We start from the raw sequence: 107,187 nt of genomic DNA on the forward strand, positions 1-107,187 counted from the left end.
AATACAAGAAAAGGCCTGTTTGCTGTACATGTATGGGTGTCCTTTTAAACACTATCTGCTGGGTAATATTATAACATTAATGCACATTATTATTTGTCCATAATAACAAGTTATGGATCATTGCATAGTGCAGAGAGACGTGGTTGTGCATTGCAATAAGACTAATAAATAGGCCTGTTTGCTGTCCCTTTTATATACAACAATCTGCTGGGTAATAATAATAATGCACATTATTATTTGTCCATAATAACAAGTTATGGATCACAACTAGTGCAGAATGCAGAGACAGACATGGTGTTGCATTGCAATTAAGACTAATAAATAAGGCCTGTTTGCTGTGCATGTATGGGTGTTCCTTTTATACAACTACCTGCTGGGTAATTAATTAATGCACATTATTATTTGTCCATAATAACCCTTGTTATGGATCACAACTAGTGCAGAGACATGGAGTTGCATTGCAATTAAGACTAATAAATATGCCTGTGCTGTACATTAATGGTGTCTTTTTTAAACACTATCTAATGTGTAATAATATTATATATAATATAACAATAATGCACATTATTTAACCTTCTTTATGGATCACAACTAGTGCAGAGTGCAGAGACAGACATGGTGTTGCATTGCAATTAGACTAATAAATAGGCCTATTTGCTGTCTCTTTTAAACACTATCTGCTGTGTAATAATAATGCACATTAGTGTGAGTATATTTTATGTGTAAAAACACCCTAATGCTGCAAAAACCACATTATTTGATCACAACTAGTGCAGGAGTGCAGAGACAGACATGGTGTTGCATTGCAATTAAGACTAATAAATAGGCCTGTGCTGTACATTAATGGTGTCTTTTTTAAACACTATCTAATGTGTAATAATATTATATATAATATAACAATAATGCACATTATTTAACCCTCTTTATGGATCACAACTAGTGCAGAGTGCAGAGACAGACATGGTGTTGCATTGCAATTAGACTAATAAATAGGCCTGTTTGCTGTCCCTTTTAAACACTATCTGCTGTGTAATAATAATGCACATTATTGTGAGTGTATAATAAGTTTAAAAACACCCTAATGCTGCAAAAACCACATTATTTGATGACAACTAGTGCAGGAGTGCAGAGACAGACATGGTGTTGCATTGCAATTAACCCTAATAAATACAAGCCAGGGCCTGTTAGCTGTGCATGTACTATGCTGCTTTAATCCACACCTATCTGCAGGTTAGTAATAAGACATTAAAGCACATTACAGTGATGAAGCAGCAGAGGAGAGAGCTGTGAGTCCAGCTAGCTCAGCTAACAAAGAAAAAGGAGGAACCTACCACGTGACGAGGTTGCACTATCCGAGGGAATTTCTGCAACAAACAATCCCTCTCTTATCTTCTGTTATATGGTGGAAACAAACCAACCGAAAAGGCTTTAACCGATCACTCTGCCATTAATCAATCGAACCGGGTTGTAATAAGAAACGAGGAGAGTCTCGGGGAGTCGATCCGTCTCGTTCCGGATCCACACGAAGCTTCACCTCGCCGCTACCGAGCAGATCAGATATAAAAAGACACAAGGCCGTGAAACACTGCTCCTTTTCTACCGGAGCATTCAACTCTAAATGTCCAGGTAGACGTCGACGTGGTTCCTTTACCGAGCAGCCCGGTGTTCAGTGAGCTGGGGAGGTTAATCCAGACGGGTTTTCAGAGAAGAGGGTTTTTCTCTCTCGGGTTTTTTTAGGTGGAGAGACGCTTTTAGTAAAATGGCGGCGGCTCGCTTCTCCTCCTCCTCTGAGCTGAAGCGGACAAACACACAGAGGAGGGCTGTGTGGCTGTGCGCGTGTGCGCGTGTGTGTGCGCTGCTCTGCTGGTAGGCGGGAGACTGTTCTCATGCTCACCACTAGAGGAAAGGGCAGATAAGAAACACACAGAGAAAACAGAAAGCTCCAAAAGAAAAGAAGAAGATACCACAGGAGGGCATTGTCTACCACAAACACAGTTTAGACTCTCAGAGAGAGGGGGAGCTGCAGGTTTAACTGGAAATACTGCAACCATACCTACAAATACACCTACAAATACTACAAATACACCTACAAATACTACAAATACACCTACAAATACTACAAATACTGCAACTATACCTACAAATACTGCAACCATACCTACAAATACTGCAACCATACCTACAAATACTGCAACCATACCTACAAATACTACAAATACTGCAACCATACCTACAAATACACCTACAAATACTACAAATACACCTACAAATACACCTACAAATACTACAAATACACCTACAAATACTACAAATACTGCAACTATACCTACAAATACTGCAACCATACCTACAAATACTGCAACCATACCTACAAATACTACAAATACTGCAACCATACCTACAAATACTACAAATACTGCAACTATACCTACAAATACTGCAACCATACCTACAAATACTACAAATACTGCAACCATACCTACAAATACACCTACAAATACTACAAATACTGCAACTATACCTACAAATACTGCAACCATACCTACAAATACTACAAATACTGCAACCATACCTACAAATACTGCAACCATACCTACAAATACTACAAATACTGCAACTATACCTACAAATACACCTACAAATACTGCAACCATACCTACAAATACTACAAATACTGCAACCATACCTACAAATACTGCAACCATACCTACAAATACTACAAATACTGCAACCATACCTACAAATACTACAAATACTGCAACCATACCTACAAATACTGCAACCATACCTACAAATACTACAAATACTGCAACCATACCTACAAATACTGCAACTATTCCTACAAATACTGCAACTATACCTACAAATACTACAAAAATACTGCAACTATACCTACAAATACTACAAATACTGCAACTATACCTACAAATACTGCAACTATACCTACAAATACTACAAATACTGCAACTATACCTACAAATACTGCAACTATTCCTACAAATACTGCAACTATTCCTACAAATACTGCAACTATACCTACAAATACTACAAAAATACTGCAACTATACCTACAAATACTACAAATACTGCAACTATACCTACAAATACTGCAACTATACCTACAAATACTACAAAAATACTGCAACTATACCTACAAATACTACAAATACTGCAACTATACCTACAAATACTGCAACTATACCTACAAATACACCTACAAATACTACAAATACTGCAACCATACCTACAAATACTGCACCTACACCTACAAATACTGCAACTATACCTACAAATACTGCAACTATACCTACAAATACTACAAATACTGCAACTATACCTACAAATACTGCAACTATACCTACAAATACTACAAATACTGCAACTATACCTACAAATACTGCAACTATACCTAAAAATACTACAAATACTGCAACTATACCTACAAATACACCTACAAATACTACAAATACTGCAACTATACCTACAAATACTGCAACTATTCCTACAAATACTGCAACTATACCTACAAATACTACAAATACTGCAACTTTACCTACAAATACTGCAACTATACCTACAGGAAATATCTTATTATCTTATTATGCTTTCACTTTAACCACCTGTTTTTATATATCCACATAAAGCACATGCACACTCTTCTAAAATAGCTAAATTATGATAATAATAAGTGTTCATTATGCTCCGTATTTTGCGCTCTTTTGCACATTACATGTTAAATGCAACCAAATATAATACACCACCGTATGGTGTGTAAAAGGGAGGAAAGCACCCTACCATACCTACACTGATCACTGAACACTACACGGGTGGATGTCAAGGCAAAGACACCGCAATTTAATACACCGGCCTTCAAGATTTTGTTTAGTTTGTGTCAGAACCAAAACCTACCACACCTTATAATAATTACTGAGACTACAGGGGTGGATATAAGAGCAAAGATACCAAAGTTGGTCGTGTTGTAGTGGATTAAGATGATATAATATTTTACAATGCAGTACGACACCAAAAAACTTCAACAAAAACGGGGGAATGTAAAGCAAATAAGACCAAATTTGTACAAAACCCACCGTACCTACACTGATCACTGAAGACTACAGGGGTGGATATAAAGGCGAAGAAACCGCTATAATGCAATTTAATACATTTGCTTTTGGCCTTAGGCGGGAGACATTTCTCATACTCACCACTAGAGGAAAGGGCAGATAACAAACGACAGAAAAAAAAAAGCTAAAAAAAAAAAGAAGATACCACAGGAGGGCATTGTCTACCAGAAACACACAGACTGAGGATAAAAGCTGCAGGTTTAACTGGAAATACTGCAACTATACCTATAGGAAATATCTTATTATCTTAATATGCTTTCACTTTAACCACCTGTTTTTATATATGCACATAAAGCACATGCACACTCTTCTAAAATAGCTAAATTATGATAATAATAAGTGTGCATTATGCTCCATATTTTCACCCCGTTGAGACAGCCTGTCACTTTAAACAGGAACTGGATCGCCCACCAACACCAGTACAGCTGTGGAGCTGCAGCCAGTGGCCACTTGAAGGAGCTCTTCTGCACAAACATGTTAAATGCAGCTGAATATAATACACCACCATATGGTGTGTAAAAAGGAGGGAAAGCACCCGACCACACCTACACTGATCACTGAAGATTACAAGGGTTAGATATACAAGTTACCACCATATAATGCAATTGAATACATTTGTTTTAGTTTAGTCTGTTTCAGAGGTTGGTTTAACTGGAAATACTGCCACCATTACTCCAGGAAATATCTTATTATGCTTTCACTTTCACCACCTGTTTTTTTATATGCACATAAAGCACATGTGCACTCTTTAAAATAGCTAAATTATGATAATAATAAGTGTTCATTATGCTTCATATTTTCACCCCGTTGAGACGGTCTGTCACTTTAAACAGGAAGTGGATCGCCCACCACCACCAGTACAGCTGTGGAAGTGCAGTCTGTGGCCACTTGAAGGAGCCGTTTTGCACATAACATCTTAAATGCAGACAAACATAATACACCACCACATGGTGTGTAAAAGGGGGGAAAGCACCCTACTACATAAAAAGCTCAAAGGAAGATACCACAGGAGGGCACTGTCTACCAGAAAACACAACGCAATGTCAATTTAGACACTCAGACTGAGGACAAAGCTGCTGGTTTAACTGGAAATACTGCCACCATTACTACAGGAAATATATCTTATTATGCTTTCACTTTCACCACCTGATTTTTATATCCACATAAAGCACATGCACACTCTTCTAAAATAGATAAATTATGATAATAATAAGGGCTCATTATGCTCCATATTTGCAGGAGGGGGAATCACCCACTTTGAGACGGTCTGTCACTTTAAACAGGAAATGGATCGCCCACCACCAACAACAACACCAGCTGCAGCCAGTGGCCACTTGAAGGAGCTCTTCTGCACACAACATGTTAAATACACCACCATATGGTGTGTAAAAAGGGAGGGAAAGCACCCTACCACACCTACACTGATCACTGAAGACTACAGGGGTGGATATAAAGGCAAAGACAGTGCAATTTAATACACCGGCCTTTTAAGATTTTGCTTAGTCAGTGTCAGAACCAAAACCTACCGTACCAGGAAATATCTTATTATGCTTTCACTTTCACTGCCTGTTTTTATATAGCCACATAAAGCACATGCACACTCTTCTAAAATAGCTAAATAATGATAATAATAAGTGTTCATCATGCTCTATATTTTCAGGAGGGGATCACCCCTTTGAGACAGTCTGTCACTTTTAACAGGAATCTTTTAACGTCATTTCTGTATGTATGAGGCCTTGACTGAGAATTTAGCTATTGTGGCTTGTAAGTATTGGTTAGGTAACCCTTAATTTAACAGCATATAGCTCAAAATTAAGAATTCAATACATGTAGTTACCAAATAAAAGTCTGTCTGCAGCATTACAGTGACCAGTATTACATGTGACACTGATATGTTATCTATGTCCTAACTTCCTCAGTTACTTCATCCTGTTCAGTTTCTCAGTATTTGTTGGCACTTATTATAAATACATCATGATGTTATAGTGTGGCAGTAAGGGGATATATATGTTGTATTACACTTAGTAATTTATAGATCTGTCATATTTTGTAAAGAGTATTGCATTGTACAGGTATAAGTACTTGTGAAACTACCCCAATCCTTTTAGATAAGTTATTGAAGATCATTTCAGTGTGTACAGTACTGATATCTTGTCTTCTATTTTTTCTTGTTGTTGAAGTTTAAATTTGCCTTTTTCATTTAGTGACTAATGTTGATCTCCTATGACGGTTAAATAATCAACTGTTTATCACATCCTGTGTACCAGAAGATCTTCTAAAGAAAGACGTATTGCACGTTAGATGTTTACAGTGTTGTGTTGCATTCTTTCTTGTGACTGCTAAGTAATGCAAATTAATGCATACCACGTATTTCCTACAAGTCTTGCATGGCCTCTGCATATTAACAGACTACCAGAGTAGTCATGCATAATAAATAAGTAATTATCAACGTGTGTGCACGCGCATGTGTGAATGAGAGAGAGAGAGAGAGAGAGAGAGAGAGAGAGACACTGTCTATATCTGCCTGTTCTGAGAATTATTTCAAATTGATATCTACATAAAAGTCTCAGGAGGGAAACTACAAATGTCAGGATCAAATAGGTCTTGATTGTTATCCAGTGAGTTATCCTGCATTTATCCTGTAACGGTAATTGGTAAAAAAAAAAACTCCATCCATCCATCATCTTATCCTGTTCCAGGTCACAATAGCAAAGTTGCCTCCAGCCTCCCAATCCACATCCTCCAGCTCCTCCAGGTGGATTCAACAGGAGTTCCCCCACACTTCTGCAGGAATATCTAATCCATCCAGCTTGTTTTTGGTTCTCCTCCCAGTCGGACATTAGATGCACCTCATGTGGCTCCTTCCCAGGCGAAAGTCCAGACAGGCACCCAATTCCTGGGCACTGGTTCCCTCATCCTGTGGCTCAGAGGGTAGAGCAGGTTGTCCACCAATCGGAAGGTCGGTGGTTCAATCCCCGGCTGCTCCGGGTCACATGTCGATGTGTCCTTGAGCAAGACACTTAACCCCAAATTGCTCCCGAAGGCATAGCCATTGGTGTGTGAATGAGTATTTAGATTAGATCCTGATGGACAAAGTTGGCACCTTAACAGCCTCTGCCATCAGTGTGATGCTGACATGTAGTGCTTTATAAATATAAGTCCATCCTTATCCTTATTGTGGTCACCACTCAGAAACCATGACCACAGGTGAGGACTGGTGGAGAGCATCGCACAGGCTTTGTCATAAACACACAAAAACTAAATAATAATAATAATTTAGAAATACCTTTAACTCCATTGTTGAAATGCTCCATTCAATAATCCAAGGGGCCATAATTCCGGGAAATAACACGACACCTAAACACAAGAAGAACAGACAAACAAACATTAGTTCAGTCTTATTTACAACACTTCAGGTCAGAGACAGACTCTGTAAATAAAGTTGTCAACTGACTCTTTGTAACGAACAGCTGGCATGCTAACTGGACGCTAACTAACGTTAATCTACAGGAACGTTCTGCGGGACAGATAATAATGCATGCAGTGCACTTTAGACTAAGTTACCCTGCACTATATTCAGTTTTAACAGTTTTCTTCATCTCCTTGTATTTTTATATCTGGTATATTTTTTTTTACTTTGTACTTTGCACTACTAACTTTTTTACTGCCTTTTTACTAACATGTTTTGCACTATGGAGCTGTGATGCTCGAAACTTGAATTTCCCTCAGGATCAACAAAATTACTATCTATTTATCTATCTATCTTTTTTTCTTTTTCTTTTTTTTATTATACATGTTCAAAATAAATGTTGAAATGAAATGAATAATGAAAATGAAGTAGTATGTGCTGCATACAATTGGGACAATGTTATAATAAAGTTGCATGCAACAGTAGCATGTACTACAGGGCAGCTGCAGATTTGTTAAGTATTTCATATTTTATTATATATTATTATTATTTTATTTGTATTATTACTGCTATATGTTATTACTGTATATTATTACTATATATTATTACTATATATTATTACTGTATATTATTACTATATATTATTACTGTATATTATTACTGTGTCCTAATTGTGTGCATACTGCATGCAACAGTAGTATGTACTTTATAAGGGCGGCTGCAGGACGCACTGAAGAAAAAAGAAAAAGTATGCACAGTACAATAGTATGCACAGTACAGTAGTATACACAGTACACTAGTATGCACAGTACAGTAGTATGCACAGTACAGTAGTATGCACAGTACAGTAGTATACACAGTACACTAGTATGCACAGTACAGTAGTATGCACAGTACAGTAGTATACACAGTAAAGTAGTATGCACAGTACAGTAGTATACACAGTACACTAGTATGCACAGTACAGTAGTATGCACAGTACACTAGTATGCACAGTACAGTAGTATGCACAGTACAGTAGTATGCACAGTACAGTAGTATACACAGTACAGTAGTATGTACAGTACAGTAGTATGCACAGTACAGTAGTATACACAGTACAGTAGTATGCACAGTACAGTAGTATGCACAGTACAGTAGTATACACAGTACAGTAGTATGCACAGTACACTAGTATGCACAGTACAGTAGTATGCACAGTACAGTAGTATGCACAGTACAGTAGTATACACAGTACAGTAGTATACACAGTACAGTAGTATGCACAGTACAGTAGTATGCACAGTACACTAGTATGCACAGTACAGTAGTATGCACAGTACAGTAGTATGCACAGTACAGTAGTATACACAGTACAGTAGTATACACAGTACAGTAGTATGCACAGTACACTAGTATGCACAGTACAGTAGTATGCACAGTACAGTAGTATGCACAGTACAGTAGTATGCACAGTACAGTAGTATGCACAGTACAGTAGTATACACAGTACAGTAGTATGCACAGTACAGTAGTATGCACAGTACAGTATTATGCACAGTACAGTAGTATACACAGTACAGTAGTATGCACAGTACAGTATTATGCACAGTACAGTACTTTCTCTGCCCGGCTATCTGAGCAGCTAACTGTGTGTGACGTAGAGAGCTAGCAGCCAATAGCAGCCTGCAGCTAACTGTTAGCTAGTAGCTTGTTTTGCTTCTCCAGATCCTCACATTGACTGACTTCTCAATCATTTCTTTGCACGTTTGGCTTAAAAGTGTGCAAAAAAAATTCCCCCTGCTCAAACGGAACAGTTGATAGTTCAACCAAATGAGTGTTTTTTCCTTTCGAGCGGTGCGTTTAGTAATTATGAGAGAAATAAGAAGAGTAAATCTTTACTTACCTGCTGGTCCTGTTGTTACTAACCCCTGATAATAACCCCGCCCACCTGCGCTCTGATTGGTGGACGCTGCAAATCCAGGCTTCCTATTGGCTGCCTGCAGCTGTCAGTCAAAGCAAATGCCCGTACAGCGGAAATGTGGGGAGGAAAGTTCATAGCACCAAACTTCATTATGCAAAAATATTGTTTTTCATTTACAAAATGTCTCCACAAACCTACACATTATTTACACATTACTGCTTTTGCAGCTCCATTATATGAGTGTTGTTTACCCTGCAGGACATGTTAGCTGCTCAGACTGCAGCCTGCTGTGTTTTCATCAACAATATCTACTGTGTCTACTGCTTTGTCTTTAACACTTTTACTCACAAATGCACCACTGTGATGCACAGCTCACTGCAAACCACATGCAGATGACTCCGATGGCTGCAAATGAGATTATTCAGTGTGTTGCATTTGATCTTATTTGTTGCATCAAATGCTAAACAGATTGTGAAGGTGATGAAATGAGCTGTGTGTGGTGAGGCAGTGTTTGAATAGGATATCTAGTATTTGCAAGTAGTGGAAAGTAACTAAGTACATAATCAAGCAGACTACTGTACCCAACTTAAGTACAATTTTGAGGTACTTGTACTTTACTTTAGTATATCCAATTTATGCTATTTCACACTTCCACTCCACAACACCTCAGAGGGAAGTATTGTAGCACACTCTTTATTCCACTGCATTTATTTAACAGCCACTTTGATGATATTATCTACTTATTAAATATGATGCATTGTTACAAGTAAATGTACTTAAAGTATGAAAAGTAAAAGTACTCATTATGCAAAATGCATCCTTTCAGAGTGTTAAATTATAAAGGCTTCTAGGTCCCAAAAGATGATATATATTTTTTTAATCTTATGCACACACAAGATAATAATTTGCACTTACTATCCTGTGCAATCCTGATAGTTTTGTTGCTGAAAACACCTGTGAGAGTATGTGAGGGGTGTCTCAATCCTTGACCTCAAAGTAGGACAGGACACATAAAAGAGGAGACATGTCCTTTATAAGAGAGGAGTTTAAGATAGAGCTGATGAGACAGGAGACACAGGGACAAAATGTAGATTAGTGAGGCAGTGTTGGGGTTTGAAGAGGATATCTAGTATTTGCAAGTAGTGGAAAGTAACTAAGTACATAATCAAGTAGACTACTGTACCCCTGCTTAAGTACAATTTTGAGATATTTGTACTTTACTTAAGTATATGCATTTATTTGGAATTGGAATGAAGGTGCAAAAGGACCAGCGTAACAGGAATGAGTGCAGAGGATGAGGTGGAGTTGACCTAAACAATATTCACCATGCTTTAGTTACTTTAAAATGTTGTTGTAAGCAGATATAAGGACAACACAAGTTTTTTTGTCTTCAAGTGTCAAGTCTTTATTTGTGTTATTTATTTGCACAACAAATCCAGTGAAACAGTCGCTGGCTCTCTCCGACAATGCTTCTACAAAATGTATAAAAAGAAAAATAGGTAAAGTAAAAATGAGAATCCAAGACAATTAAACATATAGTGCAGAAGTTAAAATATAATATATATAAAATAGAGTAGAATTAAATAAAATATAATACTGTGGTAGGCTGGTGTAGTGTGATCAAATGAACAAACTGTAGAAATAGACAGAATAAAATAAATATATATACTGTATATGTTCGGGTAGCAGAAGTAGTATATACATTATATGTATATACTACTTCTGCTACCTGTTTTTACGATAATCACATAATAAATGTGTTATTATCTCCTATTCTAAATTGTGTATTTGAATATTTCTGCATACTGGGGTCCCTAAACAGTCTTGAATTACATACATTGGGTCTCACTGTAAAGCTGAGACTCTTGTGGATCCAATGAGCCCAACTGTATTCATGTGTGATGATGTTAGTCCCCATAGGAGACATTTCATTGTAGTGAGCCTCCCTGTATAAAATGACCTATGGTGACCTCTAGGATAATCACAGCCTCATGAAACTTTACAGCCACAAACTAGAGACCTAGAGCATTCAGAGGATGGATGGATCAGACTAGAGACCTAGAGCATTCAGAGGATGGATGGATCAAACTAGAGACCTAGAGCATTCAGAGGATGGATGGATCAGACTAGAGACCTAGAGCATTCAGAGGATGGATGGATCAAACTAGAGACCTAGAACATTCAGAGGATGGATGGATCAGACTAGAGACCTAGAGCATTCAGAGGATGGATGGATCAAACTAGAGACCTAGAGCATTCAGAGGACGGATGGATCAAACTAGAGACCTAGAGCATTCAGAGGATGGATGGATCAGACTAGAGACCTAGAGCATTCAGAGGATGGATGGATCAGACTAGAGACCTAGAGCATTCAGAGGATGGATGGATCAGACTAGAGACCTAGAGCATTCAGAGGATGGATGGATCAAACTAGAGACCTAGAGCATTCAGAGGATGGATGGATCAAACTAGAGACCTAGAGCATTCAGAGGACGGATGGATCAAACTAGAGACCTAGAGCATTCAGAGGATGGATGGATCAGACTAGAGACCTAGAGCATTCAGAGGACGGATGGATCAAACTAGAGACCTAGAGCATTCAGAGGATGGATGGCTTTCCTAGCTAGATTGATAATATGGGGTTTCTGAGCAGAAGTGCTTGTCATCTAAAAAATGCAATTCTTGCAGAAATCTCCAAATGTCAAAAGTTTTTGATCCCAAATCACAGCATGTCTTTTTCTCTGGTGTTCCTCAAGGTCTTGGTGTCTTAATGTGGTATTTTGGAGGGATTATTGATAATTTTTATCAATTCTCCAGTGGTAAAAAATGGTTAAATTTAACACAGAATCTGTGGAACAAATGGTATCAACACAAACATTGTTGCAACAACTTATGAGACATAATAGAGCATGAGGATGACCATCATATACTTCTATCATCATGTTCTAAACCCTAATACACTTAAGTAATTCATGTTTATTTCTGATTTCTAGAACAACTTGACACACAGTGCTGAGCTGCATCTCAAATTAATCGTCGGGTTCCCAGCTTTCAGATGATGTACACCACTTCTATGTGACATTTACTGTTGACCTGCTATCTCCCCCTAAACACCCCCTGTACCCCCCTAAAATAGACAGAAACGGCTCTATCGTGGGTCTCAGACGGTTAATGGATTATTGTTCAGTGTCCTAGTGAACTATATTCTTGTTGATACTGTTAACTTGTGACGTGGATGGAGATCAGAAAGTGGATTCGCTGCATTATTGATGTACGCCATACGACCACTCACTCACTCACTCACTCACTCACTCACTCACTCACTCACTCACTCACTCACTCAGCTCAGCTAATAATAGCTCTATCTGGCTTTTTATATCCCTGATGATCTGTCGCTTTTCCCCTCTGATTTCTCTCCATCCTCTCTTCTCTTTATCCTTCAGTCCTTCTGCAAACTTTCCATCTTCCCATGACCTTTCTCAGCATCCATAATCACTTGATGTAAGAGCCCTTTGTAGAGTATCTGTATGAGAGTGCTTCATGTCCTTCAGATCTGATCTTTCTGTCAGCTGTCCTCCTCTGCTTCCTCTAAATGTTCCTTTCATGTTGTTTTATAATGAAAAACTCCTCTTTAAAGGGCTCTAAACACAGAGGAAACATCTACATGTAGTTGTAGTGAAGCAACACTAGATGGCGTTGAGACATCATCATCATCATCATCATCATCATCATCAGGCTGCACACCAGCCTCAGCTCTCACTTCTACATGCTCATATTTAGCATTAATACGTATAGAAACAGTATAAACTGGTGGTGTAAAGTAACTAAGTACCGTATTTAAGTACAATTTTAGGTGCTTTACTTGAGTATCTCCAGAAATATTGTACTTTTTACTCCAATATATTTATTTGATAATTTAACTTTGCAGATTCAGATCAACAAATAAATTATTGTGTATTATTATTATGGATGAAGATGAAACTTTATTGATCACAAGCTACCCAGCAGTATAAACCAATTTATATATAAAAAAATATTAGCTCCACCTTTACTAGCTGCAACATTTAAGCACACATTAATGCATCAATAATTATAATCTAATAATATAATAATAATATATATAATACTTTTACTTTAAGTATATTTTAATGCTAATACTTTTGTACTTTTACTGAAGTAATATTTTGAATGCAGGACTTTTACTTGTAACTGAGTATTTCTACTGTCGTAAAAGGTCAGAGAACTTCTTCCACCAGCTGCAACATTAAAGTGATGAACACATTAATGCATCAATAATTATAAAGTATTGTTATAGTATTGCAATTATAAAAGTATATTTTAATGCTAATACTTTTGTGCTTGCAGGACTATACTTGTATTTTTACCGTAGTATTGCATATAGAAGGTATACGTGTTTATTAATGTGCAGTATCTGTCAGTATCAATAATAACTTCTCCTATGAAGACATATTTTGTATTATTACAACTGTCTTTTATTAAATCATCATTCATTATATGTTTATACAGCAGCCTCCACTTATAGGAGAAGTTATATTTGTTGAAATAAACATTTATTTTTGCTTAGAACTACATTATAGTGTGTTATAAATGTGCTTATAAATGCTAAAAAGGAGGATATTTCATCAAATATCGAGTCAAAGACACATTTTTTTAATATCTGTGGTGCACTGTTATATTAAAGGGATATTTCCAGAGATTATTTCGATGGAAAAAGGAGTAGCTGCTTCACATTAAGATGTTTGTTTTTCCCATAATAATGATGTAACACTGAGTTTTTCCTCTTCATGTAGAACGCTAACAGGAGAGACAGCGAGGCCTCTCATCAGCATCATAATGTTTAACTGCTTCATGAGAACGTCCTCTTCTCTTTGTGCATCATGTTTAACACATTTCACTGTATAGAATTAATAATGCAGTTGTTTTGTGGAGTTTATATGATGAACAAAAGAGTTCAGAGAGGTTGAAGAGGCTTTTATCTGATTGAGCTCATTATCAGCTTCCTGTTTTCACCAGAGAGTAAATACATTTACTCAAGTACTGCTATTACTTAGAAATAAGTACAAACTTTGCATTTCTACCTGGAAAATCTTCAAACCTCAACGATCACTGATACATGTCGATGATACTAGCGTGTGCATTACATGGAATTACTCATTTACTGTGAATCTAATTTATAGTATTTTGTTACCATGAATCCAGAATGACTTTTTTTTTTTTTTTTTAAATCAATGTATTCTTGGTTTAATATCACCCTACAGCCATAATCTGTTAATTCTTCTAAATGTTGCTGTCTTTTCACACTGAAATGGTCCTGTAGTCTCCAAAAAATACCAAATATAATGTATACAAAATGATGCACAAGACATCTACAACATCTCCATCTGATTGGCCATAAAAACATGGCCGTTACGTTGCTTCAACGAAGACGTGGAAGAAGAGTTTAATATGTGTATAAAGCTGAAGGGGAATCTGTATAGAAGCTTAAATGAAGTGAACATCCAGTATTTTGTCTCATGAACCAGAGAGAGGAGCTCCTGCTGCTTTTAATCAGTGATGTCACGCTAATACACCGAGTGGGGGGGAAACACACGAGATGCTAAAATTGACTGTGACAGTATTCATGTTGATTTTCAAAGGATCACAACAGAGGAACACTAAATTGGATGTGAACTTCCATGCAAACAACTTAGAGAGTCAGTGGCTGCTTGCAGAGCAGCTACAGGGGAACCCTTATACCGTTATACTGTTTATACTGTTGTACTGTGTAGTATACTGTTATACTATTTATACTGTTGTACTGTGTAGTATACTGTCGTACTGTTGTAATGACATCTGACGGAGTCATTATAACCATCAGGGTTTCTGATTAGACCGTAATCAGGATGATTGAACTCTGATTAGTTTCACAGTCGGAGCTGCTGCCGATGATTTCATAATGACTGTTTGTTTGTTTGTCTGGAGGAGTACTCGTGCTAGTACTCGTGTTACTACTGTTTCGTGTATTAGTGTGATGTATTACGTAGTAAAACACACAGATGACAACCACAATGATTCAATTTAACAAAAGAGCCAAATCAATAAATCTACATCGCCTCCATTTAACCTCTAAAACCTCAATGACCTCATCGGGTCAGTCAGTAAACAAACTCACGCTGTCAGCCGTGGAGAGTAACTAAGTACATTTACTCAAGTACTGTACCTTTTTTACTGTGAGGGAAATATTACACTTTTTACTACATTTATTTAACAACTTTAGATACTTTACATATTCAGATTATTAATGCAAACTATAAATCAACTAATAAATGATGATGTATTATTATAGATTAAACTACTCAGCCATATATAAAGTAGTTAAAATGAGCTCCATCTTTAACGGCTGCAACATTAAAATGATGAACACATTGATGTATCAATAATTATAATCCTGTCAAGTTGATTAAAATATTTAATCGTGATTAATCGCACATTTTTTATCTGTTCAAAATGTACCTAAAAGGGAGATTTGTCAAGTATTTAATCCTCTTATCAACATGGGAGTGGACAAATATGCTGCTTTATGCAAATGTATGTATATATTTATTATTGTAAATCAATTAACAACACAAAACAATGACAGATATTGTCCAGAAACCCTCACAGGTACTGCATTTAAAATAAAAATATAATGAAATGGGCCATTCTGCATCATGAGTACTTTTTCTTTTTGTGCTTTAAGTATATTTTAATGTTAGTACTTTTGTACTTTCACTGAAATAAGAGTTTGAATGCAGGATTTTTACTTGTAACAGAGTATTTCTACTGTAATATTGCAATATGTAATATGAGTACTTCTTCCATTACTAGTTACTTTAAAGATTTTAAAAACAAAACATGATAATGAATTTATAAAATATGATAATGTGCTACAGATTAAACTCTCCAACAGTTCATAAAGTAGTTAAAATGAGCTCCACAAATATCCGTAATAATAATAATATACTCTGAAAGGGACCATTCAGCCAACCAAATACTTTTACTTTGGTCAATTTAGCTGTTAATACTTCTTGAATGTAACATCGGACTTTTATTAGTTGTAACAGAGTATTTCTTCACTGTAATAATTCTACTTTTACTGAAGTAAAAGACACAAATACTTCTTGCATTACTGCGTGTTGCAGTCAAACATCGTTCAGACTCACAGAACTTTATTTTCATTTCCAAAAATACCAAATATAATATGTATAAAATGATGCATCAACGTGTCCCTTTGACTGATTGAGCCATAAAAACATCATGTGGCTTCAGTAGAGCCGATGGAGAATATAAATGATGTCAGAGTATGTGGAGTAAAGCTGAAGGGATATCTGTACGTTTATAGGAGCTTAAATGATGAAAGTCCGTCCTGATGATGTGGACGTCCCACCGGGAGCTGTCATCATAACAAGCCTCTCTCCTCTCAGCGGTGCATTTATATTTATATGCATGAGAGCCGCTCAGCTCATAACATTATAACTGAGGTAACCGCTCCACATGTAAACAATACAACTGTGTTACAATAACCCAGATACGCTCTCGCTCCTCCGGTTGGACTCTGGCCAACGTTAAAAGACTCTCTGTGGCACGAAACATCTCACTGCTTCCTTCTAATAAGTCACGGCTGTGGTCTGGTGGGCCGATACCGCACATATTTTATAGTGTATTTAGGAAAAACAGCAGCAGTGGAGGAAGTACTGAAGTCCTTTACTTAAGTCAAAGTACTAATAACACTCCAAAAAATACTCTTTTACAGAAGTCCTGCTTTTAAAATGTTACTTAAAGGACCAGTGTGTGGTATTAAGGTGGATCTATTAGCAGAAATGGAATATAATATTAATAACTATGTTTTCATTAGTGTATTTTCACCGTTTTTGTCTACATACAGTACGGAGAGTAAAGAAGCAAAGAGACGAAACTCTGATGTTTTTTTGACAACTGCCACTGCCGCCATTTTGGACTGAAAACATTTATTATATTTATAATATTTTATTGTTCAACGCAGGCTGTTTCTGTAGAATATGACAATAGAATTATTTATTTTTACTTTTGTACGGCACTTTGTAGGCGGATGTTTTACTGGCGTCCGGTAGTCGCTTTCAGTCCAAAATGGCGGAAGCGTAGCTCTGCTGCTGGTTGCTGATGTTGCAATGGAATGAACAATTGACTTTCTTTCATAGAGAGCAGGTCTTCTTCATGGAGTCCTCCATGTTTCTACAGTAGCCCAGAACGGACAAATGAAACTCACTCTAGAGAGAGACATTCACGTTTTTGCGTTACCTGAAGGCTACCTTAGTTCTCCGACACGCTTGTGAAACTGCGGTAACGTGAATCGCAAAGTGTTAAACCGTGGTACCGCCAGCCGCCGTCTGAGTTCTGTTGCTCCTAAAGTAGTGTTATTATGGTATGGATGACCTCTGATCATTCCAATACACGGATATTTTCACAGCGGCATGAACATCTGGAATGAAGCTAAGTGGTGAGAGAGAGTGGTGTGGAAATGGTCGGCAAACACCGCTTTGTTTCATGTACGTATCATAACAACGGCTTGTATATCCGCCGTCCTCGGTCTTCATGTTCTCCTTTTGAATGACGAATACAGACTACCGCCGCCTACCGCCGCCTACCGCAGGCGCAGAGGTAACTGGCCGTCGGCTGTAGTCTTTGCGGTGTGTTCGGGGGCAACTTGTCGACGTGAGGCGGCGCAACAGTCGGCCTTCATCGCCGCTAGTTCTCTGATGTCGCTTTGGTGTGTCTGGGTCTCAAGTGTCTGTATGAGACGCACCGGGCTTTCAAGTTACTACAATGTCAACCTGACTGCGTCAATATGAAACGTTCAGGGTGCTGTGGTGGCGGGAGTCGAGGTGGACGGGTCCAACAAACACAAAGCTTTCATCCAGGATTCAGTCAGTTCGGTTCTCTATTGGCTGTCGTTCTTTCCCGCGTGATGGCGTCATCGGCAGTCCTCGGGGTTCCCCACACACAACAGGAGATCCCATCGTAAATACTGAACATGTTTAATATTTACGATTTCAGATCGGTGCAGCCAGGATGGACTTCATAGCCAATCGGGGGATGTAAAAAACTCTCTTAACATGCCTCACACCACAGGAACATCTGGAAAGATCATCTTTAGAACCATCAAACAATCAAACAATCGGGGCTTTGCTGACGATCGTCAGGAGGAATACAATCAGCTTAATTCTGGTGCAGTGTGAATCCGACATTACTGGTTTTGTTGCCTCAACCGAAGCAGTGTTTTTATTTGAATTCACAACGTTAAGCACGTGTTTACTGCGACCATAAAGTGACGCCGAGGGGTCTGACGGAGCCTCGGTATGCGACCAGTTTGGGATGTTGGTTTCCCCCCCACATTTCTCTGTGTGGGCATCACGGTGACGTCACTGATTGAAAGCAGCAGAAGCTCTTCGTCTCTCTTGTTCCCGCTCCAGCAGAGAAAATGTTCACTTGGGCAGAAGGATCTTATTTAAAAGCTGAGCTCCCCTCTGAGACGCACACACACACACAAACACAAAGCTTAAAAGGATCGCACGATGCTCGAGATGTATTTCATGTCTGCTTTAGTCTCCGGGGAGCGAGGAGAGAAATGGCAGCGTAGTGATGCTGCTGAGCCTTTAAAGCAGGTATCCCATAATAACACCAGCTCAATGTGTATTTCTGTATAAAAACGTGCTCCATAAATAAACTTCACATTGTTGAATTTTTCATTCTGTCAAATGCAACACACAGTTTATTATCTCTCCACATCTTTTCAAGTATGAAAATAACAATATTGAAAATAAATAATAATAAATAATATTGTGAATGACATTGTGATTTTGTTTTGACCACCGTATGAACCACAGAACTGTAACGATTATTTCACCAAATGCTTTCTTTACTGTGATGGAATGGCAACACGTCATCGACATCCTCCGCTGCTTTTAAAAAATCTACTTTTCTTTTTGGGTGAATTTCTTTACACTATGGAAACGCATCATAACTGGACTTTTTTTAGACATAAAATTTACAAGAAAAAACTCGAAAATTCTCTGAGATTAAAGTCTTAAATTTAAGAGAAAAAAATAGAATATTTTTGGGGATTAGAAAGTCATACATTTCACAAATTTCCGAGAATAAAGTCGTAAATTTATGAGTAAACCCTTACAAATTTACGAGAAAAAAAATTGAATATTCTCTGATATTAGAAAATCCTAAATTTGCGGGGAAAAAAAGGAAATTCTCTGAGATTAAAGTCGTAAATTTATGATAAAAAAATTCACAAATTTGCGAGAAAAAAATTGAATATTTTCTGAGAATAGAAAGTCATACATTTGCGAGAAAAAAATCATAAATTTCCGAGCATAAAGTCGTACATTTCTGAGTAAACCCTTACAAATTTCTGAGAAAATAAAATTGAATATTCTCTGAGATAAAAAAAACTCCCAAAATTGCGAAAAAAAAAAAATCTGAAATTCTGTGAGATTAAAGTCGTAAATTTATGAGAAAAAAAACTTCAGAAATTTACGAGAAAAAAATAGAATATTCTCTGAGATTATAAAATCATAAATCTGCAGGAAAAAAATCTCTGAATTTTCTCTTCTTTTTTTCTCTGAGATTAAATAAAAAAAAATTACAAGAAAAAAACTCAGAAATGTTTTTTGGTAAAGGAACCACATCGCTTCACTTTACAAGGTTGGATCAACCTCATCACACCACAGATGTCGCCGGTAAACAGGGAACAACACACGCACCCTTCAGTGAGGAGGAACATGGTGATATCCTTCATCTGGCCAGTGAGTCGTCGTTCCTGATGCACAAAAGCTATCATCCAAATCAGCATGTTGTTTTCTTCTCAATAGTTCCAATTCCCGGCAACGTCTCTTACAAATCCGGAGGCTTATGATAATATCACAAGTATTTCCTTATTGATAAATCTAATTTCAAAGTATAATCTAATTAGGTCATCCACTGCAGACATAAAACACGTCTGTGGTGTTTCTTGGAAATTTGTGACAAACAAACTATTTTTACAAGTAAATTTGCAAGTTTTTTTTTCGGATAAATTTTGGACTTTAATCTCAGACAATTTGTGAGATTTTTCTCAAAATGTTTTGACTATAATCTCAGAGATCACGGCTGACAATTTTTTTTTTTCGCAAACGTATAACTTTATATTTTATCAGAGAATATTCAATTTGTAACTTTAATTTTTTAGATTTTTTTCTAGCAAATTTATGACTTTATAATCTTAGAGAATATTCAAGGTTTTTTTCACGTAAATTTGTGGCTATAATCTTAGAGAATTTCAGATTAATTTCACAAATAACACAATTTTTTTTTATAGTTTTATAGTTTTTATTCCTCATAAATCTGTAACTTTAATCTCTGAGTTTTTTAATTTCTGAGTTTTTTCTTGCAAATTTATAACTTTATAATCTCAGAGAATACTCAAGTATTTTTCTCATAAATTTGTGAATTTTTTTTTGTAAATTTGTGACAGTAATCTTAGAGAATTTCAGATTTTTTTATAATATGCAAATAACACTATTTTTACACGTAAATTTGCAAAGTTTTCACATAAATTTTTACGTTTTTAAAAAAACAAATTCTTGCAAATTTATGATTTTGTAATCTCAGAAAATATAAAATTTTTTCCTCGTTAATTTTAGTTTTTTTCTCATTAAATTTGTGACCGTAATCTCAGAGAATTTCAGATTTTTTTTCACAATATTCTGACTTTATAATCGCGCAGAATATTCAAGTTTTTTTCTCATAAATTTATGACTTTAATCTCAGAAATTCAGATTTTTCTCTCAGAATATCACCCTCCTCCCCCAGCTCCATAATTTTAAATTTTGTTCAACATAAGATGGCTCTAATACGCTGTCGTACACACATCACTTGAAAGGGATAGAAATAAAATGATCTGAGGGCGACAGAAAGATGAGGTTCATATACAATTTGACATAAACAGCAGTTGATAAAAATGCACAGGTGCTAGGCATACTGGTATCGTAGGAATGTGGACTGTGAGTTGCTGATCACATGGAGTAATGTGCCCAAATGATTCACAGTGTGTGGTTTGTGTTTTTTTTTGGTTTATATTTGTGACTTTAACCCCCCCCCCCCTCCCCGCTTATATATATTTACAATAAATCGGTAAACAGAGTTACTGCGTGGCCCGCTCACGTGTCATGCTTCAACCCGACGCCGCAGAAAGTCACTTGATAAGATACGAGAATGAAACTCCGTCCCGGCTTGATAAACTGTGTTCGTCTCATCCGGCTGCTGGTAGAGAGGCAACAATAGTAAGTCTCTTTATCCTGCTGAAGAGTTTGGCTCCAAAAAACATCCATCAAAGTTCATTATTCATCAAATAATCTACTCAAGAGCCACTTACATTTTCTAGAGCTTTCAATCGCACCTTCATACATTGTGAAAACTGTTTTGGTTCAGATCATTTAAAGTAAAAGTACTAATACCACACTGTAAAAATACTCTGTTACAAGTAAAAGTCCTGCATTGAAAGTGTTACTTAAATAAACGTATGTCAGTATAATCAGGAAAATGTAGTTAAAAGTATTAAAAGTAAAAGTATAGTAGTGTTATATTATTTTATTATTATATCATTAGATTATTATTACTCATGCATTAATGTAAAAGCAGGATTTTACTGTCAAAATAGTTTAATTAATTAACTTAATGAATGGACTAATCGTTGCAGCTCTACTTGTATAAACTGTTGGGTAGTTTAATTCATAGCAAAACATCATATTTTGTTAACTCTTTGTATGTTTTGTGTGTAAAAATCTTAATTTGTACAGTAACTAAAAGCTGTCAAGTAAATGTAGTGGAATAGAAGTATAAAGTGGCATGTAAAGATAATACTCAAGTAAAGTACAAGTACCTCAAGTTTGTACTTAAGTACGGTACTTGCGTTACATTCGTCCACTGATTTTTGGACATTGGAGATGACAACTTGCGATTCTTAGGTTGTAGCGGGCTAAGTTTTAAAGCTGGAGTGAAGATACTGGTATCATATAAAACTAGAAAACCTGAAGAATCCATCAGTACCAACCTTGTCATACTAGCTTGTCATGAAGGAGGTTAAATAACGCTCCAAACTTGCACTAAAGTTTGGCGAGGAAAAACGGTCATAGCCATTTTCAAAGGGGTCCCTTGACCTCTGACCTCCAGATATGTGAATGAAAATGCTAAATGCAGTACCTGTGAGGGTTTCTGGACAATCTATGTCATTGTTTTGTGTTGCTAATTGATTTCTAATAATAAATATATACATAGATTTGCATAAAGCAGCATATTTCGCCCACTCCCATGTTGATAAGAGTATTAAAATACAGTTTGAACTGATAAAAAATGTGTGATTAATCACCTTTAACTACGGACAATCATGCGATTAATCACAAGTAAATATTGTAATTGATTGACAGCCCTAGTTTATTAATGGTAGAGGAATTATTTTGGAACAAAACTCTTCAGGTAGAAAATTATGGAATGTATTAAAACTTTCTGGAAAGTGGATGAAAGTAGCACGGCTGCACCGAGCTGGCTGAGAACAGATGAGGAAGAAGAAGAAGAGAGCACAACACCAAATTAACAAACACTATATCCAAGACAATTGAAAATAAACAAAAACAACTGAAAATGGTAATAATAAGTTAGTCGCTGCGTTTGAGTCCAGTGTCCGCTGGCGGTGGAATCCAGTTCAGTGCAGTCCAGAGACACGAGCTCTCGCTGGTGTAAGAAGAAAAAACAAAGTGTGTGCGAGCAGGGATACGATGGAGAGTTTGTATGGCGGGCAGACGGTGAAGAAGATGGAGTGCTGTACATTCACACCCAGATTCAAAGTCACTCAGCTTGGTCACGTGATCCACTAACCTCTCGTTCCATAGAGTCTGCTGCAGTGTCCTTTATCTCCGTCCTCGTCCATTTTCAGCTCCGTGTAATGTCCCTCCTGAGGTTTGGGAGACTGATGCAGCCTCTCTCTCTCTCTGCAGCCTCGCCTCAGCGTACTCCGGTGATGTGGCAGAAAACCACGACGACAGCCGGGGAGGATGGGAGGCGGTGGGTATCCGGGACGACGCCGGCTCTCATAGCGACGTGGACTGCTTGATGCTGTGGAAGCTGACCCGTGAAGGTGACGTGTGCATGGACATGGCCTGGGTCATCCGGGCCCGGATGGAGTGCTGCTCCTGCCAACGGTGGAACCGCTTCCTCACAGCTGACCGTACCTGTCAGAACCAGGACGAATCATTGTGTTACCGTGGTAACGACACTGTTTACTGGGATATCAGTTTAAGTTTATGTGTTTTCGGTTCAGTTTGTCTGTTTGTCAGCAGGATTACGGTGAAACTACCAAACCGATTATCATGAAACATGGTGGGAAGGTGAAGTACGGGTCGAGGAAGAACCCATTACATTCTGGAGCGGATCCAAATCACCGAGCGGATCTAGCGTTATCTTTCACTTATGGAAACGTCTCCTCTCTCGGAGTGCCCCTCTAGGTTTAAATGCATGTTTTTTCACTTATAATGAATAATACTGAGCATATTTTGAACATGGATGCAGTGGTGGAAAGTAATAAAGTACATATAGTCAAGTGCTGTACTTAAGTACAATTTTAAGGTACTTGGACTTTAGCATATCCATTTTCAGCTACTTTATACGTCTACCAAGATAACTTAATGTCACACTGATGAGATAAGTCAAAAATGTTGACTAATTAAGTCAAAATTATTAAAATTATTACAAAAAAGTACGAGAAACTAAGTCAAAATTAAAAAGATAATGAGATAATTTGGTAAGTTTTTGACTTACTTAGTCACAATTATGAGATTTACCTGACAAAACTGTAAGACAGGAAGTAAGTAAGACAAAATGATGACATAGATATTAAGATAATTTAAGATTAACCTGAGATATTAAGTTAAAATGTTGATTTATTAAGTCAAAATGATTAAATGTATTATGAAAAAGTACGAGATACTAAGTCAAAATGAAAAGATAGTAATTACAAGTCACAATTCTGACTTTTTAATGTCAAGATAAGGAGATTGTCGGTCAATTTTTTGATTTACTAAATCAAAATTATGAGATTTACCAAACAAAATGATGACAAAATTGTAAAACAGGAAGTAAGTAAGACAAAGTTCTTACATAGTTTTTAAGATTAACTTGAGATATTGAGGTAAATTGTTAACTTATTGAGTCAAAATGATTAAAAATGATCATGAAAAAGTGCTAAAGATGCTAAGTCATAATTTAAAGATGGCAATTAAATCAAAATTATGAGATTTTGAATCAAAATTATGAGATAATAGGTCAACTTTTGACTGTCTGCCTCAAAATTCTGACTTACTATCTACAAAGTCTCATTAATATCTCATAATTCAACTAAAATTACAATTTATTTTTATCTTTCCTTTAACTTTTCATTTGTCTCTGCAATGTTCAACTGAATATAGACCTCTGATTCCAATATAGGTCATGTATTTTGTAACCTACAGCAGCAGCAACGAGCTATAAATCGTTTTAATGGTGATTAAAAAGCGTTCCTCCTCCTCCTCCTCCTCCTCTTCCTCCTCGCTCACTCCCAATCTGAAATCAATCGTCCCGTGTGTCCCGCTCCTCTACATCCTGCCTCCAGTAATCAGTCTCAGATGAATGAAGCTTTAACATGAAATAAAGCTGATTGGTACAAAACAAGCAAACAATCATTTTAACACACTGTAATATTTGACATCTCGATTCATCAGCGTTCTAACCGGCGCTGTGTTTGGCCGCCGTTCCTCTGTAAAGACCATTTAATCCTCCACACACACATGTTTAAGTGCTAAATGTTTTCTCTTGAATGTGACCGCGGCCGTCCTTTGTTCATCTGTCTCATTTCTTTTCAGCCTGAAACGAAACACTAAATCAATATCCTCTGTAAGCTACACATGCTGGTTAAGCCCCTTGTTGGTCCGTGATGAGATATTCATTCATCATCTGGGCCGGCTGACGCGGCGTGGGACGCCGGGCTGATATTACATCCATGTGCTACTCGAGGAATCGCTTGTAAAGTCGTGATTATGCTGTGATAAGATGTGAGCCGAGTCCTCCGGCTTCAAACACCAGATTATGATTCAAGCTGAAGACTCAGACCGAGGCTGCCTCGATTACACCTAAAGATGTGACACAATCCCCCGTTATCACCAGGAAAAGGTCATTTATCTTTATGCCTACTTCCTCTTCATATCAGGGTTCATTCAGCGACATCAGGCCGCTTGTAGTCGAAGCCAAAAAGAGTATTGATTGAAACTTTTGGAGAGCGAGATGTGGAAGTTCATTTACACTTTTAAGTGCAAAGTTGTCCTTTCTAAAAATCTATGTTCCTACTTTAACTGATGAAGTCCAACATGAACTTGAAGTTTGCTTCCAAAGTTCAAACAGTTGGAGAGATTTTCTGTACTTTCTGTTCTTGTTTGAGAAGTGACTCATTTGGAAATTTAGTAATATATCTATTATAAATGTGATGACAGCTGTTGGGTTGTTTCCATCTGTTGCAGTAAAATCTGATCAAACATCCATAACCTGCTGTATTTTTAACTCTTATTAGTAGTCAGCTGTTTTATTGATGCTTTTCTAACACAGCTTTCTTCTATATACACTCACCGGCCACTTTATTAGGCACACCTGTTCAACTGCTTGTTAACACAAATAGCTAATCAGCCAATCACATGGCAGCAACTCAATGCATTACGTCATCTAGACGTGGTGAAGACGACTTGCTGAAGTTCAAACCGAGCATCAGAATGGGGAAGAAAGGGGATTTAAGTGACTTTGAACGTGGCATGGTTGTTGGTGCCAGACGGGCTGGTCTGAGTATTAAACTGCTGATCTACTGGGATTTTCACGCACAACCATCTCTAGGGTTTACAGAGAATGGTCCGAACAAGAGAACATATCCAGTGAGCGGCAGTTGTGTGGACGGAAATGCCTTGAAACTATAAAACCTAAAGAATCCATCGGTACCAACCATGTAATAAGGAGGCTAAATAACGCTCCAAACTTAATTTTGGTGAGGAAAAACTGTCATTGACCTCTGACCTCCAGATATGTGAATGTAAATGGGTTCTATGGGTACCCACGAGTCTCCCCTTTACAGACATGCCCACTTTATGATAATCACATGCAGTTTAATTGTGATTAATCATGATTAAATATTTGAATCGATTGACGGCCCTGGTCTTTTTATTTCCTTTCCTCTAGCTTGTGTAATTGTGGCACGTTAAATGTTTTCATCCCCCAAAACAGAAAGAATATAACAAAAACATGTCACGAAAAAGCCAGCAAAACCTTACAAAATACTGCACACAACAATACTAATGAAAATACTCCATCTACTAGGATTATTAATAACACATTAAAGGTAGCATTTCTGCACGCATGCATATTTATGCTTCTGTGCTATTCTGAGAAGCTTTCACCCCCGATTTCCCCATGAGACCAAATTAAGGCTGACACTGTCATAAAGAGTAGAAAGTGATGTCACTTACACATGACAAGTCTTAATTGTGCCCTGAATATAAGTAGCTTGGAGCTTCATCACTCACTCTAATAACACACAGCAAACAGAAAAGGGAGAGTGGGAGCGCCGGAAGACGGGGAACATAAATAAGTGTTGGGATGCAGGGGGAACGTGAAATGTTTGATCAATAAAGCGGAGGTGAATGTGCTTACCTCGCTGTTTAGGAAGCAGTAAAACACGGACACGAAGAAGCCCTGCGAGGAGAGGAGGAGGAGGAGGGAGATAAAGACACAAACATAACATCATCAAAAAAAAAGGAGGGCATTCAAAACATCAACGCCCTGATCCGGTTTTAATCGCATGCACAGCAGCTTATCAAACACGTTACATTCATTCAATCATCTCCGGAGAGAAACAATTTAGCTGTCCACTCATCACAATTACTGTCTTTGTACACAGAAGCACGCCCACACACAGAAGATATTACACTCCGCCTGTCCCTGGAAGCTCTGAGGACGGGCTAACCTTTGTGAGCCGGATAAATCGTACCTGGAAGGACTCCAAAAAAGAGTTGAAATATATGAAGACGATTTGAGAGATCTCGTCCTCCCCCGGGTTGACGAAGAACAGCATGTAGGTGATTCCCAGGAGAGGAAGAAGAACCAGTGTAGCCTTCACAGCTTTCCTGCAGACGATCACACAACCAAAGACTTTTACAACAAACTCCAGTGAAGTATAAAGCATTAATTATTAAAGGTGTGTTCACAGAGTGTCTGAATGTTTTGTTTCCTGCAGGTGCAGCTGAATACTTTACCTGTACTGGATCGTCTCTGAGGTGGTGGAGGCTCGCAGTTTGGTCATCAGGATTCTCACGATGTTGAAGAGGAAGATGAAATTGATCTGTTGATCAGACACAGCGATGATAGTTATAGTGTCTATTAATGTCAGAGAAAGGCGGCTCAGAGGTCGATGTTCATGACGGGTTTAAAGCAAACAATAGAGGATGAGTGTCCGGCAGCAGAGGGGTTCAACACTCATTACCACAATGTCATCATAGTTTATATATGGACATTTCAGTATTTAGTAGGGCTGTCAATCTATTAAAGTAGTTATCTGTTCTAAATGTACCTTAAAGGGAGATTTGTCAAGTATTTAATACTCTTATCAACATGGGAGTGAGTGAAAAACAAAGTATTCAAAAACAAGGGAAGAGAAAAATGTAATAATTTAAAAATAAGAAATATGTAAAAATAAAAATATATAATTAAAAATGAGAAAAATTAAATAAAAAACAAAATAATAGGATTAATAATAATAAAATAATAATAAATAAATAAATTAGGGCTGTCAATAAATTAAAATATTTAATCGTGCACATGCAATCAGCACATGTTTTTATCTGTTCAAAATGTACCTTAAAGGGAGATTTGTCAAGTATTTAATCCTCTTATCAACATTGGAGGTGGGCAAATATGCTGCTTTATGCAAATCTATGAATTTTTATTATTGTAAATCAATTAACAACACAAAACAATGACAGACATTGTCCAGAAACCCTCACAGGTACTGCATTTAGCATAAAACAATATGCTCCAATCATAACATGGCAAACTGCAGCCTAACAGGCAACAACAGCTGTCAGTGTGTCAGTGTGCTGACTTGACTATGACTTGCCCCAAACTGCATGTGATTATCATAAAGTGGGCATGTCTGTAAAGGGGAGACTCGTGGGTACCCATAGAACCCATTTACATTCACTGATCTGGAGGTCAGAGGTCAAGGGACCCCTTTGGAAATGACCATGACAGTTTTTCCTCACCAAAATTTAGAAATGAATTTGCGTTATTATTGATAACTTTGACAGCCTTAGAAGGTGTTTTTACGTTATCATATGTGCTGTATTCAGTGGTGGACAGTAACTAATGCATTTACTCAAGTACTGTAACTACATACGGACTGTTTGCGGCAGCAGGACGCTGTACGTCGGTTCATTTTCGTCTGTTTTTGGGAGATTTGTCGACAATACGAAAAATCAATAAATAATGTCTTATCCTTTAATAATGCTAAAACCTGTTACTCTGCTATCTTAAGTGCTCCTCGAGACTATTTTTCCCACAATGTGATGAAGGACTAAATCAATACCCTGTGCAGTAGTAGGTGTGAATGATGTAACACAAGAGCAGAAATAGCTGCAGGAATACTTTCCAGGGCCGGCTGACCCGACCTTGGCCCGAACAGATGCATGGCAATCTTTCAAGAAGCGTCCGACCCACCGGTCCTCACCGGCCCCGCCGTACATTAGTGCTTAACATGTACAATAACATCCTGTATTTATCCTTTATAGCCTTACATCACTTTATTGCTGACATTAACCGCTACAGACGGGGAAAGCCACGGAAAGTTCACAACCGCAGCGGCCTGACAGGAGAGACCGCAAATATTCTGGTGACCTGACGGTGATCCTGCAGGATCAAGTGCAAACATGCAGAGAGATGAAAGCCTGAGCGGAGCCGTCTATTGTAAGCGAGACGTTTTCAGTGGAAGTAGCAGAGAGATATTGGAGGAGGCAGATGTGGGCTTTAGGCGGGAGAGACAGAGACATAAAGCGCCTCTCAGAGAGATGACTTGTTCAACTAAAGAGAGAGAAGAGATAAGAAAAATGTGCCGTTTCTGACGATGATGGGAAGGTCAGTCCACCACTGGAGACCCAGCAGGGAGGAAACGGACCAAACGGAGCAGAGAAACGGTCAAATCACCACGGCGAGGAGGAGGAGGTGGTCAGAGAGGGAGGGCATGCATGTGGATCAGGACAGTCAGAGTAAAAGTAGCAATACCACAGAGTAGAAATACATTCAAGGTGAAAGTATTAGCGTCAAAATTAGGGGTATTAATTACGGTATTATCACCATACTTAAGTAACAATATGATCTTATTGCGATATGCTGAGTATTGCGATAAGATATGTGAGGTATGATGTGCAACGAGCCGGTCATTGTTGTGAAATACACCCCGACAGGGCGATGCTGACGGGTCTTTCATCACCCTGAAGGGTTTATTTCAGGAGTAAAAATGACAATATTTCCCTCTGAAATGCAGCTGAGTAGAAGTACAAGTATCTCAAAATTGTACTTAAGTACAGCACTTGAGTAAATGTACTTTCCACCACGGGACTGAGGAGAGTATTTTGGGAGCGTAGCCAGGAGGGAGTTACTGTAGTCCAGACGAGAGATGACTAAAGCTTGTACAAGAAGCCAGGCTGAGTCTCCAGAGATCTGCAGGATCATTCAACATTTCATCCTGCTGGAGGGCCGAGAGTCTGTCTGGCTTCGTGCAGACTGTTAGCAGAGTGAGGAAGAGTCCGGCTGAAAGCTGGAGGACACGTCCTGCAGGTGCTTGATGTCCAGTTTAACCCTTCACGCGTCACTATGGACATCATTGTCTTTTTAATTTTACAATCATTACGGCTGTGTTAATGCTTTTGGCATGCATTTTTAAATAAGTCTCTAATAAACCGTGCAGTCAAAACACAGACACTCAGACCTCCTTAGGGACTAAATGTCCCCATTGGAATCCATTAAAACCACAATGTTTGATCCCATGACAATAACAGTAAAGTATATCAGGTTTTCAATCTCGAGCCCCGACTCGACTTCAACCACAGCAACTTTCCCCTGGAACTGGGACCCTTTTGAAGAACTCGTTGTGTTTTGACCGAAGAGACCGGGGTCTAAATTAAGTTCTGGGGACATTTTCCAGGGTGTTTTTATCCCCTAAAAAGGTCCTGGTCGGTGGGGGGGGTAGTACTTTCTGACAGTACAGGAACTTCCGGGGTGGAGTTTGCAGGGATAACCGCCGCTGACAACACACACAGCCACTTCAACAGCTTCAACTCGTGTACCGCTTCATTCATACACAGGGAAGCACTCTAGTATTGATTTAGGACCATTCTAGGACAAAATTGTGAAAATTGTAGTTCCGACCTTTCCTGGACTCTATGGGTAATACTCTCCTCCAATCACACGCAGGCGTTCGCCCACTGAGATTTGCAGAAACGTAGCCGACCACAGTATGAGGCGGCGTCCGGCGCTGCCTGGCATCCTTTTCTCTTCAGCGATAGGCGACTGACTTAGCCGGTCTGGATCAGTGTGGTTAAGTCCATGTGGTGACGCGGCCGGCGTACATCCATCCACAGCTTGTGCTTATACAACTAAGGTTAAAATATTGTAACCTTCGTTTTTACTATTTTCTACCAGATTGAGACATTTTGCTCTGTGGAGAAAATGCATGCTGTTTTCCTGGTGTCCACTACGGGCATCACTGCTGTATTATGGAGCACTGCAGTGTTTGATGCAATGCATCACAATCAAAGTTGTTGCCAATTATTTACATATCCTACACTGTGGAAAAAAATCCCTCTAGCATTTAGTATACAGAAAATAATGAAAACACTTTTTAGGGATGCACCGATACCGATACCGATACCAGTATCGGGTATCGGGTCCGATACTCTGCTCATGTACTCGTACTCGCAAAACTGCTCCGATACAACGGCACCGATACCACTTTACGGCAGCGTGACGTTAACCTCCGGTCACCATCTTTCGGGTCCTATCGCACACGCTCACGCTCCACCTCCCGGACGGTGCGGGCAAGACGCGCGTTAGACTCCTTGGTCCGTGTTTTAAGACGGGTCGTGTGGGTTGCAGACATCGCCGCAGGCCCCTGGAGCCTTTTACGCGGGCCGAGCCCCGCCCGGGGTGCACGACGCGGCTGGGGTGCACTAAGGACAGTCCGCCCCGGTGACACTTTAGCCACAGCCCCGTGAAGCACCTTCACCCCGAGCCTTTCCAAGCTGACCTAGAGCCGGTCGTGGCGCACCGCCTCGTATGCGGGACTCCCCAGCCTGCCGTGTGTCGCTCACACCCTCCAGCTGGCTGTTAACGAGGGTCTTTGGCACAGAGAAGTACTCGTATCGGTACTCGGTATCGGCGAGTACCCAAATGTAAGTACTTGTACTCGTACTCGGGTCTGAAAAAAGGGGTATCGGTGCATCCCTACTTGTTTAGGACTCGAAACTCAAAGTTTGGGACTTTGGAACTTTGTCTGCAAAGACTTGAGACTTACTTGTGACTTGCAAAACAATAACTCGGTCCCACCTCTGCTATTATGGCAGTTTTTTGACATAGACATTTATGTCCTATAAGGAGGACATCAGAGCATATTTTTTAAAGGATTAAGATGTTATATTTCTGTAATTTAAAGCTTAGCTACAGAGACCAAACGGATTCACAACAGTTAACATCTGATGAAATAATAAAATCAAAGCATGGAAAAGGTTCCCTCGGGGTATGGAAATTACCGAGTGTTAAGAGATAATTCCTCATAAACAGGACTGAACAAATCCTTGGATTTCATCTTTGTTTTCCGAGAGGATTCCCATATGCTGCAGAGATTTCAACGCCACGCTCGACAGGTAGCGAGTCAGAACTTCACATTCATCATCTCTAACGTGAAGAATGCGGTGCGGTTTCCAACATTTCACGCCTGTCAGGCGTTTTAGAGACGTAATAAAGACTAATTGTTTCAGTGAGTTATGTAAAAATGCGGCAACTGCAGGATAAAAAGTAGAAAAGAGACTCTTACCACTAAGACAAGAATCATGGGACCTTGGTAGATGTAGTCTGTGTAAACACCAGCGCGCTTCCCAAACCAGCACCTGGAATCAAAACAGAAGTCACAGGTAGAGGTGTTTATATTGTTATATTGTTTATATAAGAATTCACCTCCGAGTTCAGCACGTGTTGGAATTATATCAATTTGTTCAGGAGTTTAAACAGTCAATCATTTACCCAAAATATGGATTATAGAGGACAATTCTGATCAAAATTTAACCTTATTTTCCTAAAACAAATGGAGACTATTTCAAATAAATATGATCTTGTTTCAATAATTTTATATACCAAGAAGAATAAGATGGAAAAGGAATGTTTATTTTAGATAACACATGTTGAAATGTGAAATAAAATAATACAAAAATAACATAATGACATGTTTTACTGCACTGGTTGATTTGTTCACTTGGGAGTAAATAAGAGGATTAGTCTGATTCTGTATTTTTCAACAAATTCCACGAAAAGACCAAAAGCCGTCTCTCAACACTTCCTGACGTCCCTCCCCTGTCTGTGACACTCAGCCCCGAGCACGTCGGCTCCTACTGAAGCATAAAGCTTTACAAATAGGTCACAATTATAAAGTTTCATTTGTAAAAAAAAAAAAAAAGGCTCAGTAATTTCATAAAACAGCTGCTCACTGTAGTTTTTATCAAACAAACAGGAGGAAATTGTGCATTTGTTGGGAACTGTTTTCATAATCCACATTTGGTGCTCTATGCTCTCTTCAAAGCCACCAGACTCCGTTGACAAAAATCGATCGAGGCAGCTAGGGACCGGCTCTAGGTCGGCTTGGAAATGCTCGGGGTGAAGGTGGCTCGCGGCTGCATCTTTACAGCGCTCCCCGCCCGGACCTCGCCGCACCGTGAAGGGGCTCCCTGCTCCCGGTGCGACTGTCGACAGGGGCAGACTGTCCTCACTGCGCCCCAACAGTGTCGTGCCGCGGCCCACGTAAAAGGCACCAGGGGTCTGTGGCGTTGTCGGCAACCCAACCGACCCATTTTGAAACACGGACCAAGGAGTCTAACGTAAGCGCGAGTCAGAGGGTGCAAGCAAAACCCCGTGGCGCAATGAAAGTGAGGACCGGCGTCTTGCCTGCACCGTCGGGGAGGTGGAGCGTGAGGACCCGAAAGATGGTGACGAGAGGTCAACGTCGTGCTGCTGTAAAGTGGTATCGGTGCCGTTGTATCGGAGCCGTTTTGCGAGTACAAGTACATGAGCACAGTATCGGACCCGATACCCGATACTGGTTTAGGTATCGATGCATTCCTAGAGGCAGCAGTAGACCAACAACTCCTGAGTTCTGCGACGTAAAATTACTGTTTTTGTCAATGGAGTCTGGTGGCTTTGAAGAGAGCATAGACAACGGCTTCAGTTCCCTGGAGTATGATCCAAAGGCCAATGTGGCATCTATACATATATATCTATGGTGCCGACCACTATCTACTGCAATGCACTGATTATGGTATCTCATACAACCCTACTTCAAAACATGCAAACTATCCCTTTAAGGACTTAAACTGGATGTTTTTCAGTGCACACAAAGCTGAATCAATTTTCACCTGTGTGCTAAGCGACCACTCTATATCAATCAAGCACTAAGCACTCACCATCAAAGTGAAAATGGCCACAGGGGTAACGTGTAATTAAGAAAATTGTGCAATGCAAATGTGATTACAGCAGGTTATTAATAGACATTCATCTCCTTAATGCAATACTGCCCTTCCTCGTCCTTTCTGTCAGCGGGTTCAGCTTCTCTGAATATCTAAAGGGAGTCACAACAAAAAAGGGCTTACTTCTCATTGTCGTAGTACAGCTTCCCAATCGCCCATGCCACAATTATAGGGAATGGTATACCTGTGAGGGGAAAAAGAGAGAGACAAATGACAGATTCTTCTTTCATCTTTCTCTGCTATTCAGATCACAAAATATCCCTCTTGGGGATTTCACGCTGCAATATGAAATCCTTGTCTTTTTTCACCAGCGCCTGCCAAGCTCTGTCAAAACCTATTGTTGCTTGTGTGCTGTGATCCACCGATGCAAGCCGAGACATGTCACCATCTGAATGTGTCTTTGTGAATGAATGAAAAGCCGGACTCTGGTTGATGATAATGCAGAGTGATCGTCTGATTTACTGACTTATAGGAGGTATAATAGAGCAGATAAGTAGCCATTACTTGACCATGAAGACCTTGCCAACCGACACGTCACACATGTACGTCTCACGTCTCTGGAACTTTCCACTTCATTAGCGATATACCGTCATCAGTGTCAACCTCAGATTGGTTGAAAAAAATGTAATTTGTCTTGTTGTTTTTCATCTCCTATCCATAACCCTCTGCTTTAATAATATGTCTGCTCCTTGAGCCTGAGTTAAAGCGAAGCGGAGCAAATAAAATTTGATCTTATTTATGTTTTCACGGGCCTTTGCTGAAATGTGCTGCCATCATCCCCCCTTCACACGGAGGCTTCACGCTGCCCCGGGGGAAATGTAATCCAGATGGCACAATGCACCTAATCTCAGCAGCACATAGTTTAGTTTGACAGTGTGAAACGGGGTGTTAGTGAACTCCACACCAATACGTTTCCCAGCTGCCACACCAAATCCTGGTATCTCCATCAAGTCAACTGCTCCCATTGTTGGGAAATGAGTGTCTGACCTTCAGTTTGTTCTACTGAAGCGAAATGTACCCAAAACGGACTGGAGTTAAACAAGTAGTTCAACATTTCAGGAAATACAATACTTGCTTTCTTGCTGAGTTGTTGTAAAAAGGGACAAAATCATGTTTTTATGGGGGAGTTATGAGCCAGGCCAGCTGTTTCCCCCTGCTTCCAGTCTTTATGCTAAGCAACATTTTGTTCCTTTTACATTTCTGTTAGTGTACAGATTACACAAACAACATACAGCATGTTGATTATTGAGCTTTAGAGGTGTTGGAAGATGTTTTTTTGAACTTTGAACAGAGCAAGGCTAGCTGTTTCCCCCTGCTTCCAGTCTTTATGCTAAGCTAAGCTAAACGCCTCCCGCCTCTAGCTTCACACTCACAGACATGAGAGCGGTATCGATATTCTCATCAAGTGAAATGCTCCAAATTGAGATCAATTCAGACTCCAAATGCTCTACATTTGAGACTGAATTTACCCAAACTGACTGGAGTTATTAAATGTTAGACATTTTGGGACATACACTTATCTTGCTGAGAGTTTGATCAATCAATCAAGTTTATGTATATAGCAAATTTCATACAACTAAGGTAGAGTCATTGCGCTTCATGATGAGAAGATTGATACCACTCTCATGTCTGAGAGTGGTATCAATCTTCTCGGCAAATAAGTGTATTTCCCAAAATGTCTTACTATCCTTTTAAGGTTTTCATACAGCTGCAGTGATGTTAATTGTGTAGGAGTAAGAATACGTACACCAGCCGATGCAGATGAACATCCACTTGCGCAGCTTGTCGGTGGAGTAGGTGAGGACGATGGCGGTGTGGAGGTAGCAGCCCTCGCCGAACATCCAGAAGAAGTTGGTGGAGTGGAAATAGTTGAAGGAGGCGGTGACGAGGCGGCACCAAGCCTACAAAACGAATTATTCTGTTAAACATTTAACAGTTTCTCAAAAATATTAAATTCTATCCTACTGTCAAAGATGTTTTAAAGCATACCACACGTTCTTCAAGTTACATTATCATTATTCATCAGGAAGTTGTTCCTTGTTGGTATGTCAAAGGACGCTAGATTTGAGATTTGAAAGTTTTTACTGTAATGCAAGAAATATGCTCTTTGTCATGACTTCCATGTTTCCATCAAATAACTTCAAAGATCTGAACACAAATGTGAGATTTTAAATCCGTTCAATAGAGTGAACAGCCTTGGAGAATCAAGGACGAGGTGTATTCAAACTCTTCTGGTGGCTCACGGTAACCCAACACCTCACTAAATAAGCCTTACATCACTTTCTTTTTGCTTTAATTTGACACCTTATTATCTGAAGCTCATGAATGCAGCCGCTGACTCTTGAAAGTCAAGTCGCTGGGCCGCCCTTGAAGACACCTACAAGGAAGAATCCTTCAAGCTAAACTAGTTGAAATTCAAATACATTTTGTGGAAAGGAAGGAAGCGAACAGCTCTTTCATTAAAGGATGATCCTTTTTAGCCTGAGGTATATATGCAGGATGTCATGAAGTATTTAAAGGATAAGGCTGGTGATACTTACTGCCAATAAATCTAATGAAAATACCAAAACAAACAACGTGTTTCAGTTTCATTTTTGAAAAACAGCGGTGAGCTGCAGGCCCTACTACCTTCCTCGTGAGTTTACCAACGTCACTGTTGTAGTGGCATCTATTCCACCGTCTGCTAACGTCAGACTGGGTCACTACAGACATAAAGACTGCTAATAACAATAAGAAGTGGTGACAAAGAAAAGGATCAGATCTGCACAGACAGAACTGAAGCAGGCTCTAAAGCAGGAGAAGAGGATTTATAAAGGAAGGTAGAAAGCAAACTACAGGAGTGTGATACAAAAGAGCTTTAAGTCGATAAGTGGCTGCAGCGCTGCCAGCTCTGTCCTGCATGAAGGTGCTTTTAGTTCCGATGAGGCTAATCACTTCTTTGCCTGATTTGATACCAGAACCAATGACCTCCCAGCAGAGCAGGAGTCAGCACATTCTCCCTCTCCTGGAGGGGGTTGGATGCTATTCCTACTGCTGCCCCCTATAAACCATTACACTTGATGAGGTCTGCACTCAGCTAAGAAGGCTTAATGTTAATAAAGCACCCGGTCCTTCCATGTGCTCTTAAAGTGTATGCAGACCAGCTATGCAAGGTGCTTCACCATATGTTGTCTTTATCTATCCCAGTTAACTGATAACCGACCCTCGTTAACCAATTATTAACCGTTAACCGACAAGATTTGTGCCTCGCATGCATCGGTGTGCCAGCTGCAGTGTATGAGCACAACAGACAACTGAGTCCCCAGTTCACCGTACAGGAGCGTATGCTGCGTTCACTGTCCCCAGTTCACCGTACAGAAGCGTATGCTGCGTTCACTGTCTCCAGTTCACCCGTATGGAAGCGTATGCTGCGTTCACTGTCTCCAGTTCACCCGTACGGGAGCGTATGCTGCATTCACTGTCTCCAGTTCACCCATACAGGAGCGTATGCTGCGTTCACTGTCTCCAGTTCACCTGTACGGAAGCGTTAATTTAGCAGGCGGCCACTTTCCCAGTAAAAGTCTCCACCGCACATTTAGTTTAGTTTAGCAGGTTGTCCGCTGTGTGTCTGCCCGGCGTAACGACACTCTGTCTGCCCGGATTAACGATAGCGATTGTCCTACAAACCGGTCACCGGTCAATAAACGTGGATGGCTTCAACGTTGGACGGCTGTGTGTCTGGCTTCTCCAGGCGAGCTTTCGCTGCAGAGCCGCAGGTTTCCACACGGCGCCGCTGCCCTGTGCACACCGGCTGCGACCGGACTATCACCAGACTTATCCTTTAACTTAAAACTAAAGTTTCCTAGAGTGCCTCTTGTTGCATATATCAAAGATCAACAGACGAAGCGATACGTACCACGTTACTTTCGTGAACCTCGGGACTCATGGTCATTTGGACGATGAACCAGGTGGCGTTCCTCAGGATGAAGGCGGTGATGAGGTTCCAGTGGATGATGTTTCTCAGGCAGCGGATGCTCCTGTGAGACAAACAGAGCAGAATAAAGAAATTAGAGGTCTTGGTAGGTGTATTTTTGAACTTTGGACAGAGCCAGTCTTTATGCTAAACTAAGCTAATCCTGGCTCTAATGCATAGACTGTATATAAGAAGTAGACGTAGTCACCGCGACGTCACCCACTGGTTTGTGGCCTACGGTTTTGAAGCCTTGAGTTTGACATTTTGGCTGTTGCGATCTTGGTTTTTTGGAACCAGAAGTGACACAAGAGGATGGAGCTGAGTACAACCGAACGCTGAATAAGATATTTTTAGGCGACCAAATCGTTCTAATTAACTTTCATGAAGTGAAAACACACTGTGAAAGAGTTAAAGCTCTAAGACGAAAACAGAGACAACTCCCAGACCGGACAACGCCGTGGTAGCAACCTGTCAATCCCAAGGTAGCCCCGCCCTAAAGCATCCCCTGCTTTATGGTCTATCTGACTCTAAATGGGACCATAATTTACTAAATGAACATCATGCTGTATTGAAGAAGACTTGAAACTAGTGATTGAGACCATAAACTCATGTTTACAATGTTTACTGAGGTAATAAATCAAGTGAGAAGTAGGCTCATTTTCTCATAGACTTCTATACAATCAGACTTCTTTGTGCAACCAGAGGAGTCGCCCCCTGCTGGCTGTTAGAGAGATTGCAGGTTTAAGGCACTTCAGCAGGTCGCCCGCTGCTCTAACATCATACTCTCATGAGAGACCAAACTGGCGGGACATACCTGAATTAAACATGTCTTCCTATTGAGTCTATTTTAAACCAGCTCAGAGTATTTAGCTATTCTTGCATGAGGATATAACCCTTAAAGTATTCTCTGAAAACAAGAAAACGACGATGATGAATATGAATAATGAAGAGATGTAGCCTCGAAGTACCATTTCCCATCACTCCCCGTTTCCCCTCACCCCACTGATATAACATGAACTAACATTTCATTCCCACTCTTGTTTGTGTCATGCCCCGAATGTCTGATGTTTCTTTAATGCTGTAAATAAACCGACCTCAGGATACAATTAAAAAATCTGCCTCAGAGTGAGTGGGTTGAAAATAGAAGCACACACACAAGCGAGCGGACAGAACAAACCAACCCCGGTCACAGTAGTGACGGCCTCGCCCGCCGTCACCAGCTGACGGCATCATCAGCCCGGCGAAGGCCGACCGTGAACACATGATTTATTTTTTAGCATGCATCAATTGTTAATAGGTGTCACTTGCACTGTGCTTTGTGCTGACTGAGTAGAAGTGCATGAGAGCGAGATTATTCCAGTGGCTTTGCATTGTACTTTTTATTAACCTCTTACAGAAAATAGCCTAATTAACACAATAACATGCTGCAGTGGTGAATAATTCTAATATAATTACACAGGAGTAAAAGAAAAGCAGCCTTAAGGATTGAAAAACACGTAAAGTTATGTATTCTAAATCTTATTGTTTCACAAATAAGCAGCTAATTCCCCCCCCCACTATATCACAATGTTACTGGAGCTGCCGTTAGTATCACAAAGGCAGCGACTGCCGAGCCACAAGCACTTTTCTTCCTCTTCAAACAGTCGTATTCATTACGCCGTGTGACCTCACTTCCTCTGGCGTCCTGCCACTGGGGTCAGCTCGGCCTGATGGGTAATAATTAAGAGGAAACACTCCTGCAGACACGTCTTTATCAAAGACACAGAAATAAATAAATAAATAACATTTGTTCTTATTCTGCGTTAATTAATCTGCTGTTTCTTGTTCTAGTATACACTATAGTATATTATTTATATCACTAAATAATAATTATGGCTGTCAAATGATTAAAGTATTTAATCACGATTAATTGCATGATTGTCCGTAGTTAATCGTGATTAATCGCAAATTAATCACACATTTTTTATCTGTTCAAAATGTACCTTAAAGGGAGATTTGTCAAGTATTTAATACTCTTATCAACATGGGAGTGAGTGAAAAACAAAGTATTCAAAAACAAGGGAGGAGAAAAATGTTAATAATAATTAAAAAATAAGAATATATAAAAATAAAAATATATAATAAAATATAAAAATAAAAAACAAAATAATAGGAGTAATAATAATAAAATAATAATAAATAAATAAATTAGGGGCTTTCAATCAATTAAAATATTTAATCATGTACACGCAATCAGCACATGTTTTTATCTGTTCAAAATGTACCTTAAAGGGAGATTTGTCAAGTATTTAATCCTCTTATCAACATGGGAGTGGACAAATATACTTGCTTTATGCAAATGTATGTATATATGTATTATTGGAAATCAATTAACAACACAAAACAATGACAGATATTGTCCAGAAACCCTCACAGGTACTGCATTTAGCATAAAACAATATGCTTCAATCATAACATGGCAAACTGCAGCCCAACAGGCAACAACAGCTGTCAGTGTGTCAGTGTGCTGACTTGACTATGACTCTGGAGGTCAGAGGTCCAGGGACCCCTTTGAAAATGGCCATGACCGTTTTTCCTCGACAAAATTTGTATAGTTATTTAACCTTTGCGACAAGCTAGTATGTTTTTCTAGTTCCATATGATACCTGGATCTTCACTCTAGCTTTAAAACTGAAGGAAATGTTCCTACTGTGACCACACAGGTGTTACTGATTACTCCGGACATGTGCAAGAAAAGAAGACGCTCAATATCTGCAGAGTGCTGACTTTGATCTTTAACGTCGGATGAATGTGTGTCTGACCTCTCCGGTCAAGCTTTTGCTGCGGTGTTTTGTGTTCATCATGGAACACGCTCCATACAAATGTATTTTCATCAACATATCTTGAGGTCACAGGTCAAGGGACCCCTTTGAAAATGGCCATGACAGTTTTTCCTCGCCAAAGTTTAGAGTAAGTTTGGAGCGTATTTATCCTCCTTCACTACAACCTAGTATGACATGGTTGGTACCAATTTGTGTTATTATTGCATAACTTTGACAGTCCTAAATAAAATATTACCTACCCTGTTGCAGCACATTTTATCCGGTACATGGGCATAGAGAAGTACATTTTTTTTATAAGAGGGGGTGATTTTGCGTTCTACCTTTGGTTTTGCATCGGAAAAGAGATGGATTTATCACTTAAATACCCTCGTCCCTAATGGCCTAAATGTTGATTTGGATCTAAAACCCTTTATGTGACCTTGTATTAGAGTCTATCTTCTATAAGTACAGTTGATACCTAGGCATCTTCCCCCTTTCTCGGTCCTTAACCTTTTCTACTTCTATATATGTGTATTAAGCCTGTCGTTTATTACCTCCGCCAAGGACGAAGGCTTAGGAAGGAGGTTATGTGTTCACTGGCGTTGGTTTGTTGGTTTGTCCGTTTGTAGGATTACTCCAAAAGTCTGGGATGGATTTGAATGAGATTTTTTGGAGGGGTGGGGTGTAGCACAATAAACAATCCATTAGATTATGGTGACGATCCGGATCATGATCCAGATTCAGGAATTTTTTTAAAGGTCCCATATTATAAAAAAGTGATATTTTCGTGATTTTTATTATAAAGCAGCTTAAGTCCTCTATAAATACTGTGAAAATATCGAAACGCTCAATCCACAGGGAAATACACACAGCTCGTATTCAGAAACTCTGCATTTGAAACAAGCTGTCAGGATTTCTGCCCATTCGTGATGTCACAAATATACAATATTTAGACCCTTGATACAGTTTTAAACGTAAACATTCTAAATGTGTCCCAGTTTATTGCTGGTTGCAGTGTATGTAAATAACATCAGCTGACAGGAAGTACACATGGACCCAAGCTGTTGCCTAGCAATGCAATTCCGTTGCAATTCCGTCAAAATGCTCTAAAACAGAGCGTTTCAGACAGAGGGTAAATACAGGTATATTCAGGCCGACAGTATGAGGAAAATAAAGTTTTTTTATAACATTACAGCATGTAAACATGTTCTATTAGAAACACAAAATACAAGTATGAACCTGAAAATGAGCACAATATGGGACCTTTAAGGATTCTGATCAGTCTGACATTAAGACCTCTGTGTAGAACACATGCGCAGTGTAACTGATGACAATCGTGCTCGGGCACCTTGGCGGAGGTCTGCGCTCTCCGAGTGCCATTCTAGTTGTTATTTGTTTAGGCTGCACACGTTCTTTTGGTTAACATCGTTTCTGGTAATTATTTTACCTGTTCAGACAAAGAGGGTGAGATAGACTTGGCCATTTTTTGTTGACCGTCAACGTCAGGACTTTAATTTATCCATAACAGTTGTTGCTTGTCATTCTTTTCATTTAATAAACAGTCATCTGGTTTTATGTATAGATTTGTTTTACGCATCACAGTAAAGAGATTAGTACTGAGCCTTTTAGGGGATTTTTGATTGATCACAGTTGCTACACTATAATAGAATTTTTTCTTTATATAAAATATTTTTTGTTTGTTTTTTATATATAAAAACATGTTTTTTTTTTCAATATATTTTTAAATTTTTTTCTCTGAAATATTTTTCTAATATGTTTATTTACTTGAGATATCATGTTTATCCCTTGAGGTCTCATCTTTAGGAACCCAGTTGGAGCCGGAGGTGTTCAGTTTCTTTTCTCTGAAACAGAACCTGTTGGTCTCTGCTGGTGTTGTGTGTCTGTATAAAGCTGCAGCCGAGACACTCAGTCTCTCTGATAGTTACACTTTTTAATGACTGTACAGCCTCAGTTCTTTTATCAAACTGTTTTAAATGCCTTCATGAATCAGGAATGTGCTCCTCCTATAACTGTGGAGCTGTTGGTTGTCCCTCAGTACCCTGAAGAAGACTGTCATATCGAAACGTTGGTAAATCATTCTTTGCTTCGAGAGTGCGACTATTTCTCTCTACGCTTTATACTTTAACATATTATTACATATGTATGTAACATTTATTATACGGTGAGATAAGATAAGACTTTATTGATCTCCGAGGTGTGGATAAAAGGTTAAAAGATAAGAAAGCAGATAAAGAACAATTTAAATTAAATGAATGAAACATCAAATAAGAGATTAAAGACATGAAAGAGATGTGACATTAAAAAGAAGCGATATACTACACAGGGCAGGAATCTCCCGGAGGCCATGAGGGCCGTGGCCGCTGAGCTCTTCAGTTTGGCCTTCTGCCCCTAAAAGAGATTACACGCCCTGCGGCCACAGTGGCCTTTCAAGAAGGAGATAAATGTGAGTGTCTCCTCTGGCTAACAGGCACTGGAGGTGAATATAGATAATCATGAGGAAGAATGGATTCTTTACAGCTAAAACAGCCACAAATCTTTGATCCACGTCGTTCATAACTGGACTTTTAACTGTATTAACGTTGTCTGTAGGCTACAGCACAACAAGGTAAGACATAACAACAATAAACACAATTAAAAGACACAAAAAAGAAAACATTTAACTACGTAAAATGACCAAATCAACCAAAACAGGCAGGCAAAATGCTTGACTTCTGAAGCTAAAAAATACCAATTAATTATTTTGTGATTTTTTTTTAATTTAATACATAGTTATACTATGTATTTAAAATCAAATCATCCTTAATCCTTAAGTTAAATTCATTATTTTTGTGGACTTAAAATCATTGTTTTTGTTTAAAATTAGGGCTGTCAAGGTTAATGTGATAATAACGCAAATTCCTTTTGACGCCACTAGTGAAGATACTGGTATCATATGAAGCTAAAAAACCTAATAAATCCATCAGTACCAACCATGTCATACTAGCTTGTCGCAAAGGAGGTTAAATAACGCTCCAAACTTACGCTAAATTTTGACGAGGAAAAACTGTCATGGCCATTTTCAAAAGTGTCCCTTGACCTCTGACCTCCAGATGTGTGAATGTAAATGGGTTCTATGGGTACCCACGAGTCTCCCCTTTACAGACATGCCCACTTTATGATAATCACATGCAGTTTGGGGCAAGTCATAGTCAAGTCAGCACACTGACACACTGACAGCTGTTGTTGCCTGTTGGGCTGCAGTTTGCCATGTTATGATTTGAGCATATTGTTTTATGCTAAATGCAGTACCTGTGAGGGTTTCTGGATCAATATCTGTCATTGTTTTGTGTTGTTAATTGATTACCAATAATAAATATATACATACATTTAGCATAAAGCAGCATATTTACCCACTCCCATGTTGATAAGAATATTACACACTTGATAAATCTCCCTTTAAGGTACATTTTGAACAGATACAAAATGTGTGATTAATTTGCGATTAATCGTGATTAAATTAAATTTAAATAAATATAATTTATTTAAATTTATTAAATTAAAAAATGAATTAAATATTTTAATGGATGGGCAGACCTAATATTAATATTAATTTATAAGCACAATTATTCATTATCATTCATACTTATAGCTATATACCTATAAATTACATTTAGTTCACACATCATGGCTGGACAAATAATTCACCTACTGTATAGTCTATAGTATTATAATGTATATATTGTATATAGCTATAGTATTATTTATTATTTTATTTTTATTTATTTATGTTTTTTTTATGTTTTTTTGCTGTAATGTGTGGATTCTCCCCTCAGGTGTGAATAAAGTTTTATCTTTCATAAATGGATGTATATCGCTGTTTGTCCGCCTGTAAAACGTTGTGATGACTCATTCTGCCCCCCCGCCGTCACCCCCCTCCCGCCATATAACCAGGCTTCGTTAGCCTGAGTGTGGCGGTAGCTGCTGCTGCTGCTGCTGCTGCTGCAGCGATATCACGGGTCAGAGGTGTGCGTTTGAATATCCGCCGGCATAAACCTTGTTTACATTTCTAAAAGAGCTCTAATTTATTAATGTCTTCCTCTTCCTGGTCTAACAACACGCGGCGAGGAAGGTGAGGGTGAAGGTGAACAGCTTGCCCTCCTGTTCTCTGAATCAGATCCCTGAACAGCCAATTTCCTTTTTGAAGTTCCACTCTGACTGCAGATGGAGCTGCTAGAGAGAGGAGGTAACTCCAGCCTCCAGCTTCCAGCAGAGTACAGAGTCATTTAGTTTCATGCATATTAAGTGTGAGCTGACTGATGGACACAAACTCTTCTGGTTGACTCATCAGAACTAAAGTAGCTGTGTTAGAAGATATCTGGTTAGTTGCTGACAGTGCTCGTTTCTCTGAAGCGAAGCGATCGTATCATCAGTAAACCGTCACATACTTCAAATTTTGCCCCATATAATCATTGTTTAGAGGTTTCTAATAGCAGCTTATATACAACCACATATCTGCAACATGAACATTTCTGTGGCTTTTGCAACCTTTCAGAGGTTTTATTATGGCTAGTAAAAGGATCCGTCTTGTGTAAATTTGACGTCACGTTCTCGTCGTAATGGGAGAAAGAGAAAAGCTCAGAAGGGGATCGGGATTCCTCAGCTTCTTTGGTGGCATTTCTTTTTTCTGGTAAACATCTTCTCGTTTTTATCCCCTGATGTTTATGAGCTGCAACAGTCCCTGTAAATATACACTTTATAATCAAATAAACACGTCTGCCGTTTTCTAGACTAGACACTTGATCCTACATACTTGTTAAAGCTGCAGTAGGCAGGATATATTTTTGGCATCATTGGGCAAAAATCACATAATAACCTTTCAGCATATTGTAACTCAAGTGTTCAAAGAGATAACGAGACTTCTGCTCCTCCTCATGGCTCTGTTTTCACGCTTTAGAACATCTAGAGAGAGCGTTCCTATTGGCTGTGCTCCGGTCATGTGACCAGAACTTGGCGTTCCTTCACAAACGTTCTCATTTTACAGCTAAACCGTGCACTACAAGATGATTCTGAAAACATTTGAGGAGAGAAATAGGCATTAACGTAACATAATATTGATTCATATTTGATCAGCGCTGCCTAGTTTGACCGTTTGGTCGGAGTTCAGAGTGATTGACAGCCGGCTCTCATAGACAGCAGATGGACAGCAGACTTCAGATCAGCTCTTACTGCTTGTTTTCCTCCGGTCTGTGAAATCTTGCAGATGCCGTTAGGAGCACCGGAGGACACAGAGGAACATGACTTTTTTTCAGGTTACCTGTTTTAATGTCTGTATGACAATATTAAATGTCTGTCTTAGTTTGAGCAGTTTTACATTTGTACAGGCAGTAACACGGACCTACATTTGTACGGAGCGTGTTCCATGACGAACACAAAACACCGCAGCAAAAGCTGGACCGGAGAGAGGTCAGACAAACAGCCATCCGACGTTAAAGATCAAAGTCAGCGCTCTGCAGATGTGGAGCGTCTTCTTTTCTTGCACAATTTCCCGTGTAATCAGTAACACCTGTGTTGTCACACGTTTATAAACCAGTGGGAAAGTTTCCTTCAGTTTAAAGCTAGAGTGAAGATACTGGTATCATATGGAACTAGAAAACACAAGGTCATACTGGTTTGTCGCAAAGGTTAAATAACTATAAAAAAAATAATCCAAAGTTGTGCTAAATTTTGGCGAGGAAAAACTGCCATTTTCAAAGGGGTCCCTTGACCTCTGACCTCCAGATCAGTGAATGTAAATGGGTTCTATGGGTACCCACGAGTCTCCCCTTTACAGACATGCCCACTTTATGATAATCACATGCAGTTTGGGGCAAGTCCTAGTCAAGTCAGCACACTGACACACTGACAGCTGTTGTTGCCTGTTGGGCTGCAGTTTGCCATGTTATGATTGGAGCATATTGTTTTATGCTAAATGCAGTACCTGTGAGGGTTTCTGGACAATATCTGTCATTGTTTTGTGTTCTTAATTAATTTTCAAATATAAATATATACACACATTTGCATAAAGCAGCATATTTGTCCACTCCCATGTTGATAAGAGTATTAAATACTTGATAAATCTCCCTTTAAGGTACATTTTGAACAGATAATTCAATCATTCTTATTGTAATTTTTTTCTATTTGATTTATGTTTCTTGACTGCTGCAGTCCATGCTTTTATCTTTTATTTTTATTTTTATCGTTATGCACAAAAAACACCAAAGAAAATTCCTTGCATGTGAAAACCTCCATCTGTTCTGTTGCACTTTGGATAAAAGCAGTTAAAAGCAGATACACATGCAGTTAATTTCCATATTAATTCATTTTTTCCAAACATAACGGCCAAAACATAAACTTAAATTATCCAGAAGAGTCTTGTGTTTCTAATCCTTTGAAACTGGAACTCTCAGTGTGATTTATATTCTGTTTCAGCGTCACCTTACAGAAGCTAAAAGTGCTCCAACAACCATTTCAGTGTTTTTTTTAGCCCTCTAAAAATCCCCCTCTCGTCTCTGCTGTAATCCCTTCTCTCCACTCTCTCTCTCTATCTCTCCAGTTCCACAACACTGAACCCGAGTGTCAACCTTTCTCTCCATCACACAGGCAGCAGCAACCTTCCCTTAAATGCTTCTCAATTCCATTAAAAAGTGAAGAAGGTGAGTAATAAATGCCAAACTCCTCCACTACCCTGATGCCATTTTTAGCTCGTCCTCCCTCCCTCCCTGTACTTCGCCACACAAACACGAGTTGTGCATAAACGCTGCCCTGTAGATGTATTTATTATGTCTTCTCTGTGGCCTGTCATGCTTTTCTCACCCGCCCCCCTGGGGGTGTCTCTGGGATCGATAACAGTCCCGGCTGTTGAGGGTGCTAAGACCTTTCTGTCCTTAACGCTCGGTTTACTTCGGTTTGTCAGAGAGAACCGTTCAACCTCCAGCGGCTGTCCCAGCAGGCCTCGGCGAGGCTGTTTTCTTCCAGCGACGGGTCTATTATTCCCGTTTGTGGGGAAATGTGCCCTAGTTTTTTTTGCAGGCGTCTAAACCCCTTTACATCTGCGGGATTGAGATAGGGAAGGTTTCATCCCATGACCAAACGGTTTTTGAATAAGAGGCGCTTTGAAAAACGAGGGATCTTCTGACGATTCTGTCACATCAAGGATGTCTGGAGGATTATCGGCGGCACCAAACACTTACCTCAAACACAAGAAGAGGAAGAAGGCGACGAGCAGCGCCACCATGGAGATGCAGTGACCAAGGAAGTTTATGATCACGGCTATTTGGTAGTGCATCTTGCCTTTTTTCTGCAGGGAGAGAAAGAAACACAGGAGGAAGAGTCTTTTGGGGGTTTTCTGATTTACAGAAACAATATTCTCAGGATGAGAAAAAAGACTCTTTGGTTTATTTTACCTTTTATTTTTTAGAGCAGACTCCTGCTGTGCTTTTGAACAGAGGCGAGTTTAGAAACTTTTAGAATAAAAAATGTGTTAAGACTCACATTTGAAGCTCTGGTTTTAAATTACCATTGCATTATTGATAGCTACATTATGTATTCAGTGTAATTATATAAATAGTAGGGCTGTCAATCGATTAAAATATCTAATCTCAAATTAATCTCACATTTTTTATGTGTTCAAAACACACTTTAAAGGGAGATTTGTCAAGTATTTAATACTCGTATCAACATGGGAGTGGACAAATATGCTGCTTTATGTAAATGTATGTATATATTTATTATTGTAAATCAATTAACAACACAAAACAATGACAGATATTGATCCAGAAACCCTCACAGGTACTGCATTTAGCATAAAACAATATGCTCCAATCATAACATGGCAAACTGCAGCCCAACAGGCAACAACAGCTGTCAGTGTGTCAGTGTGCTGACTTGACTATGATTTGCCCCAAACTGCATGTGATTATCATAAAGTGGGCATGTCTGTAAAGGGGAGACTCGTGGGTACCCATAGAACCCATTTACATTCACTGATCTGGAGGTCAGAGGTCAAGGGACCCCTTTGAAAATGGACATGACAGTTTTTCCTCGCCAGAATTTAGTGTAAATGTGGAGCGTTATTTAACCTCCTTCACGACAAGCTAGTATGACATGGTTGTTAGCTTTAAGCTGCGCCCGGTTGAATCCAGGGGTAAGATTTGTGTCAAATAATCATGATAAATAGCTCAGCGGTTCATACCAGCCTCGAAATCAAACCCAACACGTGACGTGCGCAGCGTTTCACTTCATGTTGCCTTAATTCAGAATCACAACAAAAGACAACGTCTAAAAAACCATTGACAGGAAAGAAGCAGAGGAGCAAACAACAAAATCAGCCGGGGCGGTGAAGGGAGGCGGTGAATCAAGGCCAGTGTGGCTGCAGGGCAGAGCATTTTTTGGAGGGGCAACGCGGCCATGGCCCTCATGGCCCTCATGGCCCTCACGGCCCTCATGGCCCCTATGGCCCTCACGGCCCTCATGGCCTTCACGGCCCTCATGGCCTCCGTGAGATTACGGCCCTGGGTGTGACGGTTTCGCCGTGTCAACATCATTCAAACAACCAATGTGTTTATGATTAAATTGTTTACTAGAGCACAACGTTCTTCATAGAGCAAGTCTCTAGAAAACAACAACGAAGAAGAATTTAAAGTGGACTGAGGGGTCATGACAGATGTATTGACTTATGGACACTCAGGGGAGCAGCCCTGTCGGTCAGCATCTCTTTGAGGTCTCTCTTTGAGCTCATTCTGCGCCTTTCTGTGGATGATTTTTGTGTCTTTATGATCGTTTTTTGTCTCTTTGTAGTAATTTTATGTCTTTTTCTGATCGTCTCGTGTCCCTTTGTTGTTATTTTTTGTCTCTGTGATCGTTTTTTGTCTCTTTTTGGTTTATTTTTTGTCTTTTTGTGGTCATTTTGCGTCTTTTGTGGTTGATTTTATATCTATTTGTTGTTATTTTTTTCTCTCTGTTGTTTTTTAATGTCTCTTTGTGATCGTTTTTTGTCTCTTTGTGATTGTTTTTTTTATCTCTTTGAAGTCGCTTTTGGTCTATTTGTGGTCGCTTCTCATCTTTATGATCGTTTTGTGTCCCTTTGTAGTCATTTTTTATCTCTTCATTGTCGTTTTGCGTATCTTTACGCTCATCTTCTGTCTCTTTTTGGTCGTTTTTTGTATCTTTGTGGTTGTTTTGTATCTCTTTGTTGATTTCCCTACAGGACATATTAACAGTCATACAGAGGTTCTGGTCCCAGGGTCCTGATAGGCCTGTTCAATAATCCATCCATTAAACTAATAAGACGCCTACCTGTCACTCTACCTATCATTCATATTCCAGAGGGGTTTTGAATCATGAATACTGGAGGCTGGTGAACGTACACACACACTCATATATACACTAACCATGAGGCTTTCTACTGCTGAAGATTTACATAAAACACAGACGCATCTTCCTCTAAAACCACTGTCTGTGACTCAGATATCCGTTGTGATCGGATTCCCACCACACTACCAGCAGTAATCTGTGCTGTAAGTGGATTTATGTAACTGCTGGTGTCTACGGCGAGATTAAATGTGGACATGTTTAATCCCTGCCTCTCCCACCCTGAAACACGTCATCCCATTCACTTTACTTTGCTGCAGCAGCTCAAATCTTTAACTCTTTTAAAGTCTGTACTGTAGAAGACAAACAGCACAAAGTCTTTTCCTTCAGATGCATGAATGTACGTCGATGTCTGTGTGATTGTTAATATAACAGGGACAGATATTTGTAGGACTGGTTTAATGAAAAACAAGTTCTCCAACCTAAACAAGATAATAGGTTCTTTGTCTCTGAGCTCCAAAAAGACTCACACGACCAAAAATCTCTCATACGACACTTTGATCATTGCAAATTAAGTCAGTGTTTTGTTCTGTGGTTAAGGTTTGACTTTTAGATATGATGATTGCAAAATGAGTCATATGAGTGTTTTCTTCTGTGTTCTGTGGTTAAGATTTGACTTTTAGGCAGCTAACTGGTTGGTGTTTGGGGAAAGGTCGTGGTTGTGCTTAATGCTTTTCGAGAGAATAATCCTGCAACGTGTCTCTCAGAATGTGCAATAAATTTGATGTATCAGTACTTTACTTTCGCATTTTATGACACTTTCTCTGCCGGAAACCGATGGATTGCACCCTCCGGGGTTGGGAGTGAGTCTTTGCCCCAAGCGAGGGAGTTTAAGTATCTCGGGGTCTTGTTCACGAGTCAGGGAGAAATGGAGCGGCAGATGGACAGGCGGTTTGGTGCCGGCCCGTTGTGGTGAAGAGGGAGCTGAACCGGAAGGCAAAGCTCTCGATTTACCGGTCCATCTATGTTCTAACCCTCACCTACGGTCATGAGCTTTGGGTAGTGACCGAGAGAATGAGATCGCAGATACAAGCGGCCAAAATGAGCTTCCTTTGTAGGGTGGCTGGGCTCAGCCTTAGAGACAGACATCGAGCCGCTGCTCCTTCGCGACGTACGGGGCCAGCTGAGGTGGTTCGGGCATCGGATCAGGATGCCTCCTGGACGAGATTACATTTGAACGCATCATGACGACGTTGTAATTTACCTTCGCCCCATAAGTCAGTTTTCCTGAGCAGCGTTTGAACACCTCATAATAATAACTCAATGGCACCTCTGTTAACGTTAGTAGCTCCGTTATTTAACCAGTCAGGAATGTGCTGCCCGCCGGCTGCTAACAGCTAACGTTACTAACTCTCTTCCTGTTGATTTAAACACAGATTTGTTGTTCACAGTGTCGCTTTATCAGAAAAAAAAACAGGGTGCATCCCCTCAGGTTTAGTAGCGCCACGCTGTTGAGTGCTTTTTTTTCTCTACATCATGGCTCCGGTCCCGAACAAAATGAAAAATGATACAGCATGCATATGTGTAACTCTGGGGAAGCATCAAGTCAGAGGAATCGATAGTCACAGAGGCATGAGATTCCAAGGAATTTGACAAGTAAGAACCTGTTCTTAATGGGAACCGGTTCTCTATTCCACTAGCGTTTTCCCTGTCTGTCAAAGTGGCAGATAGTATGACGATTTTACCCGCCACTGCCAACAATTTACTCACATTTGGCAGGTGGCGAGGGCTAATTTTAGACCCTGCTTGTGAGCCAATAGCATAACGCCGTTGGTATCACGTGGTATCTCTGGGTCGTCAGTTAGTGTGGAAAAAAAACAGGTTATCAATAGCACCTTTAAGCAAAGGACCTGAGTGCTTCCTCCACCACTGGATGTAATAATACTGTGTTTATGCTTGGAAGTTTTTGTTTTGTTGTCTGGCTAAGTGTTGTGTTTTGTTATGTATGTGCAACAGTGCGATGCAAGGCAAATTTCAGAGAAACCTGACAAGGGGAATCAAATCAAACTAAACAAAATGGTTTGTTTAAAGCGTACTGAACCACAGTCCACATTTGGTAAACGCTAATATGAGGCTTCAGCAGTCCGATTTAGACAAATCATGTGTGTATTTTTGTCCTGGGAGTTGTGTGTGTGTATTGTCCCAGTAAAAAATGAACCTACTAAGACATTTCCCTCTGCTGCAGAATAATGCATTTCTTCACCAAATAAAGGATGTAGGTTTCCTCCATCTCTGACAGCGGAGTCACGCCATAAAAGGATTCTTTCAAGGGTAGTGTGACAGGAGGGATGATTACAATGATTAGTGACTCCACACTGAACGATCACTCTTTCTATGTACATATGAGTGCAGTAATATAGACCTGGAGAAAAATGTGATCCAGTCCTCCTTTAGCACTCTGACGGTCCGCTGGGGGCTCGGCCGCTATTCTGTCTTTCAGAGGTCGTAGCGGGCTCAGTTTTAAAGCTAGAGTGAAGATACTGGTATCATATGAAACTAGAAAATGTAAGGAATCCATTGGTACCAACAAGGGGTCCCTTGACCTCTGACTTCAAGATATGTGAATGAAAATGGGTTCTATGGGTACCCACGAGTCTCCCCTTTACAGACATGCCCACTTTATGATAATCACATGCAGATTTTTGAATGCAGTATAAATGTGTTATTGTCTCCTATTCCAAAATGGTGCATCCAATTTGAATATTTCTGCATACTGGGGTCCCTAAACAGTCTTGAATTACATACATTGGGTATCACTGTAAAGCTGAGACTCTTGTGGATCCAATGAGCCCAACTGTATTCATGTGTGATGATGTTAGTCCCCATAGGAGACATTTCATTCTAGTGAGACGTGACCTCTCTGTATAAAATGACCTGTGGTGACCTCTAGGGTAATCACAGCCTCAAGAAACTTTACAGCCGCAAACTAGAGACCTTGAGCATTCAGAGGATGGATGGATCAAACTAGAGACCTAGAGCATTCAGAGGATGGATGGATCAAACTAGAGACTTAGAGCATTCAGAGGATGGATGGATCAGACTAGAGACCTAGAGCATTCAGAGGATGGATGGATCAAACTACAGACCTAGAGCATTCAGAGGATGGATGGATCAAACTAGAGACCTAGAGCATTCAGAGGATGGATGGCTTTCCTAGCTAGATTGACAATAAGGGGGTTTCTGAGCAGGTTACAGAACAGAAGTGCTCGCCATCCAATCATTGAAAAATGCAATTCTTGCAGAAATCTCCAAAATCTCAAAAGTTTTTGATCCCAAATCTCTGGTGTTCCTCAAGGTCTTGGTGTCTTAATGTGGTATTTTGGAGGGATTATTGATCATTTTTTATCAATTCTCCAGTGGTAAAAAATGGTTAAATTTAGCACCAAATCTGTGTAACAAATGGTATCAACACAAAAATGTCTGCAACAACTTATGAGACATAATAGAGCATGGGGATGACCATCATATACTTCTATCATCATGTTTTAAACCCCCCACAATCTATTTTAATTAGGGCTGTCAACTGATTAAAATATCTAATCGTGATTAATCGAATGATTGTGCATGATTAATCACAATTAAACTGCATGTGATTATCATAAAGTGGGCATGTCTGTAAAGGGGAGACTCGTGGGTACCCAAAGAACACATTTACATTCACATATCTGGAGGTCAGAGGTAAATGCCAGTTTTTCCTCGCCAAAATTAAGTGTAAGTTTGGAGCGTTATTTAACCTCCTTCACGACAAGCTAGTAGGACATGGTTGGTACCGATGGATTCATTAGGTTTACTAGTTTCATATGATACCAGTATCTTCATTCTAGCTTTAAGACTAAGCCTGCTGCATCTACGAGCTGCATCTCAAATTAATCTCCAGGTTCCCAGCTTTCAGATGATGTACACCACTTCTATGTGACATCTACTGTTGACCTGCTATCTCCCCCTAAAGACCCTCTGTCCTCCACCACTACCCCTCTAAAAAGAGGTTGGCATGGTAAGGGGTTAATCGACTGCAGACTGCAGGAGTGGCGAACAACATCAGGACATAAATCAAGTAAACAGGAGGTTTTAAAATGGATAGCCGAGCTCAGAGAGGAGGAGGTGGACGACAAGAGGATAATATAAGACCCACCCACCAGTAGCCTCGGGTCTCTGGGAGTCAAACCCAAACCTGACTCACTCTCCTTCTATAAGAAACAACTAAGACTCTTATCGTATATATTTGAGATATTCAAGTCCCAGAAGGAAAAGAGGATTTTTTTTTTTCCTCAAACAAACTTTCCAATAAGCCTTTGATCCACACAGTTTCTCTTCCCAGCGGGACGACCGAATATCCGGTTCAATACCGGCTGAACTTTAAAAGAGAAGCCACTTCAACTCCCCCTCCCTTTTTCCCCTGATGTCAATCACGCCGCCGCCACCTGGTGATTTATTTCATGGCCACAAAGAGGATGAAAAAAAAAATAAAACACACATTTTCAAAAGGTCAGACGGTCTATATCCATCTTCTGCAACGGGATCGATCGGACATCAGACTCAGAGTCTCTCAGGAAACACCAAATGAAGGGTCTCATTCACAACATGCTCACAGATCTATAACGTCCAACTGGACTGCTTCTGGTGACCTAACTGGCGGGTTAACACGTCAGACAAAATCCTTTAAAGAATAATTATAAAACATACATATAAAACCCATGAAAAGAACAAATCAACGATGAATTGATCCCACAAACACGTCTGTGTATCCGAAGCCTGATAAAACTATGACGTCAGGGTTCGAATTACGGAGGGAATTGGGGGGGTCTGACCCCTAATTAATAATAATTGGATGTCAATCGATTGAAATATTAAAAAAAATAAAAAATAAATGAATAAATAAATAAATGACTCAATAAATAAATGCCTTTCGGCTGCTCCCGTTAGGGGTCGCCACAGCGGATCATTGATCCACACATTGATTTTTGCAAAGGTTTTACACCGGATGAAATAAATAAATATGTCATTAAATGTAGCAAGAATAATATTAAAAATAAATGTAGCCATTAATTACTGATGAAATGTGACATAAATTGATATTTCTGTTTTAATTTGATTCTCTATTTATTCAATTCCTTTATTTATTTACTCTTCTGTATAAGTTTTCCTTTTATGTATTCATGTATGTATGTATTTTTTAAAATAAATAAATTAAAACATTAATAAAAATAATACATAAATAAATAAAAAGGGAAAATAAATTAAAGGGAATTAATACAAAGATTAATAAATAAAGAAGGAAATTGATATTTCAGTTTTAATTGGCTTCTTTATTTATTAATCTTTGTATTGGTTCCCTTATTTATTTACTCTTCTGTTTAATTTTTCCTTTTATTTATTTATGTATTATTTTTATACATTTTTCAACTTATTTATATAAAAACAACATATATACAGACATCAATAAATAAATAAATAAAAGGAAAACTTCAACAGAAAAGTAAATAAATAAGGGAATTAAATAAATAAAGAAGCAAATTAAAATATAAATATAAATTTTATGTCACATTTTATCAATTAATTAATAGCTACATTTATTTATTTTTAATACATTTAATGACATTTATTTATTTATCGAGTCATTTATTTATTTTCTAACGAATGTGGCGAGAGTCACAGGTAGGGAAAAGACTCAACTTGTTTTTCATGGGATTTGTTGACAAAAAGAAAACTAGAGAATAACGCCGGCCTCCTCCTTTAAATGCAGGTCAAGGATATAGATAGAAACCATAACAGAGCTTATGGAACCAGGGCAGGTTAACAATGTTGATGGAAACTCAACTGTTTAATATTCACTTCCAGCAGATGGCCAGCTCCGGCAAAACAAACGTACCGTGTACCTTTCCCCTCATGTAATTTTATATTTCACATACAATACTTCAAATGTCTACTCGTCACAGTCTGATTTAGGTCAGCGTGTTCTGTCTGAAAGCTTTGTCCTGCGTTCAATCCTAATTAAACTGAGCGCTCATCACCATCACCATCACCATCACATCTGCACATCACAATGCACCATCCAGGTGGTGGCTAAGAGCATGCTAAAAAAAAACCCAACAACAACAAAACAAGCAACACATGAATGGATAAAGAAGTGGAGCACAGCAGGACCTTAACAGCAGCACTGTGACTGTGTTTTCTTGCTCTCGTGGCCGGAGGACAATGCTGTTTAGAGAAATCTCTGTTGTGGTTTCTTTTGAGGAATTCACTAAATCAAACCTCTTTTGTTTTTGAGCGTTCAAAAGAGGAATAGCTTGCGGGTTGATTGGCAGATTTCAGGCTCCCACCTACACATAAAACCCGCCAAGATAGCATTAAAAGCTGCAGAGCCTGTTTATTGCAAAACACTCATTGTGCTGTTGAAGCCTTCTAGTGATGCTCTCAGGCATTTCATAGTACATTCATAGTGTTTTCTTGTGACTGTAGCGTGCACTGACAAAGAGGCGGTTGAAAAAAGTTTCCCTTGAATGAATTAAGACCTCAGTAGGGCTGCACAATTCATTGAATATTAATCACGATTTGGGCTTCCCACAATTAAATGAACATGATCGACCACAATATTGACATTTAAAATGCTCCGCTCATAGAAAACTCTGCTGCATAAATCAAGCGCTTCCTAAACTAACAGCTGGAGATGCACCGAATATTGGAGTTTTACCGATCACACACACATGTGCAGTCGCCACATGATGGTTTTACGTCAGCACACAGTCAGTACCGTCACACACACACACACGTCATCGGTGTGGAAGTTCTTCAGCGTGAGTGAAGAAGACATCAAATTGTAATTTGTCACAACTGTAAGTCCAAAATAAGTCACGGAGGAACAACCTTTAAAACATCTGGAACAACTAACTCAACTAACAGACTCTTATTGTACTCTAATTTATTCCCATGATGCTGCTCAGACTAATCACAGTGAGCGGCTCGTCTGCCGACAGCACAGAGCACATTATGGTGCGTTCAAGCTCTACTCGGTAAAAATGAGTATTAGGCGATGATAAAATATATCATGATACGTTCAAATGTAATCTTTTTTGGCGATAAACTTGAATAAATCCAGTTGTTTGAAGGAGATGTTTTCACAGCAATATAAAATATATAATAGAGAGGGGATTATGACGTGTTTAACTTCCTAACACTACCTCTAAGCAGCTTATAATATATAATTAAAACTACTAATGCCAAGATCTTTTTAATCAAAGCAAATATTTAAATAAAAATATAATCATTTATTTTCTAATCATTTGAATTGTGTGTTTTTATGCAAAATAAATAATACTATTAGATGACTATAAAAAAGTAAAAGGATAACATTTATAGTGTTTTGACGGTTGAAATGTGTCACAATATGAAAGTGAAAGCAGCGCTCTGTTTATTTAAATGGGAACTTGCAATAAGAATATTTTGTCCCTAAAATCTACGAATAATCAACCATGTTGTTTTAGAATTGAAAAAGAGCATTTTTGCCCACTAATATCCAAAAACACATCTCTTCCTGTCTGTTTCCATATTGCTCTCTTAGCTACTTCGATCAAAGAACGTATATTGATTCGATCCACAAACGATCAGCTCGCTAGTCGCCCAAAAATCTCATTTCATTGGATGAATGATGATTTTGTAAACACCCCCGAGTTCAGGATGAGTCATCAAACACTTGAAACCGTATACAGGACATATATTTGGCATAAAACAAAAGGTAAATAAACAATTAACACAGGGATACAGGATTAACACCGGGAAAATGTGTTTTTCATCGATGGGGACTTTAAGTTAGATGCTATGTAAGGGATAATGTGCAGCGAGCCGGTCATTGGTCATTGGCTGCATCGCCCTGAAGGGGTTTATTATCTATTTTATTACACGGCTACTTACTTAAGAAATCAATAATTTGACACAAAAACCGTCCGTCAGAGTCCGACAGCAGAACTGCGCTCATAGCATCAGTCTGCTATAAAGAAATAACAGACCATCAAAATTCAGCAAAGCAGTGTAATAAATACATATAAAACCCGCCAAGAAGGCATTAAAGCTGCAGCGCCTGTTTATTGCAAAACATTCATTGTGCTCTTGTAGCCTTCCAGTGATGCTCTCAGGCATTTCAGAGTACATTCATAGTGTTTTCTTGTGACCGTAGTGTCAGTTTGAGGCTGCAGGCTCAGAGCCACCAAACCCTGAATCCATATTTACTATAAATAAACTTGGGAGCAAACCCGCCACACTCATCTTCCACCGCTAACCTCGGCCTTTTGTTGTTGGTTTTTGATTATGTCTCACGCTTCGAGGGTCTCCGTGAAAAGCCTCATTAATCAGGATACACTCACAGGAACAACACACGAACAACACACGAACGCCGTGACGTCTTACCTCCTCGTGAAGTATGGCCTTACACATGGAGTAGTTCCCCTTCAGCGCCCACGTCCCGTTTGCAAGACATTTCCTATAAACGTTGTCTGCACAGAGAAGAGAAGAAACAGAGGGCTGTTGTTAGAAAAGATGTTTTTATATTCTTTAAGTGAATCATTCTTGGGGGGTTTCTTGGCCTTGGATCCCTGAAAATGTACAAGATGTGAATTTGTGCTCGATTCGTAGTGGCACTGTGACCTTTTTCTGCTTTTGAGACTAATAGGGAGAGATATCATTAGAGGTAGTCTTACAAGCTGTGAGTTTTCACACGTTTGCTGTCAGGACAGTCTGCCACCCTCGGACTAAGCATGGTTATCGTTCTTTACATTCGGACCCACCAATGACCCGCATTCAGCCTGCATTTTATAACGTTTTACACAAAACATTTTGACCCACGTTGTCCTCGTGTCACGCTGCTCACAAAAGATAAGGAGCACGACACGAGGACAACGTGGATTTTGCTTTTGAAGTAAGAGTAATACTCTTTTCCCATTAAAATTAGCGCCTATATGCAGCGGGAAAACCCTCTAAAAATAGACGATAGACTAGTTTCCCATTGCGAGTACGCCGTGTTGTGCACTGGCTTTTCTGTTTTTTTCTTCCTGGTGTGTCACGTTCGACATCATGGATGCGCCGGCCGGCACCAGAAGCAGGTTAGTAAACAGTAATGTTACGCTTGTTACTTCTTTTTTTTATGTCTGCTACTTAATCAGTCTCTCTTTCAAACTCTCAAACTGTGTTGGTGATTGTTGGAAAAGTGGAAAGACTAACAAAGACGGTTATGATGAGTTTTATTTTGTTTCAGTCGAGTTTGAATGAAGTGTTTTTATGATGATCAGAGAGGTAAAATGACTGTTTCTGTCAATGGAGTCTGGTGGCTTTGAGGAGAGCATATTAATTGCATGTTTTGTACATTAAAAAGTTATAATAATTGTCCATATCCATGTTGATTTTATTTATTATATATTTACTTCAACATGCGACACATTACATTGCACCGGAAAAGGGGCGAAAATTAGTGCGTCCACCCGGGTGTCATGTTATCTGAGCTTGAATTGATAAATACTCGTGACTACTGCAGAGTCATTTGTCCCGCGAATCAATGCCGATAATAACCTTTCCCACTGAAGACAAAAGCCAGATGTTAATGTTTTTTTTCCAGTGAGAAAGGGGCATAAGGGTTCCATTAAGAACCCTTTTTGGAGGAAAGAGTTCTTCAAGGATTGTTGAAAGCATGACCGGTAAAAGATCCTCCCAGCCGACACACCCCAAAAAACTGTGATTAGCCCCGTTTTGACCCAAAAGAACTAGGAACCTTTTGAGGAACTCTTGGCGTTTTCCAGGGACATTTTACCTTCTAAAAAGGCCGAGGTCGAGGGGTAGTACTTTCTGAAAGTAGAGGAACTTTCAAGGTGGAGTTTGCATGGATGACCGTCCCTGATTGGTCAAACACACACAGCGCCACTTCTTCAACTCGTGTACCGCTTCATTCATAAAACAAGGAAGTACTCTAGTATCGATTTGGGGGAGAGCATTTCAGTAAAGATCAGCTCTGCTGTCGGCTTCCCGACTCATTTTAACAAGACTCGGTCCAAACCGAGTGTACGTCTGGACCGTGTACGGTCAGTCTGTGAATTTGTGGCTACACAAATAGACAGTGGTCATCTCTATGATGTTGTGCGAGGACACTAGGGGACGCACTGCGCTACTCAACTGGCTGTTCAAGCGGTGACGTACCCCATCGTAGAATGCATCTGATTGGTCCATGGTGGCCTGCTCGTAAACTTCCTGTTATTCCGTCTAAACAATCCACCAACATCTACTCCTGAAAACTTTTTAAGCTAGAAACAGGCGATGCCACTGCTGAGTCTGGTTTCATTTTAGAACTAGATTGTCTGGTTTGACAGCTTGGTCCAAGATTGGTGAGCGGGACGCGCCGCGCTGGACGGGCTCATTTGCATAAAGTTTAGTTTTTTCATCTACAAATAAATAACCATCAAACACTCAACTGATGATTTACTGTGGAGACAGACGCTATACAGCAGTAAATGTTGTCATAGTGAGACAACATTTATGGACATTTTCAACATGAAATGGCGGACACACTGACCTGCAGGCTGCAGAGTGAGTTTACCGCTCATGTTATGTTGCTTTTTCATACATCAGCAGTCTAATTTGTTTAATCTTCACAGGTCTTTAGACCGCGGTGGAAACGCAGTGGGCTGAAGGAACCTTTTTGGTACTGGAAAATAAGTTCCAGTGACTAAAATTACCGGGAACTTCTCGGTGGAAACGCCGGCCTTTGTGAACCATGATTGTTGCTGGTTGAACTGCATCACATCAGCACCTATGGGGACAAGCCGTAGACCCTATGTGGTTCTAGTTAACACCTTTATTTTCTAAGAGTGTAGGAAAGATAAGGCAGGTCTCGGGAGTTCTTCACATTAACGGGCAATTATTATCAATTTTACCTCAAGCTGTGACACAATTACAGGCATACTTTTCCTATCGCCTCGTTTAAATCAAAAGAAAGAGTCAGACTGGAGCCGAGACAGATTGAACCAGCACTTATTTTCTATTAGAAAAACACCATTTCTGCACATCGCTGGATAATGCAACCCCAGTCGTAGGGGGTCGGCATGAAGGCTCTGACAAATGGTGAGTAAAATTACATTTTTTCCATGCAGGCTCGCTCTACCACAGCACACATTTCTTGGGACAGAAATGAAATAATCTGTAACAAATTTCACATTTGTCATTTCGCATTTATTATTTCATAAGATGAAGGAAATGAAATCGTCAAAGAGGACACTGTGGAGATGAAATACTGCAAATGAGGCAATTTAAAAGATGAAAGGAGGGATGTCAGAAATATTTTAAAGATGATATTTATTTTTTTATATATATATCGGCAGCTGTCTGCAGGTGAGGCTGCTGGATCTCACCGCCTGAGAGCTTGAAGTTCAGTTCATTTAAATGTAATTAAGATAGTTCTGGTGCAGAATCGGAGCAGAGTTTGGAGGATTGTTTCATCTTCAGAAGAAGCTTTTCTGTCATCAGCAGTGAGAGCACGTACCGACGTGTCAGACAGCTAATCGCTCGTCCCATAACAAAACATTTTTCACCGAGATATATGGACAGATGTGACCCTGATCTCCAGGCGGGTCGACTCGGGCCATTAGAAACCTTTTCCAGTGACAGTTTTTCAGAACTGGGTGGAGAGTAAAGTAAAGTTTTGCTGAGCAGTCACTGACGTAGTTTTCTCTGCAAGAGGAAAGCTGTCAACATCCAAAAATAATGAGTTGCAAGTGCTTGTTTGTGTCTATTTCAGGAGACAGACTCAGGTTAGCCACATAGTAAAACTTTACTCCGTCTACACGGAAGGTAACCTGGTTCCAGACCTCTGAATCCACATCTCAGTGCTCATTAATGGCTGTTTCCCACAGCTGGAAGAACCACCGACCAATATTTTTATTATAACGATGGCTTACATGACCACTTTTTAGAAGAGCTGTCAATCAATTAAAATATTTAAACACGATTAATTGCATGATTGTTCATAATTAATCGTGATTAATTGCAAATTAACATTTTTTATCTGTTCAAAATGTACCTTAAAGGGAGATTTGTCAAGTATTTAATACTCTTATCAACATGGGAGTGGGCAAATATGCTGCTTTATGCAAATGTATGTATATATTTATTATTGGAAATCAATTAACAACACAAAACAATGACAGATATTGTCCAGAAACCCTCACAGGTACTGCATTTAGCATAAAACAATATGCTCAAATCATAACATGGCAAACTGCAGCCCAACAGGCAACAACAGCTGTCAGTGTGTCAGTGTGCTGACTTGACTATGACTTGCCCCAAACTGCATGTGATTATCATAAAGTGGGCATGTCTGTAAAGGGGAGACTCGTGGGTACCCATAGAACCCATTTACATTCACACATCTGGAGGTCAGAGGTCAAGGGGACCCCTTTGAAAATGGCCATGACAGTTTTTCCTCGCCAAGATTCAGCAGTTTGGAGCGTTACTTAGCCTCCTCTACCTGAGCAGAGAATGAAGTCTGAGTGTGGGGTTGTCCGTAGCTGTGATTGAGCTGTGCAGACTGTGAACAGTTTTATTGGTCGGTGAATAAATCTTACAACTCCTCAGCTTTCAGCGAGCTCAAGAGACCCGAGCCAACTTCCTGTATCTTGCAACGCCGGCTCAGACTCTCTTAAGGTGGACTGTTAAGGTGGACCAGCTTTTCTCCTTTAAGTGACGAGCTGCTCCTCTGAGTTTTGCACAGCTTTTTTAATTAATTATTAATATTTCTTTTAACCGTTTAACCGATAGCGTTAATCGGTTAAAATTCTTAATGTCGGTTAATTATTAACATCCTTACTACAGCTTATTAGTCCCACTGTTTTTACAATATTTGATGACAAAAAAATGACATCAAATAATTATTTTTACAGTAATCCCTCCATACTGAAGCCAACAGTTCATTCTGATCATAAAAACGGAGAATAAGCAGGTAAAGAGTCTCAAAAGTTAAGACTTACAACATTAATAAGTCTATTTTCTCAGCTTTACTGATTAAAACACGACATTTTCAAAGTTCTCCACCTTGCAGATAAACTCTTTCACATGAATGAAATGCATCCACATCTAGACGGCCTGAGATGGAGGCTGATAACCTGAAATACATGTTTTAATAATGAGACATTTTGGAGGAGATGAAATGGGATTGGGTAGCCTGAGGGCAGTAATGTGCAATGAGCTGGGTAAAAATAGCATGTTGACAGTGTAAGGGGACTGTCATCCCCAATCAACATTACCTAGCTGGTGATATTCCCTGAATCCCAAACGCAATATCCTAGAGAGCCTTAAAATCTGTCTGCGGAGAATGATGTCAAAGTCAAAAGTTCTGTAATGAACTGACCACATAGAGTACACAGAACGAGGAGTTCCCTTCAATTACTTTGAAGATTTAAAGAATACAGTTTTCAATTTGAGTCCGTATGATAGACGGCAGTTCACTATCAGTATTTTTGGATTTTAAACTGCTTTATTTCTCTCCAGAAAATCCATTTTCTCCTATCAGACTTGTGCATGACTGGATTTAACGAGCACTGGCAAAAAATATCTCACATATTTCCATAACACCCTCCTTTTATTCCAATCAAATTTACACCAGACTGCATGACTGGACAACTTTCCTCTGGCTTCACAGTCATAAGCAATAAAGTCACTTTATTTTAGAGAGAGCACACATTCTAAAAAAACAAAATGCAATGTGAATTTTTTTGGAGAAATGTAAGACTCAACAGCCTTAAAAACTGGCACAGTGAGGCATCACAGCAGAGGTCTTCATGCAGAGCCAAAAGCTTTAACGGTATGAATGGTAGCGCCGTCAAAATGAAGCAGTATGACCTTGAAATAAATTCTTTCTGGCACCGGACCACACGGTGATTTATAGCTGCTAAACCTCTTTATAAGAATATACACCTTATATATCAAACATTTTATAACAAAGACTGAATGTATGAAGATATTTCTTTATGTAATAAGCAAATCAATCAGCCTGCTGATAATCCTCTGTGTGTTTTTGATGAATTATTATTATTATTATTTGCTGTCCTGAGACGAGGTGAAAGGAGTTTTACAGCTGCAGCAAATTAAGTTGGATTTAACGCCCAGGCATCGTTTCATTACTCGTTAGTTACAGCAGCAGTTAGTATTGTTGTTAGGATTAGACTTGTTTTCATGTGCTACAGCGCTGCAGTATGCAAACCCTGAAATATGTGGAAAATGTTTGACGACTGAAATCGGAGGAACGGTTCAACATTTCGGGAAATGTGCTTATTTGCTTTGTTTGTGAGAGCGAGGTGGGATGATGTGGAAGAAGTACTCAGATCTTTTAAATAAGAGAGACCAGATCCAAAGTATACTGGAGCACACAGATTTGAGGCAACAAACTTAATTAGAAGACTAATGTTTCGACACCAAGTGCGTCTTCATCAGAGTTTGTTGCTTTAAATCCGTGTGCTCCAGTATTCTTTAGATCTAATCTCTGAAGTCTCCCCTGTTAATTCCTTGTGAGACGGTTGATTTAAACCTCCTTTCTTTACTCAGATCTTTTACTTCAGTAAAGGTAGTAATACCACAGTGCAGAAATACTCTGCTACAAGTAAAAGTGATGCATTTAAAACTAGAATGGCACTCAGAGAGCGCAGACCTCCGCCAAGCTGCCCGACTACGATTGCCCTCCCTCTACGTTCAGCTTGCACCATCATCCACGTGTGTATTTTTGTTTATGTTGAGATCAACTGTACATAGCGGAGCAGCGTAATTCGAACTCGACTGTAATTTCATAGAGTTTAATGTGAAAAAACGCCAAATCTACAGTTCTCCCCCCCCCACCCGCTCTCTCTCTGTCTCTCTCTCTGAAGGAAAGAGGCTGGGTCATGCGTCAAACCAACAAACCAACGCCGGTGAAAACATAACCTCCTTCCTAGGCCTTCGGCCTTGGCGGAGGTAATTATACTTAGGTAAAAGTACGGAAGTACTACGTTAGGGCTGTCAAAGCTAGTGCGATAATAACGCGTTAACGCAAATTCGTTTTAACGTCACTAATTTTGTTAACGCAACTTGTGATTTTTAGGTTGTAGCGGGCTTCGTTTTAAAGCTAGAGTGAAGATACTAAATAACGCTCCAAACTTAAGCTTAATTTTGGTGAGGAAACTCTGCCATGGTCATTTTCAAAAGGTGTCCCTTGACCTCTGACCTCCAGATCAGTGAATGTAAATGGGTTTTATGGGTACCCACGAGTCTCCCCTTTACAGACATGCCCACTTTATGATAATCACATGCAGTTTGGGGGCAAGTTATAGTCAAGTCAGCACACTGACACACTGACAGATGTTGTTGCTTGGAGGTAGCCCACTGATCCCAACATACTGCCGCCTTGGCGTCACTTTAGCTCTAGGCATGAAGATCACTTTGTTAGGGTTAGCAAAAAAAAGACATGGTTGGACTTAAAATGACTACGTTTGTAAAGTGAAAATGAATCTGAACGTTGTGAACACGAGACACAAATGAACAGCTGATTGTAACGTGAAAGTGAACTTAACGCACGGTGTGTCTCTTTTTGCATTAAACTTAAACGTCAACACAGCTACTGAGCGTTTACTGTTGCCGCAGGTGGGTTTACATTGTAGTTAATGTAACATCTGGAGCTCATACCGGCGCTAAAGGGCGCCGTGTGCGGTGGTATCACATGCTGATGGCCGTGACAAAGTGTCGGTATTTGATGCCCTGGGAATGAGAACTGGCTGGATGTGTCTCAGGAATGTCGCCGGTTCATAATCCTGCAAATGTGAGAGCTTTCATCAGCTGGCCTGAGGCTCAATCAACATCGTGTTAGTGACTTAACGGACATTTATTTAAATGAAAATCTTCAAGATTATTAACTTAAAGTACACATTATGCAGTATGACCTATTTCAGACTAATATATATTATATTATAGGATTATAATCATTGATGTGTTCATTGATTTAATGTTGCAGCTGGTAAAGGTGGAGCTCATTTTACTTTATTTATATATATATATATATATATTATATATATTACTTTATATGCTGCTGGGTAGCTTGAGACCTCCTGCTGATATACAGTAATAATATCATAAAGTTTTATGTCTGTGTATATGGAATAAAGACTGGAAGCAGGGAGGAAACAGCTGGTCTGTGAGGAAATATAGCTTCCTCTGACGTTCACTAATTAATACATTTGTTTAACCTGCAGCAGAAAGAGGGGAACGAGAAGCCATTTCTAACCTCGACAGGAAACGAAGGTGAGGAGATAAATCAGACTCACTGTGGAACCGGAGGAACAGAGAGAGGACTGAGAGCAGCTGGAGGAGGAGATAACTACATGGTTTCATTATTCTGATTTAAAAAGGACGTACAAACTGTTTCCCTCCCTTAAAACACATCCACACATAATCTCACTAACGGAAAGATTATCTAGACATTTCATTTAACGGGCATTTTGTGAGTGAGTGTTTGATTAAAAACGGTTTGATTTGATTGCTTTGAATTTATTATTTGCAGATAAATTGATAGATTTCTTTTTAAACTTTTGTACAGATTTCAGTGTTGAAAAAAAACATATTTTCATAATTTTGTTTTTCATATCTGGGTCAATTTTGGATGAATTTAACAACGAAGGCGCTGCGTTTTCTTCACAACTGCAGCGACGAAGCATTTCAAATTCACTACAGCGCTCTGATTCGAGTCTCTACCTGGCTTCTTCTCCATGGCAACGGAGGCTGAGGCTCATGGGTATTATAGTATTAAGACTCGTCCACCACGCCAAACTGATGGACAAAACATTTATCTGTGAGAGCGTTGTGTTTTTATGTTTAGTAATATTGAGGATATTATTATCTGTACATATTCTCTATACTTTGTACTGTGACTGACTGTTACAGTATAACTCTGTACAGCTCTTTGATTTTAAAACAGATATATTGTATTGTATTTTTATAGTATTTGTTTTCATATTTTTATTGTGAATTGTTCTATTTTATATTCATGTTTCTTTACTTTGCAGTACTTGATTTTTATTTTCTCTTGCACCAATAAAGTAAATTCCTTGTATGTGAGAACCTGCTTGACAATAAACCTGATTCTGAAAACAAATAAAATCATACATTGCAGTATAAATCTAGTAAGAAATTCAACCCGCAAGTTGCTCTTTAAACGTAAAAATTAAAATGTCAAACTGTTCCTTTAACCCATGAACGAGTAAACAGGTTGAAACTCAATTTCTCCAAAGAAAATATAAAATTCTTGTAGTGCAACATGTTTAATTTTGATAGATTTACACAGAGATATACACTGACCTGCAGCTCTGTGTGTGACAGAAGGACGGTGATATACTGTTAAACTACCATATAAAAATAGACAGTGTAGACTCATGCACTTTTATGACGAAGAATAAATGTCAAGAACGTGTATTTCTTCTAATATTGTTTGCCGTGCATGAAGGAGTTTTACAGCTGAAGCTAATTAAAGTGGATTAAATCCCTCCGTCAACACCGTGGTCGTGTTATCATAGCTGTCAGTTGTTTGCAGAAGATGCAGAACGCAAAGCCTGTTTACATTTGAGTTAAAATATGTGAGAGGAAAATATTTATCAGCCGAGACAGTGACGCTGGTATTGTCTTCACCGTGTGAGTCATCGTGGTGAAATGTGCTCCTGAACACACCTATTGTACCATATCAGGTACCACAGGGGAAGATCAGAGTACTCAGGTGTTTATGTTTCTGTCTGTGGACAGATTCTGCCATCATGCAAAATGCAGTCACGAAACTTTGCAGGTGTGTTGTTGAGATCAAAATGTAGGTTTGAGTTTGACGTGGCACCGGAAGTATGGGGGTAGGAAGTGGGGAAAGGCCACCCACTTTACACCGCTGGTCTGATTTGGCGTCACGACTGGTGTGATCCCATCACAAGATGTTCTCTAGTTGACAATTGAAAGCAGTTCGGCTGACTCTGACCGAAGTGAAAAACCTCTAAAGCTCATTAAATATTAACGAGGGCTGTAAAAGTTAACGTGATAATGACGCAAATTTGTTTTAATGCCACTAATTTGTTTAACGCATTAACGCAATTTGCGATTTTTAAGGTTGTAGCGGCTCAGTTTTAAAGCTAGAGAGAAGATACTGTCATATGAAACCTGATGAATCCATCGGTACCAACCATGTCAGACTAGCTTGTCATGAAGGAGGTTAAATAACGCTCCAAACTTACGCTAAATTTTGGCGAGGAAAAACTGTCATGGCCATTTTCAAAGGGGTCCCTTGACCTCTGACCTCCAGATGTGTGAATGAAAATGGGTTCTATGGGTACCCACGAGTCTCCCCTTTACAGACATGCCCACTTTATGATAATCACATGCAGTTTGGAGCAAGTCATAGTCAAGTCAGCACACTGACACACTGACAGCTGTTGTTGTCTGTTGGGCTGCAGTTTGCCATGTTATGATTGGAGCATATTGTTTTATGCTAAATGCAGTACCTGTGAGGGTTTCTGGACAATATCCGCCATTGTTTTGTGTTGTTAATTGATTTACTATAATAAATATATACATACATTTGCATAAAGCAGCATATTTACCCACTCCCATGTTGATAAGAGTATTAAATACTTGACAAATCTCCCTTTAAGGTTCATTTTGAACAGATAAAAATGTACGATTAATTTGCGATTAATCACGATTAACTATGGACAATCATGCTATTATTATTAACACGTTGTAGCTAATTAGTTTAATCTGAAGATGAATTGAAATGCAAAAAGTAGAGACCATATTGTGATGGGATCACACCAACCTTCCTACCCGCCTACTTCCGGCGCCCTTGCTCGGACCACACCCATCTTCAAACTCAAACCTTCATTTTGATCTCAATTACACACCTGTTTTTTTTTTTGACTACAACAGTACAGTTGTGATGCTAACGTGGTGACAACATCTGCCCACAGACAGAAATAGAAACACCTGGCTGAGTGCTCTGTACTTCCTCTGTGGTAGTTCCTGATACAGTAGGTGTATTCAGGACCACATTTGAAATTTAGAAAACAAACAATACCAGCCACTCGCTGTCTCGGCTGGTCATAAATTGTGGTTTTATGGGGGCGTTACGGGCTGGAACTACTTCTCGGCGAACTACTGAACAACTACTGTACACAGCTTTGTGAAGTCTTGTTCAGAAACGAAATCCACCCAAGTTTTTCATCCAAATTTAGGACGAATTTCCAGGAAAACGGCTTCAGAAAATGATTATTAATGTGCGCTTCCTTCCACGACTGTACCACTAGTGCCATTAAATCATCGCACGAGAAGAGGGCGCAATGAGATGACGTCGATAAAAGAGCTCCAGTCAAACCTCAGACGAATGAAAAACATGTGGAAAACTTGATGCAAATATTATATTTCTGTTTTATTTCATGTATTAATGTGAGGAAGGTTCCAGCCTCCTCATCGCTCCACACAGATCTCATGTCTTCAGCTCCTTTCAGTGGACGTTTACAGTCAAGCCCAGTTCGTTCCCACTGGACTAGAAACCCACTAACACCCACTAACATCTGGCTTTTGTCTTTAGAGGGAAAAGTTACAATCTGCATCCATTCCCAGGACAAATAACTCGGCTGTAGTCACGAGTATTTATTATCGGCCGTAATGGAAACATGACACCCGGGTGGACACGCTAGTTTTCGCCCCTTTTCCGGCACGATGCTATGTGACGCATGTTGAAATGAATATATAATAAATAAAGACTCCAGTCAGACAACAGTCATTTTACCTCGCTGATCACTGAAAAAAACTAAATAAAACTCACCAAAACCGTCTTTGTTAGTCTTTCCACTTTTCCAACAATCAACAACTCTGGTTTAGTTGAAATAAATCCTTAATTCACAGAGTTAGATGTGAAAAGAAACAGACGTTATATGTGCTCCTCAAAGCCACCAGACTCCATTGACAGAAACAGCAATTTTACCTCGCTGATAATCGAAACACACTTCATTCAAACTCAACAGAACCAAAACAAAACTCATCAAAACCGTCTTTGTTTCCACTGTTCCAATAATCGACAACTCTGGTTTGGTCAAAATAAACTCTTAATTCACCAAGTTAAATGTGAAAAGAAACGGCCGTTATATCAGAGCCACCAGACTCCATTGACAAAAACAGCAATTTGACCTCGCTGATCATCGAAACTCACTTCATTTAAACTCCACAGAAACTAAATAAAACTCATCAAAACCGTCTTTGTTAGTCTTTCCACTTCTCCAACAATCACCAACTCTGGTTTGGTTGAAATAAACTCTTAATTCACAGAGTTAAATGTGAAAACAAACAGGTGTTATATGCGCTCCTCAAAGCCACCAGACTCCATTGACAGAAACAGCAATTTTACCCTGCTGATATTTGAAACTCACTTCATTTAAACTCCACAGAAACAAAACAAAGCTCATCTAAACCGTCTTTGTTTCCACTGTTCCAATAATCACCAACTCTGGTTTAGTTGAAATAAACCCTTAATTCACAGAGTTAGATGTGAAAAGAAACAGCTGTTATATGCGCTCCTCAAAGCCACCAGACTCCATTAACAAAAACAGCAATTTTACCTCGCTGATCGCTGTAAAACTTTGTAGTCTTTTCACTGTTCCAACAATCACCAACTCTGGTTTGAGAGATTGAAAGAGAGACTGAATAAGTGATAGATATAAAAAAAAGAAGTACGGTTTACTAACCCTGTTTTCCGGCGCGTCTGGGACGTTGAACCAGGAAAAAAAACAGAAAGGCCATTGCAACGGCACGGTATGCTCGCAATAGGAAAGGAGTCTATCGCCTATTTTTCTTAAAAATGCATATACACAATAATTTTGGTGGGAAAAGGGTTTTAGTCACATGCTTTACATTATTTTGACTTTTTCTTTTGAATTTCCAGTGTTTTTTTTATGCATAAATTAAAAATAATGTCAATTATACATTAATGTTTATGCACAGATTAAACAAACAAGACACAACGTGTTAATTAGTGAACTTTAAGGGTGTCGGTCGGTGTATTTTTTCACTCTGAGAGAGCCAGGCTAGCTGTTTCCACCTGCTTCCAGTCTTTATGCTAAGCTAGGCTAACCACCTCCTGACTCCAGCTCCGTTCTGTTATCAATCTTCTGGGAGAGAAAGCGAGTAACCATATTTCCCTAAATGTTCCTTTAATGATTGACATGAGTTGATAGAACAACGTGACTTTCAGTAAGTGAACGAGACGTGTTCGGGCCAGTTCGTGTGGTTATGTCGGGACGGAGGCCAGTGACTCTTGGACTCTTAGTTTCTTGGAAAAATCTCTTTCTCTCTCACTTTATTAAAAGTTACAGGGGAACACTTTCAGCCGAACATGTCCTGTGAACATTAATACATAACATGCTCAGGATAATGTGGATTCATATCAGCTCACTCAGACTGCAGTGGCACTACTTTATTAACATTCTCCTGCAGTCGTCCTGCAGTTTGCAGGGAACGAGTCTCTCACAGCATCGTAAAACGCCATTTGCATCGGTCACAATCTCAAGGTCCTTAAAATATATCTACTAGTTTCACGACTGATGCCAAACTGGTGACTTGCCAGGAGTTATATTAGCTGTCTGTGAGAAATCTTTTGAAGGCTCTCAGTGGATGTCATTGTTGTATACGCTACATGGTACGTATCCGTTTTTAATCTCTGCTCAGTGACCGTCCATTGTTGTTTCTGAGTAGGTGTTAAAAACAGCGTGCCAGGGGCTAAATCCTCCCTGTGGAAACAGGAGCTCTTAGGTACATGTGGATGGAACACCGGCAGCCCTCCAAGTCGTTGCTAAATGATCCTCATTTAATTTTATTTCCAAACACTACAGGACACGCAAACACGCCGCTTGGTAGCAAAGATCAGAGGATCCTCTCCTCTCTGAGGCGGAAAAAAAACACAGAACGGAGCAGAGATGCTGTAATTTTAGGCCCTACGTGAGCAAATATGCTGACCCAAATTTAGTCACACTGACTTAGCGCTTCGACACATCGGATCAATGGCTGCAGCTAAGAAGCGTCTTCCTCCTCTGTTGCATGCTCAGCAGAGGTCTAATTAAAACCAGGACCAGCAGGGAACAGAACAACATATATTTGCACGAAATTAGTTGGAGTTTTTTTTTTTTTTTTGCACAACTGCAGAGCAAAACAGACTGTAAAAACCAGAGCCGTAACATGATGCGTGTACTTGTTTATGGAGGTCAGCCGTTGTTCAGACTCTGCACTGTAAAAAGTTCTGCAATGAGATATAGTATGGATGTCCTGACCTGATCCCATACTTGTTTGAATTCTATTTTTGACTATTTGTTTCCATCATAATACAACTTACAGAGCACATTTTATATCTATGTTAAGACTAGTGAGGCAGTTTAGTATGTTTGCCTGTAATATTTTGTTTAGTATCCTCTAGCGAGTGTCAGTGTGCGGGTGTTGCAGGATTTAGACAGACACTCTTTAAATTCAGAGGTGTGGTTCACCTGCTTTGAAACAAGAAGGAATGAAGCAGAATGTTGCAGCACTTGAATAATGAAAAGCTGATCTGAGAAAGTTCTTGAAACAAGTTGATTTGCATTGAAAGCAGGACGAGATATTCACACACATTGACTGGCTGATTATTTTATCTTCTACTTTTTATATGAAAAATACATTCATATCTTTATTAGGGCTGTCAAAGTTAACGCGATAATAACGAAGATTAATTTTAACGCGACTAATTTCTTTAATGCATTAACACAACTTGTGATTTTTAGGTTGTAGTGGCTCAGTTTTAAAGTTAGAGTGAAGATACTGGCATCATATGAAACTAGATAACATAATGAATTCATTGGTACCAACCATGTCATACTAGCTTGTCAGGAAGGAGGTTAAATAACACAATTTTCAAAGGGGTCCCTTGACCTCCAGATATGTGAATGTGTGAGGGTTTTTGTCTGAAACAAAGTCAGAAAAATGTCCAAAAAATGTTTCAAAATGTCAAAAAAGGTCTGAAAAATGTCCAAAAAAATATTTTAAAAAAATTCTGAAAAATTTCAAAAGAAGTCTGAAAAAAATTCCAAAAATAATAATAAAAAAAGAAGTCCAAAAGATGTTTCAAAAAGTCTGAAAAAAGTCTGAAAATGTAAAAAAAAAAAAGTCTGAAAAATTTCCAAAAAAAAGTCTGGCGAGGAAAAACTGTCATGGCCATTTTCAAAGGGGTCCCTTGACCTCTGACCTCCAGATGTGTGAATGTAAATGGGTTCTATGGGTACCCACGAGTCTCCCCTTTACAGACATGCCCACTTTATGATAATCACATGCAGTTTGGGGCAAGTCATAGTCAAGTCAGCACACTGACACACTGACAGCTGTTGTTGCCTGTTGGGCTGCAGTTTGCCATGTTATGATTGGAGCATATTGTTTTATGCTAAATGCAGTACCTGTGAGGGTTTCTGGACATTATCTGTCATTGATTTGTGTTGTTAATAGATTACCAATAATAGCAACGTCCATAGCAACGGTCTGCTATAAAGAAATAACAGACCGTAGAACGCCGTGGGGACATTTTTATACTTTTAATACGGATGAATACCTGATAATACTTACTTGTATTTAAGGAACATTCTCAATGCAGGCCTTTTACTTGTAACAGAGTATTTTTACAGCGTGGTACTTTTACTTTAGTAAATGATCTGAATACTTTCTCCTTCACTTCTTACAGTACTGTGAGCAGCACACAATAATACAGTACTAAAGGGGAATTAATCCTGGCCTTAACTCAGTCTCTTCCACAAACAAATGTATTCAGTAACTACTCATAAATCCTGAGTGTTTCTGAGCTGAAGCAGACAACTGGCATATTACTACATCTTTCCACATCTCCCCCAACACTCCCTCACACCTTCATAATCGGGAGTATTCAGGTGAGCAGTCGTACCTGCATTCTGAAAAACATGGGAAAGTTCTCTGCCACCTCATTATGATTGAAAAAGAACAACTTGTTAAAGTCATCAAAACTGCAAAACTGGAGCGACTTCTGAGACGTAGCGGGCCGTCAACACACCGAGGAGGAGCGGATGCCAGTTTTCACGCTGGGTGTGTGTGTTCTGGCTCGCGTCTGTTTGGTTCTGCAGCGGTGGTGAGACACCTCGGGGTTTACAGAGGACTGCTGTTTGGAACAAGGTCTGAAGAGAGAGGAATAAATCTACTTTCCATGTCCAACTTACTGCACGAACAAAAAACAGCTCCTCACATCACTTTTACATCTTTCTCTTTTGTCTCTTCGGTCTTTGATGTTGCCGTCTACGCGCCCACATGCATTCATGAATTAATATTCAACGCATGCTGCACCCACTCCAGCTCATTCAACAAAATGAGGCGCTGCGTTCCTTATGAGTGAGCAGGAGGGTGAGCCGGGGTCGAGGTTTTGCCACCCCGCTGACCGCGAGCACTACTCTAAATAAAACTACCCCCTCATCCTCCTCTTCATCCTCTATCCACTTCGACTGGCGCAAGACCAGACAACTCACAGCCAGTCAGTGGCTTCCACACAAACACACACACACACACACAAATGTACATATGAGAGGCCTCCCTCTGGGGACCATTAAGGGAAAGTCAAACTTGGCAACTAATGGTGAAGGGGGCAAGAGACGTGCAGCAGCAACGCAGTGAGAGTTATATGGCAGGCTGAGTCACGAGCCCAGAGGAGGGCGTGCATCGCCACGGGCACCTGTCACGAATCAGCGGCTGAGCGGTCTGGACAACGCCCCCTGGACGCCCGTCGTCCCCTCAGTGCATATGTTTGACAACAAGCTGTAATCATCTCAAAGACATATCGAGGAGCTCGAGATGATTAGCATGACTAGCAAGTGTTGATCGCTCCAATTAGGCTTCTTTCCAGACGCGGCAACGTTAACTCAAAGACTTCTTTGACTTTTTTGATCTTCAATCACACCTGATTTTTTTTTTGCACTCATTAGATTTTTTATTTTGCATTTTTTGTTCTGAGGTATATTTATTATGTCAGCTCATGCGTTCATTATATCATATAATGAGAGACGGTGTGAGATATCTTGAATGTTAGGATAGTTTTGGTGACAGCCATTATGGTGCTAAGTGTATACATTGGTAGGGCTACTACTCCTTACAGCCAAGTCGCCAAGAAATAATGTTGGCATTGTACGTTTCTGCAAAACACAGATACATTGAATGTTGAATTCTGTCAGAGCAAATGATGTCGTACAATGAGCTACCGTTACAGGGAACGTCAGGAGTGCGTGGCGGCTGTGGAAAGGGTTGTTTTCTATTTCACCGCCCGTGTTAACAGGTTAGGGTCAGCTGCGTATCTTCTAGATTTTCGAGGTATCGCCTATGTTTTACGCGTGCCACACGGTTCACAGCAAAAACAGACAGTGAAAATGATCGTTTGACAGTATATTGACATCATACCAGCTACATTACCACAGTTTTACTACTTTTCTGTGGACAGAATTCCCTCATTTGTCAACACAAGGCTTTTATTCTGAAATATTTACAGGACAGTGTTGTAGAAAATGCAGTGACTTGCACAAATTGCATAAATTACATTTATATTTACTTGAAAGGGCCATTATGAAAGGCAAACTTTATGTAGAAAGAAAGAGCTGGCAGCAGCAGCAGAAACGCTGCCGGTGTGGACGCCACAGGCGTGAGAGACGCAGCATGATCTTCATCTTTGCATGTAAACTATTAATCACACATTTGGTGCAGTGTTTTGGAGAATCAATACAGTGTCACAAAACATAATATTGATATTTTCTTACACCGCTAGGTCACGCTGTTACGTTATTATTTTAACACAAACTATGATCTTTGTTCTAACCTTAACGATTGATCAGGTGTAGACAACAAAACTACTTGGTCTTGTTGTCTACACCTGACCAATCGTTCCACAACGTTAACCACGTGGCATTGTGCGTTTCTGCAAGCGTGATACGAGGCTGAAACGTATGAACCCTTTTTTTTGGTTCCGAAGAATTCAATGTATCCTGTGGTTTGCAGAAACGTACAATGCCAAAAAAATGTCTGGCAACTGGGTTGTGTTTAACCTGGCTGTTAAATAGCATTTAAAAAAATCCCTAACATGTAAATTAGTGAGCTTTAGAGGTGCTTTAGGACAGATCGTCTCAGTTAAATGTTAATAAACATGTCGTGTCTCAAGTCTCTGCAGACGTTTTCTGTATTAAAGTTTAAACAAGTGCTGTCAGTGTCTAGAATATAGAACATATAATAAAAAAAACTTTAATAATGCAGTAGTCACTACTAGCAGATACTTTTACTGGAAGACTGGATATTTTACGGCCAAAAACATATGACTGTAACGTCTTTCAAATCCCTTCTTTTATAGGACAGCTTTTATTAGTTTCAAGCCAAACTTGCTCTCTGCGTTGGCCGTCTTGTGAAGAACTCAGTGCGGTTATTCACAAAGACACTTTTATACATTTTAACTTTTTATTCTTCACTGCAGATTCATTAAATGGAATCATTTATCTTAAGCCTAGCAGTGGTTCATGTGCCACCATGACAAGAGTACAAAGCTGTTTTCAAGGTCCAAGGACAACAGTTTGAGGCATTCGTATACACAGCCATTAAAATATCACCTCGTTCCACATGAAGAGAAACGGTATGCACACTTGAGAAGTGATGTTATAACTGTACTATGTACTTTTATATCCTTGTAGCCTGATTTTATATATATTCCTTCTTGTTTTTAACCTTTTAATCTCCCGTGTTTGATGATGTTACTGATTTTTATTTGCCTTTTTCTCTTCTCTGTAAAGCACTTTGCACCTTTTGTTAAGAAAATAGTTTACTGACACATATCTCTTTATTCTTTTTATTACTACTACTGTGTTTAACTTATTTTTTACCGGAAATAAAGGGGTTAAAATGATGACCTGCATCTGTCCTAATATCATCAGTTTGACTTGTTCTGATTCAAAAACAGTGAAACCGCGCTAACACACTTCTACGGCTCAGAAACTTAAGTCGAGGATTTGTGACAATCTAATTTTGGAAATCCAGCCTGGTAGTCTACCTACTAACCTGATTCAGGGAAGTGCTGTTTCATAGTATTTCTGTTTCATAGTACTGCTATTGCTATTCAGGGCAGGGACACACGATGGATGTCGGCTTTACTTCTCTTTTAGCATTTTTAGCAGCAGCGTTTATTTTTAGATGTTGGCTGTAACTTGAGGACGACCCAATGATATCAATTCCGATAGTTGTATTATCACTCTTTCCATCCACCACTATTGGTTTTGTGTTATCAGTCCTACTTGTATTAGCTATTACAGCTGCTAGAATATTATTGTGTCTGCATCCCTCTCACTTTCTCTCTCTCTCTCTCTCTCTCTCTTTCTATCGATCTATCCCCCGAGCCGGTCTCGGCAGATGGAGTGTCTGAGTGAAGGCAAGCAGGCAGAGGAGACGAGGCTCCGGCCAAACGCGAGCGCGCATATACGAACGCGCATGTGTCCCGACCCGCTACATTTATACGCTTAAAAAGTTACAAACAGTCCCTTTAAGTATGGAAGTTACATGAAAAATAAATCTGGTTTCACACGGGACACGGAGAGCGGTCTCCTGGGCGAAAGACCGGTGTTTTTTTTATCCACTCCGACCTCTTCTCTACGCAGCTTATGTCGCTCTTTATATTTCCTGGTTCATGATTACGTGGATTAAATACAAACTGATTTTGTGGGATATATATATACGAATTACAGTGCATTACTTTTCGTAGGTATAGCTACGAACGGTGTATGAGAGCAACTACAACAGTGAAATCCTGCTTTTACATTAATGCATGAGTAATAATAATCTAATGATAGAATATATAATAGTACAACAGTCACAGTTTTAATACTGTAACTACATTTTACTGGATACTTCCTCCTCCACTGTGTAACTGTCTCTCCTTTAGTAACCCGTGAATAATTTGCTGTGAATTCAATTTTGCGGGTCAAGATGAGGGCATAATATCTCCAGGTTTTGAATCGAGTTCATGACTCATCACGCTTTCTCCTAACCGGAGCGGAGACAAGAATCTGCATCATTCTTCTTCTTTTTCTTCTCAGAATCCAATTTAGGATGGTTTACTTGTCTATAAATCTCTTCATGGATTTGTCTTTGGCCTTGGAGTTGATCTGCGGCTGAAATACGTCCCAGATCTTCAGCCTCTTTCTGTACCCACGACTTGAACTCTGCAGTAATCTCCCTCTGGATCTGAGGACAGCAGCTACATCCACTCAGGCTTTAAGTGCCCACTCTGGACGCACCGCTAACCTTCCTCTAAAGCCACTTATTCTTCTCCTAATACCACTTACACTACTAGTACTACAGCTTCCTCTGTCTTCTCATACTTCTCTGAGATTAACCTTGTTTGTCTGAGGATGTACAGTTTCTTTATTAACATTACTGTACTTTATTATACAAAAAGCACATGTGACATTTCACATTTATTTATCTATTTTTCTCATGAATGTGTTTCTGGAGCCGTGTCATCATCTAATGAAACCGGGTTTAGTACATAGAAACAGAGGAATTGATGGTAACCTTGTCTCCTGGTGGCAGTGAATCTGTCACCAGTGAAATGGAGTGGAAGATAATTTGTTCACAGCGTGTTCAGTCTGTATCTCTCCACATTCTTTGGTTACACTATTTTGGCTTGTGATGCCCCCGTCAAGCAATTAAAAATTTTACAAGCTTTTCAACGGCTCCGCAAAACATCCGACCTCTAAACGATAATAAAAAACTGAAATGTTTCCTATAAAGACGGATAATATCGAACATGTGCTTGTGGTTAAATTGCTTCATTTTGTTGCTGGGATGTGTTGAAATGAGCAGACGGTGGTGGAAAGTAAAGACACTCAAGTGCTTTATCTAGTATCATTTTGAGGTACTTTACTTGAGTATTTCCATTCGCTGTTACGTTATACTTCTACTCCACTACATCGTATTGTATTTTTTACTCCACTACCTGTATTTGACAGCTGTAGGCCTAGTTACTCTGCAGATAAATAAGTATATTTACTGAAATACTGTACTTAAAAGGTTCTCTAGACGGAATTCAGAGCATTTCTATTGCCTCCACACGGCTCTCAATATGGCCACAGATGAGCCTCCGTGCTTTCCACGTCCCCCATTCATTGTCTAATGCATTCTGGTAGCGTGGCGTCGCAATTCGAGAAACAAGGCGCCACGACGCCCACTCTACATTTGCATTAAATTGAGGGCTCGTCTACTTTATGCAAATCACGGGCGTCCGACGCGACTCGCCGCCTCTCTAAACTCCCGAGAATCTTTTGAAATAAACGTTGTCGATCCAAAAAAAGACAGATTCATCAACTGCATGGATTATTTCTCGCCTCAAATGTTTTCAGAAACACATTACTGTGAACTATTTTCGTGAAATAAGTGAAGAAAGTTTCCAAACAAGCCTCCATACTGGTTCCGGTTTGAAAGCTGGGAGCTGCAGCCAACGGCGGGAAAGTGTTCGTCCAATCAGGTGGGAGAGCCTGTGACTAACGACATACCCATGTTGGGAAGCGTTGCGTCCCATCGCGATAAAAAACGCCCCTGTGGACACGTACCGTAAGTGCCCGATCCGTCCCAGTTGCGTGATCCGTTATGCGCATGTATGTTCGGTGTTCAGACCACGTATAGCCTGTCTTCAGAGTTGCCGTGGTTGAGTCACTCTCCTCGGGTCTTCCCGCAAGGTATACTGCAGAACGGATCGCGCAGCTGTGACGGATTGGGCATTGACGAGCGCTAACAGTGCAAACAACGGCAACAGAGCCAACAGTGTTAACCTGAGGGGGAACCGGAGCGTGGTTGCTACGCAACTGAGGCGTCGGTCGGGACGACGTTATCAGCTGTAACCGCTAGCCAGTGGGGCACGCTCACATGCACTAAAAGCATGTGCCGATGTCAACAAAACACAGAGAAGCTCTGATTACAACACGCACAGAGGGAGAGAGACTTCATTCTCTGCTCAGGTAGACATTACTCCTCTATATCTTTACATAGACAATAGTTGCTTGAGTGACCTTTAAGTATAATTTTGAGGTACTTGGTAGCCGTGGTTACTCAGCGGATTGAAATGTTACACATAAAACGTGATCGGTTTTTAAATTATGATGCATTTGTTCCATGCAAAAGTCATTTTAGTCTATGATTCAGTCACCATTGAGCAATCTGTGGTGAACCGACCCACTGATCTACGACATTAGCGTGGCTGAACATTCAGACAGATAATAAAAACTGAGTGTGTGTGTGTTGTGGCCTCCCATCAGCTCCTCCACTGCTGCTCACTGAGCTCCATCAGACCCATTGATGCTGTTTAGTGTTGCTGAATAACATCTCGGTGAAAGAAATCTCTCGTGTTGTGTTCACAGTGTGTCCTTGATGTAAAAGATGCTTTTTGCTTTCAGCTGAAAGTGATGAATAGAAGAAGAGAAGAAGAGACTTTAGGAAGGTCACAGTGTTTTTCTACCTGTGTCATAAGCAGCACTTTGTGCAGAATAATGAAGCATTTAGATGATGAAGTGACAGCAAACAGCTCCATTAAATGTTCTTCCTTTTGCCTCCCTCTGACCTCACCGGTGAAAAATATCAAATATTTAATAATGATTAATAATAAATCCATGCTAAAAATACACCTTAAGGTTAAAGCTTCATTTGTAATCTATGACTTTAGGAATGATATCATGGAGGACTGTTTTTTTGTGTCTTTAAAATACAAGTTTAGGTGCTTATTCTAATACATTTTGTCTATTTACATCTGTAGATCTCTCCTAAATTCACCAAAAGTTAGCATTACACAAAGCCTCATTTGCATATTTAAACATAAAATTTCAGAAAACTAATTGTCTTAAGGTCAGTAATCAGCCGGGGAAGTTTCACGGTGATATCTATTAGTTTATTTTCCCCTATTCACCTGTAGTGTGTTTACAATCCATATCTTTAAAGGCCGTTTTCCCTAAATGAGTTTTCTCTCTGACTCCGAGACATAAATCTCCACTTCAGCAGCGCTTACATCCTCCAAACTTTCCAGTTTCATTCCTCTCTATATTCTGAAGGTTTTTATAGAGGGGTTTGTTCATATATCATTCAGAACCTGATTTATACAACATTTTATTCCGAAAAAAATGTCGAAAATTGACTTTTTTTTTAAGTCTGTTGACAGTATTTTATGATTTATAGAGTGATAAAAAGAGATGTAAAATCCCCTCTGCAAAAACCTTTGACTCTAATGTAAAAACTAAGAGCGTCTGTCTCCACAGTAAATCATCTGTTGAGTATTTAATGGTTATTTATTTGTGCTTTAGAACGTAACCGCATCTCTCTCTCTTCTACCGCTCGCACGGTCTCTCTCTCTCTTTATAAAGTGAGTCGGGAGTCTATCTTTAGTTTTAATGTTATCTAACAAAGATAAATGCTCTCCTCGTTCTAAATCGATACTAGCGTACTTCCTTGTTTTATGAATGAAGCAGTACAGTTGAAGCAGCGGCGCTGTGTGTGTGTTTCACCAATCAGCGTCGGTCATCTCTGCACACCCGCACTCCGAAGGTTCCTGTACTTTTATGAAGTACTACCCCGTGACCAGGAAATGTCCCTGCGGTTGAAATGAGTTCTTCAAAAGGTTCTTAGTTCCTGCGGTGGAAACGGGGCTTATAAGTGAATCAGCCCTAAATCCTCATGAAGTCATCATCTTGTATGCTGAACCTTTTTCCCACTATTGACCTTCGCTGGTAAAGTCAGCTGATGGGAGGTCTTTTTTAAGGCTTTTAGGCTGCGCTTGAATGGAGATTATGTTAATCCTGAAGGTGAAATGAACCTCGCAGTGTCAGATTACTGGTGAACTGAATTATAACCCGGCTCACTCTCTCCTCGGGGCGCCTTTGGGGGTTTTTACACTTTAAATTACCAGGAAACACATTTGCTTTTATCTCCTAAATGTACTCCATTGTGTTTACTGTGCTGAGTTTGTATTACAGAATCCATTTTTAACCTCTTTATGGAAATTATAGTTGTTATTGGCTACGAAACTCATTGTTATACCTTGAGAACATGAATTAAACATGAATCTAGTGAAGTTAAATTCCTCCTCATTCTGCAGAGGAGAACAATTTAAAGGGACTATTTGTAACTTTCAGAAATGCTTCTTAACAGCGACACCTGTGGCCGTTAAGTCAACGAAAGTCAGCGTCGGGCTCGTGCTTGTGCTCGCTCTAAATAGACATGAACGAGCATCGCTCAAAACAGTGAGGAGACACAAGTCAGCTAAAAGCACAATATCACTCTATATTTCAGCTGCTTGGCAGTAATGTTAGCTGACCAGACGAAGGTCTCTCCATGAATCAATGCTGATACTGTGTTTGCTTCTCCTGCCTCAGCGCAGGCTGAGGCAGCGGGGCTCCCCAGCGAGAAACTCGTCTCCCTCCGCCCGCAGCCGGAGAGAGCAGGGGAGACACCGTCAACCGGTCGGTAACGAGACGGTAACGTTTCTCTCTGCGGAGCCCCGTTACTTCCCAAGACACGGGAAACCTCTGTTGGTCTGGAGGAGCTGCAGCATTTATTTCTGCACAAACGTCCACTCTACATTCACTAGATATTCTCAGAGCTAAACTAACTCTTCTGCAGTGTGGAGTGAGCGCACGTTCACGTCTAGAGGTGGAGTGAGTACGCAAGAACGCGCGCGCTGTCAGAGTGAAGGAGAGCAAGCAGAGGAGACGAGACAGCGGCCACACGCGAGTGCGCATATGCGAGCGCGCATGTGTGCCGACCCGCTACATTTATACGCTTAGAAAGTTACAAACAGTCCCTTTAAAGGTCCGCTACACTACATTTTAAATCCTGTGCTCAAACTCTCCCATTTTACTCATCAATAATCTGGTTTTAAATTCACACTTATATCACGATTTTGTCTCGTTAAGTTATTGCTTGATAATATTAGATTGTTTATTATATATATTTTAAACAGCCTGTTGGTTGTTTTAAGGATGCAATCTTTTAATTAATCATGATTTTATGTTTGCATTTTTGTTTAATTCAGATTTGTTAATCAATTTGTGAATCTACAGAGAATTAATCTGAAGCTATTTTGCTATAATTTGTTAATTACATCGCTTAAAAGAAAACGTTGGCTACAGCTTCAAAAATCTGATTTGATGCTTTAGTACAGAACCGCATTGCTTTCATCTAAGACAGAAAACCAAATCGATTTCTGTCTGTCATAAATCTGACTTTCTATCTCATAATAATGAGATCAGGAAAAGGTTAAGGTGGCCATCAATCATCGGTATTTGAGAAGACGGAGACACGAAAACGCTACCTGAATTAATTAGCTTTTATTGCCTCATGAGGTATTAATGTCACTGAATAATGTGGATGGTATTATTGTGCTTTTGAAGTCGCTCTGTAAAACCACGAGCAGCTAAAACAGAACAGGATGTTTTACACATCAGAAATGCATCCGCAACAGGATGATCACAGGATAAGAAACCAGATCTGATAATTATCAGAATCAGAATAAGTAGGTTTTCCCGTACGAGCACCAACACGTGCTCTGGTGTGTTGGTGCATAACATAAACATAGTAAGAGGATATTAAATGAAAAATGAAAATACAAAAATCAAGAAACATAAATATAGAAGATGAGAAAAATTATAATGAAAAAAATACTATAAAGATATGTATAATATATCTGTAGCTGTGCAGTTTTTAGAAGTGGTAGTTTTGTGCAGAAATGTGCAAAGGTTCACAGTAGGAAGTATAAAAAGAATATGCAACGTACATAGATATAAAATACATGCGTTAATGTACCGCATACAGATGGATGTGAAGACGTTAAAACATTATTGGTGACATTATTTAGACATTTTCTTTGTTATATATGACAGCTGATTGAATGTCTTTGGGTTTTGGACTGTTGGTCGGATGAAACGAGACATCTAAAGACATCATATCAGGCTTTAGGATATTATAAACTATTTTCTTGTTGCCAGTCTTGGCCAGAATACACTTAAGGCAAACTGAAAATATTTTTAATCTCAGTGAGGTTTCCAAAGCTGAATGAATAAATCCCTTTTTTGCAAAAAGTGTTTGTGTTGTAGAGCTGTTTTCAGTCTGAATCCACGCGTAGACACAGCGGTGCTTTAAGCTTATTACTAACATTATGCATGCTAACATGCTGATGATTAGCATGCATGATGTTTGCAATGTTCACCCTCTGAGTTTAGCACGTTAGCACGATAATGCATTAACGCAAATCTGTTTTAACGCCACTAATTTTTCAGTTTTTCTCAGTTTTAAAGTTAGAGTGAAGATATTGGTATCATATGAAACTAGAAAAACACAACGAATCCATTAGTACCAACCATGTCATACTAGCTTGTCATGAATAAGATTAAATAACGCTCCAAACTTACGCTACATTTTGGCGAGGGAAAACTGGCGAGGCCATTTTCAAAAGGGTCCCTTGACCTCTGACCTCCAGATCAGTGAATGTAAATGGGTTCTATGGGTACCCACGAGTCTCCCCTTTACAGACATGCCCACTTTATGATAATCACATGTCATGCAGTTTGGGGCAAGTCATAGTCAAGTCAGCACACTGACACACTGACAGCTGTTGTTGCCTGTTGGGCTGCAGTTTGCCATGTTATGATTGGAGCATATTGTTTTATGCTAAATGCAGTACCTGTGAGGGTTTCTGGACAATATCTGTCATTGTTTTGTGAGGTTAATTGATTTCCAATAATAAATATATACATACATTTGCATAAAGCAGCATAGTTGTCCACTCCCATGTTGATAAGAGTATTAAATACTTGACAAATCTCCCTTTAAGGTACATTTTGAACAGATAAAAAAATGTGCGATTAATCACGATTAACTATTTTAATGGATTAATTAGCGAATTAGCAGTAAACACAAACTACAGCTGAGGTTGATGGGAATCTCTTTAGTTTTGCAGGTTTTGATCATAAACCAAACTACAGTATTGGACATATTATAATGTGGCGCTACATAAAAGAGCAAGTCATTATAATTCATCCTGAGGGGAACATGAATATTTGTACCAACGTCATGACAATCCATCAAATAGTTGTTGAGATGTTTCAGTGTGGTACAAAGCGGTGGGTGGTCCGACAGACATCCCTACAGCCGTGATGCAAAAATATTAATTTCACCCTTTTTGGAAACAGATTTCTTTTTTAAAAGAGAGCGACGGATAACTTACCGAGCAGATCTGTTTCCTGCAGCGTTTTAATTTCAGTTGTGCTTTTAGAGTTTGACCTCAGAACAAACTGTGGTGCAGAGGAGTTCAGGAAGAGTTCGACACCAGCGCAGAAATCTGATCCACTTCACTTACTCAGACTAAAAAATGTGATTTCTAAAACATCTACAGCTGGTAGAAATGGGTCCAATTATTTGATTCTGTGACCCAGATCATGTTTGAAGAAGTAGTGAAATATTAAAGGGACTGTTTGTAACTTTTTAAGCGTATAAATGTAGCGGATCGCCACACATGCGCGCTCGCATATGCGCGTTCGCGTGTGGCCGCTGCCTCTGCTCCTCTGCCTGCTCGCCTTCACTCAGACAGCGCGCGTGTTCTCGCTGTCTCGCTCCACCTCTAGACGTGAACGCGCGCTCACTCCACACTGCAGAAGAGTTCGTTTAGCTCTGAGAATATCTAGTGAATGTTCAATCGACGTTTGTGCAGAAATAACTGCTGCAGCTCCTCCAGACCAACAGAGGTTTCTCGTGTCTTGTGAAGTGACGGGGCTCCGCAAACGAGTTACGTTATGTTCTCGTTACCAACCGGGTGCCGGTGTCTCCCTGCTCCGCTCGCAGCCGGAGAGAGCAGGGAGACACGCTGCGGAGCCCCGCTGCCTCAGCCTGCGCTGAGCAGGAAAAGCCAACACTAGGATCAGCATTGATTCATGGAGAGACCTTCGTCTGGTCAGCTAACATTACTGCCAAGCAGCTGAAATATAGAGTGATATTGTGCTTTTATCTGACGTGTGTCACTGTTTTGAGCGATGCTCGTTCATGTATATGTAGACATATGCTATTTTGTAATATTATCCCATCTCTCTTTCTCCGTTTAAGCCCCCCGACACAAACATTTCTCACAGCGGGTGCACCACTTGTCTTGTCTTCAGCGCATCACGCTCCTTTCTTCTTGCACGTCGAGCTCTATTATCTGCAGCATGTTGTTTTTACACTTGTCTCTTGCTGATTTGTATGCTCATGCTAATTTCTGTGTACACAATTACATAAACAGGATTGGCCCAAGGGGAAGACGAGTAGAGGAGGAGGGGGTGAAATCAAATTAAATCTGGCTTTTAATCTATTGTTTCTTGTTTTCTGCTGACAGCGAGGACTTACTGGTGGTGTTGTATCTGACGCCGTAGAACATCTCGGGACAGGGTCGCGACACCATCTGGCCGGCGCTGCTCCTGGGCCAGCAGGTGCCGATGCCATCGATGGAGGTGTCGCAGGAGAGCCCCGAGCCTGAAAGCGCGAAGACAGAAATGTTAGACGTTACATTCCTGGCATGGCTCAACAACTACATATAGCCACGGTGAAATTCTGACAATGCTCCAAAGATGTTGGCAATAGATTGTGTGTCTGAATAAGCTGTTTGTGTTTAATGATTACTCCTGAGCGTTGTCTCCTGTGGTGCGTCGCCAAATCTATTTCCAGCATTGTTCTAGTCTTTGATGTTGTAATCTGAGTTCAGATCAAATCTATCTCCCTGGTGGGGAACTCCACAACAATGCTTTGTAGTAGCAACAACAGTAGGGGAATCAGTTTCACACACTGAGAGAAGATGAACGACTCACCGCTCCACTGACCCGTGGCATTGCTCAGCGTTTGGTTCCAGGTGGATGCCAGCGACTGTACTGCAATCCAGAGGGAGAGTCTCATCAATAACCTCGATCACAGTTTGCACACCGTAGAGGAGGGCTATGAAAACCTCATTACATTCAGCTTAACAGCGACACAGGGGTGAGCATGAAAGGGCAACGGTAAACACTGGTGACAGACCTTTCCCCGAGCAATAACGGGACGGTGGCAGCAAATATGAATGTAGACGTGCCCCGAGGGTCAAGCTATTATTTCTGCAATAACTCAAGAAGATTTACATAAAAGAAGATGCGGTGTTCTGCGGGGCAAAGTTCATGCTTCAATCCAACGCTTTCACGTTTTATAACCAATGTTTTGTCGTCTGTTTGTGATGAGGAAATCAATGAATGAAAGGAAAATATGAAGTTTTAGAAACAACATTGGTTGTTTTGCTCAAATGCCTAAAACAACACGTAGTTATGTTTTCTTGACAAACACTCTTCTAGTGGCCACATGAGTTATGACTCTTGTCTGTTGTGAATTTGTGAATGAATTGTGACTTTGATTTGGGAGACGGTTCTTCCTCTGACCTTTAAAGAAGCACGCCGCAGATTTTCCACATAAACAAGAGTTTACTAGCAGCGCCAGGCAGTAAATGTGATCACTGGGTCATTCCTCTTATGCAGCAACATTTCTGTCCCCGTGAATTACTTCATCTTTAAAATGTGTAAGATATTTATAACAAATGGTTTACATTATAGATTAAGGTCTTCTTTATCATTAACATTAAAATTAACAAAGAATAGTGCAAATTAAAAATACTTTCTTTTTTTACTTTACTGAGCTTTTTTTGGTACAAGTGCTCAATTTTTCCACTTAAAGTAGTAGAACATTTTTTTAATTTTTGTATATATTTTTAGCTTGTAACTTCACATTTTTCTTGTCAAATTAAAGGTCCCATATTGTGCTCATTTTCAGGTTCATAGTTGTATTTTGTGTTTCTTTTAGAGCACGTTTACATGCTGTAATGTTGTAATGTTGTAATGTTGTAATGTTGTAATGTGCTGTAACACTTTATTTTCCTCATACTGTCTGCCTAAATATACCTGTATTTATCCTCTGTCTGGGCAACAGCTTGGGTCCATGTTTACTTCCTGTCAGCTGATGTTATTTACATACACTGCAACAGGAAATAAACTGGGACACATTTAGAATGTTTATGTTTATCTAAATATTGTAGATTTTTATAGACATCACAAATGGACAGAAATCCTAACGGCTTGTTTCAAACGCACAATTTCTGAATACGGGCTGTGTGTATTTGTCCGTATATTGAGCGTATTGATAGTTTAACAGTATTTATAAAGCACCTAAACCTGCTTTATAATATAAAAGACATGAAAATCTCACTTTTTACAATATGGGACCTTTAACTCAAAGTAGTAGAACATTTTATTTAATTTTTGCATACATTTTTAGCTTGTAACTTTACATTTTTCTTGTCAACTAATTTCATTTTTGCATTTCGTTGCAGTTTTTGCAAAGACCGCAAATCCAATGTCGGTACGCCTCGTTAAAGGGAACGGTGCTGCGTGTCTTTTATGTTTTTCAGTGCTAACATGTTGAACCAGATCGGCATGATGTGCTCGTATATCACACTTACAATTACGGCAAACTGCCAGCGAATCGTCGGAGAGAGACCGGAGCCCAAATAAGCAACTAGACTTTAGAAACAAGCCCCAAAAAAATGCAACCCCATGACTACCAATATTTGTAAGTGACTTTTCAGGAAAAGAAGTCCAAAGTCACATATAATAAGCGGACTTGGCAACTTGTTCATAAATATTATAATAGTTTATTGAAGAACACTTATAGTAACACTTTAATATCCTAAAATTAAAAGTGTACTAAAATCTAAAAATGGATTGTTACACCCATTTCCACTTTACAATAGAAATACTGGGCTCTCTGCACATAGCTCACATGCACTAACATGCACTAACATGCACTAAGAGGCACGCACGGGCCTGCAGAATATGTGACATTTGAATGAGGAGGATGTGGAGTTGTGTTTGAAAGCACCATTGTTACAGTTATAAAAGTGATGTAACAAGTAATAAAGTAAAACAGGTATTATTAATTTATTTATTTTAGGGGTGTGAATGGATGAATGAGAGACAAACTGTAAAGCGCTTTGCCCGGTAAGTAAATACAGTCCATCTACCATTTATCAGTGTTAAATAGATGGAGCACTGTTGTGGTTTTATGTCCTCATGGCTCATTTGAAGTCAGTGACAAACAACCATTCAGTAGTTCATGTTGGAGGATTTGTAACTCCCATCATACCTCAGGCATCACTCGGGCTGGGTATCATTTCATCCGTGGCAAACTGATACCTGAGCTTCAGTCCTGATGTACAAAATGTGCCAAACGGTTCGATGCATCAGAGTTAAATAAAGAACATTGTCTCCTCTCCTCTGAAATATCTGAAGAGGAAAGTAATCGAGCCGAAGAATCTAATTCTATTTCAGTGGCAGTTATGATCCTTGACTAAAACTGAAACAACTTCTATTTAAGTTTTTATATTTGTTTTTGGTCGATCATGAAAAACTATTACTACTATTACATCTATTTAAATAATCCATTTATCCGTTACGTTGTGCCGTTACGTTGTGCCGTTACGTTGTGCCGTTACGATGTGACGTTACGATGTGACGTTACGATGTGACGTTACGATGTGACGTTACGATGTGACGTTACGATGTGACGTTACGATGTGACGTTACGCTGCGACGTTACGCTGCGACGTTACGCTGCGACGTTACGCTGCGACGTTACGCTGCGACGTTACGCTGCGACGTTACGTTGTGACGTTACGTTGTGACGTTACGTTGTGACGTTATTATTTAAAAAAACACAAGCCGTGATCTTTTCTCTAACCTTAACCAAGTTGTTTTGTTGCCTAAACCTAACCGATCGTTTCACATCATTAACCAAGGGGCATTGTGCGTTTCTGCAAACGTGATACGAGGCTGATATGAAACGTCTTTTTGGATCAGAAATGTCATCATTAAACGTGTCCCGTGGTTTGCACGGTACAATGCCAAAAAAAATTCTGCCGGCTGGGTTGATTTATCATTTCAGTCATTTCACAAAGCAAAAACTTAACAGTCTTTTCTCTCTTTTATATATTTGTAAACTGAATATTTGAGGGTTTTGAACTGTTGGTCGGACAAAACAAGACCATGAACTCAGCTCCTTCGGCTCTGTAAAACTGTGATGTGCAGTTTTTTTACGTCATCTTTGACATTTCATAGATTAAATGACTAACTGATTACTCATGTAGTTGCAGCCCTTGACACTCCGCTGACACTCATTACGTACTGAAGTTCACCCAGTCATTACACAGCTATGTGATAATAACACATCTCATTGTTACTACAGAGTTACCTGGGACATATTTATGAGTATTAAACCTGGAGGCAAAAACAAGAAGACAAGATTCCCGTACATGGTGGTATGTTCTCTGGGTGTGTGCTGCGGTTAACAGTGTTTAATAACCAACTATTACTGTACTTGTGAGGTCCACGTGGAGACGGATTTGATAAGATTTAGCTAATAAACACAAGGACAGAGTTGTGATTAGGCACGGACGTTAAACGGAAAATCAATTCAATCACGAGTGTAGTAACATCTGCCTTTTAAAAGCCTGTAAGAGTTGCTGTTGTTGTAAACATGGACTTACATGAGACATTTCCTGATAGCATGAGCAGAGCTTCACACGTCAGATCTGCTACGGAGCCGGAGGGCAGGAGGCTCATGATGGCACACACCTGTAAAACAGAGTCAAATCAATGAATCAAACGTTAATGTAACATCGTGTAATACTCCTTTTTAATTCCCTCACGTATACACAATCCAGCTGAAAGACTCTCGGTGCCCTTGAGCAGGCGATGCATGTATTAACTCCTCTCGCTCCTAATCTGGAGCGCTTTGTAGTCGGTAATAATTTCCCCGCTCTGTCAACACTCTTTCATGTTTACACATACAAGGACTCAATAAAATATAAAGGCTGCTTCATGGAGGGCTGCAATTCTAAATTTGGTGTTTGCAGTTAGCCTACTTTACATTTAATGCAGTAAATAATGCACATAATCGAGGAGGAGTTCTGTGAATCTGCTGCGTCTCATGTGGCCGAAGCTTGTTTTTACCCACAACAATGTAAGATAGCATCTGCTCCATTTACACATCATGCAGGGATGAAGAACCTGTGTTTAATGTTTAGATGACAGCACAGTGGATTTATATCTTGTGACTGTTGGGGAACAAACTGCTGCATGCTGCACTGGTGACAGGTAGGAAACCAGTGATCGCTGCTGGCAGCATCTGTCAGAGAGGCAGGAAAGAGCGTAACATAGCGTCAGTTTAGCTTTTTGTTTGGCCTCTCTGGTTGACCCCCATGTCGCTGCAGCTGTCCTTGAGTACAGACCGGTTCCCTGTGGACACCAGAGGGACGGCTACTATTACCGATACAGCCGACGTTTCATTTCCTCCTTAAATAAATCATCCCTCCTTTCCTCAATAATGCATCTGAAACACAGTAAACATTTTTTATTTCCAGACAGAACATAAAGAAAAAGTTGCTTTAAATAATTAAAATCCCTCCCAAAGCATTGCTTTACATGAACTGGTCATTTTTTTGATTTTGGGCTTTAACATCAGTCTTCTTTCATACTAGTGGAAAGAAAAACATCCAAAATACACATTTAGGTGTTTATTTTACTATTAATTTTACATTTTTTCTCTTTGCGTCTGTAGATTTCTCCTTTCACCCAAAGTCAGCATTAGATAATGCCTCATCTGCATATTTAAATTAGAGCTGTCACTTGATTCAAATATTTAATTGTGATTAATCACACATTATTTATCTGTTTAAAATGTACCTTAAAGTGAAAGTAGGCAGTATATATTTTTGGCATCATTGGGCAAACATCCCATAATAACCTTTCATCATTTTGTAATTCAAGTGTTCTGAGAGAAAACGAGACTTCTGCTCCTCCTCATGGCAAAAAATCTAGCCTGTGACGGGAGACTTTGACCAATCACAGGTCATTTCATTGAGAGAGAGCGTTCCTATTGGCTGTGCTCCGGTCATGTGACCAGAACTTGGCGTTCCTTCACCAGGTTTCACAATGGCGGCGGCGGCGGCGTCACAAACTTTCTGATTTTACAGCTAAACCGTGCACTACAAGATGATTCTGAGAACATCTGAGGAGAGAAATAGGCATTAACATAACAGAATATTGATTCATATTTGATCAGCGCTGCTTAGTTTGACTGTTTGGTCGGAGTTTGCGAGTGATTGACAGCCGGCTCTCATAGAAAGCAGATGGACAGCAGACCTCAGATCAGCTCTTACTGCTTGTTTTCCTCCAGTCTGTGAAATCTTGCAGATGCCATTAGGAGCACCGGAGGACACATTTTTTGCTCCAATCTCGCCTACTGATGCTCTAAAGGGAGATTTATTGCACATTTTTTATGTTTTCAAAATGTACCTTAAAGGGAGATTTATCAAGTATTTAATACTCTTATCAACATGGAAGTGGACAAATATGCTGCTTTATGCAAATGTATGTATATATTTATTATTTTAAATCAATTAACAACACAAAACAATGACAGATATTGTCCAGAAACCCTCACAGGTACTGCATTTAGCATAAAACAATATGCTCCAATCATAACATGACAAACTGCAGCCCAACAGGCAACAACAGCTGTCAGTGTGTCAGTGTGCTGACTTGACTATGACTTGCCCCAAACTGCATGTGATTATCATAAAGTGGGCATGTCTGTAAAGGGGAGACTCGTGGGTACCCATAGAACCCATTTACATTCACTGATCTGGAGGTTAGAGGTCAAGGGACCCCTTTGAAAATGGACATGCCAGTTTTTCCTCAACAAAATTTAGCGTAAGTTCGGAGCATTATTTAACCTCCTTTATGACAAGCTAGTATGACATGGTTGGTACCGACGGATTCATCAGGTTTTCTAGTTTCATATGTATAATATACATATTCTTACTACACTGCAGAATAAGCTTTGCAGCTCTTAGCTTCACCTCAACCAACAACAAAAACACTGCTCACACATCAAGTAACGATAATCCTCTAATACATATATAACACTACCTGTACTTTTACGAAGGCGTGACTTCTACTTCTAATGAGTGTTTAATTGTCTTTTACTCCAGTAAAGGATGAGAGTACTTCCTTTACTTCTTCTTGCAGAGAAGCACTTAACGCCCCGCTGGTTAAATACAGGCTTGTTTGATCCCGTCGTCATCGACGTGGTGGCCGCCTGTCATGTTGAGCTTTAATTACCTGGGAGGAGGAGGAGGACGGCCAGCAGCAGGACTACAGTAGGTCACTGTGCTCTGATACCTGGACTCACTGAGCATGAAACAGACGCAGCGAGCCATCGTGAACACTTCTTTGAATCTGGGGCGGCGGTCTAGCAGTTTACATGATGTGACTACACACACTGCTGCTATTTCACATTTCACGCTGCTGTGACCGTCAGGTATGAATGTGCTTTTTACACTCAGCGGTGACACATTTAATAGGCTGGCTGGGTGGGTAAAAAAAATATCTACTGGATATCACCATGAAACTTCCCCAGTTCATTACTTACTTTAAGACTATTATTATTTGTTTTACAAGTTTTCTGAAATGTTATGATTAAATATGCAAATGAGGCATGATGTCATTAAATATGTGTTAGTTTTCATACATTTCCAGAACAGAAATCTGAACACTGAATAAAGTTAGGTTCAAAATTCTTGTTTAATTTTGTTGAAATATTAGAGAAGAGGGTTTTTCTCTTTTCATCACTCCATAAATCCATAAAAAAAGCCATAAAGAAATCAATTTTTGTCATTTTTTTTAGGAATATAATGTTTTATAAATCATTCTATGAAAGATATGCATGCACTGGCACTTTATCATATATTATAGGACACTAAAAAAATTATATTATTATAGGAAATATTATCCAGCTGCAAGCACCTGAACTATTTCACTGATTTTAAAATGTGCTGTAAGTTGTATAATGAAGGAAAAAAGAGATAAAAACTAAATATTGCATCATAAAACATGATCAGGATGTCCATAAGTGAAAGTCTCATATACTATAATTATGTAAATATATCTTAAAAAATGTCCTAAATGAGTCTTAGTCTGTGGGGCCTAATCCTTTCATCTTCTCATAATAATTAGAAGATGTTAATGATATCTTTATTATTTCAAATTCATCTTATTCATCTACTCTAGCATCTTTACATGCACTTTATGACTTAATGTGGTTTAAATCATTCTCAGGACGTGATGTAGAACATAACCTGGTTATCAATATCGCAGCATGATGTAGAGCTGCAACGATTAATCGATTAGTGATCAACTATTAAATTAATCGCCAACTATTTTGGTAATTTTTTAAGAAAAATGAGTTTAAAATTCTCTGATTGCAGCTTCTTAAATGAGAATATGTTCTGGTTTCTTTACTCCTCTATGACGGTCAACTGAGTTTCTTTGAGTTGTGGACAAAACGAGACATCTGAGGACGTCATCTTGGGCATTTTTTCACCATTTTATAGACCAAACAACTAATCGATCAATGGAGAATATAATCAACAGATCCATCAGCAATGAAAGTAATGGTTAGTTGCAGCCCTAATATGAATCAAATATTATCTTTGATGCCTCACATTGATCAGTCTCTGTCACTTCTGAGCTGAGCTGCATGGCAATATGAGACTGATCACGTTTTATCATCTAATATTTTTTTTTTTGTCCTTCATTATACGACATACGGAGCACATGTTAAAATCAGTGAAGCAGTTTATATACAGTATATGCTTGCAGCTGAATATTCCTATAATATCTAGTTTATTATGGTATTTCCTCTCGTGTGCACGTGTTGTAGCCGACCAGCAGCAGCCCTGAGCTGTGGTTTACTTGCAAAATGTCACTGAAAACAAAAAAAGCTCTGAAACAAGAAACAATAAAGCCGAACGTTACAGCGCTTAAGGCGAGACACTACGGGCAAAAACATTAATATTCATGGACTGATTCATTTTGAGATTTTGGGGCTATTTTACTTCCATAACATGTCTTCTCGTCTAAAAAGAAATCATTGAAAATACACATTTAGGTGTTTATTTTACTACTTTGTCTATTCGCGTCTGTAGATTTCTCCTAAATGAACCTTTATATAGCATTACATATTTAATATTTAAACATACAATTTCATGGTGATATCCACTAGCCCGTGGTGTCTCCCCTTAAATAATGAACAAGCTGATCTTCTCTTGAAGCAGGTTGATTTGCATTGAAAGCAGGTTGAAATATTCACACCACACCGGTTGATTTAAGGACTCAATTTCAGACTATAATGACTTGATAAGATGGAGATTTTTCACTGAATGATGCATCACGTTTTAGACGTTGATTATGTGTTTTGCATGAAAAATATCCTGCACAATCTGCAACACGAGTAAAAACTACAGCTGATGAATGTAGTGTAGTAAAAAAGAACAATATCTCCCTCTGAAATGTGGTGAAGAAGAAGTGTAAAGCTGTTTATTATTATAAACTATCAAATTTTGGACTCTTTAAATTCGCAATAACTGTTTTTATTGGCCACTAGGGGGCAGCAGAAACAAGCTGTGAGCACAACACTGACATATCATCACCTTTTAAATTGGCGAAGTTGTTAGCAAACAAAGTATTTCACTTGTGACTATATCACATTTTAGAAGTTGATTATATGTTTTATATAAAAAAGTAGTAGTAGTAGTAACTATAGCTGCTGATAGTGGAGTAAAAAGTACAATATTTCCCTCTGAAATGTAGAAGAGTAGACGTATGAAGTAGCATTACTGAAGCACAGTTTTGTACTTTATACTTGAGTATTTATTAGGGTTGAAACTAGAAAACCTAAAGAATCCATCGGTACCAACCATGTCATATTAACTTGTCATGAAGGAGGTTAAACAACGCTCCAAACTTGTGCTAAATTTTGGTGAGGAAAAACTGTCATGGCCATTTTCAAAGGGGTCCCTTGACCTCTGACCTCCAGATGTGTGAATGTAAATGGGTTCTATGGGTACCCACGAGTCTCCCCTTTACAGACATGCCCACTTTATGATCATCACATGCAGTTTGGGGCAAGTCATAGTCAAGTCAGCACACTGACACACTGACAGCTGTTGTTGCCTGTTGGGCTGCAGTTTGCCATGTTATGATTTGAGCATATTGTTTTATGCTAAATGCAGTACCTGTGAGGGTTTCTGGACAATATCTGTCATTGATTTGTGTTGTTAATTGATTTACAATAATAAATATATACATACATTTGCATAAAGTAGCATATTTGTCCACTCCCATGTAAGAAATTATTGCAAATATTGAGTATCGCGATAATATGTTTTGTGATATTGATTCTCAAAAATGCTATCGATTTTTTATTAATAGTTTACATGCAAAGATGAACTCAATTTATTGTATTTGCAAAGAGATGCACCCTCTCAGTGTATGCACCCTTTCAAAGTATAGAGTTATATGATTTTACAGGGACTTTGATGAATGCAAATACAGATCCGCCTGTTCTGATTGCATAAAAAAATAAACCTTTTTAACTCAGATTTTATACATATGGTGTTGTGTTCTTTATACTATAACAGTTTTCCTAAAATTTGATTTAGGAAATCGTAATATATCGCCTTGCTTACAGTATCGCAATATATTGAATAGTACCCCTGTATCATGATACCCCAGCAAACATGTAACGTCAGGAAGACGTTTAGATCATGTCTGTATAACGTCCGTCAGTCCAGACACACTTTTGGACATCTGGTAGACGTGCAACTCAAGTTGACATCAATAGTTGAACGTTAAAAAGACGTTTAAAAAAGACGTCGCAAAAACTTTCATTCTGGCTCCTCAGTGGACGTCTTCGGACGCCGACAGAGACGTTAAATTGATGTCTTTTGGACGTGTCTTTGCTCAGTGGGACGTATCGTATTGCCAGATTCTTGCCAAAACACAGCCGTACTCCCACGTTGATGAGCGTATTAAATACTTGACAAATCTCCCTTTAAGGTGCATTACGAACAGATAAAAATATGTGCGATCAATCATGATGATTAAAGCTGACTAGTCAACTAATCATCTAAGAGGGAGGCAGTCCTAAAACGATCAGAGTACTTCCTCCACCACTGATAAATACTCAAACACAGTACAAGTACCTCAGAGCTGAGCTGTACTTGAGTAAATGTACTCAGTTACTTTGTGACCTTACAAGCAGACATGTGAGGAGCGTGCTCTTAAATCACAACAATGGAGGACACGAATAGACGAGCAGGAGGGACTTTAAAAACAGGTCCAGAGGATTCTTTGACTATTCTTAGTGCAGCAGCAGCAGCAGCTACTCACACACACACACACACACACACACACACACACACACACACTAACACGTATAATGGGCAGGAGGTGAAGTGATTCATCTGTACCATCACTAAACACACATGTCCTTATAATTCACAACATATCATACCACATGACTCATCTCACGGAGGCATTTCTTCTCAAGACTTCAAACATGATAATTGGACTTTATTCTTTCTTTTTATTGGGATGATCCATGAGAACAGGAAGTGAGAGGAGTGCACTTGCTGCTGCATTAACACTTCTAATCTCCAGTGTCCTAAATCCGGCTTGTTTTTCAGCATCAGCATTCGGAGCTCTCTCGCTCTCTCTCTCTCTGAGGAGTCCTACAAAGAGGAATCGTGTCACTTGGGATCGTTTTCTCATGCCATCTTAACCCAGAGTCCTGCTGCTTCGTGTTTCACTGTTTACAAGTGAAACACGCAGCTTCACAGCGCGTATTATCTACTATAATATGATGCAGATTGTTGTGTTAATATATATATATATAGTCGGAAGGGTGCAGATATAAAACCCAATCACAGGTCATTTCGTTGAGAGAGCGTTCCTATTGGCTGTGCTACGGTCATGTGACCAGAACTTGGCGTTCCTTCACCAGAACGTTCTCATTTTTACAGCTAAACCGTGCACTACAAGATGATTCTGAGAACATCTGAGGAGAGAAATAGGCATTAACGTAATATAATATTCATATTTGATCAGTGCTGCCTAGTTTGACCGTTTGGTCGGAGTTCGCGAGTGATTGACAGCCGACCTCAGATCAGCTCTTACTGCTTGTTTTCCTCCGGTCTGTGCAATCTTGCAGATGCCGTTAGGAGCACCGGAGGACACAGAGGGAACATGATTGTTTTTCAGGTTACCTGTTTCATGCACTACTGTCACGATATAGCGTTTTATAAAATAACTTTTATTTTAATCGTATTTGCTCCGATCTCGCCCACTGATGCTTTAAAGGGAGATTTATTGCACTTTGTTTTACGTGAGGATATAAAACCCTCTCCAAGTCTCTGAGGATTACTGTCCTGGTAGATAGATAGCTGTGAGATGGATGATATGATGGAGTTAAATCCTCCAGCTTTATTATTATTCATAGTATTAATATATATGTGTATGTGTATATACTGTATTATATATATATATATATATATATATTTTTTACTCATTTATTTTCTTTTTGTTTTGTTTTTGTTCTCCCTATGCTCTACACATAACAGGAAGGGTGTCTGTATATGTTTAAGAGTAGATATATATGTCATATATGACCATCTAGCCTCATTCAATGCCAAACACACACCCATTATCCACATCACACACACACACACACACACACACACTCTTAAACCTGCTTTTATCCCCTTGTACTGTATTGTTTTAGTTTAGTTTAGTTTTGTTTTTGTACTTTGTTATTTGTCTTTCTCTGTATAATATATTTTGGTCTTTTTGATATATGTCCCTGCACATGTCTTCACTTTATAACACAATAAAATAAATAAATCCTCCAGCATGCATCAAGATTATATACACTAGACACATCTTTTTATTATTATTATTAAAGCTATTTTTTAATTAGAAGAGGGTTTAATAAATGAACTTACCTCAAGCAGACAGAAGCATTTGCGACGCATTTCCACACCTTTTTTTTATTTCTCACATGTCGATAAATGTCTTCCTCTTCTTCACAATGTGTGTTTTTATCCAGAGAGACTCCACACCTTCTTCTTTTTAGTTTAATTGCGCAAAATAGAAAAAAAGTATTCTGTCAACAGGGTGTCCAGGGAGATGTCCAGATTCTTCTGCTCCATGAAGATGTTTTTAAATGAAAAGAGGAGGATCTGTTCAGGTGATCAGCTGTAATGAAGTCTCTCTCTCTCCGTCAGTTTGTGTTTCCGGCGACTGGAAACCGAATCCACCTTCTGGAGAGACGCGCAGCATCACATCAAGACAACCAGGCTGGTGTACTCTTCACAGGCTGGACCAGGAACAGGAACTCCTCTTTACTCCGCAGAATGACACCGACATGTCCTCACTACTCCTTTCTCTCTCTCTGTCTCTCTGTGTCTCTCCAGCTTCTTCTTGTTGTGCGTCCTGCTGCTCCGGAGCCTCTCTGTTGGTTCACATCGTCTCCGTCGACGCACCGCCCACGTTGTGCCACTTAAAGGTCCCATATCGTGCTCATTTTCAGGTTCATACTTTTTGGTGTTTTTGTGTTTTTGTGTTTCTACTAGAACATGTTTACATGCTTTAATGTTAAAAAAACAACTTTATTTTCCTCATACTGTCTGTCTGAATATACCTGTATTTACTCTCTGTTTGAAAACGCTCCGTTTTAATGCATTTTGACGGAATTGCAACAGTAACTTTACATTTTTCTTGTCAGCTAAACTTAAAGTAGTAGAACATTTTATTACATTTTTGTATATATTTTTAGCTTGTAACTTTACATTTTTCTTGTCACCTTAAAGGTCCCATATCGTATCCTTACCTACCACAATATGAGAGCGAGAGGCATGCATCTCAGGGGAGACATCGGAGTTTTGGTCGGAGACGATAACGTTTCTCTCTGCGGAGCCCCGTCACTTCACAAGACACGGGAAACCTCTGTTGGTCTGGAGGAGCTGCAGCAGTTATTTCTGCACAAATGTCCACTGTACATTCACTAGATATTCTCAGAGCCAAACTAACTCTTCTGCAGTGTGTAGTGTGCGCGCATGCACGTGAGAGTGGAGCGAGAACACGCGCGGTGTGTGAGTGAAGGCAAGCAAGCAGAGGAGCAGAGGAGCAGAGGAGCAGAGGAGCAGTCTGAACAGCGTAGCCACATGCGAGCGTGCATGGGAAACCGACCCGTTAGATTTATACGTGTAAAAAGTTACAAACAGTCCCTTTAAAGGTCCCATATCGTGCTCATTTTCAGGTTCATACTTTTTGTGTTTTTGTGTTTTTGTGTTTCTACTGGAACATGTTTACATGCTGTAATGTTAAAAAAACAACGTTATTTTCCTCATACTGTCTGCCTGAATATACCTGTATTTACCCTCTGTCTGAAACGCTCCGTTTTTGTGCATTTCAACAACGGAATCACAACAGAATTGCGTTGCCTGGCAACAGTTTGGGTCCATGTTTACTTCCTGTCAGCTGATGTCATTTACATACACTGCAACCAGGAAATAAACTGGGACACATTTAGAATGTTTATGTTTAAAACCGGGTAATGGTCTAAATATTGTATATTTGTGACATCACAAATGGACAGAAATCCCAACGGCTTGTTTCAAACACACAATTTTCGAATAAGGGGTCTGTGTGTATTTCTCTGTATATTGAGCGCTTCGATACTTTCACAGTATTTATATAGAACTTAAACCTGCTTTATAATATAAAAGACATGAGAATCTCCCTTTTTACAATATGGGACCTTTAAACCGGGAGGAATATAACTCAATTCCTCGTGGTGGAGTTAATTATGCAACATGCTCTCGGGTCCCTCGCTGCTCCAGATCCTAATCTCTAATCCCCTCCTGCAATCTAGACGTCACACTGCTGGGAGAAAGTTAAAAGCTAAAAGGGTTGAACTGATTTTTTTTGGAGAGAGGAAAAGAATCCGTGCGCATTACTGGAGAGAAGAGGAGCTCATCCAGGAAAGGAAAACCCTTCTTTAACACGTGTCCCTGTTTTCAGTTGAATTAGTAGCCAAAAGCTCTGAGTTGACAGATTTGGCTGCGAGCGCAGAAGGACAGATGGTCCCACTGTGGTAATAAAAGTTAAGCATCTCCCCTCAGGGATCTTTGTAAATAAAATCCGATGCAAATGAGTGCCCAAAAAACAGGCTCTTTAAAAATAGACTCCCCATTCAAATGTGCTGAAACAATCGGGATCCATCCTAATTAAATCTGGTGCGTCATAACATGATTTAATGGGGATCAGAAAGAACACAATACAGTTTACTGTTGCACAGAATTAAGTTTATTATTATGGATTTGCTTCTCTAATTTTGGAGCCTTTAAATTTGCATTTTTTGTTGTGCCACCGGGGGGCAGCAGCTGTAGCAGCAAGCTGTAAGCACAATACTGACATATCATCACCTTTTAAAGTTGATACAGAGAAGTTGTCAGCATAATTTCAATGGGTTATGGGTTTCTTTATTAATACCCAATGAGGGTAAATGTGTTGTGCAGACAGGAGATTCAGCATTCCAGATTTAAAACAATATAAAACAAGACACCCCACTGAGCAAAGACACGTCAAAAAGATTTAACGTCTCTGTCGACGTCCAAAAGACGTCCACTGAGGAGACAGAATGAAAGTTTTTGCGACGTCTTTTTTTAAACGTCTTCTTAAAGGGACTGTTTGTAACTTCTTACACGTATAAATCAATCCGGGTCGGTGTCCCATGCACGCTCGCGTGTGGCTACGCTGTTCAGACTCAGACTCCAACACAAACTACACGGAAGCACCTAAACCTCTTGGTTGTATCTAGTGAAGCTCGTCTGTTAAACAGTGTTGGCCGCGGTCGGAGGACGCGGGGGAGACCGTAGCTTTGGTCTCCAGGGCCGGAGTCTCTGCTGCACTCTGCTCCTCTGCTCCTCTGCCTACCTTCACTCACACACCGAGCTTGTTCTTGTTCTCTCGCTCCACCTCTCACGTGAACGCGCGCTCACTCCACACTGCAGAAGAGTTAGTTTAGCTCTGAGAATATCTAGTGAATGTACAGTGGACGTTTGTGCAGAAATAACTGCTGCAGCTCCTCCAGACCAACAGAGGTTTCCCGTGTCTTGTGAAGTGACGGGGCTCCGCAGAGAGAAACGTTATCGTCTCCGACCAAAACTCCGGTGTCTCCCCTGTTGCCTCCGGCCGCGGTCGGGAGGCTGAGGCAGGAAAAGCCAACACTAGGATCAGCATTGATTCATGGAGAGACCTTCGTCTGGTCAGCTAACATTACTGCCAAGCAGCTGAAATATGGAGTGATATTGTGCTTTTAGCTGACGTGTGTCGCCTCACTGTTTTGAGCGATGCTCGTTCATGTCTATGTAGAGCGAGCAAGCGCGAGCAACGGGACGCTGACTTTAGTTGACTTAACGGCCACAGGTGTCGCTGTTAACAAGACATTTCTGATTCGGAGCACAGCCAATAGGAACGCTCTCTCTCTGAAATGACCTGTGATTGGTCAAAGTCTCCCGTCACAGGTTAGATGTTTTAGATCCTGAAAACAGAGCCATGAGGAGGAGCAGAAGTCTGTTTTTCTCTCAGAACACTTGAATTACAATATGCTGAAGGTTATTATGGATTTTTTTGCCCAATAATGTCAAAAATATACTGCCCACTGCCACTTTAATATAAAATAATTGAGGTAGTAAATGTGCAAATGAAGCTGTGAAAAAATTCAATTCATGTGCAGGATTATGACAGACTAAAACAGGATGGAGTGTGGGTGAGACAGGAACTATAAAGCTGTTAGACGGAGGTGAGGTGTTGGAGAGTTATTGCTTTATAGGCAGGAAAGATGTCCTGTAGCGGTCCTTGTGACAGTGAAGCTGAATCAGCCTGTCTGTCTAGTAGGTGGTGAAGAGGGTAGTAAGGACGACCTGGAGCAGAACCGGGTTCAGGGCGGGCGGCCATCTGCCGAGACCGGCTGGGGGGATAGATAGAGAGAGAGAGAGAGAGAGAGAGAGAGAGAGAGAGGGAGAGAGAGAGGGAAGCAGCCACAATAATAGCCTAGCAGCTGTAATAGCTAATACAAGTAGGACTGATAACACAAAACCAATAGTGGTGGATGGAAAAAGTGATAATACAACTATCAGAATTGATATCATTGGGTCGTCCCCAGACGGGCTTTCAAGCGGAGCTTCCAGCTGTCTCAGTCCTCCATACATCTGGCTAGCTCGCCAGCACTGTCCAGCATCTCTCCACAGTACATCCATGGTTGCAATCTGCATCCACACAAATCCTAAACACACTGTCCCTTTAATCTGTTTACACATCAAGCAGAACCAAAGCAACATTAGCATTCACTTAGAGTTTCTTTTAGCTCTGTTTTTAGTCCCCACCAACCAGAAGTTTAAGTCATAATCCAGACTAAAAACAACACAGTTTAAACTGACAAATGCAGGAAGGACAGCTGGGTTTATTACTGTGGGTGTTTACCGCTTTGAATTATGTTTTTATATTTATTTTTTTACTCGCTCTTGAGTCCGTTTCACACCACCGGAGACGGGACGCAGCTGACAGAAGGCTGAAATAGTCATACACTCAACTTCACTGGTTAAAGGACATACTGAAGTATAATACTCTCAACCATTACTCATTTAAAAGCTATTTATATCTAGACGACTATGACTTGTGAATGTTCTGCTAAATAAATAAGTGTGTTAATTTACGCATTCACACATCGGGAGTTTTTTCTTGTACCAGCTGTCCTTCCTACATTTGGCAGCTTCAACTGTGTTGATTTTAGTCTGGATTATGTGTTTAACTTCTTCCTATTTGTCAAATATAGTTTACTCTTCCTTTGTAAAATGTGTCTCTCTGTCTGCAAATCTGTAGACTTGTCTGTGTTTGCGATTAGTCAGATGCTGCAAACACCGCCCCGTTCATATGAACGCGCTCACAGCCAGACTGAGAAACCCTGGGTTGATTTACCGAGTTGATAACCACCATCGTAGGACCGCTTAGCGTGATCTTGGTTGTTAGGGTTAGTGAAGCCAGATAACTGCTGCCTGCTGCAAGAGCCATGAGAGCGAATCAAAACAGTCAAGTTGTGGGTCGTAAAACCAAAACAATGAGCTCAAAGATGCTAAAATGCTTTGTATAGAGCTTAGAGGAACTACAGAGTTTGGTTGTGGTTCATCACTACGAGCAACACCCTTCACATCTGATCTATTGATCTATTGATTTAAAAAATATTGATTATAGCAGCCAAGGCTCCTAAAATGTGAATCACTCATTCTCATGCTCGCTCACGTTGCTTCACTTTGAGGGGAAAGGTTACAAACACACGTTGAAACGCCAAATGTTCTCCAGCTTCTCAAATATGATGATTTTCAGATTTATATCTTTGTAAATTCAAACAACGAGTTGGTCGGACAAAACCAGTTTAAAGACGTCTCCTTGGACACGGGGAAGTTGTTTATTTTTCATATTATTGTCCAATACTTTATCGTCTTAGCTGGTTCCATCCCATCGGTACTCCTCCTCCTCCTCCTCCTGCTCGTTTTAATCCAAATTAATATTTTACACACAGCGCATCATATTATCAGACGTGATATTCTGCTCACAAACAGCAGGAGGGATGTCTGGCGTCTAATATCCACACCACCACAGAGGCTTTGAGTGCACAACATGCTTTATGCACACTGCGCTAAAGCTTTCTTTAGACCCAGTGACGTGCAAAGAGGGCATTATTCAGAAGATGCTTTAATCCAAGGTGACAGTGCCCTCCCCTGAGTGTGCCATCTCGTGAAGTGTCAGTAGTGGCAAAGAGGAGGCCGTGGCGAACTGGGTTATGTGGTGAGGATTCACATTATTAGTGTTGCTCCTTGTAGGACACAGTGTACCTAAACTACTGTACACACCTGTCCATGAGACTAGCATTCAGGTGTTGTGATCATTTTAATCAAGCTGACCGGTGTCGTGCACGCTTTAGTGGAATTTGTTCTGGTGTGGATGTGGATTTTCTGAGGCCACCTGGGCTCGTGTAAGACGGTCTGTCTAATCCCTTTTTTTCTGCAGCTGGCGAGCTGAGTTCACCATGAAGCAGACTGTCGTTGACCCTCCTCTTCCTCCTCTTCTTCCTCCTCCTCCTCCTCCTCCTCTTCCATCTAATCTGAAACACAATTTATCTTCAATCTCGACATGTCACGTCCCCGGCTCCCTCCCCGCCGTCGAACACGCCGGCTGTTAGTGCTGAGGGTCATTCCAGATGCATGGTCGATGGCAGAGCAGGCAGGCGCGTCGGGGGCGTCGCACATTTATGTGATGAACACGCACTCGGACCCTGTAAAGGTTCAGATAAACGCGCTAGTCTCTGCACATGAGTGCATTCGGTGATGAAAATGTGCAACCGACACCCTGCAAGATGAGTTCACACGGGAAGAAAGGAAAGAGGTTATCTTGTTATGTTTAGAGAGAGGAAAACGTTTGACGGACTGGAACAATAAATCAATAAATCAATCAACTGACAGGAAATTAATCTGCAATTACTTCAATAAACTAACAAATGATTGAGTCGTTTAAAAAGCATAAAACATTCTCTGGCTCTGGTTAATCAAATGGGAGGATTTGCTTCTTTTCTTTGTTTCATGTGATAATAAATTGAGTATTTTTGGGGGTTTTGTGCTTTTAATCGAACCAAACAAGGAATTTGGACTTTTATTGAGCTATTTTCTGACATGTTTAATAAATAAATTAATCAACAATCAACAATGAAAAATAAAAATTATCCTTAAAGGTGCAGTGTGCAGGATTTGGCGCCATTTAATGGTGAGGTTGTTGATTGCAACCAACTGAAACTTGCTAATTGAGAGACCGTTTCCCCGGCAAAGATCGCTGCTGCTGCCAGGTGGGACAGCGCTGGTTTACGCACGTATGTGGCGATAGTTCAACTCTGTGGAGGCATGGACTCCACTAGACCTCTGAAGGTCTGCTGTGGTATCTGGCACCAAGCCGTCAGTAGCAGATCCTTTAAATCCTGGAAGTTGCGAGATGAGGCGTCCGTGGATCGGACTTGTTTGTCCAGCACATCCCACAGATGCTCCATCGGATTGAGATCTGGAGAATTGCCAACTCGTTGCCGTCCACATGATGTAAAAGAAAACGTGATTCATCAGACCGGGCCACCTTCTTCCATTGCTCCGTGGTCCAGGTCTGATGCTCACATGCCCATTGTAGGCGCTTTTGGCGGTGGACACGGGTCAGCACGGGGCACCCTGACCCGTGATAGAGCCCCCTAAATGCTGCACACTGTTCCTTTAAACATTTTAAACCATGAAGTTCATTAACCAATGTCAACTCGAGGCACTTCCATCAAGAGTTGACCATTTATAGCCATACATAGATGGGTGGAGAAGGCTAAGCTCTTTGACGGAGCTCTCTGATGCTGTGAGAACTAATCCTCCCTTAAAGAAACACATACATGAAGACATAAATCTTCTGTGTGATACCAAACATAAATCACACTGAGGAGGAGGCCGGGGCGGTGACAGGAGCTGCAGAGTTACACTGAGAAGTGTCA

The 107,187-nt window shown here is 39.8% G+C and overlaps 2 protein-coding genes and 1 long non-coding RNA gene across 7 annotated transcripts in view; all 3 read right to left on the minus strand.

Moving 5' to 3' along the window:
• LOC119479504 (KAT8 regulatory NSL complex subunit 1-like) overlaps nucleotides 1–7,481 on the minus strand; it is a 41,878-nt gene extending 34,397 nt beyond the window's left edge. For 2 of the 5 annotated variants that reach the window (XM_037755183.1, XM_037755185.1), the window contains exon 1: nucleotides 1,332–1,874. The gene's annotated coding sequence lies outside the window, so the exon portion shown is untranslated. Of the gene's footprint in view, nucleotides 1–1,331; nucleotides 1,875–7,410 lie in introns of those variants that run through there. The other 3 variants (XM_037755186.1, XM_037755181.1, XM_037755182.1) reach the window with 2 other exon arrangements.
• Nucleotides 7,482–22,915: 15,434 nt separating this feature from the next.
• LOC119480017 (corticotropin-releasing factor receptor 1-like) lies at nucleotides 22,916–100,083 on the minus strand. The gene is made up of 14 exons (XM_037756078.1): nucleotides 99,560–100,083; nucleotides 91,202–91,289; nucleotides 87,453–87,512; nucleotides 86,995–87,120; nucleotides 58,909–58,994; nucleotides 48,330–48,436; nucleotides 38,243–38,363; nucleotides 36,095–36,248; nucleotides 34,471–34,531; nucleotides 32,649–32,721; nucleotides 27,820–27,905; nucleotides 27,555–27,690; nucleotides 27,218–27,259; nucleotides 22,916–23,727 (listed from the first exon to the last, which is right to left on the minus strand). The coding sequence occupies exons 1-14, from the start codon at nucleotides 99,587–99,589 to the stop codon at nucleotides 23,587–23,589; spliced, it is 1,311 nt and encodes a 436-aa protein (XP_037612006.1). The 5' UTR covers nucleotides 99,590–100,083; the 3' UTR covers nucleotides 22,916–23,586.
• LOC119480018 lies at nucleotides 53,361–53,711 on the minus strand. Its single transcript, XR_005204794.1, has 2 exons — nucleotides 53,633–53,711; nucleotides 53,361–53,442 (listed from the first exon to the last, which is right to left on the minus strand). It is a non-coding gene; the product is annotated as an uncharacterized LOC119480018 (long non-coding RNA).
• Nucleotides 100,084–107,187: the final 7,104 nt, after the last annotated feature.

This window comes from Sebastes umbrosus, chromosome 20 (assembly GCF_015220745.1).
Source record: "Sebastes umbrosus isolate fSebUmb1 chromosome 20, fSebUmb1.pri, whole genome shotgun sequence".
Lineage (NCBI taxonomy): Eukaryota > Metazoa > Chordata > Actinopteri > Perciformes > Sebastidae > Sebastes > Sebastes umbrosus.

What these genes read in the sequence shown, in the direction of transcription:
- LOC119480017 (XM_037756078.1), bottom strand. Translation starts at nt 99,589, where the DNA reads ATGCGTCGCAAATGCTTCTGTCTGCTTGAG. An exon ending in CGTCAGATACAACACCACCA is followed by an intron (nt 58,995 to 86,994) that starts GTAAGTCCTCGC and finishes TTCTCTGTGCAG; the next exon opens with ACAACGTTTATAGGAAATGT. An exon ending in CTGTACTACGACAATGAGAA is followed by an intron (nt 32,722 to 34,470) that starts GTAAGCCCTTTT and finishes TTTTGATTCCAG; the next exon opens with GTGCTGGTTTGGGAAGCGCG.